The following is a 144179-nucleotide window of genomic DNA, read 5'->3' as shown; positions in this document are numbered from 1 at the left end:
TAGTGGCCTATGACTACACCATCCGGCACCGGCCCGACACTGAAAATTGCGCTCTCGTGCTCAGCAGGCTCCCACTGACCACCACCGAGAGGGCAGCTGAGCAAAGCACTGAGATGGTCATGGCTGTCGATGCCTTCGACAGTGCAGGCTCCCCTATCACAGCCCACCAGATCAAAATCTGGATAAACAGGGATCCCCTCCTATCCCTGATTAAGAAATGTATCCTGACTGGGAATTGGGCGCCCACTCAAGGAGCATGCCCTGAGGAGGTCAGACTGTTCCACAGACGGATGGATGAGCTCTCCATCCAAGCCGACTGCCTACTATGGGGCAGCCGAGTAATCATGCCCCAGAAGGGCAGGGAGTCGTTCATCAGGGAACTCCACAGCGAGCACCTAGGCATTGTGATGATGAAGGCCATTGCTCGGTCACACATTTGGTGGCCTGGAATGGATTCAAACCTGGAACACTGTGTTTGCAGGTGCACAACATGTGCCCAGCTGGGTAATGCCCCCAGGGAGGCCCCGCTCAGCCTGTGGCACTGGCCCACCAAGCCATGGTCACGCATTCACGTTGACTATGCGGGCCCATCCATGGGGAAGATGTTCCTTATCGTTGTAGATGCGTACTTGAAATGGATCGAGTGCATCATCCTGAATTCATGCACGTCATCCACTACCGTGGAAAGCCTACATGCGATCTTCGCTACCCATGGCTTGCCGGACATCCTGGTTAGTGATAATGGCCCATGTTTCATAAGCTATGAATTCCGGGAGTTTATATCGGGCAATGGCATCAACCACGTCAGGACTGCGCTGTTCAAGCCGGCCTCCAATGGCCAGGCGGAACGTGCAGTCCAAATCGTTAAGCAAGGGAAGCTCAGTATTCAAGGACCCTCCTTACAATGCTGCCTATCGCGCCTCCTGCTGGCCTATAGGTCCCACCCGCACTCACTCACAGGGGTCCCGCCCGCAGAGCTACTCATAAAACGGACACTCAAAACTCGGTTGTCCCTCACCCACCCAGTCCTCACCGACATAGAAACATAGAAACATAGAAACTAGGTGCAGGAGTAGGCCATTCGGCCCTTCTAGCCTGCACCGCCATTCAATGAGTTCATGGCTGAACATTCAATTTCAGTACCCCATTCCTGCTTTCTCGCCATACCCCTTGATCCCCCTAGTAGTAAGGACCTCATCTAACTCCTTTTTGAATATATTTAGTGAATTGGCCTCAACAACTTTCTGTGATAGAGAATTCCACAGGTTCACCACTCTCTGGTGAAGAAGTTCCTCCGCATCTCGGTCCTAAATGGCTTACCCCTTATCCTTAGACTGTGACCTCTGGTTCTGGACTTCCCCAACATTGGGAACATTCTTCCTGCATCTAACCTGTCTAACCCCGTCAGAATTTTAAATGTTTCTATGAGGTCCCCTCTCATTCTTCTGAACTCCAGTGAATACAAGCCCAGTTGATCCAGTCTTTCTTGATAGGTCAGTCCCGCCATCCCGGGAATCAGTCTGGTAAACCTTCGCTGCACTCCCTCAATAGCAAGAATGTCCTTCCTCAGGTTAGGAGACCAAAACTGTACACAATACTCCAGGTGTGGCCTCACCAAGGCCCTGTACAACTGTAGCAACACCTCCCTGCCCCTGTACTCAAATCCCCTTGCTATGAAGGCCAACATGCCATTTGCTTTCTTAACCGCCTGCTGTACCTGCATGCCAACCTTCAATGACTGATGTACCATGACACCCAGGTCTCGTTGCACCTCCCCTTTTCCTAATCTGTCACCATTCAGATAATAGTCTGTCTCTCTGTTTTTACCACCAAAGTGGATAACCTCACATTTATCCACATTATACTTCATCTGCCATGCATTTGCCCACTCACCTAACCTATCCAAGTCGCTCTGCAGCCTCACAGCATCCTCCTCGCAGCTCACACTGCCACCCAACTTAGTGTCATCCGCAAATTTGGAGATACTACATTTAATCCCCTCATCTAAATCATTAATGTACAGTGTAAACAGCTGGGGCCCCAGCACAGAACCTTGCGGTACCCCACTAGTCACTGCTTGCCATTCTGAAAAGTACCCATTTACTCCTACTCTTTGCTTCCTGTCTGACAACCAGTTCTCAATCCATGTCAGCACACTACCCCCAATCCCATGTGCTCTAACTTTGCACATCAATCTCTTGTGTGGGACCTTGTCGAACGCCTTCTGAAAGTCCAAATATACCACATCAACTGGTTCTCCCTTATCCACTCTACTGGAAACATCCTCAAAAAATTCCAGAAGATTTGTCAAGCATGATTTCCCTTTCACAAATCCATGCTGACTTGGACCTATCATGTCACCTCTTTCCAAATGCGCTGCTATGACATCCTTAATAATTGATTCCATCATTTTACCCACTACCGATGTCAGGCTGACCGGTCTATAATTCCCTGTTTTCTCTCTCCCTCCTTTTTTAAAAAGTGGGGTTACATTGGCTACCCTCCACTCCATAGGAACTGATCCAGAGTCAATGGAATGTTGGAAAATGACTGTCAACGCATCCACTATTTCCAAGGCCACCTCCTTAAGTACTCTGGGATGCAGTCCATCAGGCCCTGGGGATTTATCGGCCTTCAATCCCATCAATTTCCCCAACACAATTTCCCGGCTAATAAGGATTTCCCTCAGTTCCTCCTCCTTACTAGACCCCCCGACCCCTTTTATAACCGGAAGGTTGTTCGTGTCCTCCTTCGTGAATACCGAACCAAAGTACTTGTTCAATTGGTCCGCCATTTCTTTGTTCCCCGTTATGACTTCCCCTGATTCTGACTGCAGGGGACCTACGTTTGTCTTTACTAACCTTTTTCTCTTTACATATCTATAGAAACTTTTGCAATCCGTCTTAATGTTCCCTGCAAGCTTCTTCTCGTACTCCATTTTCCCTGCCCTAATCAAACCCTTTGTCCTCCTCTGCTGAGTTCTAAATTTCTCCCAGTCCCCAGGTTCGCTGCTATTTCTGGCCAATTTGTATGCCACTTCCTTCCTTGGCTTTAATACTATCCCTGATTTCCCTTGATAGCCACGGTTGAGCCACTTTCCCTTTTTTATTTTTATGCCAGACAGGAATGTACAATTGTTGTAGTTCATCCATGCGGTCTCTAAATGTCTGCCATTGCCCATCCACAGTCAACCCCTTAAGTATCATTCGCCAATCCATCCCAGCCAATTCATGCCTCATACCTTCAAAGTTACCCTTCTTTAAGTTCTGGACCATGGTCTCTGAATTAACTGTTTCATTCTCCATCCCAATGCAGAATTCCACCATATTATGGTCACTCTTCCCCAAGGGGCCTCGCACAATGAGATTGCTAATTAATCCTCTCTCATTACACAACACCCAGTCTAAGATGGCCTACCCCCTAGTTGGTTCCTCGACATATTGGTCTAAAAAACCATCCCTTATGCACTCCAGAAAATCCTCCTCCACCGTATTGCTTCCAGTTTGGTTAGCCCAATCTATGTGCATATTAAAGTCACCCATTATAACTGCTGCACCTTTATTGCACGCACCCCTAATTTCATGTTTGATGCCCTCCCCAACATCACTACTACTGTTTGGAGGTCTGTACACAACTCCCACTAACGTTTTTTGCCCTTTGGTGTTCTGCAGCTCTACCCATATAGATTCCACATCATCCAAGCTAATGTCCTTCCTAACTATTGCTAACATAGTTGAGGGCAAGCATTAGGCACAAAACGAGTACCACGACCATAATTCAAGGGGGAGATGTATAGAAATAAATGATCCTGTATTCGTCCTCAATCACGCCATGGGGCCCAAATGGCTCGAGGGTAACGTAATTGACAAAAAAGGGAATAGGGTCATTGTGCTAAAACTCAACAATGGCCAGATATGCCGTAAGCATCTGGACCAAGTAAAAAAAAGGTTCAGCAATGACACAGTGGAACCTGAAGAAGACCATGAGATGGAGCTCATACTACCGCCAGTGAACGAGCAACAAAAGCAATCAGAGGAATGCACAGTTCCCGAGGTCAGCCGGACAAACCCAGAATCACCACAGGTGACAGACACTCATGTCAGTGTCCAACAACCAGAGCCCCAACTGCGGCGCTCCACAAGGGAGCGCAGACCACCTGAAAGACTAAATCTATGATTCCAATAAGACTTTGGGGGGTGGGGGTGGGGAAGGTGATGTCATGTTTGTAACTACAATGTAACACCACTGTATTACTGTATACACTCAACACAGATGCACACCTTGGCCACAGGGGGTGAACTTGTGGGAGACACTCCTTACCAGATCACTCAGGTATTTAAAGGGAGGTCCTACGCAGGGTCATCACTTCTGGAGTTGAGGTCACTGAGTGGCCTTGTCCCTGGAATGTGCCTCGTGTGGTTTCATGCTGTAGAGTAAGGACTTTTCAGAATCAGTCCATCCAAGGTTAAAATAACTTTTTAGAACATATTTCTTACACAGCTTAATAAATGACTTGGATGAAACAGCCTTTTGTAGATCTTCATACTGCAAAGTTAGACATGGATGATGTGAATTTCTAATCCACATACGTCACATCTCCAAACAAAATTAAAGCTGAATAAACAGATATATTTTGTGCTATATGTGTGGCACTGGGTGCAATATAGGCCCCTTGCAGTCAGAATCAGGTGAATTCATAATGGGGAACAAGGAAATTGCAGACCAATTGAACAAATACTTTGGTTCTGTCTTCACTAAGGAAGACATGAATAACCTCCTGAAAATACTAGGGGACCGAGGGTCTAGTGGGAAGGAGGAACTGAGGGAAATCCTTATTAGTCAGGAAATGGTGTTAGGGAAATTGAAGGGACTGAAGGCCAATAAATCCCCAGGGCCTGATAGTCTGCATCCCAGAGTACTTAAGGAAGTAGCCCTAGAAATAGTAGATGCATTGGTGGTCATTTTCCAGAATTCCATGGACTCTGGATCAGTACCTATGGATTGGAGGGTAGCTAATGTAACCCCACTTTTTAAATAAGGAGGGAGAGAGAAAACACGGTTAGCCTAACATCGGTGGTGGGGAAAATGCTAGAATCAATTATTAAAGATGGAATAGCAGAGCATTTGGAAAGCAGTGACAGGATCGGTCCAAGTCAGCATGGATTTATGAAATGGAAATCATGCCTGACAAATCTTCTAGAGTTTTTTGAGGATGTAACTAGTAGAGTGGATAAGGGAGAATCAGTGGATGTGGTGTATTTGGTCTTTTAAAAGGCTTTTGACAAGGTCCTACACAAGCGATTAGTGTGCAAAATTAGGCACATGGTATTGGGGGTAATATTCTGACGTGGATAGAGAACTGGTTGGCAGACAGGAAGCAGAGAGTCGGGATAAACGGGTCCTTTTCAGAATGGCAGGCAGTGACTAGTGGGGTGCTGCAAGGTACAGTGCTGGGACCCCAGCTATTTATAATATACATTAATGATTTAGATGAAGGAATTGAAGGTAATATCTCCAAGTTTGCAGATGACACTAAACTGGGTGGCAGTGTGAGCTGTGAGGAGGATGCTACGAGGCTGCAGGGTGACTTGGACAGGTTAGGTGAATGGGCAAATGCATGGCAGATGCAATATAATGTGGATAAAGGTGAGGTTATCCACTTTGGTGGCAAAAACAGGAAGGTAGATTATTATCTGAATGGTAACAGATTAGTAAAAGGGGAGGTGCAACGAGACCTGGGTGTCATGGTACATCAGTCACTACAGGTAGGCATGCAGGTACAGCAGGCAATAAAGAAAGCAAATGGCATGCTGGCCTTCATAGCGAGAGGATTTGAGTATAGGAGTAGGGAGCTCTTACTGCAGTTGTACAGGGCCTTGGTGAGACCACACCTTGAGTATTGTATGCAGTTTTGGTCTCCTAATCTGAGGAAGGACGTGCTTGTTATTGAGGGAGTGCAGCGAAGGTTCACCAGACTAATTCCCGGGATGGCAGGACTGACATATGAAGAAAGACTGGATCGGCTAGGCTTATACTCACTGGAATTTAGAAGAATGAGAGGGGATCTTATAGAAACATATAAAATTCTGATGGGACTGGACAGGTTAGATGCAGGAAGAATGTTCCCGATGTTGGGGAAGTCCAGAACCAGGGGTCACAGTCTACGAATAAGGGATAAGCCATATAGGACCGAGATGAGAAGAAACTTTTTCACCCAGAGAGTGGTGAACCTGTGGAATTCTCTACCACAGAAAGTTGTAGAGTCCAGTTCATTGGATATATTCAAGAGGGAGTTAGATGTAGCCCTTACAGCTAAAGGGATCAGGGGATATGGAGAGAAAGCGGGAGTGGGGTACTGAAGTTGCATGATCAGTCATGATCATACTGAATGGCGGTGTAGGCTCGAAGGGCCGAATGGCCTACTCCTGCACCTATTTTCTATGTTTCTATGTTTACCTGCCCCTTTTAAGTAAATTACCTTTTCCTCAGACTTTGGGACAACATCATTACTGGACCGAAGTGTGGACAGAAGTTCCAGCCCACTGCACTTCCAGGGAACTGAACTGACCATTTAGGAAATCGATACTCAAGGTGATGAAAAAGGGCAGGTAGAACATCAGATGGCATAGTTCCAGAGATGGAAATGGGAGATCTTGGCACAGACCAGTTAAAACCAGTGTTGAACAGAACGCCAAGGTTATCACTACAGCATTCAGCCTGACCAATCACTGCGGAAGGTTGATGTAGTTAATGGCAAAGGTACATAGATGTTAATACTGGTGACCAGGATGGATCCTAGTTTTTTTGATCATTAAGCTATACGAAGTCATAGCTCATCTAGGACTTGATGTCAGACATTTAGTCAGTTAATACAGCAACAGTCCTGGAGTCAATTTCAATGACAGAAAGATGACAGTGTAAATGTGTAAGCTAACCCCATGCTTGGGAATTATATTGCCATGTTGTAGCATGTAGATGATAAATAGGAGAGAAACAAGGATAAGCCCTGGGCCATTTCAGAGGTGACCATTAGACCCAATAGAAGAAAATGTTTAGAAAATGTAGTAACTGAGTTGGTTGGGAGAGGTAAAACTGGAAGCAGAAGAATGTGGGTGCCATGAATGTGACTATGGAGCAGAGATAGTGACAGAAAACGGAGTATTGAAGGGGGCAGATAGACCGGGAACTGTAGTGGCAGTGACAGTCACACAGAACGTCATTAGTGATAGTCACACAGAACGTCATTAGTGACTTTAACCATGAAAGTCTTAATGCTGTGAGCTTGCTGAATTGAAGGGACTCAAATAGAGAGTGGAGAGAGACAATGCATTCAAAGGCCTCGACATTTGGGTCATTTGCGCCTCGAGGTAGCGCCCCCGGGAGCAAAATTCGGTGGGAATTTAGCGGTGGTGGTAACCCGTAGCGCCCCGCCCTGCCGGTGATCGCCCCGGAAAAAACATTGTGGAGCACCCCATGAAGCTGTGCCAGGCGATGCCCACGACAGTTTCAGGGGACGGGAACCAGGCGGCAGGCCGCTCACGGGGCGCTACTTAAAGGGGAGGTGGCGGCCATGTTAAAAAAAAAGTGGCATTTTTCTTCAGCGTCCCATTGGCGCTTCGATAGCAGGATCCGTGCCATGATCGGTCAGTCTGGCACTTTGCTTGGGTGCTGGGCTGTTGGTACGGCACCCCTGCTCCCCAGTGGTCCATGGAGGCCCGTTTCATACCTGTAGAGTTTGCAGCTCGGGCCCCTCCTATCCCCAGCGCTACAAGGCATAGTGCGTAGCGTTGTACCCTGCTCCTGACCCGGCCGCCGCACTACTGCCCTGGAAAGGAAGTGGGGTGCGTTATTTTCCACTCCACTTCCTTTCGAGGGCATTAACCCAAATTTTCAAGCGGGGTGGGACTTCCGCGTCTGCCGCAGAATGTCCCGCCTCCCGGATGTTACTGCCCCCAAACGGGGTGCAATGGTATTTCACCCCCAAAGACTTTGGAGAGAAAGGGCTGGTTGGAGACAGAGTAGTGTTTATGAGAATACAATGCTTGAGGTTAATTTTTGAGGAGCAGGTGTGATAACAATGATATTAAAAGGGATGGGAACAATACCTGAAGAAAGTGAAATGTCAGTGTCAGTGATGATGAAAGGGAGACAGACGGGTTGGGTCGGCTGTCTGTTCCACAACTCACCCGATTATCCTTCACGTCCAAATCAATGGAGAGGTAAAATAGGTGGGGTGTAAAACAGGCAGCCATCTCTCACCCAGCGGGAACAGTTAAAATTGACCCCCAATTATTTTTGTTACCCTGACAGCTGTAACGTTTGATATAGCAGTTTAGAAAAGTCAGTTCCAGGTTGGTATGTAACTGCAAGCTGAGGCTGAGTCAGTCAGCAAGTCTGGTGAAAACAGTGCCAACACTGCAATGCAAAATAGTCCGTTCTGTGTCTGTAAATTCTCTGCCTTGGGCAACTTTACATCTCCTTCCTCTGTTCCTGTAAAACTGTCACTATTATAAAACAAATACTCCAATCACCTGAAATATTGCAGCTACTCAACAATAAAGCAAAGTAAGTTGGTGGGTGCTACCACTATTTAAACCTAATTAAATTGTGATTTACAACACTGAGTACAATAATAATTCATTCAGAAAATGGCACCTTGTTGTAAGTTTAGTCAGGTCTATCCCTAATAATAGCTTCCATTGATATTTTAGTAATTCTGTGGCAATGCATTATAATCTGTGTTTAATTCATTAAGGAAATAGTAATTAAGGCCAAAGTAAGGCTAACACCAAAATGGGTTTGATTTTAGCTGTTTCTGCCTGGTAGGGAAATGGATGGCAGAAGTCAATGGATAAGAAAATCATTTCATGCCCAGAGGGAACAGTTGAAATCACAGGCAGGGCAATATTAACAAATAATTTAACAACGTATTTGTTTCAATGACTCAAATTCACAGATTGGCCCAGAAATTACGGCCTCCCTGGGTCCGTACGGAGTGTCTATGGACCCGGGATTGCATCGCAAAAGTCGGTTTTCAGCGAACAATGCGCATGCGCTGAAAACCGGCTTTTCCGATCTGTCAAGCTCCAGTTTGACAGATCGTCCACATATCAGGAGTGAGGACATTTACCCATATCTTGCCCAGCATTGTCCTCAAAACTCTTGCGCTTGATAAAAAGCAGGTGCATAGCCTATGTTTACAGGCATAAGAGTCTTAAAACACACTTCAAACATAAAAAATAAAATTAAAAATAAATATTTTATCTTTAAAAACTACGTTAAATTTATTTTTAAAAATAATTTTTAAAAAACTTTTTTAAAACTCAGTAAAAAAATGTTCTCGAAGATATTTATTAACTTTAATTTTAATTAATTTTAATTATGTGAGGTGCATTTTTTATTTTTTATTTGGTGTTATTGTGTTTGGGTTTTTTTCTCAATTAATAGCAATGAGAACTCGTAGATACAGAGTTCCCATTGCTATTAATTGAGAATACTGTACCTGATTAGTTGAGCAGTCACACGTGAACTGCACTTTCTGTGTGGGAACCTCGAGGACGGGAGTGCGCTTTGCAGCACGGAAAGAGAAGGCCTCCCTACCGGAATCCCATGCTCCTCCGGGACCACCAGGTACTTTCAGAAAAATTCTCCGGTCAGAGGTGTTCGTCCAAAAGAAGCCTCCAACCGGAATTTCAGGACCCAATGAAAACAATAATTTATATGTATATATATATATTTATATAAAGGTCAGGGATGATTAAAAGCAATTCAGCCCATTGAAGCCCATCCTTCCAGAACTTTTAATTCATGGGACTAGATTTTCAGATTTTGGCGAAAACGGTAACTTTCGGCCTTTATGTCTCGGTAACGTCGGCGTTGCACGAGGATTCGCGGCGCAAACCGCGAATTTCAGCAACTTTAGTCCAGGGTCGGTAGCACTGCGAGAGAGGCCTTGGGAGGGGGGGGAAAAACAAACAAAGACAAATTGCAAATAACATTTAAAAAACATTCACAAAACTCTTACCTACTAAATGGCTGAAAAAGAATTAAAAATAAAAACTTTAACTTACTTTTTTTGTAGGTCTTCATACTTACCGCTGCTGGCAGGGCTGCACCAACAGGTTTGACCCTGTTGGTATTCTGGGCGTGGCAGAGAGGGCCGATGTTAACGCAATCCACAGCGTCGCATGTCGTTTCACATTTCACAACCTCACTACGACTGTTTGGTGGCCTGTACACAACTCCCACGAGTGTTTTCTGCCCTTTGGTATTCCGTAGCTCCACCCATACCGATTCCACATCATCCAGGCTAATGTCCCTCCTTACTATTGCATTAATTTCCTCTTTAACCAGCCACGCCACCCTGCCTCCTTTTCCTCTCTGCCTATCCTTCCTAAATGTTGAATACCCCTGGATGTTGAGTTCCCAGCCTTGGTCACCCTGGAGCCATGTCTCCGTGATGCCAATTACATCATATCCGTTAACTGCTGTCTGCGCAGTTAATTCATCCACCTTATTCTGAATACTCCTTGCATTGAGGCACAGAGCCTTCAGACTTGTCTTTTTAACACACTTTGCCCCTTTAGAATTTCGCTGTAATGTGGCCCTTTTTGTTTTTTCTCTTGAGTTTCTCTGCCCTCCACTTTTACTATTTTCCTTTCTATCTTTTGCTTCTGCCTCCATTTTATTTCCCTCTGTCTCCCTGCATAGGTTCCCATCCCCCTGCCATGTTAGTTTAACTCCTCCCCAACAGCACTAGCAAACACTCCCCCGAGGACATTGGTACCGGTCCTGCCCAGGTGTAGACCATCCAGTTTGTACTGGTCCCACCTCCCCCAGAACCGGTTCCAATATCCCAGGAATTTGAATCCCTCCCTTTTGCAACTCTCCTCAAGCCACATATTCATCTGAGCTATCCTGCGATTCCTACTCTGACTAGCACGTGGCACTGGTAGCAATCCTGAGATTTGCAGTCGGATTCAGGTGAATTTATAATGGGGAACAAGGAAATGGCAGACCAATTGAACAAATACTTCGGTTCTGTCTTGACGAAGGAAGACACAAATAACCTTCCGAATGTACTAGGGGACAGTGGGTTTAGTGAGAAGGAGAAACTGAAGGATATCCTTATTAGGCAGGAAATTGTGTTAGGGAAATTGATGGGATTGAAGGCCGATAAATCCCCGGGGCCTGATAGTCTGCATCCCAGAGTACTTAAGGAAGTGGCCCTAGAAATAGTGGATGCATTGGTGATCATTTTCCAACAGTCTATTGACTCTATATCAGTTCCTTTGGACTGGAGGGTATCTAATGTAACACCACTTTTTAAAAAAGGAGGGAGAGAGAAAATAGGTAATTATAGACCGGTTAGCCTGACATCAGTAGTGGGGAAAATGTTGGAATCGATCATTAAGGATGAAATAGCAGCACATTTGGAAAGCAGTGACAGGATCGGTCCAAGTCAACATGGATTTATGAAAGGGAAATCATGCTTGACGAATCTTCTGGAATTTTTTGAGGATGTAACTAGCAGAGTGGACAAGGGAGAACCAATGGATGTGGTGTATTTGAACTTTAAAAAGGCTTTTGACAAGATCCCACACAAGAGATTGGTGTGCAAAATCAAAACGCATGGTATTGGGGGTAATGTACTGATGTCGATAGAGAACTGGTTGGCAGACAGGAAGCAGAGAGTCGGGATAAACGGGTCCTTTTCAGAATGGCAGGCAGCGACTGGTGGAGTGCCGCAGGGATCAGTGCTGGGACCCCAGCTATTTACAATATACATTAACGATTTAGATGAAGGAATTGAGTGTAATATCTCCAAGTTTGCAGATGACACTAAACTGGGTGGCGGTGTGAGCTGTGATGAAGACGCTAAGAGGTTGCGGGGTGACTTGGACAGGTTAGGTGAGTGGGCAAATGCATGGCAGATGCAGGATAATGTGGATAAATGTGAGGTTATCCATTTTGGGGGCAAAAACATGAAGGCAGAATATTATCTGAATGGCAGCAGATTAAGAAAAGGGGAGGTGCAATGAGACCTGAGTGTCATGGTTCATCAGTCATTGAAAGTAGGCATGCAGGTACAGCAGGCGGTGAAGAAGGCAAATGGCATGTTGGCCTTCGCAGCTAGGGGATTTGAGTATAGGAGCAGGGAGGTCTTACTGGAGTTGTACAGGGCCTTAGTGAGACCTTACCTGGAATATTGTGTTCAGTTTTGGTCTGCTAATCTGAGGAAGGACGTTCTTGCTATTGAAGGAGTGCAGTGAAGGTTCACCAGACTGTTTCCAGGGATGGCTGGACTGTCATATGAGGAGAGATTGGATCAACTGGGCCTTTATTCACTGGAGTTTAGAAGGATGAGAGGGGATCGCATAGCAATGTAAAAGATTCTGACGGGACTGGACAGGTTAGATGTGGAAGAATGTTCCCGATGTTGGGGAAGTCCAGAACCAGGGGACGTAGTCTAAGGATAAGGGGTAGGCCATTTAGGACCGAGATGAGGAGCTGTTAACCTGTGGAATTCCCTGCCGCAGAGAGTTGTTGATGCCAGTTCGTTAGATATATTCAAGAGGGAGTTGGATATTGCCCTTACGACTAAATGGATCAAGTGGTATGGAGAGAAAGCAGGAAAGGGGTACTGAAGGAATGATCAGCCATGATCTTATTGAATGGCGGTGCAGGCTCGAAGGGCCGAATGGCCTACTCCTGCACCTATTTTCTATGTTTCTATGTTTCACGTCGGCGCACCTCTTCCCAGCGGTATGTGAAAGCACCGCCGCAAAAAGGTGCGCGAAGATCTTGCCGACTGGGCTTTCGCCGCAGAGGGTCAAATTGTGGCGAAAACTGGTCGCAAAGTCAGCGAAAATCCAGCCCAATATCTAGCAGTATTTTGAATAACCCCATTGTTTTGCCTCTATTACCTTGCTTGCCAGATTATTTCAAACCTTTAGCACTCTTTGAGTGCAGAGGTTTTTCTGATAACTTTTCTAAATTTACATGTCACTACCTCCTTTAAACAATGGGTGTCATTTTCTAAATTCATACGACTGGTGTGGAGCCTTGCCTGCATATTGGAACATCCCAGGCACTCCCCCACAATCTTCCATCTATTAAAGTTCATGGTTGGTGAACCATGGACGTGTGCCCATCGTTTCACAATGTGCAGCCAGAGGGCCAGGCTTCCCACAAGTCACATAAACTCAGGAAATTGAGCCTAATATATCTGGTTAAAATACTTGGATTTCTTAAGTTATCATAATGTCCAGAACATTTGTGAAGCTAGATCTTGACTGTGCAATCAAGTAAAACGGGTGAGTCCGCAATGCGCAGATAATAATCGGGAGAGATGTAAAACGTGCTGCCGACTCGCTTTCACCGGTTTTACGCTAGCGCACAAAGTCAAGATCTACCCCTTTATTTGCTCCTGCTCCTAAAACAAATCCTCATTTCAGAAATGCTAAGCTTGAAGTACCGACAGAAACAGCATTGTCTGTGCTGGTGAAGATTTTACTGCGAAGGAAGAAGAAGCTTCTATCCCACAACAAGAAGACATTAACACAACTGTTACAGATTGAAATGCCTTCAATAAATGACGAGAATCTGTGCCCATATCAATTGTCTCTATTTCCAGCAATTAAATCTGAACTACAGGAGACTTCCAACTTTGATCTACAAAGGACAAGATTTTATTTAACGGACAAGGATTTTATATGTCTATTTCTGCAATTTAACAAATATTAGAAAATATCTGTGTGACCAGATTTGGCTACCAGTGGGTTATTGTCTGAAAACACTGAAAAGATATTAACATTTAGCTACCTGTGTATTGTTAAGTTTGAAAGTTGATTGCAATAGAATGTCTGCTATGAGATCATTTCTGTTGTACATATATTTTCTCATGCACCCTACCGGAGATCTAAGACAGTCTGACTTAGAAATTCATCAGTGCCACGCCCATCTTACAGGCGTAAAATGGGCATGTATGTGCCCAATATGGCGGGCAGATGTGTCCCGCACCGGAAGGACGCTAACACCTGTCAGGAACCCGGGCACAGCTGCAGAGCTGCCCTACAATGGGAGCCAGAAATGTCTTTGAACAATTGCAGAGCCTCAAAAACAATCTAAGAATAGCAGATATCGTGACGGTACCACACACTAATACAACCGGAGAAGTTGCCTTCAAGGAATTCATGACATCTGTGGCAAGATTAACACTTGCTGTTGATTCTGCTGTTGTAAACGTTGTTCTCAAAGTTACAGCTAAAACCAGTTCTTGTTCAAAGTGATCTTAAATAATATTCAAAACAACTAACGAAATACTAAATTACTGTCCGATATTGTTATAGTAACTACTTTGTATTTTTAACAAAGTTATAATTCAATATAGCTTATTTTAAAATATCTGGGCTGTTCTGATTCTTGCTAAGAACTTAGCAAACTAAACACAGAAGTAACTGTGATGTTTTATGAAGCACAGATTTGAAAAATTGAACATCAATAGGGGCCGAAATTGCCCACCACTGGAAATAGGGCGCACCTACCCTGTTTCTCGTACTTTTACTGGAACGGTTGATGCGGTGGCCTCTTGAGCGAAATTCCACTCTTTGGCTTTTTTTTTTCCGGCAGACTGGAAGTCGGTCATAATGGGAGTGGAAGTGGGGTGGTAAGCGAAAGTTTGGACGCTACAGGGGCGGAAGTTGGGGGCAGACGGAGTGGCCACCACTGTCAGTCATCATCGTAGCGCTGATGACATCATCATGGTGCCGCATCACCGCGGCTCTCCCCTTCACTTAAAGGGGAGAGCCTGCGCGATTGTTTAAGTTCGATCCACTGAGCCACCAGGGAGGGTTTTGGCCGGGCCAGCGGCCTGGCACCCAAAAGGGGGTGCCAAGCCGCCTTTTCCCGGCCCAGCGGAACCTGGGGCGGCATAATTATCGGCCCGACATGGCAGACGGCCGACAAAAAAAAACACGGCGGCACCGGCAGTAGGCCCTCCTCTTTAATGGGTGCCACACCGCCGTTTTACAAGGACTACAGCTTCACTGCACCAGCAGAAAATAGCAGCTTTTGGCACCATGCAGCGAGAGCAAGATTTTTTTCTCGCTTTCGGGGGGGGGGTTGGGGGTGGCGGGGGGGGGGGGGGGGACATGGGCGGTGCGCGCTCTTATGACGCACTTACGATGGAACGGCAGCAGCGGAGCGGGTGGGGGGAGGGTGGAGGAGCGGGTCACCACCGGGATACCGCAGGAGTGGAATTTAAAAAATTACACGAAAAATCAGCGGCCTTTGCACACCGCAACGTGGCCACCGTTTTCCGGCGGGAACAGGCCTTAAGGGAAGCGGCAATTCCGTCGCCATAATCTTTTGGCATAATTAAATGGAACACCTCTATTATCATCATCATCATAGGCAGTCCCTCGGAATCGAGGAAGACTTGCTTCCACACTTAAAGTGAGTCCTTAGGTGGCTGAACAGTCCAATACCAGAACCACAGTCCGTGTCACAGGTGGGACAGATAGTCGTTGAGGGAAGGGGTGGGTGGGACTGGTTTGCCGCACGCTCTTTCCGCTGCCTGCGCTTGATTTCTGCATGCTCTCGGCGATGAGACTCGAGGTGCTCAGCGCCCTCTCGGGTGCACTTCTTCCACTTAGGGCGGTCTTTGGCCAGGGACTCCCAGGTGTCGGTGAGGATGTTGCACTTTTTCAGGGAGGATTTGAGGGTGTCCCTGTAACGTTTCCTCTGCCCACCTTTGGTTTGTTTGCCGTGAAGGAGTTCCGAGTAGAGCAATTGCTTTAGGAGTCTCGTGTCTGGCATGCAAACTGTTAAGTCCTGACTCTAATGTACTGACTTACACGAGACACATGCTGAAGTCAAGGTCACTTAGGACCTGCACCTTTAATTCCAGCTCTCCAGTGCTGCACTTGCCTGAGACCTCCCTTTATATATCTCAGTAGGACAGGTACGGAGTGTCTCCTGCAAGTGCACTCCTGGTGGTAAGGTATGCTTATGTTACAGGTCACATCCAGTTACAGTCATGTATAGCATGGTAAGATACAGTTATATACAGTAATGTGAGATACATGACATCACCCTCCCCCAAGGTCTTATTGTCTTTATAGATTCAGTCTCTCAGGTGGTCTGCGCTCTCGTGTGGAGCGTCTTCATTGTGGTTCAGTTGTTTGCCTTGGTGTCTGTTTTTCGTTCGGTGTGATTGCTGGCATCTCGCCTGGGCTGTCTGTTTTGTTCGGTGTAATTGCTGATATCTCACCTGGGCCGTCTGTTGAGACTGCCCTTTCCTCAGGTTGTTCCACCTGTCTGTCCATCAGTTGTGGTGTGAGTTCCACATTGTAGTCTCTGGTTCTTCAGTGTTATCAGTGAATCTACTTTTTACTTGGTCTACATGCCTCTGGCAGATTGTCCATTTGTACAATCAGTAGCCTGTTTCCCTCTTTGTCTGTTACTGTCCCTGCAAGCCATTTGGGACCCCGGCCATAGTTTAGCACAAACATTTTGTCCCCTATCTCATTCCACCTCCCCCTCGAATTTCGGTCATGGTACTCAGTTAGCTTTTGATGCTTAGCCTCAACAATTTCATGCCTGTCTGGGAGGATTAACGAGAGCCTGGTCATTAAGGTTCGTTTCATCAATAGTTGCGCAGGGGAACCCCAGTCAACGAATGCGGACGAGATCTGTATGCCAGCAGCAGTCGCGACAGGCGGCTCTGCAGCGTGGGACCTTGGATTCTGAGCATGCCTTGTTTAATGATGCTCCGCCTGGCCATTGGAGGCCGGCTTGAAAGGTGCCGTCTTAACGTGATTTATACCGTGGTCAACTATAAAATCATGAAATTCTGCGCTGGTGAAGCACGGACCATTATCGCAGACCAATATGTCAGGAATTCCATGCATTGCAAACATGGTTCTAAGGCTCTCCACAGTGGTGGAGGTGGTGCTCGAGTTTAAAATGGTGCACTCGATCCATTTTAAAAATGCATCAACGACTAAGAGGAACATTTTGCCCATGAATGGGCTCGCATAGTCTACATGCACCCGCGATCACGGTTTAGTGGGCCAGGGCCAGGGGCTTAGGGGGGCCTCCCTGGGGGCATTACTGAGTTGGGCACAAATGGTGCACCGCCGGACGCAGAGCTCCAAGTCCGCGTCAATGCCAGGCCACCAGACATGAGATCTGGCTATGGCCTTCATAAGGATGATCCCCGGGTGCTCGCGATGAAGCTCCCGGACAAACGCCTCCCTGCCTCGTAAGGGCATAACTACACGGCTACCCCACATCAGGCAGTCTGCCTGTAGTGATAGTTCATGCATGCGCCTATGGAAGGGTTTGACCTCCTCGGGGCAGGCATCGCGAGCCTCTGCCCAGTCACCAGTTAAAACGCATCTTTTAACTAGAGATAACGTGGGGTCGCTGGTCGTCCAGGCTCTGATTTGGCGCGCCGTCATGGGCGAACCTGTGGATTCAAAGGCATTGATGGCCATGACTATCTCACAGTCCTGTTCGTCGGACCCTTCTGTGGTCGCCAGGGGTAGCCTGCTAAGCGCGCCAACACAGTTGTCTGTGCCTGGCCTGTGCCTTATCGTGTAGTCGTAAGCCACCAGCATGAGTGCTCACCGCTGAATGCGCGCCGAGGCGATGGCGTTGATTCCCTTGCACTCGGATAGTAGGGACGTGAGGGGTTTGTGGTCAGTTTCTAACGCAAACTTGGCCCCGAAGAGATATTGGTGCACCTTTTTGACACCGTACACGCAAGCGAGCGCCTCTTTCTCAACCATACCGTACCCGCGCTCCATCCGCGAAAGTGACCTGGAGGCATAAGCAGCGGGCTGCAATTTACCCGCATCATTGATGTGCTGTAAAACGCACCTGACCCCGTATGCTGACGCATCACACGTAAGGACTAACTTTTTACCTGGGTCAAAAAAGGCTAAAACACTCTTGGAACATAAGAAAGTTGAAGGCGAGTTCTTGGGCGCCCCCCAAAACCAATCGCACCCCTTTCTGAGTAGCACGTGGAGAGGCTCCAGCAGCGTGCTCAAGTTCTGCATAAAGTTCCCAAAGTAAGTGAGTAGCCCGAGAAAGACGTGCAGTTCCGAGACATTCCGGGGCCTGGGTGCCAGGCGAATTGCTTCTGTTTTGGACTCTGTTGGGCGGATTCCATCAGCGGCAATCCTTCTGCCCAAAAATTCAACCTCAGGCGCGAGAAACAGACACTTGAATTTATTAACTCTTAGGCCTACCCGATCCAATCATCTTGAAACACAACCGTCCCCGGGATGCACTTGAGCAGACTTTTCATGTTGCGCTGGAATATAGCAGCTGCCGACCTGATGCCGAATGGGCATCGATTGTACACAAAAAGGCCTCGATGTGTGTTGATGATGGTGAGTAGCATAGACTCTTCGGTCAGTTCTTGCGTAATATACGCAGATGTGAGGTCAAGTTTCGAGAAAAGTTTTCCTCCAGCCAACGTGGCAAATAGGTCCTTCGCTCTGGGCAGCAGGTATTGGTCCTGTAGGGAGACTCTGTTTATGGTAGACTTGTAATCCCCACAGATTCGCACAGATCCATCAGGCTTCATGACGGAGACGATGGGGCTTGCCCAGTCGCTGAATTCCACGGGAGAAATTATGCCTTCCCGCAGAAGCCGGTCCAGTTCGTTTTCAATCTTTTCCCTCATCACATAAGGCACAGCTCTAGCCTTGTGATGGACCGGTCTGGCATTCTGTGTGATGTAGATTCTAACTTTAGCCCCTTTGAAGGTGCCCACGCCTGGCTGAAAGAGATGTTCAAAACGGCTTATAACTGTTTAGCAGGAGGTCCGTTCCTCTGATGACATGGCGTGAACTTCATCCCATTTCCAATTAAGTTCTGCTAGCCAGCTTCTCCCCAACAGGGCTGGGAGATCCCCGGGGAAAATCCACAGGGAAAGTCGGTTCACCATCCCTTTGTGTGTGACTGAGAGCATGGCGCTGCCAAGTACTGGGACGATTTCTTTAGTATAGGTCCTTAGTTTGCTGTCGATCTTTGTGAGTTTTGGTCTGTTGCTTTTGTGCGGCCACAGCTGTTCAAATTGTTGAACGGTCATGAGGGATTGACTGGCCCCCGTGTCCAGTTCCATGTTGACGGGTATCCCGTTGAGTAGAACCCTCATCATAATTGGAGGTGTCTTGGTGTAAGAACAGTGGACATTGATCGTGTTAACCCGCTGTACCTCAGCATCCCGCGCACTGTTCCAACCGTCTTCTGGTCCGCTTTCCGACCCTTCCGATTCGTATACCAGCCGAGCTGCTGTTTTTCTGCACATGCGAGCCAGATACCCTGTGTAGTTGCAGTTTCTGCAAACGGCATGCTGAAATCGACACACCCTGGTTGAGTGCCTTCCCCCACATCTCCAACACAGACCGTTTCCATTGTTTCCAAAGGATGAGCTGTGTCTGGCTGATCTCTCTTGAGCTTCTCTCAATCTGTTGTTGATTGCTCGCATTGTGGGTTGATGAGGTGTGATCGGCCATTCATGTGGCCCTTGATTTTGATGGCTTCTGGCGCCACTGTTTGCTGTTGAAGGCCTGCTCTCCTGCCTTTGTCTGTGTGTGGGGGTAGCGGATTGTTTCACAATGTGAACCCCTTGTTCTGATGCCTCGTTGGTTGTCGTACCCGAAGTATAGATCAGCCTCGTTTCTTCTTCGCCTGCCAAGAACGTCTGTGCGACCAGTGCTGCTGCCTCTAGAGTCAAGTTCTTAGTCTCGAAAAGCTTTCAGAATATGCCTGCATAACCTATTCCTTCAATAAAAAAGTCTCTCAGTACTTCCTCCTTAGTTCATCGGGGAACTCACATGAACTAGCCAGCCTCCGAAGTTCCGCCATGAAGTCAGGTATGCTTTGGCCCACACAGCGTCTGTAGTTGTAGAACCTGTGTCTGGCCATGTGTAGGCTGCTCGCTAGCTTCAGGTGGTCTCTCACCTGTGTGCTCAACTCCTCAAGCGACTTGCTTGCTGGTTTCTCGGGTGCCAGCAGGTCTTTCATTAAAGCGTATGTTTTCGAGCCACAGCTGGTCAAGAGATGGGCTCTTCTCTTGTCTGCCTTATCATCACCCAGCCAGTCTTTGGTCACAAAGCTTTGCTGGAGCCTTTCTATAAAGTCATCCCAATTGTTTCCGGCATTGTATTTCTCATCTGAGTTGTTGTTACCCATTCTGTGGATTCTGTGATCCCGTAACTCGTCGCCACTGTTAAGTCCTGACTCTAATGTACTGACTTACATGAGACACATGCTGAAGTCAAGGTCACTCAGGACCTGCACCTTTAATTCCAGCTCTCCAGTGCTGCACTTGCCTGAGACCTCCCTTTATATACCTCAGTGGGACAGGTATGGAGTGTCTCCTGCAAGTGCACCCCTGGTGGTAAGGTATGATTATGTTACAGGTCATATCCAGTTACAGTCATGTATAGCATGGTAAGATATAGTTATATACAGTAATGTGAGATACATGACTCGAACAATGTGGCCTGCCAGCGGAGCTGATCAAGTGTGGTCAGTGCTTCAATGCTGGGGATGTTGGCCTGGTCGAGGACGCCAATGTTGGTGCGTCTGTCCTCCCAAGGGATTTGTAGGATCTTGCGAAGGCATCGTTGGTGGTATTTCTACAGCGTCTTGAGGTGTCTATTCTACATTATAAGAGAATGCACTAAGCAATAAAACCTGCTGGCTTATGCCTCAGTGTTTATATAATGCCATTTGTTGGGAGATTTTTACACATTTTATCTGGATTTGTTATTATTATCCCTGCACTTTAATCTTCTATATATGTAGATGTTTGTCTTGAAACTGGATGGTCCTATCTTGCTGTTGCATGTTTTCCATACTGCACATTACAGAGACCCACCATGGCTCCCTGAGATGAGCCTGTGCCATAAAAGTTGAGTAAGGTGGTCATCTTCAAAGCTACAGAGAGGGAACGGTGCAGGCAGATGTCAGGTCCTCATGCAGTAGGTGGTAGAGCTGCCCTATTGCTTCTTTAGTGCACTGTTACATTCTTATACACATGTTCTTATACATATGTCCTCATGTGACCTGTTGGCTGTATATTCTATAGGGGCGGAAATATCTGGTGAGTTCTGTCGGATTCTCCTTTGCTCCATCCTGTGCTGATCCTCCTCTTCTTCCAAAGGGAAGAAGCTGCTGAGACGCCTTCATGGTGCATGGAGTGGGGAGGGCAGGGTTGAAAATCTCAATGATCTCATATTATCAGAAGCGGTCAGAAACAAGTCCAGATCTGCATAGGCAGAATGGAAGTATATGTGTATGTAACTTGCTGCAAAGAGTGGTTCCTAGGTGCATTAATCGCGACTAAAACCGCACTGACAAACATAAGAACATAAGAAATAGGAACAGGATTGGCCATAATGCCCCTCGAGCCTGCTCCGCCATAGAAACATAGAAAATAGGTGCAGGAGTAAGCCATTCGGCCCTTCGAGCCTGCACCAGCATTCAATAAGATCATGGCTGATCATCCACCTCAGTACCCCTTTCCTGCTTTCTCTCCATACCCCTTGATCCCTTTAGCCGTAAGGGCCATATCCAACTCCCTCTTGAATATATCTAACGAACTGGCATCAACAACTTGCTGTGGTAGAGAATTCCACAGGTTCACAATTCTCTGAGTGAAGAAGTTTCTCCTCATCTCGTTCCTAAATGGCTTACCCCTTATCCTTAGACTGTGACCACTGGTTCTGGACTTCCCCAACATGGGGAACATTCTTCCTGCATCTAACCTGTCTAAACCTGTCAGAATTTTAAACGTTTCTATGAGATCCCCTCTCATTCTTCTAAATTCTAGTGAATACTGGCCCAGTGTATCCAGTCTCTCCTCATATGTCAGTCCTGCCATCCCGGGAATCAGTCCGGTGAACCTTCGCTGCACTCCCTCAATAGGAAGAACGTCCTTCCTCAGATTAGGAGACCAAAACTGAACACAATATTCCAGGTGAAGCCTCACTAAGGCCCTGTACAACTGCAGTAAGACCTCCCTGCTCCTATACTCAAATCCTCTAGCTATGAAGGCTAACATGCTTCACCACTGCTGTACCTGCATGCCAACCTTCAATGACTAATGTACCATGACACCCAGGTCTCGTTGCATCTTCCTCTTTTCCTAATCTGCCACTATTCAGATAATATTCTGCCTTCATGTTTTTGCCACTAAAATGGATAACCTCACATTTATCCACATTATACTGCATCTGCCATGCATTTGCCCACTCACCTAACCTGTCCAAGTCACCCTGCAGCCTCTTAGCGTCCTCCTCACAGCTCACACTGCTACCCAGCTTAGTGTCATCTACACTCAATTCCTTCATCCAAATCGTTAATGTATATTGTAAATAGCTGGGGTCCCAGCACTGAGCCCTGCGGCACCCCACTAGTCACTGCCTGCCATTCTGAAAAGGACCCGTTTATCCCGACTCTCTGCTTCCTATCTGCCAACCAGTTCTCTATCCACGTCAATACATTACCCCCCAATACCATGTGCTTTAATTTTGCACACCAATCTCTTGTGTGATCTGGCTGATCTGATCATGGACTCAGCTCCACTTCCCCGCTCGCTCCCCATATTCCCTTATCGTTTCAGAAACTGTCTATTTCTGTCTTAAATTTATTCAATTTCCCAGCTTCCACAGCTCTCTGAGGCAGCGAATTCCACAGATTTACAATCCTCTGAGAGAAGAAATTTCTCCTCATCTCAGTTTTAAATGGGTGGCCCCTTATTCTAAGATCATGCCCTCTAGTACTAGTCTCCCCCATCAGTGGAAACATCCTCTCTGCATCCACCTTGTCAAACCCCCTCATAATCTTATACTTTTCAATGAGTAGAGGCCCAATCTACTCAACCTTTCTTCATAAATCAACCCCCTTATCGGAATCAACCTAGTGAACCTTCTCTGAACTGCCTGCAAAGCAAGTATATCCTTTCATAAATATGGAAACCAAAACTGCACGCAGTATTCCAGGTGTGGCCTCACCAATACCTTATATAGCTGAAGTAAGACTTCCCTGCTTTTATACTCCATCCCCTTTGCAATAAAGACCAAGATACCATTTGCCTTCCTGATCACTTGCTGTACCTGCATACTATCCTTTTGTGTTTCATGCACAAGTACCCCCAGGTCCCGCTGTACTGCAGCACTTTGCAATCTTTCTCCATTTAAATAATAACTTGCTCTTTGATTTTTTTTCTGCCAAAGTGCATGACCTCACACTTTCCGACATTATACTCCATCTGCCAAATTTTTGCCCACTCACTTCGCCTGTCTATGTCCTTTTGCAGATTTTTTGTGCAAAACTCCTCACTTCCACACATCTCAGCTGCATCTAATAATTCTCAGTCTATCTTACCCTGAGCGAGTGTAAAACCAGGAAACTCAGAGTTGTAATACAACTGACCCTCATTGTAAGTTATGCAAATGACGTCACCTGAGACTTGGCAAATGAATCGCAGGAAGCTGCAAAAAGCACAAAGGAATTTGAGGGATCGATTTGGCCGAAAAACCGGCAGAAACAGCTTCTGCCCCATTTTGCTGACAAAAAAAGTTACTTACTCCGTTTCTGCTGAAATTATGCTGAAACGATAAGTAAATTCTCCCATGCTATTCACAAATATATGTAATACTTAATGCCAGTCTCACACTAGTAGCTGAAGTATATCGGTTCCAGCTGAGCACTACCTCCTCTCGGTTGTAAAATAAAAGATGCAAATCCATGGAACCCTGAAATAAAAAAAATAGAAAATGTTGGAAATACACAACAGGTCAGTCAAAAAGGCCCCGATTCAGCTGCGGGACGTGGTTTATAACGTTTAAATGTTGACTGAATTTGTTCCATGGACGCCTATCAAGCACCTGGACCAACATGGCGTCGCGCACACTTCTCGCGCTTTTATGGTGCGTAACATCGCACGTCTGAATTCAACGTGGTGGCTCTCGTTTTGGATCCCCAAAACGAGCGAGATACATTGCGGTTTCTACCCCTGTGACCCCATGACGTGATCCCTGTGATTGAGGCTCCCCACTGAGAGAGCTAGGTTGCAGAATCAGTTCTATGTAATATTTGTGTTTTTTCGTTCCTGCCGGCAATTCATGAATATCTCCAAAACAGAACATCATCTGGGAATAAAGCATTCTAATAGAACTGGTTTGAGGGGATTTGAAATACTTAGCTCCAATACAAGCAGCACATTTAAACCAAATCTCTACTGTGATCATTTGCAAAAAAAGGAAACAGGTTCTACGGTTAAGACTTGATCCAACAAAAGCACAGGCTTTGCAAATGGGTAAATAATTGAATTAAATCAAGTTAATGACAAGAATTTAAAAAAATTATTTATTCATTATTTTCATTGCTCCATAAAAGCATTTTAAGTATTAATTTTGTGATTAATTGCAAAGAAGTCTTTTACATTTCATGGAGTTTTAATAGATTTAGAGTATTATAATAAAATATTTTTGTGGGCTGTTGATTAAAGTTTCATGCAATACATTGGGTGCAAATTATGATACATCAGTGATGTTAATCACATTTCAAGATCCATTTCTGTTTCCAATTAAAAATGTCACTGAACAAAATGCCACATGTACATATTAATTCAATTTGTAAATTGCTCAACAGAATTGTGCAGATTTTACAAGTGAGCAAATATTGATTAACTAGGAGGATACACATCTTTTTAAAATATTCCTTTCTTATTCCTTGAAATAATTCCTCTTTATTTTGGAGGCGGGTGTTTCTCAGGCTCGGGTTTTTTTGGCGCAGTATTTTTCTCATTCGGCTCATTTTCTTCCTTCCATTTCCTTGCTCCTGTTGCACTGTTATACTCGTACCACCTCCCTGTGACTGGTTTTCAATGAGGAAATCATTACTCAGGCATTACAGCAGGTGTAGAAACATATCTGAATTAATACTCAGAGGTTCCGTGGACTGTGCATTAGGAATGAGCAAAAAGTCAAAATTCGAGGCAGCCTCCGATGAGACACGAGGGCCAATTCAGTAATCCCAGTATCATTAGAAGCAAGATCGCTGTGCTCTTACAATTGTCCTAGCTGGATTCAATGATATCAGCTTCTAACAGTAATTTGAATCTGATCCCCACATGTTTCCCGTAAGTGCAATGAATGCAAGGGGGCAGAGAATCATGAGAGTGACGGTTCTTAAAGGGCTGCTGCACCATTTTAACATAGCTGCTTGCTTTAGCTGCATGGAAGAGCAGTTGGCAAGGGAACGTGAGCAAAACGGCACCTTTGCTGCTGATAGTTTGAATATTTTGCAAGAAGAGGTGCAATAGAGGACGGTAACTATATTTGAAGCTGAACGTGCAGCCAGTGGGCAAGAGGTGGCTGATCGATAAATAATGGAATCAGAAGTGTAAGAAATTGTCACATCTTAGGAAGACACCTCATATTAAGCCTATGTCCACAGTGTGTATGCCACAAGCACTATGCCCTGAACAAGGTCCAGCCATAGAACATGGGAGGCAATGGCACAACCTCCGGCATCTTTCACGTCTAGGCTTATACCGGTTGGAATTCGGCATCTCCATTTTGAGGCGATGTCGCCGCATGAGAGAAATTTTTTAAGCCAGGCGTCAGGCGCGGACCCCAAACGCGAAATTCAGTTTTGCTACCTAAAGAGTGGACAGTAACATTAAATGGCGTTGCACACTTACCTGGAAGCGCTATACAGCGCTAAGTGGGCCGTTAAATGTGGGCTCAACATCCGGGAGCTAGGCAGCATTTGGAGCTGCGCCATAGATATAGTGGCACCACCTGGATTGAATGAGGCGTTGATTGGGCGCCTCAAAGCCTCGTGGGTATATTCCCTTCCTACGCACTCACTCAGACCGTGAGCACGACAAACCTTGCAGCAGCAGCTCGTGCCCACCGGTTCGCGGACGCCACACTGGATGCACTCCTTGATACACTGGAGAGGCATCGGCAGGTGCTGAGGAGAGCCCAACCCCAAACTTCCCGAGGAAAATAGCAGAGCAAGTGTCTGCGAGTGTCACGGTGCCAAGGACAATGATGCAAAGCAGAAAAAAGTGCAATGACCTGACGCGGCTCGTGAGGGTGAGTATCTTTAATTTCAAACTTCAACATGCTATGCTCTGACCTCGATGTGCACTCTCAGCTCAATGTAGTTTTTCGGAATCCATGCTCTAAGTGGGTGAGGCCACAGTCAGGGTTCCCATTTGTAGCCTCACCCACTGCAAGGGCCTGCATGCAGTGTTAACCTTACTACTCGGTTCTGCAGACCCACCCCTCATGTTGTTAACTCCTCAGTCTTCATTTTCTCCCCATTACTGTTAGGTCCTGGCCCCCTAATTCAAGCATTGCCACAGCAAGTCCATGCCGTGAATGGTACTTACATCTAACTGCAAAGACTGTCATAGAGTAAAATGTACTAAAGTATGTAAGGCACTTGGGACTCACCGATAAAAGGTCTCCTCTTATCCGACTTCCTCTTTAGTGTTCTAATCGAAGTTCGCACACAATAGACGGGAGCAAATGCGACTGGTGGAGGGCAGCCAGAACTCCAAGTGCTCACTCCGTTGGAGGAACGGATAGCTGCCCTGATGGGCTTGCAATTTGATGCGATGGCAGTGGGTGCGGCCGACCCCTCGGGACAGTGACGATATGTTTGAGTTCCTCTGCAGCGACCTGCAGGACACTTGGCCCTCACATCATCAACATGCAGCTATTTCCATGAGACTGGCATTCAGGAATGCCTTTCCCGCTCCTGGCCCCATTTCTGCAGATAACCGCCATTCTGTGTTTGTGCTTTCAGATGATCAGCCAGATCCACCGGGACCTTCTCGGGTGCCTTCCACAGGCGCAGATGGTGGCGATGACGAGGAGGAGGAGGAGGAGCAGCAGAAGGACGACACCTCCTTCGACCTCACGCAGGAGGCTGCGCTGTCTGAGAGTGGGGCCAGCAGCGGTGCTGACCAAGGGGTGGTGGGGGAGGTGGAGGTGGGTGATGCTCTGGGACCCAGTGGCCTCCAGCAAGGCACGGGGGAGGGGAAGCCTGGGGGCCAGCTCCCCGGAGGGTGAGTGCACGCCTGAGTGATGCTCAGCAGCAGTCTGACGATGACCCCGACCTAGAGTTTGTCCCGAGACAATCCCTGCAGTTGCACAGTGATCTACTGGGTGCAGTAGCAAGGGTGCCCCAGATTCTTTACGCACTTGCTGTGAGGATGGAGGAGTCCACCTCAACTATTGCTTATGCCTCTCAACAGCGCACCGAGCCCATCCTTGGTAGATACCAATAGATGCTGGATGCAAACAGTGACCATGGGGTCCCAGACATGGTGGCATGGACTATGGCTGACATTGCAGTGACCATTGAACACCAGGCCAATGCTATTGTAGGCCTACCTACTCAAATGTCATCAGTGCGTGGTGTTCTGAGTCAGCTCTGTACTGTGCTGGAGTTGCAATCACTCTTGATGCAGAGGCAAGTAGATTCAACGGACGCACTGACCCTTGCCATCCTGTCTGGGGCCCCATCAGTTTAACGGGGACCAAACCTTGCTGAACCAGGGCAGCAATCTGACCTCACCCAATTTGCTGCAGATGGTGATGCTGCTCTTCCCGGGGGGGTAGCAGCCTATTGGGCCAATTGAACGTGATGTCATTTCTCAGCACAACATAATTCCAACTCCACAGTTGCCGTTTTTGCAATCCATCCACAACAGAGTGCTGCCGCCCATGCTGAGGTGATGCAGTTTCCAGCCGGGTCTTCCAGAGCCCAAGCTGGTCGGGGACATCCTGCTAAGCCATCAGGTGTGGCTCCGGCTCCAAGTCAGCCACCGACTACCAGCCTTGCTGAAGGCCCTGAGACCCCATTGAGGAGGAGCAGTAGGCGTGGGATGGGGGAGAAGGGAAGGGGTGGTAAAGCCCTCTCACAGACATAGTAAAGACCTGTGGGAAGGTGGCCACATATGCTGACCTTGTTAAGATATGAGGGTAGAAATTCCCCCCCCCTCCGAAATGGGGCGCACACACCCTGTTTCAATGGTTTTTACCGCAGCTGTAGTTCAGGTCACCTCTTGAGCGACATTTCGCTCTTTGTTGGTTTTTTTTTCCTTGGATCCGTTAGTTGCTCTTAATGGGAGTGGTGACAACACATATGGAGCGGATATGTGGCAGTGGCAACATCTGAGGGGCGGTGCGGAGTGACTGCCACAATGACATCATCATGGCGGCGCGTCACCACGGCTCTCCCCTTCACTTAAAGGGGAAAGCCTCTGCAATTTTAAAACTTTGGCCCACTGGGCCACCAAGGAGGGTTTCGGCCGGGCCAGCGGCCTGGCACCCAAGAGGGGGTGCCAGGCTGGCAGTTGACGGCCTGGCCGAACCTGGGGGCTTAATTCTCAGGCCAACATGGCAGACGGCCAACAAAAAAAGAACATGGCGGCGGCGGCAGAGCGCCCTACCCTTTAAGGGAAGTCGCACCGCCGAAAAGGTGATGGCCACTCCACTCCACAGCGTGGCCGCCTATTTGTGGTGGTAACAGGCCTTAAGGAGAAGGGCAATTTCAGTCCCATGAGCTTTTATAACTAGTAGCACTTGTATGACCCACCAAACACATGTTTGATAGTCACCAGAAATGGGTAGCTTATTATAATGTGAGCTCATATAAATTGTTGCACATGGATGAACGATGAAACAATTGTTTAGTAGCCACCGGGGATGGCTACCTTGTTAGAAAATGAACTTATGTTAATAATTGCACTTGGATGTCTCTGAGAATGTATGAAGGGGTTTTGTGGGTATGTGAGAGAGGAGGTATTAAGGGGTTTAGCAATTTTGAAAGTAGATAAGTCCCCAGGCCCGAATGAAATGCATCCCAGGCTGTTGAGCGAAGTAAAAGAGGAAATAGCAGAGGCCTTGACCATCATTTTTCTAGTCCTCTTTGGATTTGGGCATGGTGCCGGAGGACTGGAGGATTGCTAATGTGGTACCTTTGTTTAAGAAGGGAGAAAGGGATAGGCCAAATAATTACAGGCCTGTCAGCCTAACTTCAGTGGTGGAAAAATTATTGGGAAAAATCCTGAAAGGCAGGATAAATCTACATTTGGAAAGACAAAGATTAATTAGGGACAGTCAGCACGGATTTGTTAAAGGAAAATTGACTAACCTGATTGAATTTTTTGAGGAGGTAACCAAGAGGATCAATGAGGGTAGTGCATACGGACTTTATATGGACTTTAGCAAAGCTTTTGATAAGGTCCCACATGGTAGACTGGTCACAAAGGTTAAAGCCCATGGGATCCAGGGCAAAGTGTCAAGTTGGATCCAAAATTGGCTTAGAGATAGGAAGCAAAGGGTAATGGTTGATGGATGTTTTTGTGACTGGAAGGATGCTTCCAGTGGGGTATTGCAGGACTCAGTACTGGGTCCCTTTTTTTATGGTATATATATCAATGATTTAGATTGGAATATAGGGAGTAGGATTAAGAAGTTTGCAGATGACACTAAAATTGGCTGTGTGGTTGATAATGAAGAGGAAAGTCGTGGACTGCAGGAGGATCTCAACCTACTGTTCAGGTGGGCAGAGCAGCGGCAAATGGAATTTAATTCGGAGAAGTGTGAGGTAATGCACTTTGGGAGGGCTAATAAGGAAAGGGTATACACATTAAACGGTAGGCCACTTAATAGTGTAGATGAACAAAGGGACCTTGGAGTGCTTGTCCACAGATCCCTGAAAGTAACAGGCCAGATGGATAAGGTGGTTAAGAAGGCATATGGAATGCTTGCCTTTATTGGCCGAGGCATAGAATATAAGAGCAGGGAGGTTATGCTTAAATTGTATAATACTTCGGTTAGACCACAGCTGGAGTACTGCATGCAGTTCTGGTCACCGTATTACAGGAAGGACGTGATTGCACTAGAGAGGGTGCAGAGGAGATTTACTAGAATGCTTCATGGAATGGAGAATCTTAGTTATGAGGGCAGATTAGATAGGCTGGGTTTGTTCTCAATGGAACAGAGGAGGTTGAGAGGAGACCTCATTGAGGTGTACAAAATTTTAAGGGGCCTGGATATAGTGGATAGCAAGGGCCTATTTCCATTGGTGGAAGGGTCTATTACGAGGGGGCATAGTTTTAAGGTGGTTGGTGGAAGGTTCAGAGGGGATTTGAGGGGGGGTATTCTTCACGTAGAGGGTTGTCTGGAACTCCCTGCCTGGATGCAGAAACCCTCACCACATTGAAAAGTGCTTGGATAGGCACTTAAAGTGTCGTAACCTGCAGGGTTACGGACCTAGAGCTGGTAATTGGGATTAGACTGGATAACCTCTTGGTGGCTGGCGCAGTTTCGATGGTAAGTACTGCAGGGAATCGAATACAGCCAGGGTGATCTCCTGGACTAGTTTCGATTGCCTGAATGGGTTGAAGAGGGATTTTACCAGAATTTTTTTTTCCCAGTTGGCCTGGGTTTTTATCTGGTTTTTGCCTCTCCCAGAAGATCACATGGCTCCAGTTGGGGTGGAGTGTAGAATGTTTCAGTGTAAGGGGTGCCGCAGTTGTGCGGGGTGGACTGGTTGGGCTGGGTGCTCTTTACCTGTCCACTATTGTTCATAGGTTTATATGTCACCTTCAGGACTGCTGACTGAGGGCCGTGTGGCTTTTGTTGGCCGGCGTGGACACGACGGGTCGAAATGACCTCCTTCTGCGTTGTAAATTTCTATATTTCTATGTTTCTATGTGATGTGTTGGGGATGAAGTAGTTGTCTTGTGCTTGTTTTCAGCACACATGATTTATGTTTGAAATAAAGCAAGTTTGGATTGTTCACATGATTATGCAATGATTATTAAAGACAGAGGCTACACACATGGGCATCAACTCAACACATCGCTACACATAGGAACTGAACCAGAGTCCATGGAATGTTGGAAAATGACCACCAATGCATCTACTATTTCTAGGGCCACTTCCTTAAGTACTCTGGGATGCAGACTATCAGGACCTGGGGATTTATCGGCCTTCCGTCCCTTAAATTTCCCTAACACCATTTCCTAAGGATTTCCCTCAGTTCCCCCTTCTCGCTAGACCCTCGGTCCTCTAGTATTTTCGGGAGGTTATTCGTGTCTTCCTTAGTGGGTCTAGTGTGTAGGCTGGCCATTCGACATGTCAAGACTTATTCACTGGAATCGATAAGCGATGAGTCTCTGATGAGCAGCCCTTCCAGCCACAGCAGTGTCAGGCTGCCTCCTCCATCGGTGAGGCTCCTCAAAAGAACATCAGAACATAAGAATTAGGAACAGGAGTAGGCAATCTAGCCCCTCGAGCCTGCTCCGCCATTCAATAAGATCATGGCTGATCTGGCCGTGGACTCGGCTCCACTTACCTGCCCTCTCCCCGTAACCCTTAATTCCCTTATTGGTTAAAAATCTAGCGATCTGTGACTTGAATACATTCAATGAGCTAGCCTCAACTGCTTCCTTGGGCAGAGAATTCCACAGATTCACAACCCTCTGGGAGAAGAAATTCCTTCTCAACTCGGTTTTAAATTGGCTCCCCTGTATTTTGAGGCTGTGCCCCCTAGTTCTAGTCTCCCCTACCAGTGGAAACAACCTCTCTGCCTCTATCTTGTCTATCCCTTTCATGATTTTAAATGTTGCTATAAGATCACCCCTCATCCTTCTGAACTCCAACGAGTAAAGACCCAGTCTACTCAATCTATCATCATAAGGTAACCCCCTCATCTCCGGAATCAGCCTAATGAATCGTGTCTGTACCCCCTCCAAAGCCAGTATATCCTTCCTTATGTAAGGTGACCAAAACTGCACGCAGTACTCCAGGTGCGGCCTTACCAATACCCTATACAGTTGCAGCAGGACCTCCCTGCTTTTGTACTCCATCCCTCTCACAATGAAGGCCAACATTCCATTCGCCTTCCTGACTACCTGCTGCACCTGCAAACTAACTTTTTGGGATTCATGCACAAGGACCCCCAGGTCCCTCTGCACCGCAGCATGTTGTAATTTCTCCCCATTCAAATAATATTCCCTTTTACTGTTTTTTTCTCCCAAGGTGGATGACCTCACACTTTCCGACATTGTATTCCATCTGCCAAACCTTAGTCCATTCGCTTAACCTATCCAAATCTCTTTGCAGCCTCTCTGTGTCCTCTACACAACTCGCTTTCCCACTAATCTTAGTGTCATCTGCAAATTTTGTTACACTACACTCTGTCCCCTCTTCCAGGTCTTCTATGTATATTATAAACAGTTGTGGTCCCAGCATCGATCCCTGTGGCACACCACTAACCACCGATTTCCAACCCGAAAAGGACCCATTTATCCCGACTCTCTGCTTTCTGATCGCCAACCAATTCTCTATCCATGCTAATACATTTCCTCTGACTCCGCGTACCGCTATCTTCTGCAGTAATCTTTTGTGTGGCACCTTATCGAATGCCTTTTGGAAATCTAAATACACCACATCCATCAGTACACCTCTATCCACCATGCTCATTATATCCTCAAAGAATTCCAGTAAATTAGTTAAACATGATTTCCCCTTCATGAATCCATGTTGCGTCTGCTTAATTGCACTATTTCTATCTAGATGCCCCGCTATTTCTTCCTTAATGATAGTTTCAAGCATTTTCCCCACTACAGATATTAAACTAACCGGCCTATAGTTACCTGCCTTTTGTCTGCCCCCTTTTTTAAACAGAGGCGTTACATTAGCTGCTTTCCAACCCTCTGGTACCTGCGATTCCTACTCTGACTAGCACGTGGCACTGGTAGCAATCCCGAGATTACTACTTTTGAGGTTCTACTTTTTAATCATCGCCGTCGTCCTCCTGAGGTGGATCATCCATCCATGGTGGCAATGGCTGGCTCCTCATAATAGTCAGGTTATGCAGCATGCAGCAGACAATGGTAAACATGGAGACACTATCAGGTGTGTACTGAAATGCCTCTCCAGAACGGTCAAGGCTGCGCAAATGCTGCTTCAGAACCCCGATAGTTTGCTCAATAATCGCCCGGGCTGTGGTATGGCTGGTGTTGTAGCGCTGCTTGGCAGGGGTGGTGGGATTGTGGAGGGGTGTCATCAGCCAGGGTGCCACACCATATCCTTTGTTGCCCAGGAGCCAGCTACGGCCTTCATGCGGTGGCTTGAAGAGCTGTGGCACAGTGCTCTCCTGCAGGATGTAGGCACCGTGACAGCTGGCAGGATATCGGGCATTGACAGCGAGGATCATCTCCCTGTGATCGCAGACCAGCTGTACATTGCAGGAGTGGAATCCCTTGCGATTCCAAAAGACCTCTCCATTGTAGGGACGGGCCCTCAATGCCAGATGCATACAATCAATGGCTCGCTAAACCCTGGGGAAGCCCACTCTCCTGGCAAAGCCCTGGGTGTGCTCATCCTGGTCTTCCCTGGATATGGTGAACTTGATGCAATCCATTCGTTTGCTGTAGAAAGTGTCAGTCACCTGGGGAATGCAGCAATGTACTGCAAACTGCGAGATGTTGCATATATCATAATGGGGAACAAGGAAATGGCAGACCAATTGAACAACTACTTTGGTTCTATCTTCACTAAGGAAGACACGAATAACCTCCCGAAAATACTAGGAGACCGAGGGTCGAGCGAGAAGGGGGAATTGAGGGAAATCCTTATTAGTGAGGAAATGGTGTTAAGGAAATTGAAGGGACTGAAGGCCAATAAATCCCCAGGGCCTGATAGTCTGCATCGCAGAGTATTGAAGGAAGTGGCCCTAGAAATAGTAGATGCATTGGTGGTCATTTTCCAACATTCCATGGACTCTGGTTCAGTTCCTATGGATTGGAGGGTAGCTAATGTAACCCCACTTTTTAAAAAAGGAGGGAGAGAGAAAACAGTGATTTATAGACCGGTTAGCCTGACATCGGTAGTGGGGAAAATGCTGGAATCAATTATTAAAGATGTAATAGCAGCGCATTTGGAAAGCAGTGACAGGATCGGTCTAAGTCAGCATGGATTTATGAAAGGAAAATCATGCTTGACAAATCTTTTAGAGTTTTTTGAGGATGTAACTAGTAGATTGGATAAGGGAGAACCAGTGGATGTGGTGCATTTGGACTTTCAAAAGGCTTTTGACAAGGTCCCACGCAGGAGATTAGTGTGCAAAATTAAGGCACATGGCATTGGAGGTAATGTATTGACATGGATAGAGAACTGGTTAGCAGACAGGAAGCAAAGAGTGGGAAATAACAGGTCCTTTTCAGAATGGCAGTCAGTGACTAGTGGGGTGCTGCAGGGTTCAGTGCTGGGACCCCAGCTATTTACAATATACATTAATGATTTAGACGAAGGAATTAAATGTAATATCTCCAAGTTTACAGATGACACTAAGCTGGGTGGCAATGTAAGCTGCGAGAAGGATGCTAGGAGGCTGCAGGGGGACTTGGACAGGTTCGGTGAGTGGGCAAATGCATGGCAGATGCAGTATAATCTGGGTAAGTGTGAGGTTATCCACTTTGGTGGCAAAAACAGAAAGGCAGAATATTATCTGAATGGTGGCAGATTAGGAAAAGGGGAGGTGCAATGAGACCTGGGTGTCATGGTACATCAGTCATTGAAGGTACAGCAGGCAGTAAAGAATGCAAATGGCATGCTGGCCTTCATAGCGAGGGGATTTGAGTATAGGAGCAGGGAGGTCTTACTTCAGTTGTACAGGGTCTTGGTGAGACCACACCTTGAATATTGTGTGCAGTTTTGATCTCCTAATCTGAGGAAGGACATTCTTGCTTTTGAGGGAGTGCAGCGAAGGTTCACTAGACTAATTCCCGGGATGGCAGGACTGACATATGAAGAAAGACTGGATCGACTAGGCTTATATTCACTGAAATTTAGAAGAATGAAAGGGGATCTCATAGAAACATATAAAATTCTGATGGGACTGGACAGGTTAGATGCAGGAAAAATGTTCCCGATGTTGGGGAAGTCCAGAACCAGGGGTCACAGGCTAAGGATAAGGGGTAAGCCATTTAGGACTGAGATGAGGAGAAACTTCTTCACTCAGAGAATTGTGAACCTGTGGAATTCTCTGCCACAGAAAGTTGTTGAGGCCAGTTTGTTAGATATATTCAAAAGGGAGTTAGATGTGGCCCTTACGGCTAAAGGGATCAAGGGGTAAGGAGAGAAAGTAGCAATGGGGTACTGAGGTGAAAGATCAGCCATGATCTTATTGAATGGTGGTACAGGCTCGAAGGGTCGAATGGCCTACTCCTGCACCTATTTTCTATGTTTCTAGTTTCACCTACAGGAGACTGGAAGGAGCCGGTAACATAGAAGTTGAGTGCTACTGTCACTGCCACTGCCACTGACAGCGAGGTCCTGGTGCTGATGTCAGCTGCCAGGTATGTCTGCAGAAGGTTGCAAAGCTCCGTCACCACCTCCTTGCGGAACCTCAGCCTTCTGAAGCACTGCTCCCCGGACATCTCAAGATAAGAGTAATGCGCGCAGTAAACCCTGCGTCTGTATGGCCTCCTGCCCTGCCATCTGAGATATCTCCTCTGGGGAGGATCCACATTTGCCGTAAGCTGTCTCTGCAGCCGGCGCCTTTCATGTCGGCACCGCAGGACGACGCGGTGTGCGATCATTGCCCCCATCACTTGGCACAGGTCACAGCGAAATGTAACTTTCAAATTTTCCCGAGTTGGAACCCAATGTGTCCGAGAAAACTAGTACTGAATCTGATGAGTCAACAGCAGTACGACGCCAACACCCTACTCTCTTGTGCGTGCATCAAACGCAGCACTGACCGAGACCTCTGAGCCCCCTTTAAATAAAGCCCCCGATTCGTTTCTGCGCCTTGTGCAATCCGATGCCAGCCGTTAACTGAGGCGGCAAAAGTCAATGTGGCGAGAAGAGCGCCAAGGAGGTGTTGCACACATACTGACATCATGACTTCCATGGCTTTAGCTGGCGGCACATTACGTTTTAACGTCCTTAAAAAATGACCACCGAATTTCGCGTCAGGCGTGAACAGCAGCGAGCACGAGTCCACACCACACCGGCATTATCAGCAGGTGTTTGCAACTGAATTTCGACCCCATAATACTTGAAGTTGAAATTTAGCTCTGCCATTGAAAAATGTTTCTAATGTCAAACATGGCTGATGCACATTGTGGTACCAAGTTAAAATAAAATAAATAATTTGCATTAATGTAGCAACTTTCACATCCTCAAAACATTACAAAGCACACTACACCTCATGAATTACTTTTGAAATGTAGGCCCTTGATTTTGGTTTGGCGTGTATATCAAGTGGGCAGTGGGTGCAACAATCACAGTACTTGCCCAATTACACTGGAAGTCGGGCCTCATTTAAATTTGCAAACCAGCTACCAGCACAAATCTAGCTCCTCATTGGCAGTAATTTGGCATGGGGTGGAGGGGGGGGGGGGGAAATTCAGTAACTCTTGACATTTCCTAAAGGCAACCTCAACTTTTAAAGAGGAGGTCTGAGAGAAAATGAGAGTGATGGTTAAGATCTAAATGTGTGTGGTGGTTAGATCTTAATGATATATTAGCATGTTGTTTCAGCTGCTATATGTTAATGAAACATGTTTTCTGCAATTATGGCACCCTTCTAGTAGCTGAGATAGGAGAGTACGTCAACATATGCAGGCATATTTTGGAACATGTCAATATTCCCTGGAGGTCCCACATACAGAATAGATTAAGAATTACGCTTATAGGGTGCCACTTTAGGGGACTTGTTGAAAAGTAACTATTACTTATCCTCACTGTAAAAAGTCTCTCCTCTCCAATTATTGTCCTGTCCTGTCCCATATCTATTCTCTGCTCATCAGTCCAGAGTGAAAGACAATCCACGGATATATCCATGAACGTTGTAAAAGCCACGGCTTCTCTGACCAGCCACGAAGTACACTTGAGTAACGTGGGAAAGGACCATATCCCTAAGTCAGTTTGCCTCCCTTTCCCCAGATGTTGCACATAGAAATTCACCCTAGGATACGCTGGAAAGGTAAGATTCAAACTTGGGAGTCGTGAAATTAACTGTGAGGCTCTGCAGAACTTTTAACCTAATGTGACTTGTCTCTCTCCACTTGAAAAAATATACATTACCTGGATCGACTGCTACTCCATTGAAAACCGTATCATATTTAGTTATTTCCTGTGAGGAATGGACAATTACATATAAGTCAAATTGATTGGATATAGTCAGATTAAAATGTTGGTAACATGTACTTGCTTTTATTATGCAGTCCCTTTCAAACTGCTGTTAAAACATATTCAGAGAGTTGTGATCACCAGCTTCCAGCTGCTGGAGGAATTTCTAATGTTAGAACAGAGTTGACAAGATAACGATCTCTTTTCTACATTAAGAATGTAAAGACAGTAGTTTAAAAAGTCATTTCCACATTTTAGCACCATGAGGCCAACTCTTCCAGGCAACACCCAGTGCTAATTGCTGAGAAATTATTTATTATTTGTGCAATGTGCAAGATTTAACTGCTGCGTCAGTGTCAACCAAGCAGTCTAACTGGAACAAACACCACCATGATGGCTGCTGGGAATGTTTTAGTTGCTGGGAAGAATCACCCTGCACCAAATATTAAACCTGTAGCAACACAAGTATGTGAGATGCAGACTTTGCATTTTTGCTTTAACACTATAACAACAGATGTGATTAGTTATCTACAATATTAGAAAATCACCCATTGCAAGCGAGAGATTTTTATCATTTTATTTTGGTTCTAATCAAGATGAGGGATGTCTGTGTTTGTAAGTGAAACACTTTGCACTTTGGGCACCCTGCATCAGTCTCAAGTACTCCCAGATCAACATTGCTAGATGCAAAGTAAAGATCCCTTTAATTTGCCCGAACAATGTGCCTTAATGCCAACCTCTGAATGGTATCTACTGCACCAGTGTGACATCATCCCCCACTAGCCACTCTTGTGGCCTTTCTGAGCGAGATTGCTGATTGAGTGCTGATTGGTAATTTTGAGGAGTCATTTCACAAGTAGACTGGCTGGACACAAACCCAGGGGTAGAAATTCAGATCCGCCGAAACGGGTCGCACCTTCCGCTTTTGATGTGTTTTCACCACCGTGGTGGGTGAGATGGCCTCCTGCGTGAAATTCAGCTCTTTATCATTTTTATTTGAGCAGACCGGAAGTCGGTCATAATGGGGGTAGTGGTAGTGCGGTGATGAGCACACGAGAGGGGTGGAAGAGGGGGCGGGACAGAGTCTCCGCCACTGTCAGTCATCAGCACAGCGCTGATGATGTCATGACGCGTGTGCGTCAACACGTCTCTCCCCTTCACTTAAAGGGGAGGGACGCTGCGAACTCTGCGATTATTTTAGTTCAGTCCACTGGGCCACCAGGGAGGGTTTGAGCCGGGCCAGCAGCCTGGCACCCAAGAGGGAGTGCCAGGCTGCCTGTTGGTGGCCCGGCCGAACCCGGGAGCATAACTGTCGGGGCGACCCGGCAGTCAGCCAACAAAAATAATAAAATGGCGGCCGCGGCAGTGCGCCCTCCCCTTGAATGGCTGATGCACAGCCATGTCACACACACAGCCAACACAGTGCACCGACAGAAAAATCTGTCAGGGGCACCGCTCGGCGGACCAAAGAATTTTTCCCCTGAATTTAGGTTGAGGTGCGGGAGATCGGTGGTGCGTGCTTTGATGACGCACTTGAGGTGTTGGAATCAGCGGAGCAGAAATGGGGACTGCCATAAAAAGCACCCGGGAGAATTTCGCGAGCGGTGGCCATTCGACACCACCACGTGACCGCTGCTTTCCGGCGGTAAGGGGCATCTTCAGGAGGGTGAATTTCAGCCGCCCCCAGTCTCCTGAGATGAAAGGACATAGAAGGAATATCTCTCTGTGCCTCCATGTCCAGCTTTCCATTACATATGTGAACTGGATATGGTGTTTTGCAGGACTTTTTACTGCAGTAGTTACTGCCCATTACAATATTAGAACATAAAAACATAAGAAATAGGAACAGGAGTAAGCCATTTGGCTGATCTGATCATGGACTCAGCTCCACTTCTCTGCCCGCTCCCCATAACCCTTTACTCCATTATCGTTCAAAAATCTGTCTGTCTCCACCTTAAATATATTCACTGACACAGCCTCCACAGCTCTCTGGGGCAGAGAATTCCACAGATTTACAACCCTCTGAGAGAAGAAATTTCTCCTCATCTCAGTTCTAAATGGGCAACCCCTTATTCTGAAACTATGTACCCTAGTTCTAGATTCCCCCACGAGTGGAAACATCCTCTCTGCATTTACCTTGTCGAGCCCCCTCAGTATCTTGTATGTTTCAATAAGATCACCTCTCATTCTTCTAAACTCCAATGAGTATAGGCCCAACCTGCTCAACCTTTCTTCATAAGCCAAACCCCCTCATCTCAGGAATCAACCTCGTGAACCTTAGGAGTATGAAATTACGCTTCCAGCAGGGACCCTTACCCACCTGGAACACATATCAGGCAATCACAGGCATGCTCCCTCATCATTATGTTTAATGGAGAAAGTTCGTGGGGAGCATACATCCGATTCCTGGATCTGGGTTCCTCACAGGCCAGGCTTCCTGCTAACTGAACGATTATGTAAAATCAACACTTTTATACAAAAGGGCAACATTCTGCCCTGCTGGTAAAATTAACACTTACCGTTACAACTTCTACTTTTTCTTTCTTAGGTTCTGTTTTTAAAAAGAAAATAAGTTTATCAAAAATCATTTTGCATCATAAAGTAGGGTTGTTTGTATTTTGATTTTGGGAATTCATTTTAATCAAAGAGACAATCATACCCACCTGGTAGGTAAATCTTCACTCTACAAAAGTAGGAAGACAACAGAACGTTAATTAAAAGGGAAATATCACAAAACATCAACATTCTTTTCTCCTATTTTTATAGATTTCTAGCAAGTTAACTATAGAACATTTCAGTTAAAATTGATTATTGATGGCGACGAAAAACAAAATAAATTTAATGGGGCTAAAATTCCGGCCTCGCCGTGTCCGTATGGAATACGTACGGACCCGCGAGGCTCCGCCAAACCGGTTTTCGGCGCGCAATGTGCATACGCCAAAAAACGGCTTTTCCGATCAGTCAAGTTTTGGCTTGATAGATCCTCCACATCCCCACAGCCAGGACATTCGCGCGGGCGAGATTGTGCTATTTGCCTAACTCTTGCCCAGCGAATGTCCTTAAAACTCTTGCGCCTGATAAAAGTAGCCTACTTTTACCAGCGTAAGAGTTTTAAAACTATAAAAATAATATTTAAATACACATTTTTATGTTAAAAACCCTGTCCACTAAGGTAAATTTATTTTAAATCCTGTTAAAACACTTAAAAAAAAATCCAAAAAATATTTTTTTTCTAAAACATTTAATTAACTTTAATTATAATTAATTTTAATTATGTGAAGTGATTTTTTTATTTTTTTATGTTGTGTTTAATGTGTTTTTTTTTCTCTCTTTGAGAGTAATAAGAACTCGGAGAAATGGAGTTCTCCTTACTATCAATCAGAATACTGTACCGTGATTGGTTGTCCAGTCACACGTGACTCCACCTTCTTCATGCGAACCTCGAGGACTGGGGCTTGCTCTGAAGCGCAGGAAGAGAAGGCCTCCCACCAGGTACTTTTGTAAAAAAATCTCTGCGCATAGCCTACTTTTATAGGCATAAGAGTTTTAAAATACACAAAAACATTATAAAATAAAATCTTAAAAACAAATTATGTTAAAAACCCTCCCCACTATGATAAGTTTATTTTAAACCATAATTTTAAAAACTTTTTTAAAAATCGGAACTATATTTTTTTAATAATACATAAATAACTTTAATTTAAATTAATAAAAATATGTGGTGTATTTTTTCTAGTTTTTATTAGAGTTTTGTGTGTTTGGGGAGGGGTTCTCATTCATCATAATGGGAACTCCAACTTACGGAGCTCGCATTATTATGAATGAGAACATACTTTACCTTGATTGGCTACCCAGAGCCACGTGACTGCAGCTCCAGCCCTGCGCACGTCCTGATATGCACGTGCTGCAACGTGTAGTCAGTGGAGGCCTCAAGACCGGGAACTCGTGTGGGTGCAGCAGGAACAGGTAGGTGCACATCTTTTTTAACTTTTACCCTCGATTGCCCGCGGGAAGCAGCCGACCGGGATTTCTGGGCCGATATCTCAAACCTACAATTACGTCACCATATTTAATTATGGACTTACTTTTTTGGTGGTGGTGGTTTCGGCTTTTTGGTACATGCCTTCTGGCAGCTTTCTGCGCATTTAGTGTACTTCAAGATAAGGTAAAGTGCCAGGGCAAAGAGGAAGGCCAATAGGATTGCCAGCAGCGTAGCAATAAAGGGGACATACCAGTCAGCTCGATTGTAAGTATTCACGGCAGTGTTAATGATGGTCAATCCTTTTCTCTTCTGTTTAAATGAGACAGGAAATTCAATGCCATGAGTTTGTTATGAGATAAAATGAATTCATGAATGTGCAATTTAATTGCGAGCTTCTGCCTCTTTTACTCAGAACTAGGTGAAGGACCAATACTGTAGTGTAGGTCACTACGTAAGTTAAAACGACTAGGGGGAGAAATTCATTTTGCATCCATAACGAGCGCAGGGTTGGAGGAGGGACTCTGCTCCATGCTAATCTGTGACAGCTCGAGGCCTGAGTCGAATGGGCACCCTGCTGTAGCTCACCAGTTGAGGAGGACGGCTCCCATGCAGAGCCGCTGGAAGGTGGGGTGGGGTGGAGTGGAGGTTGGAGGCGATCCAGGGATGGAGCCTTGAACGCGCAACTTTATAGGTGCCTTTTTTGTAATTATTGAAAACTTTTTTTTGAACTGGCAACACAAAGGACACTGCCCACTCTATGTTGCAGGTGGGCCCTGAGGCCTGCTGTTGCCAACCCTCCCTGGTGAAATGCAACAATCACCACTGACACCTGGGAGTCCTTGGCCAAAGACCGCCCGAGGTGGAGAAAGTGCATCTGGGAGGGCGCTGAGCTCTTCGAATCTCAACGCTGCGAGCATGAAGAGGTCAGGTGCAGGCAGCGGAAGGAGCATGTGGTAAATCAGTGCCACTCCCCCCTTCCCCCGACGAATGTCTGTCCCACCCGTGACAGAGTCTGTGGCTCTCGTGTTGGACTGTTCAGCCACCAAAGAGCTCATTTAGGAGTGGAAGCAAGTCTTGCTCGACTCTGAGGGGCTGCCTATGATGATGATGATGTTGCCAAGCTCTATCCCACCACCCCACCTGACCCCTGCCTCCAAATGCACTTCTTGGCACTGGCTGGAGAGCCCATGGAAATTACTCAAATGACCCTGATCCTGGAAACTCTCCGGGAGTTAAGGATACATCCTTGCAGCGGGCAGGACTTCCACCCTCTCCACTTCTCCGACATCACTCCCAAGCGGAGGATCGAATCGCGTCAGTGGGATCTCCGACCGATCTTTCCCCTTCCTTGCTGAGAGGTATGAGGTCAGTAGTATCACCCCAACTGCTATGCTCAACTGAGACTAACTAACTCAGCACAGATCCCGTGAATTGAACCTGGGATATTCCTCGTCTGTGTGACTCCATACTACAACAGGCAGTTAAGGAAGTTATTCACGAAACATTTTAATTCACATTTGAACTAGCAGTTAAACAAGTGCAACAAAAGTTAGATAAAAGTCTGACTGTTCCCCAACTAATTTATTTCTGTCATGTTTAATTGTCTGCTATTATTGTAATGCTTTGTGGTATCATTTGGAAGATTAACTGATAATATGCTGTATTATTAAATAAAACGCTCACATAAAAGGATGTTGTTGTTGGAGTGGTTGTTCTTGTCTGAACCACAGTAATGTCAATCACTACAGTTCCTGTCCTTGGCTTAACGTTCTTAATATTGTCATCAATGATGTTGACTATGAGATGATACCGCTGCTGAAAGTCGGCTTTTCGCTCAAAGTCAAATGGAGCTTTGATTATCAGCTTCGGAGTATTAGATCCACGGATAGGGTCAAAAGCAAAGTGATTGTTCACATTTCCTGTAAATAAAATGATTTGGAATGAGGTAACATGCTGCGAAGTGAAATGGCAGATTAATATAATTTTCATCAAAGTGGAAATTTTTAATGCTGAAAATAGTAAAAGAAACAACGTTACAAACAAGATATGGATGTGCAGGATTCATTTCAAATAAGGGTAGCTCATTGCAATAAACTAACTGGAGTCTATTAGCTTGATAAAATTATATAATTTTGACACAGTATGACTTTTTCATTCAGAACTGACTGATCTATTCAATAGAAAAAAAGTAAATGGAACAAAATGGTCACATTTGGAATATTTTAGTATTCCGACACTCATCTTAAAGGCACTCAAAGTTTCTGTGTTCTAAGTTCATACAAAGTAGTTTACAAAGTCGCTATAAAGTTTGTCACATGATGATTACAAAGGGATTATTAGTGCATCATGGTAATTGATAAACAGTACATATTAGAACCACATGGTGCTTGGTGGGTTCAGGGAATGTGGGAATGATCCCTGGGGTTTGACCAGGGCACATCAGGTCTTTCAGATCACATGGTGAGTCTTTTATGGATGAGGCATTGCTCTTAGCAAAGCATTAGGACTAAGTTGTTAGTTTGCAGCTCAACGCCATCAGTTGCACCAGCCTATATATTGCTGGGCAGATTAATTCCCTGGTAGGTAAGCCTAACAGGCAATGAGTTCGATCTGTAGAGTCTATGAGGCCCAGCAAACTATCTTTGGCCTTTCTAATTGTTATCCAGAATGGCTCAATAGGGGACAGGACAAATGTATGCAGCAGTGGCTATAGCCCCTCACAAGGGCTGGCTTGGGAATTCCCTCTTGCCTTATTCGGACAAATGAGAGCTGGTTTGAACATCAGGCGATCTAGCTGTCCAATGCCATTTGTCTGAGGCCTGCACCATTTTGATTGGTGGGCCTCATTGGGGTGGCTGCCCACATCTTTCCAGAGATGACGGGCGTAACCAGCCCATTTGTAGACCCGCCACCTATTTAAAGAGTAATTGTACCTCTTAAAGCAAGGTGTGATTCTACTCAGTTTAACTCAATGCTGGAACCAGGAGGATTCATCAACATGTAATAGAACAAAGGGCTGCCTTTAAAGAGGAAATAGTTCAGGTATAGTTGAGATACAATCCCACAAGGGGGAAAGGCAGGACAACTAAAGTCAGGGCTCCCTGGATGCCGAAACAGATAGAGAATATGATGAAGCAGAAAAAGAGCACATATGACAGATGTCAGGTTGCAAATATATCTGAGAATCAGGCTATATATAGAAAGGTCAGAGGAGCAGTGAAAAAACAAATAAGAGGGGCAAAGAGAGGGTATGAGAATAGAATGGCAGCCAACATAAAAGGTATTCCAAAAGTATTCGATAGGCACATAAATAGTAAAAGGATAGTAAGAGGAGGGGTGGGGCTGATTAGGGACAAAAAAGGGAGACCTATGCTTGGTGGCAGAGAGTATGGCTGAGGTACTAAACGAGTAATTTGCATCCGTCTTCACCAAGGAAGGAGATGCTGCCATAGACATAGTGAAGGAGGAGATTGCAGAGACACTTGATAGGATAAAAATTTATAAAGAAGTGGTATTAAAAAGGCTGGCTGCCTTTAAAGTCAATAAATCACCGTGAGTGGATGGATTGCACATGGGATGCTAAAAGAATAGAGAAATCGCGGAGGTACTGGCCATAATATTCCAATCCTCCTTTGATACGGGGGTGATGCCAAAGGACTGGAGAATTGAAAATGTTATATCATTGTTCAAAAAACAGTGTAAAGATAATCCCAGCAACTTCGGGCCAGTCAGTTTAACCTTGGTAGTGGGGAAGCTTTTAGAAACAGTGATCAGGGACAAAATTAACAGTCACTTGGATAGGTGTGGATTAATTAAGGAAAGACAGCACGGATTTGTTAAAGGCAAATCGTGTTTAACCAACTTGATCAAGTTTTTTGATGAGGAAACAGAGAGGGTTGATGTGAGTAATTCGGTTGATGTCGTGTACATGAATTTCCAAAAGGCGTTTCATAAAGTGCCACATAATAGGCTTGCCAGCAAAGTTGAAGCACATGGAATAAAATAGGCAGTGGCAGCATGGATCCAAAATTGGCTAAGTGATAGGAAACAGAGTAATGGTGAACGGCTGTTTTTCGGACTGGAGGAAGGTATACAGTGGTGTTCCCCAGGGGTCGGTTCTAGGACCACTGCTTTTCTTGATATATATTAATGTCTTGGTCGTGGGTGTACAGGACACAATTTCAAAATTTGCAGATGACACAAAACTTGGAAGTATAGGGAACAGTGAGGAAGATAGTGATAGACTTCAGGAAGACATAGACAGGCTGGTGAAATGGGTGGACACGTGGCAGATGAAATTTAACGCAGGAAAATGTGAAGTGATAAATGTTGGTACAAAGAATGAAGAGAATGGTACAATCCTTAATGGTACAATCCTAAAGGGGGTGCACGAACAGAGAGACCTGGGGATATGTGTGCACAAATCATTGAGGGTGGCAGGGCAGGTTGAGAAGGCGGTTAAAAAGGCTTACAGGATCCTGGGCTTCATAAATAGAGGTATAGAGTACAAAAGTATGGAGATTATGATGAACCTGTATAAAATGTTTTTTCGGCCCCAACTGGAGTACTGTGTCCAATTTTGGGCACCACATTTTAGGAAGGATGTGAAGGCCTTGGAGATGGTGCAGAAAAGATTTCCGAGAATGATTCCAGGAATGAGGGATTTCAGTTACGTTGATAGACTGGAGAAGCTGGGGTTGTTCTCCTTGGAGCAGAGAAGATTGAGAGGAGATTTGATCGAGGTGTTCTGGACAGAGTAGATAGAGGGAAACTGTTCCCATTGACAGGATGGTCGAGAACCAGAGGACTCAGATTTAAGGTGATTGGCAAAAGAAACAAAGGCAATGTGGAAAAAACCTTTTGATGCAGCGAGTGGTTGGGATCTGGAATGCACTGCCTGAAAGGGTGGTGGAGCCAGACTCAATCTTATCTTTCAAAAGGGAGTTGGATAAGTAGCTGAAGGAAAAAAATTGCAGGGCTACAGGGAAAGGGGGGGGGGAGTGGGACTAGCTGAGAGGCGGCACGGGATCGATGGGCCAAATGGACCCCTTCCGTGCTGTAACCATTCTGTGATTCTATCTCTCAGGCAAGAGCACCTAGCTCCTCTGATACAGGGGTGGAGGTGCAGCAGAGCAGCTGAGCACGCAAGCAGGTCCCATTCCCCTCAGATTGCAGGAACTTTCCCAAATAACTCAAACACCATCAGCTGCAGGATGTGGGTTCAGTGATGGAAGCACTTCAACAACCTTACCCAGATGGCAAGGGTGAGCATGTGGTCTTCCTATCTCTATTCTTCTGCATTAAACCTGTCTACTGGACTTCTACCCCTCCAGCACTGCCTCCCACACCACACATTTCTCCTCCAATCACAAGGGGACACTGCACCAACTCTTCTTCTCATTCCAGTCATGCATTCACCTGTTGCCGCTGCCCTTGTATAGGCACTAATAGCGTTCTGCTTTTACCTGGTAGCAACTGCAAAGCAGTTCACTCTGTCGAAGAACCAACACTCACTTCACCCTTCCCATGCTTTCTTATTTCCCAGTGGACCGCCTCCCCATCCCGCTTGCAACTTGCTGCTTCTCCCTCTCAGCATGTGCACTGTATAAAGCTGACTCAGATACCTGCACAACCCATTTCAACCACGACTCAATAACTATCTCCCTCTCTTTCTGGCTCACACTAGCCAAGAGAGAACCAGGTCGAGGGAAGGGTCAATCTCCATCCAGACCCGCTGTTGCTGCTGCTCCTCTGGCTCCAACCACGCTAGAGCCCTGTACTTCTTGATAGGGAAGAAGCACAATAATAGTGAAATACATTAAATTCCAATGCAAAGATTCTTGAAGAAATCCAGCTAGGTCAATTGCACAGAGATATCGGTGAACTGAGTGCTTGCAGGTGAGTGGCCCTCTAAATACTTCTTCCAATTGCCATTCCATGCCTGTACCACCCAGTAATATTGGGCAGGTCCAATACTATGTGTTACTTTCACTAGGAGGAGTTAAATGGTGCTGGGGCCCTATTGTCATCATAGGACCCTTGATAAGGATTCTGCCTGCATCAGGTGGGTATTGGAGCCACCCTCGTGGAGGCCCCAGTCAAAATGGGAGTGGGTGGGATCAGAGGAAGAATGAGGAAGTAAGTGCAGCACTCCGATTTTAGGGACATTATCTCCCCATTCCTGACGGGCGCGGTGAATTAATATCACCCCTTATGGTCTTTAGTGACACATTGTGTTTGCATCGATACTGAGCAGGCCAGCTCTGGAGAATTGGACTGGTTTTCCTCAACATCCCTTGGCTGGGTGTAGAGAGCAGGACTTCCTAGATACTCCCCCAACTGTTGTGTCCTTAGATGCTCTAGTAATGACTCCACGAGGCAGTGTTTTGTACTTGAATTGTAGTGACCTTAGTCCTTTAATAGTTAACTCCAGAGTGAGCATCATATCTGGTGGCCTGCCTTTTATACTAGGCCAGGCACACCTGTACAGGTTACCTATGAGTCTCCCACTGCTGTGCCCTCTGGTGGCACACCTTGTGATAGTACCAACAGTAGCCATGGAGGATACATGACACCAACAAAGTCTGCAATTTATAGGCTCCTCAGAAAAGACCAAAGCAGGCCCAGAAATACCCAAACGTAAGGACAAAACTATCTGGCTAGAAAGATGCCCTCAACTATTATGAGTCGGGCTTTTACTCATGTCCAATACAAACTAATCCAATAAACTGAGGAGTGACTTTGTACAGAAAATAACTGGGATACCATGCCCCAGGCAAACACAAATTTCATTTATTGTCTCTGGATTTCTACAATCCACCCCCGTCACCTCAGCAGTTGATTAATATCAGTGAGCCAAACATTTGCATAAGCTACCAAACAGGTTTGTTCGCAGATAGCAATTTACAGAAGCAAGAAGTAACGGTGAGTTGTCGCAGTCAGCCCAAATAGCACAGACAAACTCATCAGTTGAAATAAGAGAGAAAAAAACTGCAAATATTGGAAATCTGAAATAAAAACAGAAAATGCTGGAAATACTCAGTAGGTCAACCAACATCTGTGGAGAGTTAAAATTTCAGGTGTGCAGCCCTTTAGTTATACATGCAAAACGATCTTTTCTCTTTACAGATGCTGACTCATCTGCTGTGTAAATTGTTCAGTTGAGTTCTTTTGATAGGATTTCTTTGCAAATCTTCCAAAAAAAATTGATGAATGCTTCACAGAATTGGAGTAATTGTCTGATTCCTGCCAGGCACGAATATTTCTGAGAATTAAGCATCTTACATATGAAGATCACTAAAACGTCATATTCAAGTACAAAAAAAATCAAAACGGCTAATGGAATGTTAGCCTTTATAACTAGAGGGCTGGAATATAAATGGGAGGAAGTTTTGCTACAGTAAAACAAAGCCCTGTTTAGACCACATCTGGAGTACTGTGTACAGTTCTGGGCATCGTGCCTCAGAAAGGATATATTGGCCTTGGAAGTAGTGCTGTGCAGTTTTACCAGAATGCTACAAGGCCCCAAGGGTTAGATTATGAGGAGAGATTACATAAATTGGCTTGTATTCCCTGAAATATAGAAGGTTACAAGGTATTGGATTGAGGTTTTTATGATTTTGAAAGGAATTGATAGGGTAGAAATAGAGAACATGTTTCTGCTAGTGGGGATATCTAGGACAGGAAGACATAACCTTAAAATCAGAGCCAGGCCATTTAGGAAACACTACTTCATGCAAAAGGTGGTAGAAGTGTGGGACTCTCCCACAGAAAGCAGTAGATGCTAGCTCAATTAATCATTTTAAATCTGAGATTGATAGACAAGGGATATGGAGCCAAGATGGGTGGATGGAGTTAAGTTACAGATCAGCCGCAATCTCACTGAATGGCGGAACAGGCTCGAAGGGCCTACTCCTGTTCCTATGTTTCTATGCAGCTTGCCTCTGCGTCTGTCGCACTTAGGCTAAAGTAGTAACTAACTGGTACATCAAAAGTGTTGTATCCCAATAACTATGAAACCCTTTAAAATACAGCCTTGCTTTTGAGAATTCAGTCTGAAAGACAGAGGTACTTTACTTGAGCAATGGAGGGCAAACTCCATAACTCATATATGAAAGTATGCTATGCCAATAACCATCTTTTAAGCTTGACAAGTGCTGTCTATGTTAAGGCTATCCTGATTAGATTGTGTCATAGCTCAATACACTGGTGATAAACATTCATTGTTTCTAGCACTGGGATATGCTAAATTTCTGTTTATGCAGGCACATGCATCAATTGGAAATCAGCCTTATTATCTTGACTTGCTTTTCTTTTACATACAGAGACCAAAAAAATAGAAGGCATTATTCAAGCAGATGCCTTTTTGGTCGACCAAAAATTTAAAGCTGTATTTTATTTATTTTATTGTTCCTGATATTTTATGTTTTTTAAAGATATACATCGTATTTTTTGAAATAAATGATGTTAAAGTTTTATATGGAACAAATATTTATTTTACAAAATCTAAATTACCAGTCATGACAAAAGTGCTCAGAAGGCCCACAATGATGCTACATTGTATTGTCAGAACTTGATATGCATGATGTCTTTGGGTGAATCTTGCTGTTCCATGTATCTTAATACCATGTCAAACACATCAGTTCCATCGATGTGGGACATCTTTTCTTCTCCGCTCATTTAAGGCTTAGACCTTAAAGCTCTGGAACTCCTGCCCTAAACCTCTCCGCCTCTCTACCTCACTCTCCTCATTTAACACGCTTCTTAAAACCTACCTCTTTAACCAAGCTTTTTGTTCATCTGTCCTAACATCTACTTACGTGGCTCAGCATCTAATTTTGTTTGATAACGCTCCTGTGAAGCACCTTGGCACATTCTACTACTTGCGCTATATCGATGCAAGTTGTTGTAGTGATGCCAGTTTCAGAATGACAAACCAGAAGTCCATTGAAACTTTAATTTGCATAAAATGCAATACAGCTGACAAAAAAACAGGCAAAAGCAATGCTGTAAAATTATGCTCAAACTATTAACATGAAAAATGCTCATTTCAGCCCTATTTATATGTAAAGCTAGATGCACAATAACAAGCTTTCTTGCAAATTTCCTTTCTCATGTTGCTCTATGAATATTTAATATGAAATAATTCTGCACGCCACCCTGCTATGCAGATTTATGTTTCATAAGAACATAAGAAATAGGAACAGGAGTAGGCCATAAGACCCCTCGAGTCTGCTCCGCCATTTAATAACATCGTGGCTGATCTGATCATGGACTCAGTTCCACTTCCCCGCCCGCTCCCCATAACCCCTTATCCCCCTATCTTTTAAGAAACTGTATTTCTGTCTTAAATTTATTCAATGTCCCAGCTGCCACAGCTCTCTGAGGCAGCGAATTCCACAGATTTACAACCCTCAGAAAATAAATTTCTCCTCATCTCCGTCTTAAATGGGTGGTCCCTTATTCTAAGATCATGCCCTCTAGTTCTAGTCTCCCCCATCAGTGGAAACATACTCTCTGCATCCACCTGTCAAGCCCCCTCATAATCTTATACATTTCGATAAGATCACCTCTCATTCTTCTGAATTCCAATGAGTAGAGGCCCAACCTACTCAACCTTTCCTCATAACTCAACCCCCTCATCTCTGGAATCAACCTAGTGAACCTTCTCTGAACTGACTCCAAAGCAAGTATATCCTTTCGTAAATATGGAACCCAAAACTGCATGCAGTATTCCAGGTGTGGCCTCACCAATGCCTTGTATAGCTGTAGCAAGACTTCCCGGCTTTTACTGATATATGAAGACTGGATCGACTAGGCTTATATTCACTAGAATTTAGAAGAATAAGAGGGGATCTCATAGAAACATATAAAATTCTGACAGAATTGGACAGGTTAGATGCAGGAAGGATGTTCTCGATGTTGGGGAAGTCCAGAACCAGGGGTCACAGTCTAAGGATAAGGGGTAAGCCATTTAGGACCGAGATGAGGAGAAACTTCTTCACTCAGAAAATTGAGAACCTGTGGAATTCTCTACCACAGAAAGTTGTTGAGGCCAGTTCATTAGATATATTCAAAAGGTAGTTAGATGTGGCCCTTATGGCTAAAGGAATCAAGAGGTATGGAGAGAAAGCAGGAATGGGGTACTGAAGTTGCATGATCAACCATGATCATATTAAATGGTGGTGCAGGCTCGAAGGGCCAAATGGCCTACTCCTGCACCTATTTTCTATGTTTCTATGTTTATACTCCATCCCCTTTGCAATAAAGGCCAAGATTCCATTTGTATGAGATTTAATAAACATACCTGATACAATCTCAAACCGCATCTCATTGTTATTGGAATCTCTGTCTTGACAGCTCAATCTGAATCCATTGATATTAGTTCCAACAGCAATATTATCAAGAATAGTTGCTTTAAACGTAAGTGGAAGACAAACAGGTTTTTCATCATTTTCCTCTATTAAAGTGATGATGACCTACGGGGGGCATATTTAAAATGGAAAAGAAATATGAAGATTAATAAGCAATTAAAATGGAGCTGAGCAATAAGATGTGCATCGGTTTTGATCAATATGAGCAATAAGATGTGCATCGGTTTTGATCAATATGTACATGTATCCTTCCCATAAAATGGTTTGAAGGAAATTTGTACAAGGATTATAAATACCACACTAATACCCAGCCCATGGGAAAACATTTTAGTGCTGTATTTGGAAACCTGCAATTAATCCACCTTCAATTATGTTCCAGGATAACTGGCAAACAATCCAGTATTAATCCCACAGAGAACAAAAGAGCAAACTGATATCAGAAGCCAACATTTTTTTTGATGGGGCGATTGTTCCAAGTCTGTTGCTGTTACACTATGATGCGAGCCACTAAAGGCTATCCAGTAAGTCCAGAGATCAGAGTGAAATCTGTTTTATGTCAAGTGATGCCTGTTAGCCAACATTTGAGAATCTCCGCAAGGGATATAGTAAAGCTTCATAGTGTACAAGATAATGAGTTTTACTGCAAAAGAAATAACTTGGTCATGCTGCAAGCCTAATGTCACAAATCCTAAAACCCTCTGGGCCTTAAATCATAAAATCAATAATCTCTATTACATGGTATTATTCTCATCTTTAAATGACAACAGAAATACATTGCAAAAAACAATCTTGAAAGAAAATTAACTATCATATATAACAAATAGCAGCTATCGCTCAAAGAAGTGGAAACAGCAGTCCAATATTGTGCTCCAGACGAGAGTTTCACTCTCATTAAATACTTCTGAACTCTCAAGCTACATTACTGTTTTTTGACTATACTGAGGGCTAGCTGTTATCCTGGTTAGGCCACATGGTAAACCTTTCCCTGATCCAGTATAGCTTTGGATGTGTCCTTGACGGTGTTCTGGCGTGGGAAGTTGGCCGCCTAAATTGGGCCTCTGTGTCCCATTTGCCACCTGGAATTTCAATTTCACCATTGTCTGAAATTTCTGGTTTTTACCTTTCTTTTCCTGCCCCTCAAAAATCAGGTTTGGCACGAAAATCCAAAGAGCTACCCTTCCTGAGCAACCTTCCTCTCACTTGGAATATTTTCTCACATTATAACAGTAACTACGCTCCAAAAGTACTCCATTGGCTGTAAAGCGCTTTGAGACGTCTGGTGGTCGTGAAAGGCGCTATATAAATGTGAATCTTTGGACCTGAAATTCCGGCCTCGTCGGGTCTGTATGGAATACGTACGGATCCTGCGAGGCCTCGCAAAAGCCAGGTTTTGGCACACAATGCGCATGCACCAAAAACCGGCTTTTCCGATCTGTCAAGATTTCTCGCGACAGATCTTCCACATCCCCAGGAGAAGAACATCCACGCGGCAGAGATTGGGCTATTTGCTGAACTCATGTCCAGCAAATGTCCTTCAAACTTTTACGCCTGGTAAAAGCAGGTGCATCCAACTTTTACCAGCGTAAGAGTTTTAAAACATATAAAAATAAAATGTAAATACACATTTTTATAGTAAAAAACCTGTCCAATAAGGTAAATTTATTTTAAACCCTATTAAAGCACATTAAAAAACAATCCCCAAAAATATATAACTTTAATTTCAATTAATTTTAAATATGTGGTGTTTTTTTTTAAATTTATTATGTTGTGGTTGGGTGTTATTCTCATTGATACCTATAACTCATAAAATCAGAGTTCCCATCACTATCGAAGAGAATACTGTACCGTGATTGGTTGTCCAGGCCCACGAGGCTCCAGCTTCTCCATCCGTATGTAAAGACGTGGACGCACTGGGAAACGGGTGGAAAGAAGGCCTCCGACCAGAATCCAAGGTACCTCCAGGACCACCAGGTACAGTCGTAGAGAAATTTTGGGTCGGAGGCCTTCGTCCGAAGGAACCCTCTGATCGGAATTTCAAGGCTCTTTTTTACTTTGAGGTTCTGCTAATTCCTCACTGCACCACTGGAGAGCAATCACTAAAACCACCACACCCCACCCTCTGCAAATCTCTTTCAAAACCATTGAACTCGCGCTCGCTCTGTCAAAGAACGCCCCAAGGAGCGACAAGTTGTATAGAGTAAAAAAAAACATGCCTTTCCCACGGCCAGGCACAGTATGTTGGAGTGTCGAAACATTCTGGAATTTCTCAAGCATTCTTGAACTCTGAATTCTAAGGCCTAGAAATGCATCTCGGATGTTGGCACAAAACGGTCGGTATCGGATCAGCCGCCCGTTAGACACAGCATCTAATATTTGGTCCCACTGCAACAATGCAGTAAATTCCATGGCTGCTGCCCAAGGCACATTCCCAGGCCTATATTTTTTGTTGTTTTTAGACTTACAAGCATGTTGATTAAATCTGGTACCTATATAGTTCAGTTCCGCTGGGCAGGCCACATAGTTCGCATGCCAGACACGAGACCCCCAAAGCAAGCGCTCTCCATGGAACTCCTTCACGGCAAACGAGCCAAAGGTGGGCAGTGGAAATGTTACAAGGACACCCTCAAAGCCTCCCTGATAAAGTGCAACATCCCCACTGACACCTGGGAGTCCCTGGCCCAAGACCGCCCTAAGTGGAGGAAGAGCATCCGGGAGGGTGCTGAGCACCTCGAGTCTCATCGCCGAGAGCATGCAGAAATCAAGCGCAGGCAGCGGAAAGAGCGTGTGGCAAACCTGTCCCACCCACCCCTTCCCTCAACGACTGTCTGTCCCACCTGTGACAGAGTCTGTGGTTCTCGTATTGGGCTCTACAGTCACCTAAGAACTCATTTTAAGAGTGGAAGCAAGTCTTTCTCGATTCCGAGGGACTGCCTATGATGACGATGATGATGAAATAACCTCAGTGAGCCATTGCTATCTGTTACATGTTATATTTCTATTAACAAGAACCTGTTTCATAACAAAGTCAGAACATATAATCCATCGGGAATGCAAATCAGAAATTCAGTGCTGGATTTTCCGTGTTGGTAACGGGCGCGATCGGTGGCGGGTCAGTGGGAACGTTTTTTTTTTACAGCGGGTCAGGAACCCTCTGTCATCATACTCCCACACGTCGTTCCCACAGGCGTATCTGTCAGGATGGAGCCGACCCTCCCTGCAGCGACGGGGAAGCCAATTTAAATCATTATGAGGTTCTTTACAGACACAAGAGCCTTTCTCACACTTCGTTTCAAATTTCCTTGCATGGCCACAGGATTCACGTAGCTCGGGAACCATGTCTGTCAACCTGAGGCGTGAGTTCCGTGGACATTGCTCCAGCTGATTACTTGACAGCATTGGAAAACAAACCAAAATAAAAACATGTTGATTAAAGCAGCTAACAGATTGATGGAGATGCTGTTCTACTTGAAAAGCTACTGGTAAATGTTAATTTTTCACTGGCTGTTGCCTTCCAACTGAACAGTAATGGCAGTGAATTGATCTGCACTATAAAATTGACATATAGGGCTGGATTTTCAGGTTTTAGTGATTTTGCCCCTTTTCAGGTGATAATCGTGATTACATTTTTTTTTTGTGGCGGGTTAGCGTTAGGGTCAGAGTGCGCAACTTTCGGCAAACAGTAAAGCTCATTAGCGTTAGCGCTAACTTAGGCATTGCATGACAGCATTTGTGCAGCGGAGCTGAAAGTTGCGATCATTAAAAAAAAATCAGACATTCTGTGTGTGCGCGATTTTTTTTTTTTAAACCAGCGTTTCTGGTCTGTTGTCTGATCGCAAACGCTAATGCAGGGTGCAGCCGCGCGCATGCACAGTACACCCGGGGCTGAATCAGCCATTTTAGATTTAGATTTTCGCAATGGATGAAGAGAGCAGGCAGAGAGCTAGAAAGTTTAGCCCAGAGGTGAATGAGGTGCTAGTGGGGGCAGTTGAATGAAGATGGGCCGAATTAAACAGGAGAGGTGGATCGAGACTCATCCCATCGGTCGACAGAAAAATTGTGAGCCAAATAGCAGAGGAGGTCTCTGCCACCGACACTGTGCAAAGGACTCCTACATGGTGCCGGAAGAAATTCAACAATCATTCGAGGGTCATTAGAGTGAGCACAATTTTTATTGATGCACACCTTCATTGCTTAAATTATAAATCCAACACACTATTTGTTCTCATGCTGTTGGTATAGGTAGGCTTAGTTTGGCACCCTATTTGCCATGAATGATCTTTACACATTATTAAGATTGCTTTCTGAGACCTCAAAAGATGTTTCTGCACTTCGATGTCTTCCTGATGAACCACATGCAACTTCCAGGGCCATTAAACAGAGGACTGTATTACATTCACACAGTCTGGTATACGTGCTTTGGTGGCTCTGTGTGTGTGCCACAAGAGCAGATGGACCCTCTGGTAACCATACCCATTTTCATCTTTGCAGGCAAAGAAGTCCCATAACCGCAGGGAGCAGCAGCGGGCAGGCGACGATTCGCCCCAAACCCTGCCATTAACCGACCTGCAGGAGTGAGTGGCCGGTCTGATCGGTGCCTCAGGGAGAATGTTATTTTATGAACGTTTTAAAAGTTTCCCAATTCTGTTCAAGTTCACAATGTTTAAAAAATGTTATTTAAGTTTCAAAGTTATGTTTAAGAAGTTTACAATGTTTAATAAATTCTTTTGTTCGCCTTAAACCATTCCTGTGTAGTGTCTCATTTGCAGAATAAGAGAGGGAATAGAAACATAGAAACATAGAAAATAGATGCAGGAGTAGGCCGGTCGGCCCTTTGAGCCTGCACCACCATTCAATAAGATCATGGCTGATCATTCACCTCAGGACCCCTTTCCTGCTTTCTCTCCATATCCCTTGATCCCTTTAGCCGTAAGGGCCATATCTAACTCCCTCTTGAATATATCCAATGAACTGGTATCAACAACTCTCTGTGGTAGGGAATTCCACAGGTTAACAACTCTCTGAGTGAAGAAGTTTCTCCTCATCACAGTCCTAAATGGCTTACCCCTTATCCTTAGTCTGTGTCCCCTGGTTCTGGACTTCCCCAACATCGGGAACATTCGTCCTGCATCTAAACTGTCCAGTCCCGTCAGAATTTTATATGTTTCTATGAGATCCCCTCTCATCCTTCTAAACTCCAGTGAATACAGGCCCAGTCGATCCAGTCTCTCCTCATATGTCAGACCTGCCATCTCGGGAATCAGTCTGGTGAAGCTTCGCTGCACTCCCTCAATAGCAAGAACGTCCTTCTTCAGATTAGAAGACCAAAACTGAACACAATATTCCAGGTGAAGTCTCACCAAGGCCCTGTACAACTGCAGAAAGACCTCCCTGCTCCTATACTCAAAACCCCTAGCTATGAAGGTCAACATACCATTTGCCTTCTTCACCGCCTGCTGTACCTGCATGCCAACTTTCAATGAGTGATGAACCATGACACCCAGGTCTCGTTGCACCTCCCCTTTTCCTAATCTTCCGCCATTCAGATAATATTCTGCCTTCGTGTTTTTGCCCCCAAAGTGGATAACCTCACATTTATCCACATTATACTGCATCTACCATGCATTTGCCCATTCACTATTCACCCTGCAGCCTCTTAGCGTCCTCCTCACAGCTCACACCGCCACCCAGTTTAGTGTCATTTGCAAACTTGGAGATATTACACTCAATTCCTTCACCCAAATCACTAATGTATGTTGTAAATAGCTGGGGTCCCAGCACTGAGCCCTGCGGCACCCCACTAGTCACTGCCTGCCATTCTGAAAAGGACCCGTTTATCCCGACTCTCTGCTTCCTGTCTGCCAACCAGTTCTCTATCCACGTCAGTATATTACCCCCAATACCATGTGCTTTAATTTTGCACACCAATCTCTTGTGTGGGACCTTGTCAAAAGCCTTTTGAAAGTCCAAATACACCACATCCACTGGTTCTCCCTTGTCCACTCTACTAGTTACATCCTCAAAAAATTCCAGAAGATTTGTCAAGCATGATTTCCCTTTCATAAATCCATGTTGACTTGGACCGATCCTGTCACTGCTTTCCAAATGCGCTGTTATTTCATCTTTAATAATTGATTCCAACATTTTCTCCACTACTGACGTCAGGCTAACCGGTCTATAATTGCCTGTTTTCTCTCTCCCTCCTTTTTTAAAAAGTGGTGTTACATTAGCTACCCTCCAGTCCATAGGAACTGATCCAGAGTCAATAGACTGTTGGAAAATGATCACCAATGCATCCACTATTTCTAGGGCCATTTCCTTAAGTACTCTGGGATGCAGACCATCAGGCCCCGGGGATTTATCGGCCTTCAATCCCATCAATTTCCCTAACACAATTTCCCACCTAATAAGGATATCCTTCAGTTCCTCCTTCTCACTAGACTCTCGGTCCGCTAGTACTTCCGGAAGGTTATTTGTGTCTTCCTTCGTGAAGACAGAACCAAAGTATTTGTTCAACTGGTCTGCCATTTCTTTGCTCCCCATTACAAATTCACCTGAATCTGACTGCAAGGGATTGACATTTGGCTTCACTAATCTTTTTCTTTTCACATATCTATAGAAGCTTTTGCAGTCAGTTTTTATGTTCCCGGCAAGCTTCCTCTCATGCTCTATTTTCCCCTCCTAATTAAACAGTTTGACCTCCTCTGCTGAATTCTAAATTTCTCCCAGTCCTCAGGTTTGTTCCTTTTTCTGGCCAATTTATATGCCTCTTCCTTGGCTTTAACACTATCCTTAATTTCCCTTGTTAGCCACAGTTGAACCACCTTCTCCATTTTATTTTTACTCCAGACAGGGATGTGCAATTGTTGAAGTTCATCCATGTGATCTTTAAATGTTTGCCATTGCCTATCCACCGTCAACCTTTTAGTATCATTTGCCAGTCTAGCCAATTCACGTCTCATACCATCGAACTTACCTTTCCTTAAGTTCAGGACCCTAGTCTCGGAATTAACTGTGTCACTCTCCATCTTAATAAAGAATTCTACCATATTGTGGTCACTCTTCCCCAAGAGGCCTTGCACAACAAGATTGCTAATTAGTCCTTTCACATCACCAGGTCTAGGATGGCCAGCCCTCTAGTTGATTCCTAGACATATTGGTCCAGAAAACCATCCCTAATACACTCCAGGAAATTCTCCTCTACCGTATTGCTACCAGTTTGGTTAGCCCAATCTATATGTAGATTAAAGTCACCCATGATAACTGCTGTACCTTTATTGCACGCGTCCCTAATTTCTTGTTTGTTGCTATACCCAACCTCACTACTACTGTTTGGTGGTCTGTACACAACTCCCACTAGCGTTTTCTGCCCTTTGGTATTCCGCAGCTCCACCCATACAGTTTCCACATCATCCAAGCTAATGTCCTTCCTTACTATTGCGTTAATTTCCTCTTTAACCAGCAACGCTACCCCACCTCCTTTTCCTTTCTGTCTATCCTTCCTGAATGTTGAATACCCCTGGATGTTGAGTTCCCAGCCTTGGTCACCCAGGAACAATGTCTCCATGATGCCAATTATATCATATTCATTAATTGCTGCCTGTGCAGTTAATTCGTCCACCTTATTACAAATACTCCTCGCATTGAGACACAGAGCCTTCAGGCTTGTCTTTTTAACACACTTTGCCCTTTTAAGAATTTTGCTGCAATGTGGCCCTTTTTGATTTTTGGTGGGATAGAGTGGCCAGGCAACGGTCAAACGTGCCTTTCACTCTTCAAGCAAAACGTTGAATTATGAGCTGCTGATGCAAGGCTTTACCAATGGCGAAAGCTTCATATGGTCCCTGGGGTTGTGGTAGTTGTTGTGGTGGTGGCATGGGTTCCTCGCCAGGCTCCTCTTCCTCCTCCTCCTCCCCTCTCTCCTCAGGTGGTTCTGTAATCTCCATTGGCAAATCCTGTCCCCTCATGATGGCTAAGTTGTGTAGCATGCAGCACACCACAATGAACTGAGGGACCTGCTGAGGGGAATATTTCAGGCAGCCTCCAGAGTGGTCCAGGCATCGGAAACGCTGTATGAGCACTCCAATTATCTGTTAGACGATGTTGCGTGTGGCTGCATGGCTCTCATTATAGCGATGCTCGGCTTCTGTCTGAGGTTTCTGAATGGGGGTCATGAGCCAGGTGGCGAGGCCGTAACCTTTCTCCCCCAGCATCCAGCTCTGGCCTTGTGGATGACGCTGGAACATGCGTGAGATACTGCTCTCTTTTTTTTTTTAATTCGTAGCCAATCGTTCCAATTCTTTGTCAAATACAAACGCCAGAGGTCACCTTGCACATGCCAAGGATCACTCTGCGCCAATGCTCTTAGCCAAAAGGCCTAGAGCCACTGCACCGTTCCTGGAAGTACTGCAATACCAGGTTCGTGCCATGGAGGTGGATGGGTCAAGCCACCCACACACCTCCGTGGAGGTGGATGGGTCAAGCCACCCACCTCCTGTTTCCAAAAAAGCAAGCATATACCTTCCTGACCAGGGAGAAACCACCCGGAGGTCATGGTGGCTGGTCAGAATAGGTACTACACTTGATCTTAGCCAAAAGGCCGAGATACTGCTCTCATGCAAGGTGAAAGCATCATAGATGCTCCCTCGATATTGGGCATTGTTTGCCATGATGCGCTGAGTATGGTCGCAGATGATCTGTACATTCATGGCGTGGAATCTCTTTTGGTTTTGGTAAACCTCTGGATTGAGTAAAGGTGCTCACAGGGTGATGTGCGTAGAGTCAATGGCACCCTGAACCTAGGGGAAGCCAGCAAATCATCCAAAACCTACAGCCCTCTCATTCTTAGTCATTGGGAAGTTTATGAAGTCCATCCTGTGTGCGTACAGTAAAGTAGTCACCTGGCGAATGCAGCAATGTGTAGTGTACGGCGAGATGGAGCATATGCCCCCTGCTAATGCCTGAAAGGAGCTGGAGGAATAGAAGACAAGTGCCGCAGTCACCTTCACCTCAACGGGCAGTGCAGTCCTGTTGCCGCTGGTAGGCTTAGGTCTGCCTGTAGGAGCTGGCACAACTCTGTCAGCATTTCTTTTCGGAAGCGCAGCCTTCTAATGCACTGTGCCTCAGACAGCTGCAGGTATGAGCGCAGTTCCTTGTAAACTCATGGGGGGTAAGGCTTCCTCCCTATACGTTTGCGAGTTCTTCCATTACGTTCAAAATGCTCATCAATAAGCCTTCTTGCAGCTCGACGCTGTATAAGTATAGCAACCAGGAATAATGGCTGACATAGTATAGCCCCCATCTTTTAAAATGTCCTTAAATGTCCTTTAAAATGAACTATAAACTCACATAAAACTTCACTGTAAAAAAACGCAGCCTTCTCCCAATCCTTTTATGCACTGAACTTCTGCTCAGTTTTCAAGATGGTGCCATTAGTGCTGAGTGCGCCCTGGGTCCGACTGTTTTTTTGCTGGTGAGTTCCCGGGCGGTTGTAAATTGGGCAATAGGCTTGAAAATTCCGCCCGGGGTGCTAGCGCAGCGTTGCACGATGATTGACGTCATCCAAACGGTGAAAACATCGGGCGGGCGCTAAATTTAACGCCGCCACAAAACCACTGCCCAAGCGCTAAACTGATTGCAAACCCCTCGAAAATCCAGCTCATAACATTTAAATAAATATTTGTGTTGTTTCTGGTTTTTCTCAGAATGATTGTCTAATTACACAATAAATCATGTCATCAACCGTAACAATGCATTCTCATCGCTCCTTCCATTGGTTCAATTTGCTTTCAGTCCCTCAATGTGACTAATTTAATTTTTCAGTCTGAGACTTTCGGGTCTGCAGAGGTTCTCTCACTTATCCATTGTTACCTTCAACGGAAAAGCTGCAGAAATCTCAGAAACACATTGTAAGCACCACTTACACTGTTTGTCAGGGATTCCGCAGCTGTTCAGCTGAAATTGCATAAGATTGTAAATACACCCCTTTACAATTACATTTAAAATCTGCTTAATTTCATGTATTACCTATACACACACATCTTTTATTTGTACCAGTTATTGATGCAAACATCTATAGATTGGTAACTAAAGCATCAATAACTTCCCAATTAATGTAGTTTTTAAATCATGTTCTTGATTGTATTTGTAGATGGAGTCATATTACTTAATGATAATATTATTTAAATATTTCTTTGTCACTCATATATAACTTTTATTATATGATTGTAGAGTAAAGATTCAACATCTGCTATGTAATGTGGCCACGGTCCCTTTAAGGAGCCTGGCTTAAAAGATTCGCTCCATCTAATTGTGCCAGGTAATGCGCTGGGTGGACTTAATAGGCCCCGTTAAGGTAAGTTCATTCTATACGGCGGGATGGAGCCAATAGCGGGGTCAGGACCCGCCACAAACACGGCCACACCGAACCCGCCAAGGTAAGAAAAGTCTGTTCTCAGGACAATTTTTCCCCAGCAAGTTGCAGAGACAAACAATTGTCTTTGATTTCCAGTCCACAGCAATGGAGTTCTTGTTTAACTGTTCATTATAAAATTTACTGTGGAGTCCATGGGGCCGTGTTTGATTCTTTCCCCCCAAATATACAGAGATGATAATGTGCTTCAATATTCTATCTACAATGAGCAGGGGTTTCTTTTTAATATGGCTATCATAATTTTTAGTCCACAATATCATATTCAATTATGCAAATAACAGGTCTTCTGGGGCACCTTCACAGCAAGACCACCATTTTCGGCTTCAGGAGAGAGAGCCACGAGCATTCAAAGTGCCCAAGGGAAGAAGGGGAACATTCAAGCAAAACAGATAGTATGTGTTTATGAACTGTTGCCCTTTTGGGTTGAGAGATACATTATACACCTTTAAAAATAAATACAGCAATGAATAAATGCTAGTCAGTGACAGAATGGAGTAGCTATAAAAATATATAATTATCTGTACAACATTCTCCTCCCACCGATTTCCAAGTATTAGACAGAACAATGATGAAATCGAGATCCTAATTTTGAAGCTGTTCGAAATCATTATTATTCTGCAATCACAACAGAGTCTATATGGACTGACAACTGATCTATCCCAGAAATAGCCTGGTGAGGTTGTTGCCTTGTAAGATTATTTTAGAAGCCATTTTAATATATGATCAACGGCCAGAAATTTGACCTTGTATTGTATTTATCTCACAGGCAAAGTCAGAGTCACTGCATCTTTGCACATGGAAGAAATGTAACTTGAGAGGAATTTTGAGACACCAATGTAGTAGATATACATTAATTAAATACTGCACCAAATTTTTATCTAACATGTCTTTTCAACTTTTCTTTTAGTTGTATATGGTAAATATATATTCTCACCTTGGTCACTGCAGTCTTAGGCTGAATAAGATCGCTGTCAATGGCTTCCACGCTGAGGGTATACTGTTGGGCGGATTCATAGTCTGGCTGGGTTATCAGCTCTATGGTTCCTTCTTTTGGATCAATCCAGAACAGTTTGATAACTTGTGTGTCTCCAGAAATTATTTTGTAAGTCACCGCATTTAGTGGAAAATCGTTATCTGTTGCAATAACTCTCCCAATCTTGTGTTTTGCTATTTTGACAAGGCAATTAAAAAAAAATCATTTGTGAGATATATGCTAGAATCTCTAAGGTGCAAGAAATTAGAAGACCTCTAAATGCTGGAGTCATTTTACAAATACACACTCCTGGCATGAAGCCTCACCTGCAGAGGACAAAGGTATGGCAGACATTTAAAATAAATATTTTTGGTCACTATTTACAAGTGATGGTGGAACGTACATGTATAAGAGGAGGACATGGAACAATTGTTAGCGATAACTGCAGAGTAGAATGCTGCAGAGTATGGCGGAGTCCAGCTCCAACTTGTGTTGGGGCATCACACAGAATGGAAACATTTCTGTCCTACATGGACTGAGTGGTCAGCTCCATAATGGGGCTCTGACAGCTTCCATGGCAACTCACACTGCTGCCATGGAAGTTTACATGGCTGCCATCTTGGCTCTGAGGGCCAGTGTTTTTCAGAGACTTTCAGAGCATTGCAGCACTCCTGTACTCTGTTCTCACGCAGAGCTATAGAGGTGTTGTGCGCATTCCCAGGAGAGTGGCCTTGGCTCCAAGGGAGAGGCACCTGCTGTCCTCTCTCAGGATAACAACAAGCCTGCTCCCCCACCACCCACCCCGCTAATCCCCTTGTTAGTGCCATACAGTCAGCTGGGAAAAACTGCCCTAGTCCACGCCGAGATGGTGCAGTCTGCATCCAGGATCTCAAGTCCCAGAGCTGCTCAAGGATGCCGACCAACGCCATATGAAGTGTCCTCAATAGCAATTCAGCAACCTGCCACCTCCCAAGCAGTAGCCATTGGGGATACACCACATAGGAGCATTAAAGTAGGTAAACAATCACACAAAACAAGCACAAAAGGGTTGAGCAATGGTGATTCTTAATTAACGTTATTAACTATTGTACACAGATGGAATAGAGTTGTTGAAGTAATTTTCTCCCTGGATTTTGTTTTGGTGTTTGTGGTGAACAACAATAACAACAACGTTGCAACAATAATGTTGTAAAAGGTCCCAAGATGCTTCACTGGAACATCATCATCAAATTTTGACCCCAAGCCACATAAACAGATATTAAGAAGGGCTTGGTCAAAGAGGTAGGTTTTAAGGAGCATGTAAAAGGAGGAGGAGAGAGGTAAAGAGGCAGAGAGGTCTAGGGAGGGAATACCAGAACTTAGGGGTTAGGCAGCTGAAGGCACAGTTGCCAATGGCGAGGCAATGAAAATCAGAGATGCACAAGAGGCCAGAATTGGAGGAACCATTAAATCACATTTAATGTAATCATTAAACCATGGCATTTTTAACCAAGTTATTTGATGTAAATTTAACGGCTATTATATTGGCGCTAATGCCAACAAACTAATACAGATTGAACCTCCCTTATCCAGAACCCTTGGGACCTGGCCTGTTCTGGATAAGGGATTTTTCTAGACGAGGGGTGGTCATGTTAAATTGGATGGTACAGGTACTGAGCAAGGGGATATCGGGACTGGCTGGGAGTGCGGCAGAAAGATCATTGGGGTGGGGGGGGGGGGGGGTGGATCGCAGGGTCAGGCCAGCGATTGCGGAAGTCAGCAGCGAAGAAGGACTTTAATTTGTTCATGTCGGTGTTCTGCGCATGTGCCACCCGGTGGCTGGGAGTGGTTCTGGACGAGGGGTGGTTCTGGATAAGGGAGTTCTGGATAAGGGAGGTTCAACCTGTACTACATGAATTACAGGAGTATCCTTTATCTATATTTTTGATAACTGAGCTTTTGAAATATATCACTATAACCCAGAATCAGCAATAAGCTATAAATGATATGGATAGAAGTAGTATGAAGCTTCTGTGCATTTTATTTCACAATTTCCATTGCAATATAAGGGTATTACAGTTGTTGCGATAAATTAATTTTATTAACTACCGAAGCATGCATGGACAGGATAAAAGCTTCATATTCAAATTGCTTTTATTGTGTTTAAATCACTCCATAGCCTTGCCCCTCCCCATCACTGTAACCCCCTCCACTCTACAATCCCCTACGCCTCCCGAATCTTCATCAATGTAAAACTCCCTTAATACCCGAAAATGGCATTCTCTCTACTCCTAATCGACTCACAGCAGAGGGTGCAAAGAATATTCACGTGGTTCACTTAATTTTAACAGAAACCCTTGAGGCACATCATCATCATCATAGGCAGTCCCTCGGAATCGAGGAAGACTTTCTTCCATTCCTGAAGTGAGTTCTTAGGTGGCTGAACAGTCCGATACGAGAACTACAGCCGCTGTCACAGGTGGGACAGACAGTCGTTGAGGGAAGGGGTGGGTGGGACAGGTTTGCCGCACGCTCCTTCCGCTGCCTGCGCTTGATTTCTGCATGCTCTCGGCGACGAGATTCGAGGTGCTCAGCGCCCTCTCGGATGCACCTCCTCCACTTATGGCGGTCTTTGGCCAGGGACTCCCAGGTGTCGCACTTTATCAGGGAGGCTTTAAGGGTGTCCTTGTAACGTTTCCGCTGCCCACCTTTGGCTCATTTGCTGTGAAGGAGCTCCGAGTAGAGCACTTGCTTTGGGAATCGTGTCTGGCATGCGAACTATGTGGCCTGCCCAGCAGAGCTGATCGAATGTGGTCAGTGCTTCAATGCTCGGGATATTGGCCTGGACGAGGACGCTGATGTTGGTGCGCTTGTCCTCCCAGGGGATTTGTAGGATCTTGCGGAGACATCGTTGGTGATATTTCTCCAGCGACTTGAGGTGTCTGCTGTACATGGTCCATATCTCTGAGCCATACCGGAGGGCGGGTATTACTACAGCCCTGTAGACCATGAGCTTGATGGTAGCACATCACAGGATTAAGAATGCCACATTGTCGAAACTATTTGTTACTATACTAAGTCCATCTTCTTGTATCTATACAGAGACTAGTAAGATGCAAAACAATTCCTCTAGCAAGCATTTTCCATTTTTTGCAATTGATTCCACCATGCTAGAAAAAGCACAGTTGTCTTTCCCACTTCCTCATTTAGAAAATCTTTTTTTGTTTTTTGGGTTCCTGTGTTACACGTCATTCCACAGTTGAAGAGGGTTGGAAAGCAACTTCAGCCCAGGTTTTGGCCTGCAGCACTCTGTTATCAGCTGCTCAGAGAAGTTTTATAAAAACAACCAGGTGACCCATGCAGAACCTACTAGCCTCCACTTCACTCTACTCTTATCGTCCTCTGATGGCACAATTGAGAAAGTATAAACTCGAGATTATCCTGAACTCTGCTGCCCATGTCCTAACTCATACCAAGTCATGTTCACGCATCACTCATGTGCTCGCCGACCTATATAGGAATTTGGTACTGCAAAGATATCCTCTGAAGCAGAAATTTTACAGTACCTTCCTCCGGGATAACGGACTTCAGTTATGTGGAGAAACTAAATGTCATGTATTCAACCAGCATTGTAACCCATGTATAAACTGACCTAAGTTGGACACTGTGAGAACACTGACCACTAGGTGGTGAACTTGTGGGAGACACTCCTAACCTAGACCTTCAGATATAAAAGGGGAAGCTCCACCCACTTCCATCACTTGAATGCGATGAAATAAAGGACAGGTCACAGACTGACCTTCTCTCAAGCATGGGCCTCGTGTGCATTTATACTGTATAGTAAGGACGTATCAATGGCGACGAGAAACTGGGATTTAAACCACGCGAGCATGGTCACTAGCAGAACAGACGAGAGGTACTGTGTTAAGGAATGGTTGGGACAGAAATCCAACATTGTTAAAGCAGCACACAGTTCTCCAGGCAGACATGGGCAGTCGGGCATGCCCCAACATGTAGTCGAACCCAGAGGGGGAGTTCGACAGAGACAATGGCAAGCTGAACGGCGATTCACGCCATTGCAAGGGACAATGTGGCCAGTAATGGGGCCATCAACACCTGTTAATGGCGCACTCAAGGACAGTCACAGGGGCAGTCAGGGACGATCGACTGGCAAGGGACCTTATGTTTCAAACAGCAGCTCATGCTGGAGGCGTGGAGGCACACACTCAGCCGGAGTTTGCAGAGGTGAGCAAAATACCTGCAGAAATTGTAGAAATGAATGCTGGGGGAAATCGCTGGAAGCTGAAGTTCAGTGAGTTCATGTGGGGCACGTATACAGTTCATACATCAGGACGCCACCGATAATGATGAAAGTGCTCCTCAATGGCATCCCAGTATCAATGGAGCTAGACACGGGGGCCAGCCAGTCCCTGATGGGTATCAAACAGTTCGAAAAGTTGTGGGCGTCCAAGGCCAGGAGGCCAAAATTATCGCTGATTGACGCACAGCTACGGACATACACAAAGCAGATCATTCCGGTGCTAGGCAGCGCCACGGTAGTCGTGACCCACAAAGATTCGGAGAACAAACTGCCACTCTGGATTGTCCCGGGGAACGGTCCCGCACTACTGGGGAGGAGTTGGCTGGCTGTCATGAACTGGAAATGGGGTGATGTCAATGCAATTTCCTCTGTGGAGCGAGTATCATGCTCACAGATCCTGGACAAATTTGACTCATTATTTCAACCCGGCATTGGCACTTTCATGGGGGCCAAGGTAGTGATTCACATAAACCCAGATGCCAAGCCGGTACACCACAAGGCCAGAGCGGTGCCGTACGTGATGCAGGAAAAGATAGAAGGCGAATTGGACCGCCTGCTGAGGGAAGGCATCATCTCGCCAGTCGAATTCAGTGACTGGGCGAGCCCGATTGTGCCGGTGCTCAAGGCGGATGGGTCGGTCAGGATATGTGGCGATTACAAGGCCACCATCAATCGGGTGTCACTCCAAGACCAGTACTAAGAGCAGAGGACCTCTTTGCGACGCTATCCAGTGGCAAACTTTTTTCAAAATTGGACCTGACCTCAGCTTACATGACCCAGGAGTTGGCGAGTGAGTTGAAGAAGCTGACCACCATCATGACACACAAGGGGTTGTTTGAGTACAACAGATGTCCGTTCGGGATTCGCTCGGCCGCCGCGATCTTCCAACAAAATATGGAAAGCCTCCTCAAGTCGATTCCAGGGACGGTGGTTTTTCAGGACGGCATCCTCATTACGGGTTACGATACTGAAGAACACCTCCACAACCTGGAGGAGGTGCTACGCAGACTGGACTGGGTAAGGCTGCGACTGAAAAAGGCGAAGTGCGCCTTCCTAGCTCCAGAGGTAGAATTCCTGGGGATGAGGGTAGCAGCAGACGGGATCAGCCCTACTGCGTCCAAGACGGAGGCAATCCAGAGAGCACCTAGACCCCGTAACACGACGGAGCTGCTTTCAAACCTGGGGCTCCTGAACTATTTTGGTAACTTTCTTCCCAAATTGAGCACGCTGCTAGAGCCGCTACACGTGCTCCTATGCAAAGGTCGCAAATGGGTCTGGGGGGACAGCCAGGAAAAGGCTTTTAATAGAGCGCGCAATTTGTTATGTTCCAACAATCTGTTAACGCTATATGACCCATGTAAGAAACTTGTGTTAACGTGTGATGCGTCGTCCTATGGTGTCGGGTGTGTGTTGCAGCATGTCAATGCCAAGGGTCAGTTACAGCCGGTAGCTTATGCCTCCAGAAGTCTGTCCCAGGCAGAAAGGGGCTGCGGGATGGTAGAAAAGGAGGCGCTCGCATGTGTATATGCGGTAAACAAAATGCACCAGTACCTGTTTGGCAGGAAATTTGAGCTGGAGACAGATCACAAACCCCTAACGTCCCTTTTGGCCGACAACAAGGCCATAAATGCAAACGCATCGGCCCGCATACAGAGGTGGATCGAGTGTGACATTTTAAATTCAAGCACATCCTCTGCCACGGTAGAAAGTCTACGGGCAATGTTCGCTGCCCACGGTCTACCGGACATCTTGGTCAGCGACAATGGCCTGTGCTTCACAAGCACTGAATTCCAGGACTTCATGGCAGGCAATGGAATTAACCATGTTAGAACGGCACCGTTCAAGCCGGCCTCAAACGGCCAGGCAGAACGAGCAGTGCAGATAATCAAACAGGGGGTGCTCAGAATCCAAGGGGGTTCCCTACAATGCCGCTTATCACGCCTCCTGTTGGCCTACAGATCCCGACCACATTCACTCACAGGCGTTCCACCCGCAGAGCTGCTAATGAAAAGGACGCTCAAAACCCGGTTATCCCTTATACACCCCACCATGAAATAAATTGTCGAGAGCGGGCGCCAGTCACAATATGACTACCATGACAGAAATGCGAGGGCGCGATGTATTGATGCAAATGACCCTGTTTTTGTCCTCAACTACGCTGCAGGGCCCAAATGGCTCGCAGGCACTGTGGTTGCCAAAGAGGGAAATAAGATTCTGGTAGTTAAACTTACCAATGGACAAATCTGCCGCAAACATGTGGATCAAACAAAAAGGAGATTCAGCAACCCCATAGAAGAAGCAGAGGAAGAACACGATGTAGAGTTCACTCCACCACAGGTGACCGAACACAGGAACCAAAGGGAGGAGAGCCCAGTCACTGTGGGCAGTCCGGACAGGCCTGAGGCACTGCAAACAGCAGACACTCAGGCCAGCGCCCAACAACCGGAGCCCCAACTCAGGCGCTCTACAAGGGAGCGTAAACCACCAGAGAGACTCAACCTGTGATCCCAATAAGACTTTGGGGGGGAGGTGATGTCATGTATTCAACCAGCATTGTAACCCATGTATAATCTGACCTAAGTTGTACACTGTGAGAACACTGACCACTAGGTGGTGAACTTGTGGGAGACACTCCTAACCTAGACCTTCAGATATAAAAGGGGAAGCACCACCCACTTGCATCACTGGTGTGCTATCAATTAAAGGACAGGTCACAGACTGACCTTCTCTCAAGCATGGGCCTCGTGTGCATTTATACTGTATAGTAAGGACATATCACTAAAGAAGCTAGGATTGTTCCCCATAGATCAGAGATGGTTAAGGGGAGATGTGGGGGTGCTTTGATGGCCAAATGTGAGCAGTCGATGATGCCCTGCACCTGTGGGAAGCCTGCCAGAGTCCAAGCCAGGGCCACAAGCCGAGCGCCTGTTCAGTAACACTGGCAACATCAATGGCAAAGTTTACATAATTGGCTGATTTGTTGAACATGGCATCAATCACCTGGGTGATGCATCTGTGGGCGGCCAACTGTGAGATCCTGCAAATGTCTGCTGTAGATCCCTAGAAGGAGCCCGAGGTGAAGAAGTTGAGGGCAGTGGTGACTTTGACAGCCACTGGTAAGGAGTGTCCACCAGGTCCTCTGGGCAGCAGATCTTGTTCCAACAAGCTACAAATGTCTGCAACAACCAGGTGCCATAACCTGAACCTCCTAAAGCACTGCTTCACAGTCATGTTGAAGAAGCTGATACCTTGCGTTGGGATATTTCCTCTGGCAAGGTGCCCCCTCTCTCCTGTGGAGCATCAGGTTGATGAGGAGAATGCTGCTGGTATTGGTGCTGCTGCTGCTGCTGGTGTTGTTGGTGGTGGGACTCAGCTTGGTCTAATTCTGACGTCCAAGGTGAGACACCAAAAGCAGCGCCCATGCTGACCTAATAGATGGCAGGTCAAGTGGAGATCAGAGGCACAATCCCTCAATGTTCTGATAGTGACTAGCAATATGGTGAGAGTGTCTTGCAAGGTCCTTCCAGAGATCTACAGCAGACATTTGCAGGATCTCGCAGTTGGCCGCCCATAGATGCACCACCCAGGTGACCGATACCATGTTCCACAAGTCAGCCAATTATGTAAACTTTGCCACTGCAGAAATGATCTGCAAGCTGCTGACAGCTAAATCTCTGCAGAAAAAGCAATCAACAAGAGCCTTTCCATTAGCCAAGTAACCAGGTGTGAGGTGTGAGTATTTGTGTGATCTTTTTCAGCAGTCACTTAATGGACTCACACAATGGCCACTGAGCTCCGCCTCACCATCTCAGGCGAGGTTCCCGAAGTGCGTGTGTCCCGTGCGTAAAAAGTTAAAGCCAAAACCTGATGTTAAAGCGCCATTTAAGGCTCTCTCAACAAGCAGTTAAGCACCTCAATGAGGTCGCCTGCCTCTGCCGAGGGTCCGTGACGCACCTCGAAACATGCCCGAGTTAAATGCAGAAGTCGGTGGGATGACGAGTTCCCGACACACTGGCAATTTCTGCAAATTTATCTCGCGACCCGGCCCCAAACCCACACGCTCGGCACTGGGAAAATTCCAGCCGAAGTGAATCTGAACTCAACCAACTTGAAGCTATTCTTACTTATCCAAATTTAACAAGTACAGAACAATCTGAAGATGGGACATGACCTCAAACTAGGCCAAGCCAATAAGATGATAGATGATCCCTAAAGATCCAGGCCACAAAATTCCTGGGATTCTGTTCCACTGGTGCAAGTACAGCAGAGCGGAACCATTGCTCGCCCCAGCTGCAGGCTAGAAACCCTGCCCTAATTCCCAGGAAAGGCTCCTTTGTATGGCAGGATGGGCAAAGGCACCTGCAAGAGCACATCCGTGGCACTGCCCCTCATCTGACCTTGTAAGATGGAGTTGCCATTAGCCACTCTGCCTAAGGTCCTCCGAGGCCCATTGGGGTCAAAGAAAAGTACATACCTTTTAGAGTATTTGATTATCTTAGTCTGGTTAAGGAATGAGCTCTGGACTGAGGCCTTTTAAGGATGGAAATTCCAGGACAGCCCAGGAAATCCCTGACATACACCTCTCCCCACCTCTTGTGACGGTGGAAAAATCCACTTATTGAAAAATGGCTGTCCCAAAAAGATGGGCAGAACCCCCATATTCTGTCACAAATTCCACCAGTGCCCTCTCCACCCTTAAAGCTAGAATTTTGGGGTTGCTATACACTACTCCAAAAGAACTTAGGGGCCGATTTTCAGCAGCCCACCGCCCGCTGCCGCTGACTGCCGCCTATTCCCGCTGACATTCCTCCTGCAGATCCGCCCAGCGCCACTTTAGGGGTGGCCTGGAGCGGTCGGGAGGGGAGAGCCGCCGGGAAGCGCCCGCTGACGTCAGCGGACGGCTGAGTGGCCCAACTGAGCTCCCGCCCGCCGGACTCCCAGATTCCTGTGGGCGGGAGTCGGCGACAGAACGGGGGTGGACCTCTGGCTGCAGGCTGGTCTGTCCCGGACGGTAATTCTGAAGAACCTGAAAAATAGGTAAGTGAACATTTTTTTTTTAAATTTTCAACACGACTTACCGTGTTGAAGGTCTTCAGAGAGTTTTTGTATTTTTTGTGTGTGATTTTTTTTTTCAGGTGTTCGACCCTCCGTGGGCCCGACTCCATCCTCGGCGGCACTTGGGCGGCAAGCACCTCTGCCGCCGAGAATGAGACTTCCCGCCCGCTGCCGCCCAGATTGGCGGCGTATGTTTTCCATTTGCCGTCCGCCGACCTTCGAGGGACCTTCTTCATGAATATCCCGCCCAAAGTATCATCCGGTACCTCGGCAGCACTGTGGGCGGCACTTGGGCAGGCGGAGGCCTTGCTGAAAATTGGCCCCTAGATCTGTAAATTATGGAGATTGCAATTTCAAATGTTCAAATTCAATTGACTTTGTTCAGACCCAATGAATACCTTTAGGCATATCAAGGCAAAAAGTCCATTAAAAATACAGGGGTACGACCGAATCAGAACATTTTCATAGCAATATTCTTGCTTCCATTATACTGAAAACATTAGTCTGAAAATGATTGCTGGCAATGTTATTGTAAAAACGCTTATATCAAATTCTTCTCTCTGCTATTTTGACAGATAATAACCCATTTGTTTTGTGCCAGAGCATAAAAGTGATTTTCTGTTATTGTGCACAAAAATATATGCAGATTTTATGATAAAATAAAAATCTTGTGAAATTATTGAATGTCTTACAATGCCATCTTTATCCTTCATTCAATTTCAATTAAAATAAATATATTAATTGCATAGACTAGCATCGTATATCACTGCTTGTGGCATCACTATATGATATATACATAGTTATGAGAAACAACTATCTTAGCACAGCATGCTTTAAAACGCCCACCAAGAATAATGAGAGGGGATCTCATAGAAACATATCAAATTCTGACGGGACTGGACGGTTGGATGCAAGAAGAATGTTCCCGATGTTGGGGAAGTCCAGAGCCAGGGGACACAGTCTAAGGATAAGGGGTAAGCCATTTAGGACCGAGATGAGGAGAAACTTCTTCACTCAGAGAGTTGTTAACCTGTGGAATTCTCTACCGCAGAGAGTTGTTGATGCCAGTTCGTTAGATATATTCAAGAGGGAGTTAGATATGGCCCTTATGGCTAAAGGGATCAAGGGGTATGGAGAGAAAGCAGGAAAGGGGTACTGAGGTGAATGATCTGCCATGATCTTATTGAATGGTGGTGCAGGCTCGAGGGGCCGAATGGCCTACTCCGGCACCTATTTTCTATGTTTTTATGTTTCTTAGTTTGGAAATTCACTGCTTCGTGTGGGTCTGAGGGGTGCAGAGTAGAAAGGTCTGAGGTATGATCCGTGTTCTATGCTGAGACTCAGTTAGAGTAATGGTGGGACACTGGGCTAGGAAGATCACAACTCATTGACTCCTACTGGAAAGTGTGCATTTGTAGCCATCTCAGGCAGAAGAAAATTCTTAGGTTTGATATGCGATGGGCACTGAAAAGAATATGAAACTATTGTGAATATTTACTTTATGGCCTCAATCTTTCGCTCGGCGTATGGCGAGCGGAAGTGTGGCAGGGCAGGAATTCCGCCGCTTGCAAGGGTGTGCCTTGTCCGCAGCCAATTTTTCAGCTTCAGGATCATTTAAATCATTTACGCAAGCTCGACAACCTCCACCATGGTGTCTGGAGTGGGAGAGGGGGCAGATTGGCTGTGGTAGGCACCAAGGCTGTATGCAGCATTGAATGGCAAGTGGCCTCTGTGCTGCCTTGTACAGTGTAAACATCAACATTTTATAAACAGCATCTAAACCAACACTATCAATCATTTGGTGACTGATTGCATATCACCATTTAAATTTTAATTGGGCTCCCGCCACCCTTGGCAACATGCATCTTCTGAAGTTAATGGAACACAAAAGTCACAATAGGTTTTTAATCGAAACATTCATTTCTTTCTCACTCTCTCTCTCAAACACACTAAATATATATGTCTCGGCAATAAAGCTTTGACATTTCTCTTTTTGTTTTTCAAAATTATTTGAAGAAAAGCCATTGAATATATAAAGTGCTAGAAACGAAAGAAAAATATTTCATCAATATAGCTGACTGAACAGTACTGACAGATCTTTGGGAGAAATTAGGCACTTTGCATGTGCTTAAACTGAGGCTTGAGGTCTTCAAGTAGATACGTTAACGAGTGAGTGCATTAGGAGATACAAAAGATAATTCAGTGGTTAAACTTAATCATGTCTCTGTAAAATACAGATATATATTTGAAGGGGAAAAATTGCAGGGCTATGAGGAAAGAGCAGGGGAGTGGAACTAATTGAATAGTTCTTTCAAAGTTAAATTATATCAAATCATACTGCACAGGCCATTCGACCAATTGTGCCGTATGATTCGATGTAATTTATTGTGTTGTTATTTTGTTTAATCCTTATTTGACATGTTAAACATTTCACTTACTGAGAACAAATGGGAGATAAAAAATTAAAGAGAGCATTTTGAGGGATTTATGGGAAGTGATGGCCAGACTGTGCAGTCACAGGGTGATATACTCTCAGTATAAAATAACAGCAAGTGGGGCTGAAATTGCTTCTTCCGATAAGGCCTCTGGCAGTTGCCTTGTTCAGAGCGCGATTGAGTGCTAGTGGGCTCGGATCTTCAATCTCGACAACGCAGAGGCCTCATTGTGGAGTTTCTGCTTGCAGAGGCCAAGTAAATGGGCTCAGTGCTGGCAGCAGAACATCTCCTGCACATTGTGCTGGGCAGGGAGGCACGCCAGAGAAGGTGGCGCCATCTCCAATGGCTCCAGAGGCAGCGGGCAAGGGACACAGCACACATGGCTGCCCAACATGCAGAAGACCATGGAGATGGCAACAGACCTCAACCCAGAGAGGTGGCCCAGGAAATACATGCCGTCAGCAGGAGGGTGTAATGACTCAAGAGTCTGGTTACTGTAAACTCACTCAGGTGCAACCTGATCCATCTTTATTCCAGCCCAAGAGTGCCAGCGTGACAAAGACACCCAGCTTATATACAGGTGACCAAGCACACATGCCACATGCCCGATGACCTCCCACCGCAGCGTCCTCTGGTGTCTGGTGACCCCCAAGCATTAATACTTAACAGAGGGTCAGGTACATTGACCCTCCGCATCAGATAGTGTGCGAAATCGAGAGAAGGCAGGATGCACAGGAGGCAGATACTTGCCAGCAGCAGGCTGCAGAGGGTAAGGAGCAGCAAGAGCATGAGGGAGAAGGCAATGAGGCAGCTGCCATAGGAGAAGGCCCTATCGTGCAAGGGTCTGCAGGCAGCAGTTTTCGTTCATCATCATCATCATCATCATCATAGGCAGTCCCTCGGAATCGAGGAAGACTTGCTTCCACTCTTAGCATGAGTTCTTAGGTAGCTGTACAGTCCAATACAAGAACCACAGTCTCTGTCACAGGTCAGACAGATAGTCGTTGAGGGAAAGGGTGGGCAGGGAGCCTGGTTTGCCGCAGGCTCTTCCCGCTGCCTGCGCTTGATTTCTGCATTCCTTCGGCGACGATACTCGAGGAGCTCAGCGCCCTCCCGAATGCACTTCCTCCACTTAGGGCGATCTATGGCCAGGGACTCCCAGGTGTCAGTGGGGATGTCACACTTTATCAGGGAGGCTTTGAGGGTGTCCTTGTAACGTTTCCTCTGCCCGCCTTTGGCTCGTTTGCCGTGGATGAGTTCAGAGTAGAGCGCTTGGTTTGGGAGTCTCGTGTCTGATGCGGACTATGTGGCCTGCCCAGCGGAGCTGATCAAGTGTGGTCAGTGCTTCAATGCTGGAGATGTTGGCCTGGATGAGGACGCTAATGTTTGTGTGTCTGTCCTCCCAGGGGATTTGCAGGATCTTGCGGAGATATCGCTGGTGGTATTTCTCCAGCGACTTGAGGTGTCTACTGTACATAGTCCACGTCTCTGAGCCATACAGGAGGGCGGGTATTACTACGGCCTTGAAGACATTGAGCTTTGTGACAGTTTTGAGGGACTGATCTTCAAACACTCTTTTCCTCAGGCGGCCGAAGGCTGCACTGGCGTACTGGAGGCGGTGTTGGATCTCATAATCAATGCCTGCTCTTGTTGATAGGAGGCTCCTGCGATAGGGGAAGTGGTCCACGTTGTCCAGGGCCACGCCATGGATCTTGATGTTTGGGGGGCAGTGCTGTGCAGCGAGGACAGGCTGGTGTAGGACCTTTGTCTTACTAGTGTTTAGCGTAAGGCCCATGCTTTCATACACCTCGGTAAATACGTCGACTATGTCCTGGAGTTCAGCCTCTGTGTGTGCACAGACGCAGGCGTCATCCGTATACTGTAGCGAACATGGACCTGACGGAAGACCAATGTCTCTGGAGACTTCGATTCTGGGAGGATATCGTGTGGGAGCTGTGTAATCTCCTACAGCCAGACCACCAGCCTCAGACAAGGCTGAGGATAGCTCTGACCGTCGCAACCAAAGTGACCATAGCACTCAATTTCTATACCACTGGATCTTTCCAAGCTGTTACAACAGACATCTCCAACATTTCTCAGTTCGCCGCACATAGCTCCATCCGTCAAATGACAGATGTTCTCTATAAGAGAAGGAGGGATTACATTTCCTTCCCGATGAGCAGGGAGAAGCAGTTGGAGCAGCAGACAGGATTTGTGTGCATTGCGGGCTTCCCCAGGGTTCAGGGCACCATAGGCTGCATCCACATCGTATTGAGGGCGCCACAGAACAATCCCGAGATGTTCAGAAACCGCAAGGGGTTCCACTCCCTCAATGTGCAGCTGGTATGCGACCACCACTAAAAAACATGACAGTTGATGCCTGGTATCCTGGCAGCAGCCACGATGCTTGCAGCCTGCGCCAGACGGTATGTCCGACGTCTTTGCTGGTCCAAACCAGGATTGCGGCTTGCTCCTTGGAGACAAGGGCTACCCATTGTGCACTTGGCTTCTGACTCCTCTTCGCAACCCCAGGACTGTTGCGCAGCAAACCGACAATGACTCATTCAGCCATCAGGTGCTTAATTGAGCAGTGCATCAGGATCCTTAAGCAGAGGTTCCGTTGCCTGGATCACTCTGGTGGGGTGTTGCAGTACTCGCCTGAGCAGGTGTCCCTATTCATGGTCGTCTGCTGAATGCTTCACAACCTGCCAATCATGAGGGCACAACCATTGGTGGACGAGCCACCAGTACCACCTGAGGACGAGGACCAAGAGGAGGAGGACCAGGAGGAGGAGGACCAGGAGGAGGAGGACCAGGAGCACGACGCGCACAAGGAGGAAGCGGCGTCGGAGGAGGACCAGGATGCGGGTCGTCGGCCACACAGGAGGCGGGATTTCCATCCAAACCCTACAAGGGAAGTGCAGACCCATCTCATTGTTGCTCGTTTCCAATAAGTTCATGCCCACTTGACCCTTTATTTTTGCATCTCCATAGCCAACCCAATGAGCCCTTTCACACATCATTGCCCACAGTGAAATGAGAGACCTGCACAGATATTGAAACACAAAATAAAAGACTTACGACACAAAAAAAAAAGATGCAAAAAAACATACAGATAAGCATTTATCATGTGCATTTGCTTATAAGTCCTCTTACACAAACCTATTCTCAAACTACACCGCAGTGTCTCCCCTGTGGCTGCATCATGGGTCTGGGAAGGCTGCTGTGTTTCAGGTATAGAAGCTACAGATGTCCTTCTAGGATGCCCTCGACCAGCTCTGGCCCTGGAAGGACCGGCTGCAGATTGGGCAGCACCCTCCTCAGGATTGGCTGGGACCATTCCATGCTTGGTGGCAATGGCGGAGTAACAGGTCTGGGCTCAGGACTGCTGTGATCCTGAGAGAGCACATCATCAGGTTCCTGGTCCGAGGAGCCTGTGCCACTCCCCCGGGACAGCACCAAACCATCCCCACCAATCTAAGGGAGCAACGTTCGGTGGGGTGGCGCGGCGCAACACCGGAAGGTCCCCCGTGGACCCAGCCGCGATAGCAATGATCAGATCTCACGTGGTATGCAGCTGAGACTGCACGAGAGCAGGCACAGTCTCGATGCCACCAGAGACGACAGCAGTAAGATACTCCGTGGCCTGTTGCCCAGAGTGCATAAGAGCATTCTGAGCTTCCAGGGGAATGGCCATCCTCTCCAAAGCAGCACTCAGACGCTCGTTCCCTTCTGCCTGTGCTATAATGGCAGCTGCCACATCACCAAAGAGACACGGCATCACAGCTGGATCCGCACAGTCACTCTGGGAGTCCACCATCGTCTGCATACTGGCAATGATGGGCTCGATGGTGTGCGCAGAGCTGTCCACAATGCGGGAGGTAGAATCCTCCATGCTCCTGACACCCTTGCCATTGCTCCCAACATCTGGAAATGCATGGCCTCCACCCTCCTTTCATAAGCCCCAACATTGATGGGCTCGTCTGAGTCCTCTGCAGCAGAACTCACATGTGAATTTGACCCCCGGAGAAATGGCTCCCAAGATTGCCTTTGCCCTTGACCATGCTGCAGCCCACTAGGCCCTGTGCATCACCCAGTGCAGACCCCTCTGCTAAATCTAACATTACCTGTGTATTCCCAGTATCTGAGCTGGCGTGTGTGACTGTAGGAAGCAGTGACGCGCTGCTGCCTCCCGCACTGTGGACAGTTCTGCGCACACCATGGGGTCCATATTGCCAGTGTGCAGACGATGGTGGACTCCCAGAATGACCGTGCGGATCCAGCTGTGATGCCTTGTCTCTTTCAGGGAGAGATGGCATTAAAGGAAGGCCTTCACTTACCAAAACTGCCCCCAGCAGGATCCACACGACCAGCAGCCACAGGGAAGACAACATGTGGGCCCGCTAGCCTCTGCACCCTTTCATCCAGAGGAGTGAGCTGCTGAATATCTGGCTCGCCATCACCAGTCCTCTGTTGCTCTAAACGGTTGTGAGAAACCTTCGCCTGCAATCAAATAATGCTTACTGAGTAGCATTGTCCTGAGGCCTCAGCAATGAGTGCAAGTGTGGGTCCATCACATGGAGGTGTAAGCCTGACATGAAAGGGAGCCTCCATTGCAAAAACGCACACATATATATATACAGGCCTCAGCAATCAAAAGCTGCGTCAGTGACTATATAGTGAAGGTTGGAAACAAGAGAAGGTGAAGGAGAGGCTCGCAGATGTAAGGTGAAGAGTTGGGGGAACATGTACTCACTTTCATCAGGCGAATTATGTCGTTGAACCTTTTGCGGCATTGGGTCGCGTGCGTTCATGGATGGCAGTCCCCGAGGCCCCCACAGCGATCTCGCTCCAGGCATTAACGAACACAGCGCGAGTTGGTCTGCCTGTGTCGGGGTAGAGAATGCGCCTCCTTCCCTCCACAGCCTCGATGAGGGTCTTGAGTTCCGCATCAGAAGATCTGCTGGCTCTCCTCGCTCTTTCCTGGATTAGCCATGCCTTCGCAAGAAACGGATTCCCAGCTCAGGGCCTAGCTGCAAACCCAGCCCTTTAAGGCGGCCAGGGAGCAGCTGGTTCATTAGCAGTAAATCGGCACCAGCTGTATTTCGCGGCCCAGTCACCCCACACCCACACCGCTGCAAACTGCCCATTCCCGCCACCAATACTGCTCCGCTCCTTTTTTCAAGCCAAAATGCTGAATTTTCATCTTATGGCCACATCCACTGCGGGGGCTAATGAACGGCAAAAAGCGGTAGGTGTGTCTCGTTTCAGGCAGAGGACAATTTCGGCCCCAGTGTGTGTGGCATATTTAACACAGTGGCACCTACAGGAGTAACAGGTACTGCAGGTACTTCTAAAGGGCTGTATCTTGCTGGCATCTCGCGACATAAGTCGTTAGTTAGGCTTTTTCCTGCACCCTTCAGCCTGAACATTTTTTTGCACTGTAACTTACTGGAAATATGAGTTGATAATGGTGTGGCAAAGGTAACAGGGCATCTGAGACCTTCAATAACGGTGGGACCGGGCGCGGCGAGAGGATCGGCTTCCGCCATATTCGGGGGGGGGGGGGGGGTGGGAGGTTTGCGGCGGCGGTATGGCGTTGGGCCCCGATCTCCTTCGCCTGGTGATCGTGACTTCATCGGCGTGCACAGCGCCCCGGTGTCATCCCACACCGCGCCTTCGGTTCTGCCCTCTGCAGCATCGCCAAGCGAAAACACCGGCAGCTGCAGGAGGCATTCACCAAGAGACCAGATACTTCGCGGGGGGAGATGTTTAAAGGCGAGGTGGCTGAGGTAAGCAAAAGAAAAATTTCAATCCTCTCTCTCAATTTTTTTTCCTTGTTTCTTACCCGCGATCGATCAGCCCGGCACTCTGCTGTGGTGCATCGAGCTGATCAAGCCAGATCACGGCTGCCGTCGGGTAGAAGGTAAGTTTTTCCTTTACAGAGCCTGCCGCGATGGCCCTTCTCTTTAAGGGAGAGAAGGAGCCTTCCAATATGGCAGCACTGCATGACCCAGTGTACACCTACCGCCCCGCCTGCTGCCTCTTCCGCTCCAGGAAGGAAGTGGAGCACTTGATTTAACGCACCACTTTCTTCCTGGAGTGCAAATGCCAAATTTTTTTTAAGTTAGAAAACATTAGTGCCAGGAGCTAATATTTCCAACTTTTAAATGTTAACGCCCCAAACAGATCGCACTCAAATTTCGCCTCCTATGAAATTTTGCCATGTCTCTACCAATAATTGACTATATGCATGAATGAAATTAAAATGTATCCTTTCTGGGTGAGAGGTTGATTGGCATTGCATTAACAATTATCACGTTGTTAAAAAGGTACTTATGCTCTTAATTACGGGATTTAGCTTTCCGTGATGTTAAATAATAATTCATGTGCAAATCCAGCAAGTTCTTAAAATTAACGGGGAGGCGAAGGGCGAGATGTCATTTGTAGGAGTCGACCAGCAAGTTCTGGAGATTTGCAACTCGTGGGTTATGTCTTAATCCCCTAAATGTTCACATTAATAACAGTGTGCGTCATTAACATGCAGTTATTTTTCGAGCAAGATTTGGCATTATATGTGTTTTTGTGTGTATATTATATTTATTTTATATTGCAATAGATACATATACACACACATTATATAATAATCATTAAAATTACTCAGAAAATATAATGACTCACATGTCTCTGTTTCAAGGACATCAAAGGTGTAGAGGTCCTTCTCAAAACTGGGACTAAAGTCATTTACAGGTGTAATTTCTACAATCACTGTGACAGTTGCTGTAGAAAACAATGACAGGAGATTATTCCTTTACAAATGTCATTTTCTGGTCTCACCTGTTATATGTAGAAACACACAATACTATGATGAACATCATTACTTTTTTATGCATTTGGTGCTGTACATGATCTCTAAAATAGTTACTGCCTGAGGCGATAGATGGCTGGCATTTTGAATCATTGGATGGTAATGATTCTACTTCCAGCTCTAACTAGTTATCACAAGAGTCACTTTCCAGCCCCAATAGCAAGTCCATTACCTGAACATTACATTGTTATCAGTCATATACTGATGAAACTGTAAATATTGATGGCACAAGAGAGATGAATGAGCATCCAGCCCAAACACCAAATTGCAATTTGAAGAAATTCAAGATATCTTATAACAGCTTTACCCTTTGTGAAGTGGATTTCATTGTGAAGAATTTCAGGGAGATCGACCGAGTGTCCGAATCATTTGCTTCCACAATAAGATGCACATTTCTCTCTAACACATTATAATTAATTATTTCTGACAGTCAACATCTTCCAGGCTGAGTTTTTGGATGAACAAATGGAGCCGCTGAACAATAACCATAGTAATTCCTCATAATTCATATCATGAAATGATATGGTCTGCTTTATCATTTTTATTTGCCAAAATGTAAGCATTCTGTCAAATATAAATTGCAAAATTTAGCAATAAAGAGCCTATTGAGAGAGCTATGAACAAGAGACTTGGGGCTAGACTTTCCATTATTATCACTATTGCCCAAAATTGGGCGATATTTCCGGCGTTAGTGGTTGTTTTATTTTTCAGGATCGTCGGAATATCACCCATTTTTAAAACCGCTAGTTTCGCCTTTTTAATTTGGGCAATAGCCGTAGCGATGTGAAATAGGTGCTAGCGATATATTCAGTCGTGCAAGGCCGGCATCCATAGCAACAGCAGTTCTGTGTATGCGAGGTTTTTTTTTCAGTCAATTAACTTTTCCTGCGATTCAGGAAATCAGGGGTCATCAGCGCATGCTCAGAAGACAAAGGGAGGGAGAGAGAGAGAAGGAAGGTTGTGTCAAAGCAATGGAGATGGAACATAAGGAGTCAGGAGAGAGTGATGTTGCAGAGGTTGCAGGGAGAAGGAAGCGAAAGCCTTTTCTGATGAAGCCAACAAAGCTCAGGTCCACGTGGTGGAGACTCGGTGGGGCCAATTAACCCGGGGTGGACGCGGGAAACTGTCCCCCCCTCCCCCTCGGATGTACCAGCGAATATGGGCGGACATTGCCGAAGTGGTAACTTTGGCAGCCCATGACGTGAGAAAGCCAAACTAGTGCCGCAAGCGCTGGAACAGTCTGGTGGCATCTGCAAGAGTAAGTATTAAATTATTAAATTTTAAATTGTAATGATGTACTGACTCATTAATTAGAATGTAAATCTGCCAGATTGTAATTAAGCTGGGTAACCTTGGGTGGCTTCCCTCTTAAGATTTGGACTGGGGTCGGAACCTGTGCCCCCAGCACTCTAACCCTGGGAGGGCAGGTGTCCCAGGAACCATTCCGTGCAAATGTGCATTCGTAATCTTGCTGAGACGCCTTAAACTTAATCGACAGTATTAATTATTATTTAAACACTTTGATCGAAAATTGGGGCCAAAGGAATGACTGGAAACAGATAGACCGCAAACACTCGGCATTTCGACCACTTCAGTTTAGAAGGAGAATTATTAAATGATATCGCTGCTTGTGTGCTGTGAGCAACTCTTTAACTTGGGCACCGTCTCATTTTTGGTTAGATTGGTGGATGGGGGCATGACTGAGCACTGAGGAGGCCGCTCGGCTTTGCCCAGACTGCGGCTGCTGACGGTCACACAGTGATCCAGCCTGAACTGGGGGAGAGCTGCCCTGGGACACTTGGGACATTAGTTCCGGCCACACGGAGATCTCTGAGCACAGCCCAGGGACACGGTGCCCTCCTCCCATCATGGTCCTTCATTGCCGAGCTCACCAGCGGTCCTGATTCCCCCCTCGTGGACCTCCATCGATTGCAAAAACCCAACTCCCTCCCCTCAGGCGGCGAATGGCACGGCCAGTGGATGGGGCCTTTCCTGGGGATTGTACGCAAAAGGGTTGGTGTCATGCATTAGTTCCTAACCACGATCTTATAAACTTTCTTCTCTAAACGTAGATGTTATAACCATGCATTAATTGCATACAAACCATATTAGCATATAACTGTTAACAATGAATAGCATGTGTGATGACTAATTGTGGATTACAATATCTGTGTGTTTCCGTAACTGACCACACGATCAGCTCCGCTGTGCAGGCCACATTGTCCGCATACCAGAAACAAGACTCCCAAAGCAAGCGCTCTACTCGGAACTCCTTCATGGCAAACGAGCCAAAGGTGGACAGAGAAAACATTACAAGGACATCCTCAAAGCTCCCTGATAAAGTGCAACATCCCCAACGACACCTGGTAGTCCCTGGCCAAAAAACGCCCCAAGCGGAGGAAGTGCATCCGGGAGGACGCTGAGCGCCTCGAGTCTCACCACCGAGTGCATGCAGGAAACAAGCACAGGCAGCGGAAAGAACGTGCGGCAAACCTGTCTCACCCTCCCTTTCCCTCAACGACTGTCTGTCCCACCTGTGGCAGGGACTGTGGTTCTCATATTGGACTGTTCAGCCACCTAAGGACTCATTCTAAGAGTGGAAGCAAGTCTTCCTCGATTCTGAAGGACTGCCTATGATGATGATGACTGAGGCAATTAGCTTATGCCATGCTCTTGTCTCCTTTGCAGAAGATATCTAAAAATCAGGCAGAGCAAAGGCAGACCGGAGGAGGACCTGCGGATCTTTTTCAGTTAACTGACCTGGAGGACCGTGCCTCAGCCCTTGTATGGGCGCATAATCGTTCTGCCACCCATGGTGATGCAGATCCCGTTGTTGCACCATGTGAGTAATGTGTAAACAAGTGGTAATTTAAAGTAATTTAATACCATTTGATTATAATATATGAATGATGTAATGTTATGCATGCAGCTTCTTCTGTATATGTAACGTATTTATTGCAGTAGTCTTGCTCCTCGTACATATGCCTGTTCAGCGCAATCACTCTCATGTCTCCCCTTCTCTTCTACTAACCTCAATTATGTTTTCCAGCTCCCCAAGCTCCCCAGGCACAAACGGGAGGCCCCTGGAGCATCACCCTAATTGCTGCAGGTCGTGTTGACCACCGGGGAAGAAGATACAACCGAAGAGGATGATGAGCCGGTTGAGGAATCTGCAGTACCTGCGGCCAAGTCATCCTCAATGGATGAAGTAGCGGGGCCAAGCGGCTTGCAGCAGGGCACTCCGAGTGGTCCAGTGTCCACACTGATCCCGCGGCGGTTGGGTCGATGAGGTAGGCACAAGCAGCGGCAGGCAGATGTGAACCAGGGCATGGTGTTTCTGTCGAGGGCGAGCATCGACATTGGTCGAGAGCTCCTCCAAGTGATTGGTGGGTTGACAGCAACATTGCCACACTATCTGCGCGAATCTCGGAGGACGTGGATGATTACGGCAATGCGGCGAACGGCCGACTCCGTCGATGCCATGCGGCAGGCGATGGTTTCGGGATACGGCACTGCACCCCAAGGTGCCGTACCACCAACAATGTCGACAGATGCGAGTCAGGAGGAAGCAGTTGTTTCGGACTCCGAAGACGTTTCTTTGGAAAACGTCTTCTCCTGGGCCCGTTGAATTGAATCTGCTCACGTCACCCTGCAAACCCTCCCCCACCCCCCACAGCAGCAGCGCTTGAGATGCCCTGCTGCAAGATGATTTGGTCCCATTACTAGAAAGGGGAGCGTAAGTGGGAAAAGGGGGGTCATGATGAGAGGGGTAGAGGTAGAGGAGGGAAGAGTGGCCACAGGTGGGTGGGGGGCTGCTGCCTTAATCTATTTTAATTTAAATTGTTCACTGTTGTTCTGATTGTTATTAAAAATGTGTTGACTGTTGGGGGTGGTGGGAAGGTGTTTTTGTACTGTTATTATTGAAAATTTATTGTTGGGTGAAAAATGTTGTTGACTGTTGGAGGTGGGGAGGTGGGTATTATAGTCTGTTTAGAATTGTTTTTACGTCAATTGTTAAATTAACATTTTTTATTGAATTTTACAATTGTTGTGCAGTGTCTTCTAATAACATCAGGTTAAACATCAATACAAGGGTTGCAAACAAATGGCCAGGCCAGACAATGTAACGCAACTGTAACTGTTACCAATGTAACTTCACGCAAAGCGTTCATTTATGAGCTGTGGACGCAACAGTCTTGCAGTTGCATAACTGCCATGGGGCTTTTCCAGTGGTGTGTGGGCATGGGTTCATCGCCAGGCTGATTGTCCTCCCCGAGGTCCTCATTCTCCCCGAGGTCCTCGCCCTCCTCCTCCTCCTCCTCTTCTGCCTCCCCTCTCTCCTGAGGTGGACCAGCAGTCCCATCTGGCAATTGTTGTCCTCTCCTGATAGCTAGGTAATGCAACATGCAGCACACCACAGTGAACTCAGCGACCTGCTCAGGGTGGTATTGTAGGTTGCCTCCTGAGTGGTCCAGGCATCTGAAGTGCTGCTTCAGCACTCCAATTGTCTTTTCGACGATATTGCATGTGGCTATATGGCTTTCGTTGTAGCGCTTCTTGGCTTCTGTCTGAGTCTTTTGCAGGGGGTCTTGAGCCAGCTGGCAAGAATATATCCATTATCCACCAGCATCCAACCGTGACCTTGTGGTTGACCCTTAAATAGGTCAGACACAGTGCTCTCACGCAAGATGTGCGCATCATGGATGCTCCCTGGAAAATTTGCATTTACTGTCATGATTACTTTCTTGTGGTTGACAACGAGCTGCACATTCAGGGAGTGAAATCTGTTTTGGTTACGGTAAACCTCTGCATCCTGTAAAGGTGCTCTCAGGGCGATGTGCGTACAGTCTATTGCTCCCTGCACCTTGGGGAAGTTTGCTATTCTCAAGAACCCAAAAGCCCTCTCACTCTGTGCCTTCCTGGTCATAGGGAAGTTTATAGAGTCCATCCTGCGTGCATAAAGGGCTTCAATCACCTGTCAAATGCAGTAATGTGTGGCGTGCTGAGAGATGCAGCAAATGTTGCCAGCTGAGGCCTGAAAGGAGCGCAATGCATAGAAGGAAAGTGCCGCAGTAACCTTAACCTCAACGGGCAGTGCGGTCCTGATGATGCTGGTAGGCTGCAGATCTCACTTAATTAGCTTACTGATGACCTCCTTTTGGAAGCGCAGCCTTCTAACGCACGTGTTATCGGACAAGTCCAGGTATGATTGCGTATCCCTGTAAATGAGTTAGGTGTAAGACCTCCTCCTCCTCAGCAGTCTACCACCTCTTTGATTGGGCACATAATGTACTTCAATGAACCTTCTCCCATCTCTATTCTGCAGCAGGTGAGTAGTTATCAATACTGGTTCAGAAATTACAGGCCCCATCCCTATAAATGCCCTAATCTGTCTTCAAAATTCTTAAATTGTCCTCAACAAACACAATATAAACTCAAAATTGACCACAATGTGATTAGATGATTGGCAAGATTCTAAAATGCCCTTGAAATCACTCACGAATTACTTCAATGCTCCCATTAACTTGAAGCAGTCTTTTATTAAACTTCATCTGATTTTAAAAATGGCATCCATACTGCCGGGTTAAGGTCAGGTGAGTGCAGCTTTTCTTGAGCGTCTTTTTGGGCTAGCGATCATTTGGGCGGTATATGGGCGAAATGCCGAAAGTAGCGCTCGCCGATAATCTGGGCGGTATTTGGGCACTAATTTCCATTATAAACAGTATTCTGGGCCTTGCATGAGTGATGTCAGATTTTATTTAAAAAGTAGGCCGGGCAATTCAGCTCATTCCTGTATGCCGAAAGTCCCGCCGACGATAAATGGGCAATAATCGGGCGCTAGTTTCCATTTCTCATCAAAAATGGTCGATAAATCGAATCTCAGCGGCTATATGGGCGATAAATGGGCGAATATGTGTCAAAAGTCTAACCCTATAATTTTATGGTGTAAGGAAGTGCTTAAAACTGCTGACTGTGATCACTTTGTAGGAGATTTGGCAAACAGCACTAAATAAAGCTTCAGAGGCTGTCAACATGTTAACGGAATGGGCAGACTGGTTGCAGATGCAATGTAATGTGGAGAAGTGTGGGAGGAATAACAAGGAATGGTAGTTTATAATTAATGGAAAGAGGCTGGGGGGTGTGGATAAACAGAGGGTTCGAACATATCATTCCCAAACAGTGGGAGTGCAGGTAGATAAAGACATAAAAAAGGCACTAGCATTTTGGCGTTTTTTTTAGGGGAATAGAGTAAAAGAGCAATGAGGTACTAAAGAATTTATAACATAGGTTAGGCTACAGTTAGAGTACTGTGTGCAATTTGAATGCCTGCTGTAGAAAGCATATTAAAGCCATGAAGAACATACAGCAGATTCACCAGGATGAGAAACTATGAGGAGAGACTTGAGATACTGGGAGTATTTCTATTGGAGCAAAGAATGCTGGGAGGATATTTAATAGAGAATTATAAAATGATGAAGTATTTTGACAGAGTGGATAGGGAAAGACCATGTCCACCGATTCCCAAACCAGAGGATAAGTGATCATCAATTTTAAATTGCCACTGAAAGAGTGAGGAAAGAGGTTAGGGGATATTTCTTTATGCAGAGAGTGGTGGCGCATGAAATTGTTTGCAACAGGAAGGGGTTAGGAGGAGTCCATAGATATTTTCAGGTTTGTTTAAAGGAAAATTGGATAAATATTTGAAACAGAAGGTAATACAAGTCTACAGGGAAAACGTTGGCTAGTGGGATTTGTTTTAGAAATTGTTTTATCTACCTGCATCCCACAGTCAGGGAATTATGGACTGAATGGCCTCTTTCTGTGCTGTAAACATGTGTGACTCTTAACTGGAAGTCCAGTGTATACTGGAAAAAGTTTAAACAAAGGTGAATGAACATAGGAACTAGCTGTAGATGTTTCAGAGTTAAAGACATGACTTAAAGATTGGCACCACTCCTTACCATGATTGGTGGTAGAACTGTTGAGATATATGACATGTTTATAAAAGATATGGTAGTTTATGTTGTTTTTTCCGTATCTTTGTACTCTTCCCTTGGAGAAGCGCATGAAGTGGTGGAAGGATTTTCAGGTTGATCAACAGTCTGACAGGCTGTGACGGTAAGGCTCCTTCTATGACTGTAACTATCTTATTGCAGCTGATAAGCAGGATTGTTGTAAGGGTTCCCACAACCCACCAGACTCCAACTGGCAGTTAACCCAGAATTGAAAGCTAGAGCTCTGCTCTCCAGTCATTGGGACTGTCTGAAGCGGGCATAGGGCCTAACGCCTGTTTCAGGTGTGGGCTCTGGACACTGAGTTTTTTTTGGCCTTTACCAATATGGCGGGCGGTGCACTTCCGACTCGTAATAAGCGTGTGCTTCATGTCATATTGAAGGCTTAGAAGGCCATTTAGCACCTGGAAAACAAGCTCTGCCTGAAATGTTGCATCTGCATCAAAACTAAATTATAGCAGAATTCTCAAGCTGAACAAATTATATTTCTCATGGCCTTTAGGCATGTTATTATTGATTATTTCAGGGACTGTTGATCTGTAGCAACAAATTCAGTTTAATAAACAACAACCAACTAATGATTCACAATGTCAACTACATACAAAAAAAAATTCTTCACTCACCAGTGTGTGTAGAAATGGTTGAATCAAACACTGCCATTGTCATTTTGTATGTATAACCCACAGCAGAAACAGCTATATCTTCATAATCCAGGTCTTTGGTTCCTACCTAAGAAACAAAGATATCATCTCAGGTGGCAGTACTTCATGTGTAAGTGTGACAAGCAAAAAAAAAACATTGCATTTGAAATGTTGCATTTCTTGCTTATTGTGTTGTATGTTCTGAGTGTGAGTGTGCATGCACGTGTGTGACAGAAACCAGAAAAACAAAGACAGCAGAAAAAAAAGAGTTGAAAGATGGGAAATTGATAGGACTATACCATCATTTGAGTAAGGAGGGGAGTTCTCAATTTTTAAAATCCTGAATTAGCACATGAACCTAAAACTTTGATGCACACCAGAGAGAGTTGGGGGGGGGGGGGGGGGGATTCGTATGACCCCACCCTGAGGATGCGGTCATTTAAATATCCAGGTTGGTTGCAGAGACACCCACTTCAGGCTCAAAGCCACACCCTGCTGCTCCGGGGCTGTGCCTAAGACCCTTATCAAGCCAAGATTTAATGAATTAAAGAATATTCATTCCATGCAGGGAATGAAGCCTTTTAAAAGGAGTCATTGCTTATACTTATTTGGGGCCTTCAAGTGGTACAGAATGGAAACCTGGTCTGCTCTCAGCAAGCTTGGGAAATACTGAGCCCAATTGCTTAAAACTGTCTGGAATTCCCATGGTAGCCCGTGAATGCTCCCAGACACGGCCCCAGAGGAGGGGAGGTGCAGTGGGGTAGGTGGGCAGAAGAAATACCTCCCACCCCATTGAAATTTCTACCTTAACTTAAATCAGGTTCTGAACCCAAATTGTGAACACCTCTTTTGCCATAACTATGCATGAATTCTGCCTGCCCTTACTTCCAGATTTCCTACACTATGATATATAAACAGGAGCTCTTTAATAATGATAACTACTAATGTAGAAATGTTTGGTGAAGAATAAAAGATGCAGGTTTCTTTAATAAAAAAGATTTTTTTGCCCTCACTATAAAAACCCACTATGCAGTCTGATGGAAAGATTAGTCGGCATGATATTTGTAGTGTGTCGATGAATAAATGTTTTTTTTAACCATACTGTGATGACTCCTGTATCTAACTGAGAGAGTGAAAAATATATGTGCAGTATACTAAAAAGAATCTCAATAAAACTGAAGAAACACAATGCAGTGTACCCATTAGAATCAATCAGATTCTAATGGACACTAGGGATATGGATGATTATGGCACCATACAATCTGGGGCTCTTGACCATAATATGAAATGTATATTCGAAGGCCTATTTCTTTTTACATTTCTCTAGGATTCCTAGCATTACCCACCTAATTTCCCTCATGACCATTGTTGTATAGCTTTCTTGCTCTTTTCACATTATTGCTTTAAACGTTGAATTACACACACACTCAGTTGTAATAAAGGCAGAATCAGGTCTTTTAGTCAGACATTCATACTATACAAACCAAGTCCGAAAGTTACTGAGACACTTCACAAAGGCAGCTCTTCCAATTTCCATGGCTGCTTGTGACACACACACCTTCCAAGATTCCAGTGCCTAGTGTCCAATGTCTGTGTGTCAAACTTTCATCTTTATACCAAAAAAGCCTTTGAACTCTTGTTTCCTTGCATAGTACATATAGAAAATTAACATGCAGATGATGTAGACTCAAATTTCATATAAATAACACCCACCTGTATAACGTTAGCTGCTCCAGTTTTTTGCTCAAATGTCCTTCCAGGCCCAAGGGGCCCATTTTCAGGAACATATGATAATGTATTACCTGGGACATCAGAGTCCGTACAGATTAAAGTAGCAACTATTGTATCATGAAGGAGTAGTTCAGGACGTGTAGCTCTAAAAGAAAATTATTTAAAAAGCAGTCACTGGGTGAATTTTGAGTCAGGCATCAGCCGGCACAAAACAGCAGCTCAAAAATATTTACAAAGTTAATCCAACTAATATTTTGTATAATATAGAGTGGCCACATGTTGGATTGTGCAATATGCCACGACTCACAATGTTCACTAAGAATCTATTCTGCTTCAGAAGATTGTTGTTATTGCTACAGAACATTACTCTGATCCATTGGTTGTGGGGCTGCTTAGTTTTGCTTTTGGTGTTTAGTATGCATGTAGCCCTGTGTTGTAGATTCATTAGATTAGTCCCTCATTGTAGGAGATGCTCAATGCTCCTCCCGAAACAGCTTACTACACTCCTGGCTTGATCGTGATGGAGGACTGAAGGGTGTGCTTCAGATTGTGGTGGATCAGTTTTGGGCTGTTAGATCTGTTCTTCGTCTGTCTAATGGAAAGTGGTGTCATTGTAAAGATGAAACTTTATCTTCACAAGGATTGTGTGGTGTTGGCTCTTATCAATGCGATCTTTGATAGATGTATCTATGGCATGGAGGTTGGTGAGGATGAGGTCAAGGAGGTTATTCTCATGTGTTGATATAGATCCAGTCCAGCAGCTGTGTCCTTCAGGTTTGGCCAGCTCAGCCAATGGTGGTACTATAAAACCACCTTTGATGATGGGCATTGAAGTCCTCCCACCACAGTACATTCTGCACCCTTGCTTCCCTCAGTGCTTCCTCCAAGTGATATTCAGCATGGAGGAGTATTGATTCATCAGTTGACAGGGGGCATTAAGAAGCATCAGCAGGAGGTTTCTTGGCATTGTTTGACCTGAAGCCATGAAGCTTCATGAGGTCCAGCAACAATGCTCAGAACTCCCAGGGTCATGCCCACCAATATGTATACTATTGTGCACCCATCTCTAGCAGGTCTATCCTGCTGATGGACAGGACATACCCAGGGATGAAGATGGAAGACTCTAGGTTGGTGGCAAATAGATATGACTGTGAGCACGAGTGTGTCAGGCTGTTTATTAATTAGTCTGTGAGAGAATTATCTCATCTTGGACACCGATCAGGTGTTGCAGGGCTTTGCCTGATTGACTAGGCTGGAATGGCCTGAGCCTTATCCTAATCCGATCCCTGGGTCATTGCCAATATGTTTATGCAACATTTTTCTTTTTATTCTGTTCTCCAACAATTGTTTTACAGCTACATGGCTTGCTATACCACTTCAGAGAGCATCAAGAGACAACTAAATATTGTGGGACTTTAGTCTTGCATAGGCCAAACCGGATTGCGGTGACAGTTTGCATTCTCTGAAGGCTTTTCATGTTTTTATGATAATCTGGCAACTGATTTCCTAGTGCTAGCCCAAACATGACCAGATTTATTGATTTCAATTTACAACTTGCCATGGTGGGTTTTGAACGCACTACCTCAAGTTTGCTAGTTCAGTGCCAAAACCACTACACAGCCACCTTTTCCCTTTCTTCAAATATATGGTGAATCTCTGCAATTATTCTTATCTGTAACTAGACTGCAGGTTAGGGAAGAAAATACCAATGCAGTTATTGTAAATAAATCTTATTCAGTCATTCTACGAGAATTCACTCTGACTTTAATTGCTTTGCACTATCGTAATTCAGAACCTTAGTTAAAGTCATTCCTAACACTATCCCTAGAAAATAGACCTCTTTCCTTTACATAGGCATAGAATCATAGAATCTTAGAATGGTTACAGCACCAAAGGCGGCCATTCGGCCCATCAAGCCCATGCCGGAATGCTGCAATGCTATCCTATGGGGGAGGAGGCTCTCGAGTGGAGTGACCCTCCTCACTGCCAGCTCATTCTACACCGCTTCCAATTCGCCAGCCATCACACAGAAGATTGTGTCACTCCATCAGTCTTGGTTTCTGCTTCCATATTTGACAGATATTTTGGTTACCCACCCTTTGCAAAGGCTGAAATATACATGAACTAAATTAGCAAACTTTATAAATACTATCACCATTTTTAACTCCATAAATGTGTCCACTTACTCTACTATTACCCCTCACCCACACTAAATCCATAAAATCAGCAGGGTCAGAACACGAAGGGCTAGGTGGGTGCTAATAGTACACTGTCCAATTAACACCCGATCCATCGTGTCACATAATCAGAGGAACATAAGAAAAACATAAGAATGGTAGCAAAGTGGTTATGTTATTGGCCTGGGCTAATGATCCAGAGATGCGAGTTCAAATCCAATTAAATAAATCTGGCATAAAAAGCTAGAATCAGTAATGGTGACCATGAAACTACCAGATTATCGTAAAAACCTATCTGGTTCACAAATGTCCTTTAGGGAAGGAAATCTGCCTTCCTTACCCGGTCTGGCCTATGTGTGACTCCGGACGCAGTAATGTGGTTGAGTCTTAACTGTCCTCTGAAATGGCCGAGCAAGCCACTTATTCAAGAAGGTAGCTTACCAATACCTTCTTGAGGGCAATTATGGATGGGCAATAAATGCTGGCCTTGCTGATGACGCCCACATCCCAAGAATGAATTAAAAAATCTAGGAGCAGCATTAGGCCATAAGGCCCCTCGAGCCTGCTCCGCTATTTATTAAGAATATGGTTGATCTCCTACCTCAACTCCACTTTCCCGCCATATCCCTTGACTCTTTTAGCATCCAAAAATCTATCGATCAATCGATGAGGGCGTGTAACGGTCGCTATGAAAAATTATCTTAAGCCACTTTACATCACATGACAGAAAAACTAGTGAGGCAGATCAAAGTATATTGTTGTGTCACTTAGAAACAGTCACTAGAAGCAATGGAAGTTAGAGAGCCCTGAATCTTAATAGAATAAAGTATTTATTTTGGGAAAATGGTTATTTCAAAATTAGTAAAAAAAGAAACTTCAGTGCATTGAAAAAGCAGAGAGGTAGGTAGACCACCCCCTTTCAGTAAAACCTCGCTTATTTTTGTATCTCTAAAAGAGTGTTTACAGCAAAATTACCAAAAAAGGAGAGTATTCGTGAGCAAGCTGATGAGACTAAAACAAACTTTGTAGTGCAAGGAAAGGGAAAAAATCCAGCCTCAGTGACATTAAAGTAACTAACAAGTCCTCCACATTAGGAAGTTTTAAGACTGTACAGAAGTGTGGATGTGAAATCTAGTAAAGATTATTTGAGCAGTTAGAATAGAAAGTCCAAAGTTTATTGCTAGGCTACAACAGAATATTAAAGACACATAGGGCCCAAGTTTCCACATGATTTGCGCCTGATTTTTAGGAGCAACTGATGGAGAACGGACTATCTTAGAATTCGCAATTCTCCACATTTTTTTTTCTGCAGTTCTAGTCAAGTAGAACAGTTCTACTTTGGAACAGAATTTTTTCTTCAAAAGGGGGCGTGCCCGGCCACTGACGCCTGATTTGAAAGTTTCCACAGTGAAAATGTACTCCAAACTAAAGTAGAATGGAGCCAGTGAAGATTTTTGTTGAACTGAAAAAACCTGTTCTACACATTAAAAAAATCAGGCGCAGGTTACAAATCAGGCATCCAGACGAGGTGGGGGGGGAGGGGGGGGGGGGGGAAGGGAACTCATTAAATTCTACAATCAATCCTTATTTATACTTATACAAATATTATACAAATAAATCCAACCTGAATAAACATTTATAAGCAAAGAAAAGATTAAATAAACCATCTTCCTACCTGTGTGAAAGTGCTTCAGCCAGGAAGAATGGTGCAAGCAAGCCTCACAAAACGAGGGAGCCGACTGAACGCGGGCGGGGGGGGGGGGGGGGGGGAGGAGGAGGGAGCCGACCGAACGCGAGGGGGAAAGGGAATGGAGCCGTTCCAGACCGCTGGCGGGAAAGAGAGAAGGCTGCAGGAAGCCTCAGAAATTGAGGAGCCATTTCCCGACGGCAAAAGAAGCCTCTGTGCTGATGGCAATGTACTTTTATTAAAAAATGTTCAAAAACTAAACAGCTACAAAGAACTACAAAAATGGCCGAGTGCCAATGTTTTTTTCACACTGAGCATGCTCGAACGCTCCAACGCGCACGCGCAGCGTTGCCGGCAGGAAAAAAACTAATTTAAATAGTACCCGCCCCCTCCCACTTACAAAATCGGTGCGAGTGTAGGCTCCGCCCCCCTGGGCGCCGCACCAAACAGACAAGGAGCTGCAAAGCGCTCCAGAATCACTCGTTTTTTTTCGGGCGCCGTTTTATCATGTGGAAACTTGGGCCCATATAAACTACTCACCTATAAACAGATGGGTTGCAAACTGGCGTGTTGTCATTAACTGAAATAATGTTTGTTCTGACAGGAATAGCTGCACACTTCAGGTCTTTGTCACATGCTTTAACAGAGAATGTCTGGACTGGCTGAAATCCATTTAGGTCCCTATCCATTCGGGAGAAAATAACCACGTTTCCAGTATCTGAAAGGTGAACACAGTTGAATCTACAATTCCTTTTTGTCGAGCGTGACAAATGTGATCAATGCGGTAGCTATACCGTACGGATTAATAAAAGGAAAAGGAGGTGGGGTAGCATTGCTGGTTAAAGAGGAGATTAATGCAATAGTTAGGAAAGACATTAGCTTGGATGATGTGGAATCTATATGGGTAGAGCTGCAGAACACTAAAGGGCAAAAATCATTAGTGGGAGTTGTGTACAGACCTCCAAACAGTAGCAGTGATGTTGGGGAGGGCATCAAACAGGAAATTAGGAGTGCATGCAATAAAGGTGCAGCAGTTATAATGGGTGACTTTAATATGCACATAGATTGGGCCAGCCAAACTGGAAGCAATACGGTGGAGGAGGATTTCCTGGAGTGCATAAGGGATGGTTTTCTAGACCAATATGTCGAGGAACCAACTAGGGGGGAGGCCATCTTAGACTGGGTGTTGTGTAATGAGAGAGGATTAATTAGCAATCTCATTGTGCGAGGCCCCTTGGGGAAGAGTGACCATAATATGGTGGAATTCTGCATTAGGATGGAGAATGAAACAGTTAATTCAGAGACCATGGTCCAGAACTTAAAGAAGGGTAACTTTGAAGGCATGAGGCATGAATTGGCTAAGATAGATTGGCTAATGATACTTAAGGGGTTGACTGTGGATGGGCAATGGCAGACATTTAGAGACCGCATGGATGAATTACAACAATTGTACATTCCTGTCTGGTGTAAAAATAAAAAAGGGAAGGTGGCTCAACCGTGGCTATCTAGGGAAATCAGGGATAGTATTAAAGCCAAGGAAATGGCATACAAATTGGCCAGAAATAGCAGCAAACCTGGGGACTGGGAGAAATTTAGAACTCAGCAGAGGAGGACAAAGGGTTTGATTAGGGCAGGGAAAATGGAGTACGAGAAGAAGCTTGCAGGGAACATTAAGGCGGATTGCAAAAGTTTCTATAGGTATGTAAAGAGAAAAAGGTTAGTAAAGACAAACGTAGGTCCCCTGCAGTCAGAATCAGGGGAAGTCATAATGGGGAACAAAGAAATGGCAGACCAATTGAACAAGTACTTTGGTTCAGTATTCACGAAGGAGGACACAAACAACCTTCCGGATATAAAAGTGGTCAGAGGGTCTAGTAAGGAGGAGGAACTGAGGGAAATCTTTATTAGTCGGGAAATTGTGTTGGGGAAATTGATGGGATTGAAGGCCGATAAATCCCCAGGGCCTGATGGACTGCATCCCAGAGTACTTAAGGAGGTGGCCTTGGAAATAGCGGATGCATTGACAGTCATTTTCCAACATTCCATTGACTCTGGATCAGTTCCTATCGAGTGGAGGGTAGCCAATGTAACCCCACTTTTTAAAAAAGGAGGGAGAGAGAAAACAGGGAATTATAGACCGGTCAGCCTGACCTCAGTAGTGGGTAAAATGATGGAATCAATTATTAAGGATGTCATAGCAGCGCATTTGGAAAATGGTGACATGATAGGTCCAAGTCAGCATGGATTTGTGAAAGGGAAATCATGCCTGACAAATCTTCTGGAATTTTTTGAGGATGTTTCCAATAAAGTGGACAAAGGAGTACCAGTTGATGTGGTATATTTGGACTTTCATAAGGCTTTCGACAAGGTCCCACACAAGAGATTAATGTGCAAAGTTAAAGCACATGGGATTGGGGGTAGTGTGCTGACGTGGATTGAGAACTGGTTGTCAGACAGGAAGCAAAGAATAGGAGTAAATGGGTACTTTTCGGAATGGCAGGCAGTGACTAGTGGGGTACCGCAGGGTTCTGTGCTGGGGCCCCAGTTGTTTACATTGTACATTAATGATTTAGACGAGGGGATTAAATGTAGTATCTCCAAATTTGCGGATGACACTAAGTTGGGTGGCAGTGTGAGCTGCGAGGAGGATGCTATGAGGCTGCAGAGTGACTTGGATAGGTTAGGTGAGTGGGAAAATGCGTGGCAGATGAAGTATAATGTGGATAAATGTGAGGTTATCCACTTTGGTGGTAAAAACAGAGAGACAGACTATTATCTGAATGGTGACAGATTAGGAAAAGGGAAGGTGCAACGAGACCTGGGTGTCATGGTACATCAGCCATTGAAGGTTGGCATGCAGGTACAGCAAGCGGTTAATAAAGCAAATGGCATGTTGGCCTTCATAGCGAGGGGATTTGAGTACAGGGGCAGGGAGGTGTTGCTACAGTTGTACAGGGCCTTGGTGAGGCCACACCTGGAGTATTGTGTACAGTTTTGGTCTCCTAACTTGAGGAAGGACATTCTTGCTATTGAGGGAGTGCAGCGAAGATTCACCAGACTGATTCCCGGGATGGTGGGACTGACCTATCAAGAAAGACTGGATCAACTGGGCTTGTATTCACTAGAGTTCAGAAGAATGAGAGGGGACCTCATAGAAACGTTTAAAATTCTGACGGGTTTGGACAGGTTGGATGCAGGAAGAATGTTCCCAATGTTGGGGAAGTCCAGATCCAGAGGTCACAGTCTAAGGATAAGGGGTAAGCCATTTAGGACCGAGATAAGGAGAAACTTCTTCACCCAGAGAGTGGTGAACCTGTGGAATTCTCTACCACAGAAAGTAGTTGAGGCCAATTCACCAAATATATTCAAAAGGGAGTTAGATGAAGTCCTTACTACTCGGGGGATCAAGGGGTATGGCGTGAAAGCAGGAATGGGGTACTGAAGTTGCATGTTCAGCCATGAACTCATTGAATGGCGGTGCAGGCTAGAAGGGCTGAATGGCCTGCTCTTGCACCTATTTTCCTATGATTATCGCTAGCCAAGAAAGAGAAAGTTTAGACCAGCTTTCTATCAAATCAAAAACACAACGAGTTGAAGGGACATTATCAACATTGACTTTATTTACATTCTAGAATCTGTGACTTGCTGAATATAAATTGTCACTACCCAAGATGCTAGTGGCCACCATGTCTGCTGTGATCTTTTATTAGCTATGTTTAATCCTTTGTTATAGAAACCAATGTTTCTATATAATAGTCACACTAGATAAACAGTTTCCCAAGAGTATTGTTAATTTGTCACATGAGATATTACAATTAGTCATGGAAAGAAAAATGCGGTAATATAGTAGAAGAGTTTTACTTCGAGGGCTACTTTCCTGTCTGTAACACTCCGTCCCCATCTCTTCCATTTATGTGCATGACATTAGTTTGTTGTGGGCTGAGTGGAGTGTGGAGGAAGCTTCTGTAGGCAGACACTTCTTTATCAAACACTAACGGCATAGGAGAGCTGTTATGCCTCCCTTATGTTTTTATGGCTACAGGCCAAGTCTACACTAATTTCACAGGATTCCCATACCGATTACTATCCAGGGTTGCTAGGGGATGAACAGTACACCAAAGCAAATTTAAAGCACCAGAAAGAAAAATAATTCAGCAGTTTTGAAACGATTTCCGAACTATTTTTCTTCATTTGAATTTTTTGCCATGTTTTTTCTCCTGGGTAATCATGAACCTTTGTGAAAACAGTTTGTTTTTTTGGTCCCAGTACTATTATTAGCATCAATTGGTTTACTAATGGGAATTACCCTGTTTGCGATGCTTGACTTAGGCGGTGGCTCACCAAAGGGACGCCAGACTAGCCAAGCTGTAACAGATGTGTTCCATGAAAAAAATATGTAAATAGGTCAATTAAAACATTTCCAAGCTGAGATTAATAGATTTTTGTTGGGTAAGGGTATTAAGGGTTATGGAACCAAGACAGGTAGATGGAGTTTAGATACAGATCAGCCATGATTTAACTGAATGACGGAATAGGCTCGAGGGGCTGAATGGGCTAGTCTTGTTCTTCTGCTCGCCTGCCAGTGGCTATACAACCAAATTTGTAGACAGAGGTAACCAGACTGTGTTTTGGCAGACAATTAGCCTCCATTCTGCTCTATTTTAAAGAAAGGTTGTGACAACGGTCTTGACAGCACAAGTAAATATGAATGTCTAAATGCCCGTTATACCAGATGATTTTTCAGAAGCATCTCTATCACAGCATGTCATGCTTTATGAGATACAGTACTGCATGGAAAGAAGGCATAGCAGGGTAATCAGCCAGCAAAGCCTGATTGGCCACACACACACCAAAATACCCCATACACCTTGTTGGCACCAATCATACTTGCTGGCATTGTTCTCACGGGGAAGTGCCTTCACAAGGTTTAGGAAACCGGAGATTTCGTCTGTAAAGACACCTGCTGCTAATATGCACCATAGCACTGGCAGAGCCACCTACAGTACTAGTCAGCTGTGGTCTGCACATGGGATTGATTGTTCCTCCTTTATTTTTACATCACTATCATAATCATCCAAACAGTAATAATGAAAACACTATTATACTTGGATTCAAAAAGTTAGAAATGTAATTGAAAATATGATTTGAATTGAAATATTTCAGCTGTCAGGTTGAGAAGAAATGTTCTATAACAGGTCTATGCACAAATTAATCCTCTTTAGCCCATCATCCAGCACCTTGATGACCAGGAAATTCATTAAAAGTGTAAAGGTAAATATATGGTGGCAATAATTGTACCAGTGGTCAGTCTACTCTGACTAAAACTGTGACAATGCTAAATTTTAATAAATTATCTTTAATTGTGTTTTATAAGGTACAGTAAGTAATTATCAGCAGGAATTAATGAATATATTGTAACCAGACATTTTTATCTGTTGTGGTCTAATTAAGTAATGGTTGAGTGTCTGTTTTTATTGATTTCCTATGTTGAGAAGTGATTTATTTTTATTTGTTCCTGGGATGTTAATGTCACTGGCAAGGTGAGCATTTATTGCCCAACCCTTATTTCCCTTAAGAAGGTGGTGGTTGAGCTGCCTTTTTGAACTGTGCAAACCGTGTGGTGAAGGTGCTCCCATGATGCTGTTACGGAGGGAATTCCAGGATTTTGACCCAGTGACGATGAAGGAACAGTGATATATTTCCAAGTTAGGATGGTGTGCAACTTGAAGGGGAACTTGCAGGTGATGGTGTTCCCACGTGCCTGCTGCCCTTGTTCTTCTAGGTGGTAGAGGTCGCGGGTTTGGGAGGTAATAAACCTTGGTGAGTTGCTGCAGTGCAACTTGTAAATAGTACACACTGCAGCCATGGTATGTCGGTGGTGGAGGGAGTGAATGTTTAAGGTGGTGGATGGGTTGCCAAGCAAGCGGGCTGCTTTGACCTGAATGGTGTTGAGCTTCTTGAGTGTTGTTGGAGCTGCACTCATCCAGGCAAGTGGAGAGTATTCCATCACACTCCTGAGTTGTGCCTTGTAAATGATGGAAAGGCTTTGGGGAATCGCTGCAGAATACCCAGCCTCTGACCTGCTCTTGTTGCTCAGTATTTGTGGCTGGTCCAGTTAAGTTTCTGGTCAATGGTAGACTGATGGCACGGTAATTCGCCAGATTGGATTTGTCCCGCTTTTGGTGGACAGGACATACCTGGGCTGCTTTCCACATTGTCGGATAGATGCCAGTGTTGTCATCATCATAGGCAGTCTCTCGAAATTGAGGAAGACTTATTTCCACTCCAAAAGTGAGTTCTCAGGTGACTGTACAGTCCAATACGTAGTTGAAGAAAAGGGTGGGTGGGGAGTCTGGTTTGCCGCATGCTCCTTCCGCTTTCTGCATTTGGTTTCTGCATGTTCTCGAAGATGAGACTCGAGGTGCTCAGCACCCTCCCGGATGCTCTTCCTCCACTTAGAGCGGTCTTGGGCCAGGGATTCCCAGGTGCTGGTGGGGATGTTGTACTTTATCAAGGAGGTTTTGAGGGTGTCCTTGAAATGTTTCCTCGGCCCACCTGGGGCTCGCTTGGCTTGTAGGAGTTCCGAGTTGAGCACTTGCTTTGGGAGTCTCGTGTCGGCCTTCTAGATGATGTGGCCCACCCAACAGAGCTGGTTGAGTGTGGTCAGTGCTTTGATGCTGGGAATGTTGGTCTGATCGAGAACACTGACGTTGGTGCGTCTATTCTCCCAGTGGATTTGCAGGATCTTGTGGAGGCAGCGCTGGTGGTACTTCTCCAGAGCTTTAAGGCATCTACCGTAAATGGTCCACGTCTCCGAGCCATATAAGAGGGCAGGTATCACTACTGCCCTGTAGACCATAAGTTTGGTGCCACATTTGAAATCCTGGTCTTCAAACCTTCTCTTCCTCAGGCAACTGAAGACTGCGCTGGCACACTGGAGGCAGTGTTGGACCTCGTCATCAATGTCTGCCCTTGCTGATAGTAGGCTCCCGAGGTATGGAAAATGGTCCACACTGTCCAAGGCCACGCCGTGGATTTTGATGACCGGTAGGCAGTGCTGTGTGGCAGGGTCAGGTTGGTGGAGGACCTTTGTCTTACGGATGTTTAGTGTAAGGCCTCGGTGAAGATGTTGATGGTCGTTTGGAGTTTGGCCTCTGAATGTGCGCAGACGCAAGCGTCATCCGCATACTGTAGTTCGACGACAGAGGATGGGAGTACCTTGCATCTAGCCTGGAGTTGATGAAGGTTGAAAAGATTCCCATTGGTTCTATGATTTAGTACCACTCCAGCGGGGAGCTTGTTGAGAGTGAGATGGAGCATTGCAGCAAGGAAGATCGAGAAGTGCATTGGCGTGATGACGCAGCCCTGCTTGACCCCAGTCTGGACGTGGATTGCGTCTGTGGTAGATCCATTGGCCAGGATCACGGCTTGCATGTCATCGTGGAGCAAACGGAAGTGGCGACAAACCTTAGGAGGAAGCGGAAATGGAGGAGGACGCTCCATAGTCCTTCATGGTTGACAGTGTCAAAGGCCTTTGTGAGGTCAAAGAAGGTCATGTACAAGGGTTGGTACTGTCCCCTGCATTTCTCTTGTAGTTGTCGTGCAGTGAAGATTATGTCCGGTGTACCTCTTAGTGGACTGAATCTACATTGTGACTTTGGGAGGAGCTCTTCAGCCACAGGAAGATGGTGGTTGAGGAGGATTCTAGCGATTACTTTCCCAGTGGCCGACAGCATTAGATTTGTCCCGCTTTTGTTGGACAGGACATACCTGGGCTGCTTTCCGCATTGTCGGAGAGATGCCAGTGTTGTAGCTGTACTGGAACAGCTTGGCTAGAGGCGCAGTGAGTTCTGGAGCACAAGTCTTCAGCACAACAGCTGGGATGTTGTCAGGGTCCATCGCCTTTGCTGTATCCAGTGCGCTCAGCCGTTTCTTGATATCATGTGGAGTGAATCAAATAGGCTGAAGACTGGCTTCTGTGATGGTGGGGACCTCAGGAGGTGGCCAATATGGATCATCCACTCGGAGCTGCTGGTCGAAGGAGGTTGCAAATGCTACATCCTTGTCTTTTGCACTCGCATGCTGGGCACCATCATTGAGGAAGAGGATAATCATAGAGCCTCCTCCTCTCGTTAGTTAATAATAATAATAATAATAATAATAACTTTTATTTATATAGCGCCTTTAACATAGTAAAACGTCCCAAGGCGCTTCACAACAGTGTTACAGACAAACAGATAAATTTGACACCGAGCCACGGAAGAAATTAAGGCAGATGACCAAAAGCTTGGTTAAAGAGGCAGGTTTTAACGAGCGTCTTAAAGGAGGAAAGAGAGGTAGAGAGGCATAAAGGTTTAGGGAGGGAGTTCCAGAGCTTGAGGCCTAGGCAGCTGAAGGCACGTCCACCGATGGTTGAGCAGTTATAATGAGGAATGTTCAAGAGGCTAGAATTTGAGGAATGCAGATATCTTGTGGGATTGTGAGGCTGAAAAAGATTACAGAGATAGGGAGGGGCAAGTTCATGGAGTGATTGGTAAACAAGGATTAATTGTTTAATTTTCCATCGCCGTTCATAATTTGAGTCAGGCAGAGAAAGTAAGGAACATTAATTTAAACTGAAGTTAGTTCATTATTAATCTGTAAAGCCAGTATTTTCGAAAGTGCAGCTTCACTCTGTGCTCGCGGACTTACATTGGCTTCCAGTCCGACAACACTTTGATTTTAAAATTCTCATCCTTGTTCTCAAATTCCTCCATGGCCTCGCCCCTCCCTATCTCTGTAACCTCTTCCAGTCCCACAACCCTCAGAGATCTCTGTGCTCCTCCAATTCTGGCCTCTTGCGCATCCTCGATTTCCTTCACTTCACCGTTGGTGGCTGAGTCTTCAGCTGCCTAGGCCCTAAGCTCTGGAATTGCCTCCCTAAACCTCTCCGCCTCGCTATTTTTCTCTCCTCCTTTAAAGTCGCTCCTTAAAATCTACCTCTTTGATCGAGCTTTTGATCACCTATCCTAATATCTCTCTGTGGTTCAGTGCCAAATTTACTCTGATAATGCTGCTTTGAAGCACCTTGGGATTATATATAAATACAATTTGTTGTTGCTTATTCAAGTGATAAAAGTTGCAAGTTTGCAATTTTTAAAAGAGTATTTTCAATCGCACACTTGTAAACGTAAACATTCGAAGTATGAAAATGTAAACATTCAAATCTTGGAAATATAACCATTCAAATTATGTGATAATACATGAGTTTCACAGCATTTTCACTGTCTTCAATAGTTGCTGGGGAAGGGAAACTAACAGGTGAAGACAGGATAAGGCTAGACTGTAACTCTAGCGGATGACTGGTGGAACCCCTCAGAAAACAGCGGAAACACTAATTCCGGTTAATAGTATGTATGACCACCTCCATAATTACTGTCAGTGCAATAAAGGTACAGCAGTTATCATGGGCGACTTTAATCTACATATTGACTGAGCTAACCAAACTAGTAGCAATGCGGTGGAGGAGGATTTTCTGGAGTGTATTAGGGATGGTTTTCTGGACCAATATGGCGAGGAACCAACTAGAGGGCTGGCCACCCTAGACTGGGTGATATGTAATGAGAAAGGACTAATTAACAATCTTGTTCGTGAGGCCCCTTGGGGAAGAGTGATCATATTATGGTAGAATTCTTTATTAAGATGGAGAGTGACACAGTTAATTCAGAGACTAGGGTCCTGAACTTGGGGAAAGGTAACTTCGATGGTATGAGATGTGAATTGGCTAGAATAGACTGGCGAGTGATACTTAAAGGGTTGACGGTGGATAGGCAATGGCAAACATTTAAAGATCACATGGATGAACTTCAACAATTGTACATCCCTGTCTGGAGTAAAAATAAAACGGGGAAGGTGGCTCAACTGTGGCTAACAAGGGAAATTAAGGAAGGTGTTAAATCCAAGGAAGAGGCATATAAATTGGCCAGCAAACCTGAAGACTGGGAGAATTTTGTAATACAGCAGAGGAGGACAAAGGGTTTAATTAGGAGGGGGAAAATAGAGTATGAGAGGAAGATTGCTGGGAACATAAGAACTGACTGCAAAAGCTTCTATAGATTTGTGAAGCGAAAAAGATTAGTGAAGACAAACGTAGGTCCCTTGCAGTCAGATTCAGGTGAATTTATAATGGGGAACAAAGAAATGGCGGACCAGTTAAACAAATACTTTGTTTTTCACGAAGGAAGACACAAATAACCTTCCGGAAATACTAGGGGATCGAGGGTCTAGTGAGAAGGAGGAACTGAAGGATATCCTTATAAAGCGGGAAATTGCGTTAGGGAAATTGATGGGATTGAAGGAAGATAAATCCCCGGGACCTGATAGTCTGCATCCCAGAGTACTTAAGGAAGTGGCCATAGAAATAGTGGATGCATTGGTGATCATTTTGCAACAGCTTATCGACTCTGGATCAGTTCCTATGGACTGGAAGGTAGCTAATGTAACACCACTTTTTAAAAAAAGGAGGGAGAGAGAAAACAGGTAATTATAGACCAATTAGTCTGACATCAACAGAGGGGAAAATGTTGGAATAATTATTAAAGATGAAATAGCAGCGCATTTGGAAAGCAGTGACAGGATCGGTCCAAGTCAGCATGGATTTATGAAAGGGAAATCACCATTGACAAATCTTCTGGAATTTTTTAAGGATGTAACTAGCAGAGTGGACAAGGGAGAACCAGTGGATGTGGTGTATTTGGACTTTCAAAAGGCCTTTGACAAGGTCCCACACAAGAGATTGGTGTGCAAAATCAAAGCACATGGTATTGGGGGTAATGTACTGATGTGGATAGAGAACTGCTTGGCAGACAGGAAGCAGAGAGTCGGGAGTAACGAGTCCTTTTCAGAATGGCAGGCAGTGACTAGTAGAGTGCCGCAGGGCTCAGTGCTGGGACCCCAGCTCTTTACAATATACATTAATGATTTAGATGAAGGAATTGAGTGTAATATCTCCAAGTTTGCAGATGACACTAAACTGGGTGGCGGTGTGAGGAGGATGCTAGGAGGCTGCAGGGTGACTTGGACAGGTTAGGTGAGTGGGCAAATGCATGGCAAATGTAATATAATGTGGATAAATGTGAGGCTATCCACTTTGGGGGCAAAAACACGAAGGCGGATTATCTGAATGGTGGCAAATGAGGAAAGGGAGAGTTGCAACGAGACCTGGGTGTCATGGTACATCAGTCATTGAAAGTTGGCATGCAGGTACAGCAGGCGGGGAAGAAGGCAAATGGTATGTTGGCCTTCATAGCTAGGGGATTTGAGTATAGGAGCAGGGAGGTCTTACTGCAGTTGTACAAGGCCTTGATGAGGCCTCATCTGGAATATTGTGTTCAGTTTTGGTCTCCTAATCTGAGGAAGGACGTTCTTGCTATTGAGGGAGTGCAGCGAAGGTTCACCAGACTGATTCCCGGGATGGCGGGACTGTCATATGAGGAGAGACTGGATTAACTGGACCTTTATACACTGCACTGGAGTTTAGAAGGATGAGAGGGGATCCCATAGAAACTTATAAGATTCTGACGGGGCTGGACAGGTTAGATGCGGGAAGAATATTCCCGATGATGGGGAAGTCCAGAACCAGGGGACACAGTCTTAGGATAAGGGGTAGGCCATTTAGGACTGAGATGAGGAGAAATTGCTTCACTCAGAGAGTTGTTAACCTGTGGAATTCCCTACTGCAGAGAGTTGTTGATGCCAGTTCATTGGATATATTCAAGAGGGAGCTAGATATGGCCCTTACGGCTAAGGGGATCAAGGGGTATGGAGAGAAAGCAGGAAAGGGATACTGAGGGAATGATCAGCCATGATCGTATTGAATGGTGGTGTAGGCTCGAAGGGCCGAATGACATACTCCTGCACCTATTTTCTATATTTCTATGTCAGTCCATATTCAATGAGAGGAGAAGAAGAGAGGAGTAAGTCAAAGAAGCAACATAATATACAAACATAATATACGTAGAGGGCATTGATGTACCACCAAAATGATATTTTCATTTACAAATGCATGTGTTTTCCTAGCACAGAATGTACATGTAATACTTGAACTGGCATCCTAAAAATTTTGGGCAACAAGCCGAAAGTCAGCATAGCAATCATCGATACATCAAGAAATGTACAAATAATGATAAGCTTACCTTTATCAATGGTAAAATAATTATTTGCAGGTTCAAGCTGGTAAGAGATGTCGCTCATAACATCAGCATCTGTAGCTGTGCAAATTGCAACAACTGTTCCAACTGCAAGCTCTTCATCTAAGCTCATAGTCGCCGTCTTCCCCGAGTCTGATTTTTCTCCCACCTCTGTTACTTTGCCATTAGTTATACTTTTAAAACTACATAAAATAAACTTAGTTAGACTGCAACAAAGGAAAATACTGCTCACTTTTTAAACCCATTGTTAAAAATATATATATTTTAATTCTTAAATACTAATTAAACAAACCTTGCTCTACCACAAAAAACTCCATAATATCAATACCATATACACATTTCACTGTTCTAAGGTATATATATGGGACCAATTTTCCACATGGCCGATTTTTGGCGCAGTTGTAGAGGTACGTCTGATTTTTTTAATGGCCTGACTGCGCCAAAAAACAGTGCCAAGTTTTGCCGGAATAAACTTTGAATTTGGAGCGGTGCAGATTGTCCTTAAGCTCTATGGGTGGACTTAAGGCCGGCGCCAAAAACTGAGGTTGCCAGGGTAATGAGGCTGGAAAGTGAAACATACGCCACTCCTAACCCGGGCCGAAAGGCCCCCCGGTGCCATGTCTTCAGCTCCGTTAAAACAATGGCATCTTCTCTGCGCCGATTTCTTAACTTCAGGTAAGGTTTTCAGAACGGTGCACTGCGCCATTTTTGAAAAAAATCCTACTTGGCCAAACTTGCTTAAATGGCCAGAAATGGCGTACCCGGCAGTTTCCGCCCCCAGTGACGTCAAAACATTGGGAACTAAAAAAATTGGACGTAAGTAGTTTAGGATGGCGCAGAAACTTTGGTGAAACTTGCAGATTTTAGTCTGCTCCAAAAAAACCAGCATAAGCCAAAAAAAGGCGCAGAATGCTGGCGAAAATTCAGCCCATAGTGAGTGAAAGCTGAATGCAATGCATTTTCAGAACTATATTATATATGGGCCAGTTGTGCAACTGTCTTTCGCGCCTATTAATATTGTTTGTATTTTTATTAAAAATGAAGTATACTGCTTTCTAAGTAACCACATTTTCAGAAATTTAAGCTGAGCTCAACTGTCAGCCTCGGTCTTTTAAATGTTAATAACCGCCATCAATGGGAATCTGCATAGAGGCTTGGGTAAAACCTGCAACATTTTTAAGAGGATAAAAATATGCCATAGGTTGTCAATAATAAAAAATTAAAGTTCTTTTAAATGCAACACTATATTCATTTGTTAAACAAGGAACATATTCATAAACCACCATATTTCATTTGTGGATGTAGTGCAACAATTACCTTATAACATGTCAGCATTGTTAATAATTTGATACTTTTTTTGCTAAATTTCTTCAACCAAGGATCTGCCAAAGTGGCGTGACATGAGTGGGCGGGAAACCACTTTGGGCAAGTTATTTTATCACCCGTCAGCGGCAGAATGAGGCCACTCATTTTAACCGTTGGGCCTGGTTAACATGTTGCCCACCAACTTCCCTCCGGTTCCAAGCAGAAAGTGGGCAGGCTGCACCTGACAGACTCTGGAAAATTGGGTCGCCAAGGGCCACTCACTAGCTCTGTAGTTAGTGTGGGGATAGGGATTACAGGGGTGTCCCGCAAAAGGGAAGGGTGGGTGGGGAGGTCGAGTTCATGTCAGGGGAGGCATAAACTTTTCTTGTGAGACCTGCTCCTCGTGGCCTCTCAGAAAGGAAAGTAAAAAAATCTGTTCCTATTCTGAAAGACCTGACCTGGGAGAAGGCTGACAGGACTCCAACCTGCGTACTTAACGCAGGGCCCTGCCGGTTTTGGACGGCGGCTTAGCAGCTTGTCCAGAAATGCCGGTAAGAGTCAGAAATGGCGGGATTCGGACAGGACATTGGCGGTTAAGTCCATGTCATTACAACGTCAAGTAAGTGGATTTTAATTACTTACCCATCTGGTTTCTGCTGGGTGGGCAGGATTAAAATCCACCCTGAGATGGTTCCGCGGAAGAGAAGAAGAATCACAGCAGGAGTTGAGCCTGGCAGTATTTATGTACCAAACCGTAAATTAAAGCTGAAGAGACCAGATTTGGGCCAATTTGGGTTCATTCATAAATAATTGAATTTTGCCCAATTCAGTGCCACTGCATGTGTACAAAGGTGCCATTTTGCACGTGTCCATTCCATCATTAGTTTCTCCATAAAAGATGGATCAATGTTGGATTTGTGACAGAAATTTCAATAATAAAAATCTTTTAACAAAATTATTCCGACAAAGGGTCATCAACCTGTAACATTAACTGTGTTTCTCTCTCCACAGATGCTGCCTGACCTGCTAAGTATTTCCAGCGTTTTCTGTTTTTATTATAAAACATAATGCAAGTTTGGCTAGATAAATACTTTTCACACAGCCTGGCTGGCAAGTGAACTAAAACACAATTCACTCAAGCAGCAAAGTATGATGATTCAAAGCCTGTATGCAATGAGCTTAGCCTGTCTCAACCCAATTCCTAGTAGGCATAGATCTGCAACACAAAGCCACTCAAAATTCAATGCTAATTATTATTGAAAAATTATTCAAAGAATCCATAAAGATGCCTGATGCGGAAAATGAGATTTGTTTTGCTGATGTACTAGGGATGTTCTTCTGAAGTTACATGTTATGTGTATTGTTAAGCTGGTGTAGTTGGACCTTTATCTTGCTTCTAACCTGTAATGAGCTTGGGAAATCTGGCTGCAAAAAGTTGGAGAATGTTTCAATGCTTAGCACAGGCATCCTTCACTGTAACCAACACAAAAAAAATTCAGCGGCCACTAAAATGTAACAAAACAGGACATTTTCAAGTTTGAGACTTTACATAAGAATATTTGTCAGCTGAGATCTCAACATTGAATTACATTCATTTGTGGTATTTCTTAAACTGTTCAGACTCAGTAATTCTTGACTAATTTTGTTAACCAATGGTATCGAGCGATATGGGCCAAAGGCTATATGGAGTTACATCGCAGATCAGCCATGATCTCATTTAATAGCGGAACAGGCTCGAGGGGCTGAATGGCCTACTCCTGATCCTATATATTCCTAATTACATGCAGCCCTGCCACCACGGAGCCTCGCCAGCTCAACTCAAATTTAGGTGAAACCTCCCCACTATTTCCCAACTATTAATTTCAATGGTTAGAAAATTGTATGCAGCAAGCACTTGAATTTCTAATACGTGCTGTCAGTCAATCAGGCTACCTGCCAACAGCACAGACTGGTAAAACCAGCCTTAATATACACTATAGTTCATAAAATAATTACAGACACTTACGTGCAAGATAATACTGGGCTATTATCATTGACATTGATGATGAACACTTTCACAACTCCAGTAATGAACAACCCGCCTGTATCCTTTACCTTCACTGGCAACGAATAGCTTCAAATGATAATGATGTGCATTAGTTAAACAGACATGCTGTTAATAATCTGTATGTAATAATTTGCATTACAGAATACTATCAAAATACATATGAATATGCATGCCCACATGTAGTGTTCCCCAAGGATCTGTTCTGGGACCTCAGCTTTTCACCATGTATCCCAATTCCTTGGAATAGAGAGCAGTATATCCAAGTTTACAGAGAGGCACAGTAAGTTGTGTAGATGGGAGCAAGAAGTGAATGAATGTTATATAGTGCCTTTCACAACATCAGGATGTTCCAAAGCACTTTACAGCCAATGAAGTACTTTTGAAGTGTAGTCACTGTTGTAATGTAGGAAATGAGGCAGCTCTCCCACAAATAGCAATATGATAATGATCAGATAATCAGGTTTTTTTTAGTGATGTTGATTGAGGCCAAGACAACAGGGAGAACTCTCACCCTCTTCTTCGAAATAGTGCTATGGGATCTTTTACATCCACCTGAGAGGGCCGACGCAGTCATGGTTTAACATCTCATCCGAAAGACAGCACCTCCAACAGTGCAGCACTCCCTGAGTACTGCACTGGGAGTGTCACACCAGATTTCTGTGCTCAAGTCTCTGGAGTGGGACTTGAACCCACAATCTTCTAACTCAAAGGCAAGAGTGCTACCAACTAAACCACTGCTGATACAGTGGGCAAAACTACAGCAGATGGAGTTCAATGTAGGAAAGTGTAAGCTCATCCATTTGGAATTCAAGAATTACAAGAATATTTTCTAAATGTTCAGAGACTCGGCTGGGGGGGCGAATTTGGGAGCGCCCCGTTTAAGGCGCTAACTTTTAAAAGCAGAAATAATTAGCTCCAGGCACTAATCTTTTTCTGCTTTTCAAAAATTTGAGGGTAGCACTCCGGGAAGGAAGTGGAGCACTCAATCAAGTGCTGCACCTCCTTCCTGGAGCACAAGAGGCAACAGGCCGGGCAGTATGTGAAGCAGTGCCACACACTGGGCCGTTCAGCTTTGCTGCTTCGCTGAAAGGCTCCTTCCTTCCTTTAAAGGGAAAGGCCATCGCTGCAGGCTCTGCAAAATAAAAACTTACCTTTCGCCGACGGCAGCCGCGATCTGGTCCAATCAGCCCGATGCACAGAGTTGATCGATCGCGGCTGATCGATCGCGGGCAAAGAGGAGCAGCACCAAACCTGAAAGAGAGCAGTTACATTGTTTTACTTACCTTGGCCACCTTGCCTTTAAGTATCGCTCCCAAAGTGCCCAACCTCTCGATGGACGGCTCCTACAGCTGTTGGTATTTTTGCCCGCCGATGCTATAGTGGGCAGAACCCAAGTTCAGGTCCGGAGCGCTACCGGGACGATGCGCACAGGGATGACAACACGATCTCTGGCCGAAGGTGATCGGGCGCAACGCCGTACCGCCTCCGCAAACCACCCGCCGAATATGGCAGGAGTCGATGTTATCGCCGCACCCGGTGGGTACCTAGTTAGCGCCCTATTATCGCCCCCCCCCCTCCACCCCCACCCCCAGAGGTGATATCAGGAGGCACTAAGGAGGCCAATTTCTAGGCCTATGAGCTGTGGAGGAGCAAAGTGATTTGGGTATCCAGGTACACATATCAGTAAAAGATGGTTCACAAGTACCAAAAATAATCAAAAAGGGTAATGGAATGTTTGCCTTTATCTGTCAGTATGCAACACCAAATGGAGAGGCAGACCCTGTTTTAGCAGTCCTGTGACATTCCGTGAGTATAAAGTACATAAAAACATAAGAACATAAGAATTAGGAGCAGATGTAGGCCATACGGCCCCTCAAACCAGCTCCGTCATTCAATATCATGGCTGATCTTTGACCTCAACTCCACTTTCCCGCCCGATCTCCATATCCCTTGATTCCATAAAATGTATCTATCTCAGCCTTGAGTATACTCAACAACTCAAGCATCCACAGCTCTCTGGGGTAGAAAACTCCGAAGATTCACAACCCTCTGAGTGAAGAAATTCCTCCTCATCTCAGATTTAAATGGTTGAGTCCTTATCCTGAGATTATGCCCCCTAGATCTAGACTCTCCAACCAAGGGAAACAACCTCTCAACATCTACTCTGTCAATCCCTCTCAGAATCGTATATGTTTCAATGAGATCACCTCTCATTCTTATAAACTCCAGAGTGAAAGCAAGTCTACCATTTCGTTCAAAAATATCTGCTCATTACTTCATGGTTTTCATGCTTCACTTCTAGCAATGTACTATCTAAAAAGAAGTTAATCGTACTTTGTGAAACTCTTCAGGCAAACATGGCTACACCTACTTGAATAGGTTTTCCTTAAAATGTGGGATAATTAGCGCTCATATCTATTCATACAATGTAAACTAACTGGCTATCAAACCACACATGGTAACGTGCTGTAGCTGACAGTGATTCTCATTATTTATCTTGGCTCTTCTCTTCAAATAGAACATCCTTTTCTGCACACCCCTCCAAACATACGAGGTTGCAGAGACTGCATTGATCTCCTATGTGATTTTTCCCCACAACTATGCAACTTAGTAATGGGTTGTTCTCTATCAATTAGAGGGCATTTGTCTGCACTATCACACCAAATATAGGAGCAAGAAACTCAACTCATGACCTCCCATTATTCTGGCATAAAATTGGCGTAATAGTTCCAAATATTGTGTTGTGATCTCTTCTTCTTAGGCAGCCCCGTGGAGTCGAGGATGACTTGTTTCCACACTAAAATGAGTTCTAAGGTGACTGATGAGACCAGTACGGGATCTTGAGTCTCTGTCACAGGTGAGGCAGATGGTGGTTGGAGGGACGGGTGGGGTGCTTGATTTGTCGTACGTTCCTTCCGCTGTTTGTACTTGGCTTCCACGTGCTCCCGATGAAGAGACTTCAGCGCCTTCTCAAATGCTTCTTCACTTTGAGTGGTCTTGGGCCAGGGATTCCCCAGTGTCAGTGGTAATGTTGCATTTTTTAAAGAAGGCTTAGAGGCGATCCTTGAACCATTTTCTCTGCCCTCCTGGGGCTCGCCTGCCATGATGTAGCTCGGAGTAGAGTGCTTGTTTCGGGAGTCTAGTAGCGGGCATGCGGACAATGTAGCCCATCCATTGGAGCTGGTTGAGTGTGATCGATACCTCGATGCTGGGGATGTTAGCCTGAGAGAGAACACTGATGTCGGTGCGCATATCCTGCCAATAAATATTCAGGATTTTGCGAAGGCAGCATTGGTGGTACTCCTCCAGTGCTTTGAGGTGCCTACTGTTCATGGTTCATGTCTCTGAAGCCTATAGGAGGGCGGGTATCACTACTACTCTGTAGAGCTTGAGCTTGGAGATCCAGCAACTAGCCGACAAGCATGACATGCATGGAATTTTTGGTGCAGTCAAAGACCACCTATGGCCCAAGCACTCAAGGTCCTATTCCACTGAGAGCCAAGAACGGAGAGATGTCATTTTGTAAATTGCCCTTCCTCAGTTTTAGAGCGGTGTCCGAGATCGCTCCATCCATTTTCCCGCCGTGGCGTGCACGCGTCGACCACTTACTGACCGGCAGGAACCCCTTCGCGAAATTGCCCCTTTCCCAGAATTGCCCCACGGGAGCGACCCCGCTGCCGATCGGTGCCCCCGGCAGCTTTTGCTGTCTGTACATACTCTGTGGCTCAGGGACACGGCCGCTATGTTTTTTTTGTCTGCCAACAGGCAGCCTGGCCCTCCCCTTTAACTAAAGGGGAGAGACCTTGTGAAGCACCAGTGCGATGATGGCACCAGTGAATCTGTGTGTCTCCATGACCTCCATAAACATCAGTGATATGCAGCAATTTATGGCTCTCCCAAACACCTTTATCTCTCCTACAACAACCTTCAGTTGGGATGTGTACAAGGCTGCTTTAAATATCCGCGCTGAAAATGAGTCATTGGTGATGTCAGCCGACCCGCTCCATTTAATTGGGCCAGGAAATTGATGCAATTGAGTTAAACGTGCAGCACAGACGCACTGTTGAAAAGTTCGGGATGGTGACCTGCTACGTGGCCCTCACGCACCCACCCCGGCGCTCAAGTAAAGATTTTGGTTATGTTAAAATTGTTTGGCATATTTGCCTAACAACAGTGACTGCATTTCAGAAGTAATTGGTTTTGAAATGCTTTGGGCTGTCCTGAAAAGGATATGATAAGATGCTTAATGAATGCAAGTCTCTTCTTTTTTCTTTATTAGAAAAATAAATCAAAGTAAATCATACAGAACCAACCTCTTTGTTGCACTTTCATAATCAAGTTTCTTTGCTACAGATATTGAACCAGTGGCATCTATCTGAAAGTCTGTGGTACTTGATAATGAATACTGTTGAAAAAATACCAGTTAACACTTCTGAAAGAAAGAAATTCTGAAATACATACGCTAAATTTCTGAAGTAAAACTAAATCAGTGTACATTTTAATGTTTCTAATACACAACAGATTGTTTGTTTAGAGCTTGTATAAATCATCCTTACCATTGATTTTTTTTAAGGCTTCCTTGTTACACATAAGACTCTGAAGGCTCACTAAAATGCTCATGTGTACAATGGGATGAAATTCTTTATGTTAGTAATTGTATCGCAAAAGTCAGCATGAATACAAAACAGGATGTTTCATTGTGAGCTCAACCTAAACTTATTAAAACTATCAACAGGTGGAATACCCCCTCTTACTTCAATTAACAGCCATTATTTCTCAGTGGCATAAATTAAGCTTGACAACACATTTATTCATGATCAAAAGCTATGTCGAATATGAGACTGTTTAGTACATATTCTTCATTTACATTATAGATTATATAGGGACAATATTTATACACTATTCACAGGCCAGCATGTCAACATTTAGGGCTTAGTTTTCCCCAGTGATTTGCGCCTTTTTTGGGAGCAGGTTTCCTTTTCTGGCCTAACTTAAAAATCCAGTTTCCCCAATCAATTTGCACCAGCGTAACTCATTTAGTTTCGTTTTTTTTTTAAGGTAAGTTTTTTTTTCATCCAAAGGGGACGTAACCAGCCACCTACGCCAATTCTGGCCATTGGCCAGCTGATAGTTACTCCATTTCTGCTTAGGCCAGCGTATGTGGCCTCGAGAAAACCCTTGCAGAGAGTTAAAGAAATCGGCGCAGGTAAGTAAATCAGAGGCCATTCGGCCTGGGCTAGGGGCGGGAAGCGGAGCGGACCGGGACCGGCACTCACTCGGGGATTGGAGAGGGTTGGCGGGGAGGGAGCACACTGACCGGCACTCACTCGGGGCCACAGTGGACCGGGACTGGCACCTCACTCGGGGCCACACTGCACATGCGCGCCCATTTCAGCGACATCGAAAACGTACGTTTTTTTCCCACGCATGTGCAGAAGGCCCGGCTGCGTTTTTCGGCGCAGACAGCGGGCTCCACCCCCCCGCCCCCCCGCACCCCCATCCCCCCACCCACCCCTCCGAGGCGACCGGTCACGCTGCGTGACTCCGGATTGCAGTATAAAGATCGGGGAAAGTTTGGACGTGTTTTTCTGGTGCATTTCTGGACCCAGAAACCCAGCGTAACTCTGGCAATAAACCAGAAAATGGGCTTGGGCAAAATTGAGCCCATTGTTCTGAACAAGTCTAGCTTGTTTAGAATCTCCTAGTGTTTTCAAAAAAAGCTCATGCAAAACATTCCTTTAATCCAGTACTATCACCGGAAATTTGCAATTTTAGTCTCCAATGATTTATTTCCCTCAAAGTCAATTTTCTGTTACCAATAGAATCATGAACTCAATCATTTGATAGCAATGTTTTCCTATGCAAATCAAACACAATTATCAAAATAATGAAGACATCAGTACATTTCTTAGTGCATCTCTTCCACACATTTTGGCATCCACTGCCTACTTGAGAAGAAGTGAGGGGTGGGAGTGAAGAGGGAGGGATAGGAGGAGAGAAGAGAGGAGAGAATAGGAGGGGAGGATAGATGAGCACTTATAATTCAGAATAATTGACACATAGATTTAAAGAGCAATAATCTGCAACATTCCTCTTAATTAAGAAAAGGTCAGTGTATACAACATAACAAAAATGTTCTGCTTTTTACCTGGCACATTGTGCAGTATATTAAACAAGGTTCAGAATGCCACACATGCCATTCAGAACTTTATGTTATTTACACAGAATGGGAAGGAAAAGTGAGTGAAGAGGGAGGGGAGAGCGATGGAGGAATTGGGGGATATTGGAAGGAAGGGAACAGAGGCAGATGAGAGGTGGGGAAGAAGAGAGGAGAGGGACAACAGGACAGGAGAGGGAGGGAGCAGAGGGGAGATGGCGAGAGGGGAGGTGCAGAGAGAAAAATGAGGGGTGGAAGAGAGGAGGGGGGAAAGGGAAAATGGAAGATTGTGTTGGAGTGGGCTTAGTACAAATTTTCAGTGAAGAGCTGATGGTGTGGGGCGGTGGGGGGGGAGGGAGGGGCAGTTCCCATGGTTTGCAGTTTTTCTCAGCAAGAATCATAGAGGATTACAGCACAAAAGGAGGCAATTCGGCCCATCGTGTCCATGTCGGTCGATAAAGTGCTAGCCGGCCTAATCCCACTTTCCAGTTCTTAGTCCGTAGCCTTGCAGGTTACGACTTATTCAAGTACTTTGTAAATGCAATGAGAGTTTCTGCCTCTACCATCCTTTCAGACAGAGCGTTCCAGATCCGCCCAGCACATTCTAGATGAAAAAAGTTCTCCTCAACTCCCCACTAATCCTTCTTCCAATTACTTTAAATCTATGTTCCCTGGTTGTTGACCTCTCTGCCAAAGGAAATAAGTCCTTCGTATCCATTCTCTCTAGGCCCCTCATAATTTTAGACACCTCAATTAAGTTTCCCCTCTGCCTCCTCTGTTCCAATAAAACAACCCCAGCCTATCCAACTTCTCCAGTCCTGGCAACATCCTCGTTAATCTACTTTGTATCCTCTCTAGTGCAATCACATCTTTCCTGTAATGCAGTGACCAGAATTGTGTACAGTACTCTAGCTGTGGCCTAACTAGTGATTTATACAATAGCAAAATACTGCGGATGCTGGAATTTGAAATAAAAACAGAAAATGCTGGAAATACTCAGCGGGTCAGGTAGCATCAGTGGAGAGAGAAACAGAGTTAACGTTTCAGGTCGATGACCCTTTGTCAGAACTGGAAAATTTAGAGATTTAACAGGTTTTTAAGCAAGTATAGGGGCAGGGAATGGGGGGCAGGAGGAAAGAACAAAAGGGTCGGTCTGTGATAGGGTGGAAGGCAGGAGAGATTAAGAGACAAAAGGGATGATGGTGCAAGGCAAAAGGAGATGGTAATGGGACAAGTTAAGAAACAAAAGATGAGTCTAGATAGGGTGTAAATGGATATGGCAGAACCATCAACAGTTGCCGTGGGAAAGAGAGAAAAAAAAACAAGGGGCAAAGGTTATGGTTTGAAATTGTTGAACTTGATGTTGAGTCCAGAAGGCTGTAAAATGCCTAAATGAAAGATGAGGTGCTATTCCTGAAATGTTAACTTTGTTTTTCTCTCCACAGATGCTGCCTGACCTACTGAGTATTTCCAGCATTTTCTATTATAGTGATTTATACAGTTCTAGCATAACCTCCCTGCTCTTATATTCTGTGCCTCAACTAATACAATAAAGTATCCCATGTCTTCTTAACCACCTTAGCTACCTGTCCTGCTGCCTTCAGGGATCTGTGAACATGCACTACAAAGTCCTTCTGTTCCTCTACACTTCTCAGTATCCTACCAGTTATTGTGTATTCCCTCACCTTGTTAGCCCTCCCCAAATGTATTACCTCACACTTCTCCGGATTGAATTCCATTTGCCACTTCTCTGTTCACCTGAACAGTCCACTGATCTCTTCCTGCAGTCTACAGCTTTTTTCCTCACTATCAATATATGGCCAATTTTTGTCTCATATGCAAACTTCTTAATCATGCCCCCAAATTGAAGTCTAAATAATTGCTATATATCATAAAAAGCAAAGGACTTGGTATTGAGCCCTGCGGAACCCCACTGAAAACAACCTTCCAGTCACAAAAACACCCATCAACCATTACCCTTTGCTTCCTGCCACAGAGCCAATTTTGGATCCAACTTGCCACTTTCCCTTGGATCCCATGGGCTTTTACTTTTCTGACCAGTCTGCCTTGTGGGATCTTATCAAAAGCCTTGTTAAAATCCATGTAGACTACATCCAGATTGCTACCCTCATCGACCCTCCTTGTTACCTACTTAAAAAATTCAATCAAGTTAGTCAGACACGATCTTCCCTTAACAAATGCATGCTGACTGTCCTTCATTAATCCGTGCCTTTCTAAATGACGATTAATACTGTTCCTCAGAATTTTTTCCAATAATTTTCCCATCACCGAGGTTCGGCTGACTGGCCTATAATGACTTGGTCTATCCCTTTCTCCCTTTTTAAACAACAGTATAACATTAGCAGTCCGCCAGTTTTCCGGCACCATGCCTATAGCCAGGGAAGATTGGAAAATGATGGTCAGAGCCTCCGTTATTTCCTCCCTTGCTTCTCTAAACAGCCTGGGATACATTTCATCTACTTTCAAAGACATTAAATACCTGAGAAGATGCGTATTTTTCTCATAGTGAGGGGCGGGGGGTGATGCCAGTGAGAGTCTTGTTCTTCAATGGAGGGAGGGGATGTTAGTTGCCAGTTTTTTTGTCTCAGTTGGGAGGGATGTGTGCTGTCCTTTCTGCGTGGGAGGGAATTGGCTTTGTGCTTCAGAGAGGGTTGGGCTGGATTTAACCTGTAGCTGGGGATGAGGTTGGCAATGTTTACTTCAATACAGGAGCAGAATCGTATTTCAGTTCAACATCCAGTTTTCATTTTTTGATCTTTCACTTGCTATCGTGTCTCCGAGTGGTTTTTCCAAATATTTGCAGTCCTGTTTTCACTTCTGGCCCTTCAACTGACCTTTCTGCTGCTGGGACTTCCATCTTAGTCGTCAAATGGAGTTCGCTGTGGTTTACCTTTTTTTTTTCATGACAACCACTATTTTTCCCAAACCCTTACTTGCATGCTTTGCTTTCATTCATGCACTTTATAGGGCTGTATTTCTGTGGGTCGCTTTCAGCTGCCTTTTATCTTGTATGTTACCTTTGTTTCTGATTTGTATTCTGGGGCTAAACATTTTTTACACTTAACTGAATCTTCACTTTTTTCCTGCTGTGAGAATCCACAGGTGAGTTGGTATTTTTTCCTACAGACGACCCTGTTGTGTAACGCTAGGTAACATAACGTTATGCTCAGCACCAGCTACAGATGCAGTACCTTCAGAATTCTGAGATTTTAATATATAATAGACGAGTGATTAAATACAGGAAACCTGCTTAAAATCAATTACAAAGAGGTCAAAATCTAAAGAATGACTCTTTCATAAACATCTTTAACTTACCCAAGATGAAATACTCAACATTTCTTTGCAAAGTACTCTTGATTTTATCAGGGTTCTGTTATGATTGGCTATTTTCTTTGCTGGTGTTATAATAGTTTGTTGTTTTACCTAAGTCATAGCTTTTTTTTAATGTCTTATTTCCATATTCATGTTACATGTTAAGCTGCCCAATTTTTAAAGTATAAAGGTTTAAGCAATGATGCAAACAGTCTTTTAAACTTCTTGTATCCCTAGTCAGGGAGGAGGGGAATGATTGTTAAATGAAGGGACTGTTTGTTGCAGTGGATTAGCCCAGCACTTTCACCTCTGGGACCTTGGTTTGAATCAAGCCTGGACAGCTGGCGAGAAATTCTTCTTTCTGTTGGTTATGAAGGTCCTACATGAAATGGGTTTGGACAGTTTCAGTCCATTTCCTAGTGGACATGGGCTCTCAGCATAAAACTACTCCTAAGTGGCACTAAATGAGTAGCCTCACTTGGACAGGTCACAGGAATAGAGCTGAGATGGGAAGTGAAAATGTTACATTGGTGTAATAGGAGGTTCTCTACTGTGGGTAGAGTTAAGGAACAATACATTGTCAGAGCAAGAGTAGAGGATCTGGGAGTCCTTGATGCTGACACTACCTTTACTGGGAAACTGTTCCCTTCCTCAGGGCTAGCAACCATTACCTTGATAAGCAAAAACATTTTTAAATAAATAACATGCTGAATTACCTCTAACACATCATTTTCATCTGGATCCTTTGCTGCAACTTTGTAGATTACAGTGTTGACAGCAGTATCTTCTGCAAGATAAACTTCAGCATCTGCAATATCAGATAGATTTCATAGTTCAGAATCACAAAGGCCTCTCTGTTTAGTATCATGGGGAAGCTATCTTCTGTGCAACAAAATCTTACATTGGTTCTTTACAAAAAATGTTTATAATTTCCTTACATTTAACACGTGGAAGAAATCCTCCTTGATTGTCAGTTATGCATTTTTGGTTTGTAAAAAGTACCTGGAAGTTAGTGAGAGATATTAACAGGCAAATGCTTAATATGTTTGTTTCAGATTCTTTTGTCTGCTATTCCATAGAAGTGTTATCCCATTTATGTTAAACAAGTTAACACCTCCATTAAAATAGTGGGCAAAGGAATTTGATATGAACGTGTGAAGCATTGACTAGGGGGAGTTGATCAATATTCAGATTTTCCAGAGACTGTTTTGTTTACTGCGCTGATAACTGCTTAATGTGGAGATATTTTATTACTTTGGTCTCAAAAATATTTTTGATTTCAAATAAACTGTGTTCTGTAATATTTATGTAATTGACTAAGAAAAAACTGTTTATATTTTTCCCCATTCCCACTAACAGGTCTCCCTGATCTACACATTATTCTCTAGTTGAGTTGACGGGCAGGTGAACTGCTCCCAGTCACTGTCAATACCATTCTGTAAATTGTTGCTCGAAGACACACAAAAACCACCGAGCAAATCACTCTCCTGTGTGGGTGGAGGCTTCCACTTGATAACTTGCCTAATAACCTGAGTGAGACGCATTTATGTATCTTTATGCTTTACTGATAAGTACTATACAGGGGTTCATTTTTGCAAATTTCTGATCGTGGTGTGAAGCCTTGATGGGTGGAAGCACTGGTTACAGAAACAGATATTGTTATCACTCAGTCTCTGGCCTGCACTGCCGCTTAGCGAGGGACCCCACTCAAAGACCAAAGTCCGACAAAATTGTCCCTTACATGTACATTCAGGCATTTTCAAACTTGTATGTCAGTATTCAGTGAGATCTTTCACACAGTTCATTTATCTTTTGTTTTCTTCAGATAGTATAAATGAAGACAACAGCAAATCTTTGAATATAAATTCATCTTTGGCCTCATGAGCCTTCTTAAGCCAGTTTCATTGACTGCATCTATTTTCTGGCATAATGATAAATAGCTGATTTATGTGGTATTACCTTTTCAATTACATTCCTATATTTTTGTTAGGTAAGGGGATCAAGGGATTTGGAGCAAAGTCATGATGTAATAGAATGGAGGAACAAGCTTGAGAGGCTGAATGGCCCACTCCTGTTCCTATGTTCCTATACTTAAATTATAGAAAAGTTCTTTATGAGAGAATTTATTCAAATGTGAGATTGTTGTGAAGATCTGACTGAAGATTATTTTAAAACTTCCAATTTTGAATTGCCTTAGCTACTCCTTCAAACAACGTGTATATATATAATGTGCAGATATTATGTAAGCTGGAGCTGTGCTCTCAAACATATTAAATCCTGCTTGAAGCACAACTCCAACATTCATCACCCACTTAATCATCAACGTAAACCATTCTGGAAGACAATTTATTCTACTCACTATTCGCATCAAATCAAAATTGCAAATATAAAAATTGAATTTATGATTTCACTGCAGTTAGCAACTACAGGTTCCAGATAGTTCTGCCCAATCTACCTTTGCACAAATTAAGACGTAGAGAGGAACCCTCTCAATCAATTGTAGTTGAGGCCCATTGAGTTCCCTTCACTTGGCAGCTCATCACTTTCTTATCTCAAATCTTAGGAGCGGAAAATTTGAAATGTGTGTAAGATAATGATTAGTGAATTAAAAAGAGCCAGAATGAAAACACTCGTCCTTGCACTCAAATTAGGAAAAATACAGTAATTTTAGACTTTCAACTAGCATGGACTCTAAGGATTAATACATCTATAGCAGGTAGGACATTTATTGTTAAAAATTATGAGTTGATATATAAATTAAGTCACTTCAACAAAATATTGGGCCTGAATTTGCACCATTGTATTCTCGCATCTACGATGCACGTTATTATTATGGTGCAGTAATTCTAGGAATTATAGCGCACGTGATTTATGCCATTACTTATGCCACACCACAATTTCCTGGGACTTTAGCACTGTTCCACAGAGACCCTCACAAAAAGTTGAATAGCTAATTATTAGAACTCTGCTCCATTAAAATCACTGAGTTTACTGTATTAACACCACCGTGATTGTCACAGCCACTTAGACTATTACTGAATGGGGCCAGAGGGTTCAGAATCAGGAAGGTATTACGCCACTCAGCAGGGTGCCTGAGGGTTGGACTTGTTCTAGGAACTTAATTGAAATCTTAAACCTCAATTAGGTAATGAAATAAGCATTTTGACAGCCAGGCATGTTCTGATTTTCTTTTGACGAAGATTTATTTTTCATGAATATTTATTGAGCTCATGTGCTAAGCATGTAACCAGTAATGAAATATGGCTGGGGACCTCATGTAGCTCAGGAGATAACCCTGTGCATATGAGTCCTTTCTTAACGTGATTTCTTTATTTAGACAGTTTCAATATAAACTCATTGATCAAATTAAACCCGACCTGGACATTCCGTCCGTACAGACAGTGACCCATCCCCATGTTATCAGATCGGAGCCATTGTTCCTAAGCATCATTATCATCATCATTATAGGCAGTCCCTCGAAACGAGGATGACTTGCTTCCACGCTGAAAACGGATGAGTTCACAGGTGCTTCAATGATATTCCGGATCCCGAACTACATCCTGAAGGGTGCAAGACGCCTGTGCGTGGATTTTTTTAACATGTGGTGGCTATTGACAGAGCTAAGTCTTGGTCCAGTGGCAAGGATTAACCAAGACGACTGGAGGCCAGCTCTGCTGCAAGGACCTAGTGTGCACACATATCGCAGTGTGGGCTGGCCCGTGCTGCCCCTGGGCCCTCGCCTCTCCTGGGCCCCGAACTTTCGCCTCTCTTGGGCCCCGATCACATCCCTCTATGGACTCTTGCCGCTCCTTTGCCCCGACCTCGCCACTCCTGCTGTACCTGCCCGCACTGCAGTCAACCATCGCCCTCCTGTAGCAGCACGTGCTGCTCCTTGCAGTGGTATGCCGCCGCACGCTGCTCCCTCTAATGGCCCCAAAGCACGTCCCTGTTAAATAACCTGTTGTTTCATTCTGTATCGGGCCATGATACCTTGGATGTGTATCAGACATTAGCCGCACCACTTCCGATCCGCCGCTACGCTCACTGTGGCGGATTTTAACTATTTGTGGCGTGAATTCTCCGTTGGAGGATTGGGGAGCGCCACTGTTTAACTTATGGCGCTTGTCGCCAATATCACCATTGCAGCGAATTCTGAGCCATTGTAACATATATCTTTTTAAAGTGGCTGCCTTTGTTGATTGGCTAGGTTTGCCAAATGTACTTAGAAATAAATATGTACCTTGTTTAGCCAAAATTCCCAGAAAGATGGGTGGCTCATTTACATCAAGAATCTTTATTACGATGGTCTGAGAAGCAGAGCTGTCCTTCTCATCTTTTGCAAGCAGTTGAAGTGTGTAACGTGGAATGCTTTCAAAATCCAGCTTTGGACTGTTTGTTGTTACTAGCTATTATAAAAGCATAGTAATAAAAAAAATCAATAAATAAAAACTGTGTATTTCAACCCATTGATGCAAATTTGATGTAAGCAAATACCAAGCTCCATTTAACATAAGTAACTGTAGATTCATTCTAGTTCTGTCTGATGCTAGCCAATTAAGTAAATGTTATAGAGAGTTAATGGTCAACTGGTCTAAGTCTCAGTTTGATCATTCTCTGACCTCAGTCTCAGTTTGTCGACTCTCTGACCCTCAATCTAAATCTCTCTATCGCTTAATCTCAATTTCTAGATTCTCTGTCCATTTATCTCATTTTGTGTTGCTGCTAGCCCTTCTAAAACCTTCCTGATATTAATCTCCTAGGTCGATGAAACTTTGACATGACATCAAGTGAGTTCAAAAAAATGTAAATAGGATCTTTATAATGGCAGTGGGAGGATAAGCACAGTGAGTACACTCATTAGTTGGTATATTCATGAATTAGTGGAAAACTTGGGAAACTAGTGGGTTTGAACCCACTGCTTGATATTGCTTGTGTATGCCATTAACTAGCAATGCCAGAGTGACTAGGAAAGTGCAAAACGTCCCAATAGAACAGTAGGAGCCTCTGTGGTTTGATTTAAGGCATATTGTTAGGGCAAAGTACAGCCAGTTTTATCCTGGCCATGTTATGACAGTAAATAGAGTTAATCTTTCTGAATTGCTTTAATTTGCAGTAAATTCAAATGGAAGTCAACAGTTAATTGTGAATCACCTTTTTTATTCTTTTATTTTTATTTTAGTTTGTGTATTGATCGGAGAAGCATGATTCTGCTTTCATTTTCATGGATAGGAAAGATATTTCTAGTTTTTAAACTGCATTTTAAATCAGGCAAGACATGATCCATTTTACTGCAGATGACACACACTGGGGGAGAGAGGGAGGGATAGAGAGAAACACAAACTGGGGGCGGAGAGGGAGAGGGAGAGGGAGAGAGAGAGAGAGAGAGAGACACACAAACTGGGGGAGGGAGGGTGTCATGTTTGTAACCTTCACATAACTGTAACCTTTATGTAACAACACTGTACACTGTATACACCTGAGTAATGCACACCTTGACCACAGGGGGTGAACTTGTGGGGGACACTCCTCACCTGGTCATCCAGGTATATAAAGGGAGGTCCCACGCTGGGTCAGCACTTCTTGGTCCTGGGAATAAAGGTTCAAGTCACATGGTGACCTTGTCTGCAGTACATGCTTCGTGTGATTCTATATTAAGGTGTAAGGACACTACATTTGGTGATGAGAAACGGGAATCAACGACCCACGAGATGGCCACTGGTAGCACAGAGGAACGGTACTGTGTTGGTGAGAATTGGTACGATTTCGTTGAGAGGCTCCAGCAGAGCTTTGTCATGAAGGACTGGCTGGGAGAGGAAGCGGCTGGCAAATGGAGGGCGCATCTACTGACCAGCTGTGGATCCAAGATGTATGCGCTGATGAAAGACCTACTCGCACCCGAGAAGTCGGCAGACAAGTCCTTTGAACAGTTCAGCACTCTGATCGGTGAGCACCTCAAACCGGCGAGCAGTATACACATGTCCCGGCACCGATTCTATACACACCGGTGTCAAGCGGGACAAAGCATATCGGACTTCGTTGCGGACCCTCAGCGTTTGGCCAGCCTCTGTAAGTTCACAGACGCCTGTAGGGGGGCGATGTTAAGGGATTTCTTCATTGAGGGCATTGGTCATGCCGGGATTTTCAGGAAGCTTATTGAGACCAAAGACTTGACTTTGGAAAGGGCAACACTGATAGCTCAGACCTTCATGGCAGGGGAAGAGGAGACCAAGATAATTTATGCGCGCAGCCCTGGTTCCAATGTGGCAATGGACCAGGGTGTTAACATTGTAAACGAGACACAGAACCCCGCAGGCAGGCAAGGGCAATTCGACACCGCCCAGGCAGCAACAGACTCTAGGGTGGGCCAGCAACAGAGACAATGGCAGGGGGATCGGCAATTCACGCCATCACAAGGGACAATGCGTCCTGGGATGGGACCATTGACACTCAGCAACAGAGTGCTCGGGAGTAATCAAAGAGACAATTAGAGAGGAATGCCTTTAACAGTTCCTTTGTTCACAACAATCTCAGCTCCTGCTGGAGGTGCGGTGGCAGACATGCTGCAAAAACCTGTAGGGTTCAACAATTTATCTGTAGAAACTGTAACTTCAGTGGACATTTGGCCAGAATGTGCAGAAAGCCCGTAGCGAGGCTAGTTTACGAGGCAGAGGAACCAGACCAGGGGTCTGCAAGGCAGGGTGATGCTTGGGGCAAAGCTATGGATGCTGAAGTCCAGTGGGTTCATGTGGCAGACGTCCACAGCTCGTACACCAAAAGGTCATCTATGATGATGAAAGTTCTATTAAATGGCATCCCGGTATGCATGGAGCTGGACACAGGAGCCAGCCAGTCACTTATGAGTGCCCAACAATTTGAAAAACTATGGCCACTCAAAGCTAACAGGCCCAAACTGGAACCCATTGGCACGCAGCTACGGACGTACACCAGAGAGATCATCCCAGTACTAGGTAGTGCAAACTTGGTGGTCACACACAATGGATCGGAGAACTGGCTGCCACTCTGGATTGTCCCGGGGAATGGTCCCGCGCTCTTGGGGAGGAGCTGGCTAGCCGAGATGAACTGGAAATGGGGCAATGTGCACGCCATTTCATCTGTGGAGCGAAATTCATGTGCACAGGTCCTACAGAAATTCGAGACACTTTTTCAACCAGGTGTCAGGACCTTTAAAGGCACCAAAGTAGTGATACGCATCACCCCGGACACCAGACCAGTGCACCACAAAGCCAGAGCCTTGTCGTATGTGATGCGTGAGAGAATTGAGAGTGAATTGGACAGGCTGCTAAGAGAGGGCATAATTTTGCCTGTTGAATTCAGTGACTGGGCAAGCCCCATCGTTCCTGTCCTTAAAACGGATGGCTCAGTCAGGATTTGTGGTGACTACAAAGCCACCATCAACCAAGTGTCACTACAGGACCAATACCCACTTCCGAGAGCGGAGGATCATTTTGCCACACTGGCAGGTGGCAAGCTGTTCACCAAGTTGGACCTCACTTCAGCCGACATGACCCAGGAACTGGCTGAAGAATCCAAGCTTCTGACCACCATCACAATGCACAAGGGGCTATTCGTTTACAACAGGTGTCCATTTGGCATTCATTCAGCGGCCGCTATCTTCCAGAGGAACATGGAAAGCTTGCTTAAATCCATCCCTGGAACAATCGTATTCCAAGATGACATCCTTATCATGGGTCGAGACACCGAGGAACACCTCCACAACCTGGAGGAGGTGCTACGCCAACTGGACCGGGTAGGCTTGCGACTAAAGAAGTCCAAGTGTGTGTTTTTGGCCCCAGAGGTTGAGTTTTTTGGGCACGAGGTTTGCTACAGATGGGATCCGGCCTACCGAATCCAAAACGGAGGCGATCCGTCGTGCACCCAGGCCCGGCAACACATCGAGATTGCGGTCATTTCTGGGACTATTGAACTACTTCGGGAACTTTCTGCCGAACTTAAGCACATTGTTTGAGCTGCTGCACGTGCTCCTGCGTAAGGATTGTGAATGGTTTTGGGGGGACCGTTCATGGGAAAAATGTTCCTGATTGTTGTCGATGCATACTGGAAATGGATCGAGTGCATCATATTGAATTCGTGCACGACATCCACCACCGTGGAAAGTCTGCGTATGGTCTTTGCGACCCACGGCTTGCCGGACATCCTGGTTAGCGATAATGGCCCGTGTTTCACTAGCCATGAATTCCAGGAGTTTATGTCGGGTAATGGTATCAAACACGTCAGGACAGCACCGTTCAAGCTGGCTTCCAATGGCCAGGCGGAATGTGCGGTTCAAATCATAAAACAGGGCATGCTCCGGATTCAAGGACCCTCCCTTCAGTACCGCCTATCGCGCCTCCTGCTGGCCTATAGGTCCCACCCGCATTCGCTCACGGGAGTCCTGCCCGCGGAACTACTCATGAAACGCACGCTTAAAACGCAGCTGTCCCTCATTCACCCAGACCTGTCAGACATTGTTGAGGGCAAGTGCCAGTCCCAAATCGAGTGCCATGATCGCAACTCAGTGGGGAGATGCATAGAAAATGATGACCCTGTATTTGTTCTCAATCATGCTTTGGGACCCAAGTGGCTTGAGGGTACTGTAATTGTCAAAGAGGGGAATAGGGTCATAGTGGTCAGACTTAACAATGGGCAGATATGCCGCAAACATCTGGACCAAGTAAAGAAAAGGTTCAGTATGGACACTGAGGAACCTGAGAAATATCATGAGCTGTCACCCACACCACTGCCAGTGAATGAGCAACAAGGACATTCACCAGCATGCACAGTCCCTGCGGCCAGCCCGGACAGGCCGGAATCACCTCAGGCAACAGAGACGCATGCCAAGGCCCAACCACCAGAGCCTCAACTGCGGCACTCCACGAGAGAGCGTCGACTGCCTGAAAGACTCAATCTTTGACCCAAAGACGTTGGGGGGAGGTGATGTCATGTTTGTAACCTTCACATAACTGTAACCTTTGTGTAACAACACTGTACACTGTATACACCTGAGTAATGCACACCTTGACCACAGGGGGTGAACTTGTGGGAGACACTCCTCACCTGATCATCCAGGTCCCACGCAGGGTCAGCACTTCTTGGTCCTGGGAATAAAGGTTCAAGTCACGTAGTGACCTTGTCTGCAGTACATGCCTCGTGTGATTCTATATTAAGGTGTAAGGACACTACAGAGGGAGACAGAGAGAGCAACACAATCTGGAGTGAGCGACAGTTCATGTCGGCCTGTGATATGCACTGTTTTATAATGTGTTTTGTTCCAGAGGTCAGTGCTTCTCCCTGAGGACTGAGCCTCACCTCCCTGAAACTGGGCTTCAGCGGTGAGCTGTTAGAGTCAGTGAATTGAATTAGGTTTGGTTTTGATTTTATTTATTATTTTTATATCTTGTTGTGTCTCGTAAAAATTCATAAAATTGTAGAAAGACATTAGTTAGTAGTTACTTATCTCGATGATTACATAGGATATACAACACAGAAACAGGCCATTCGGCCCAAACCAGTCCATGCTGGTGTTTATGCTCCACTCGAGCCTCCTCCAGTCTTTCCTCATCTAACTCTATCAGTATAATCCTCTATTCCCCTCTCCCTCATACGCTTGCCCAGCCTCCCTTTAAATGCATCTATATTATTCGCTTCAACCACTCGCTGTGGTCGCGTGTTCCACATTCTCACCACTCTTTGGGTAAATAAATTTCTTCTGAATTCCCTTTTTGATTTCTTGGTGCCTTTTTTATATTGATGGCCTCTAGTTATGTTCTTCCCCACATGAAGATGTTTTTGATGAATCCGTGGTCGTTAGCTGGTGTTTCACATTGCGGTCAATATTGCAGAAACAACACAGAAGTGGTTTTTATTTAAATATTACTTACCCTTAAATCTTTCTAATCTTTTGTATTGATTCTTTAATTTATAAATTATATTGGCCCTGAAATTCCGGCCTCCCCGGGTCCATACGAAGTTTTTACGGACCCGGGAAAGCATCGGAAAAGCCGGTTTTCGGCGCGTCAAGTTTCTGGCTTAACAGATCCTCCGCAGATCGGGAGTGAGGACATTTGTAAGAGCAAATTTCCGATATTTACACTTACAAATGTCCTTAAAAATCTTGCGCCTGAAAAAGCAGGCGCATAGCCTACTTTTACCGGTGCAAGTGTTTTAAAAAGCACAAAAACATATAAAAATAAAGTTATTAAAACATATTTTATCATTAAAAACCTTCCCCATAATGGTAAGTTTATTTTAAAAACTTTTTTTTTTTAAATCGGGACAATATATATATTTTTTAAGACATTAATAACTTTAATTTAAATGAATGTAGTATATATTTTCTATTTTTTATTTGTGTTTTGGGTGTTTGGGGCTGTGTTTTGGGAACTCCTATTACTATGATACTCCTATTACTATGATACTCCTATTACTATGATACTTTACCTGATTGGCTGCCCAGAGCCATGTGACTCCAGCTCCAGGCCTGCGCATGCGTCGACGTGCACGCGCTGCGAATGGCAGTCAGTTCAGGCCACAGCATCGGAAAGTCGAACGTGGGCAGCAGCTTAAGGTAGGTGCATTTTTTTTCTCTAAAATGCCCGCGGGAAGGCCAAAATGGAATTTCAGGGCCAATATTCATCTCGCTATAAAATGAAAAGTCAAATATCTTATTCGGGTCGAGGTGATATTGAAACACTCAACTAAAGCTAATGCAATAACATCTGTAAACAGTGGGCAAATGTCACTTGATCAAATCTCCAGGAACACATCAAACCAGAGTTGGCTATCCTAAACAACCTGGCAAACAGACTGATACTCAGCAATCTGAGAGCCAGACTGAGTCTGAACAAACTGTGGAAATTACAAATTTCACCAATCCAGAAGCATTTGTACACAGTATATCTCTGGAAGTTAATAAACATTCAAAATACAGTTTAATTTCTTCAGGTAAAGTTTTGAAATGCAGATTTGTAAGTATTTATATTTTGGATATTGTTGAAAAGTTACATAAACAAATCTTATGTACGTAAGATTTTGTTTGTTCGAAGGCTACACAGATAAGATAAACTAAGTTTGCAAATATTTTGTTCTAAAACTTACATCCCATTTATTTGCTGCATTTGGAATTATATCAAATGGATAAGTAGCAGGATCAGCATTAATGATTACTGGACCACCAACTAACTTATCGCCTGCAGGTACATCAACTGTGATTGTGGTGAGTAGATGATGGACTTTTTCATCTTCCTGAAGATCGAGATTCAGTGGGTTCACACCAGAGATAGTTGGTGCACTAAGAATACCTGGATGAATGAAACAGGTTTGCAAGTCAAGTTTCAAGGTGCATACAATATCTTTCAGGGCAAGTAGCTCTATTTTTTTTAAATTCTCCTTTCCATGGATTTGATGAACATGGGATTAGGACCACTGCTCATGTGGAAGATAAACACCAATATGGCAGAACGGTCTATTTCCATGTTGCTTTGTCCTCCCACCCTCAAGGTAAATTTTAATCACATGATCTTACTAAAGCTTTATATAGATTCACTATTATATCCAAATTTTACATTCTATATGCCGTACCATAAACCCAGTTTCTATTAGCTTTTTTTATTGCCTTATTTATATGAGGTCCTGCTTTGAATGTCTTGTGAACCTGAACTCCAAAATCGCCCACATTCCCCATTCAAAATATAATTGCTTTTTTTTAACCAAATGTACCACCTCACACTTGATGGGCCGAATGGACTCCTTTAGTGCTATAACCATTCTACAATTCTATGATTGTAATAGAAGTAGCCATTAACTAATTCCTAAATGTGCCACAATGAAATGTTAAATCTTTGCAGTTGACTAGTCATTAAAGAGGCACTGCCTTGTTGCTGCGGAGAGGAAACAGCTCGAACAGCCATGCCTCAGTTTAGTCGCACTGAAGTGACAATGTTTTCACAATGAAAAATTCTTACATTTTTGGCAAACACAAAAGAAAGCTTGGTCAAGCTCTTTCTTAAAAAGACATGTTTCTCTTAAAAAAAACGTTGGCCCGGAATTTGTAGTCAGCAGCTGGCCTGAGGCTTGCTCCCCAAAAGGATCTCGCAATCCCTGTGTTGAGAACTTCGGTTTTTCCGACCATGAATTCAATTCAACGGAACTTAATGGGGATCCCCTTGCTCAAGTTGCTGCAATGTCAACAGGTTATCTAAGCAGCCAATCAAAAGGCAGAATTCTCACAGACAGCAAACAAGGAAATGAGTAAGTTCTGAAAATTCTAACTTTTAAAAATATTTAGAGCGAGCAAAAGAAAGATTAAGGCTCTCACATGGGGAAAAGGCAAATCTGAAATAAAGATGGACAAACTTTAAAAAAAAAGTTAAACATTTTTGAAAAGTTTCTTCAAAATTTTACTTTTTATTAAAATGGACAAATTTCACGCTGCTCAAAATTAAAATACGTTTTCCAGGTCCTGAACATTTCTTTAAGCTAGAAATTCGTTAGGTAGCGCCCGCGAACCTCAGCGCCGGTTTAGCACTGGCGCTATCTCGTAGCGCCTGAGCCTCTAGCGCCTCGCAGATCGTGACATCATAAAGTGCGCTGCTCTGCGTTACCACCCCGGATGTGAAACTGAATCTCGCCCCCTGCTGTACCGCCTTGTGCCGACAACGCCAGCAAGAGGAGGCATTGTGAACATGGCTGGCCGCTTGGAGAGCGGTATTTAAAGGGAATAGTATTCAGCTAGTGCAACCTTTACTACTTGCACCAGTCTAGTGCCTGCGCAAAGTCTTTGATGTTTCACTGGTGCAAGATGTCCAAGCCCTCCACTTTGTGAGAGTGTTTGGGGCTGTAATGACAGTCGCGCAGGTCGCCTTGCAAAACAGAACTGCCGACAACGAGCTTGTGCACGATCATTGTCCCTTCCCTATAAGTGAGGGAAGCAGCCTCTCATGCTGTTACCACTGCGCTCGAAATTGTTTAGCGCTCTGCTGCTCCCGCCTCGCTGTTGGACTATAGCACCCTAAGAGAAGTGGTTAGAGCTGGAGTTAGCACTCCACTTCCCTCCTGGAGCACTAAAACTGAATATCGCTGGATGCAAGAATGATTAGCGCCTGGTGCTACTTTTTCAACTTTTCAAAATTTAACGCCCCACCTGGGGCACGACCGAATTTTTTGGCCGCCAGTTACACCTAATCCCTTTGGGTCGAACTTTTAGTGGGGAATTTAACAGCAGTATTACTGCGGAAGAGCCGAAGCTTCAATGATTTGGCTGGTTACACGGATTGCCAGCTCTGTGGAGGGTGGGTGGTGAACAGCACAGCCTGTTTTGGAGCTGTCAATGAATAACCACAACATCACGATTTCTGCATGAGCCTGCGCCAAATCTCGAAGTAGCCGTCAGTTTCAAAGGTGGAATGACGCGAACGCTGCCAGTTCGTCGTCATCCCGACCACAAATTCAGGGCCATTTTTACTGATTTCCTAATTATATCTTTTGAATTGTTTCATGAGCTTATTATTACAGCAACCAACAACTTGTATTTATATAGCGTCATTTACATAGTGAAACATCCCATGGTGCACCACAGGAGTATTATGAGATTAAAAAATTGACACCGAGCTGCATGAGGAGAAATTAGGGCAGGTGACCCAAAGAGGTGGATTTTAAGGAGCGTCTTGAAGGAGGAAAGAGAGATAGAGAGGCAGAAAGGTTTAGGCAGGGAGTTCCAGAGTTTAGGGCCTAGACAACAGAAGGCACAACCACCAATGGTAGAGCTATTATAATCAGAGATGCTCAAGAGGGTAGAATTAGAGGAGCACAGACATCTTGGGGGGTTGGGAGGCTGGAGGAGATTACATAGATAAGAACATAACAAATAGGAGCAGGAGTAGGCTATTCGGCCCCTCGAGCCTGCTCCACCATTTCATACGATCATGGCTGATCTGATCATGGATTCAGGTCCACTTCCCTGCCCGTTCTACATAACCGCTTATTCCCTTATTCTTTAAGAAACTGTCTATTTCTGTCTTAAATTTATTCAATGTCCCAGCTTCCACAGTTCTCTGAGGCAGCGAATTCCACAGATCCACAACCCTCTGAGTGAGGAAGTTTTTCCTCATCTCAGTTTTAAATGGGCGGCCCCTTATTCTAAGATTATGCCCCCTAGTTCTGGTCTCCTCTATCAGTGGAAACATCCTCTCTGCAGCCACCTTGTCAAGCCCCCTCATAATCTTATATGTTTCGATAAGATCACCTCTCATTCTTCTGAATTCCAATGAGTAGAAGCCCAGCCTACTCAGCCTTTGCTCATAAGTCAACGCCCTCATCTCCGGAATAACCTAGTGAACCTTCTCTGAACTGCCTCCAAAACAAGTATATCCTTTCATAAATATGGAAACCAAAACTGCACGCAGTATTCCAGGTGTAACCTCACCAATACCCTGTACAACTGTAGCAAGACTTCCCTGCTTTTATACTCCATCCCCTTTGCAATAAAGGCCAAGATTCCATTGGCCTTCCTAATCACTTGCTGTACCTGCATACTAACCTTTTGTGTTTCATGCACAAGTACCCCCAGGTCCCACTGTACTGCAGCACTTTGCAATCTTTCAACAATTAAATAATAACTTGCTCATTGATTTTTTTTCTGCCAAAGTGCATGACCTCACACTTTCCAACATTATACTCCATCGGCCAAATTTTTGCCCACTCACTTAGCCTGTCTATCTCCTTTTGCAGATTTTATGTGTCCTCTTCACACCACTTTTTAAATAAGGAGGAAGAGAGAAAACGGGTAATTATAGACCAGTTAGCCTGACATCAGTAGTGGGGAAAATGTTGGAATCAATCATTAAGGATGAAATAGCAGTGCGTTTGGAAAGCAGTGACAGGATCAGTCCAAGTCAGCATGGATTTATGAAAGGGAAATCATGCTTGACGAATCTTCTGGAATTTTTTGAGAATGTAACTAGCAGATTGGACAAGGAAGAACCAGTGGATGTGGTGTATTTGGACTTTCAAAAGGCTTTTGACAAGGTCCCGTACAAGAGATTGGTGTGCAAAGTCAAAGCGCATGGTATTGGGGGTAATGTACTGACATGGATAGAGAACTGGTTGGCAGACAGGAAGCAGAGAGTCGGGATAAACGGGTCCTTTTCAGAATGGCAGGCAGTAACTAGTGGAGTGCCGCAGGGCTCAGTGCTGGAACCCCAGCTCTTTACAATATACATTAATGGTTTGGATGAAGGAATTGAGTGCAATATCTCCAAGTTTGTAGACGACACTAAACTGGGTGGCGGTGTGAGCTGTGAGGGGGATGCTAAGAGGCTGCAGGGTGACTTGGACAGGTTAGGTGAGTGGGCAAATGCATGGCAGATGCAGTATAATGTGAATAAATGTGAAGTTATCCATTTTGGGGGCAAAAACACGAAGGCAGAATATTACCTGAATGGCGGCAGATTAGGAAAAGGGAGGTGCAACGAGACCTGGGTGTCATGGTTCATCAGTCATTGAAGGTTGGCCTGCAGGTACAACAGGCGGTGAAGAAGGCAAATGGTATGTTGGCCTTCATAGATAGGGGATTTGAGTAGAGGAGCAGGGAGGTCTTACTGCAGTTGTACAGGGCCTTAGTGAGGCCTCACCTGGAATATTGTGTTCAGTTTTGGTCTCCTAATCTGAGGAAGGACGTTCTTGCTATTGAGGGAGTGCAGTGAAGGTTCACCAGACTAATTCCAGGGATGGCTGGACTGTCATATGAGGAGAGACTGGATCAACTGGGCCTTTAATCACTGGAGTTTAGAAGGATGAGAGGGGATCTCCTAGAAACGTCTCAGATTATGACGGGACTGGACAGGTTAGATGCGGGAAGAATGTTCCCAATGTTGGGGAGGTCCAGAACCAGGGGACATAGTCTTAGGATAAGGGGTAGGCCATTTAGGACTGAGATGAGGAGAAACTTCTTCACTCAGAGAATTGTTAACCTGAGGAAATCCGTGCCGCAGAGAGTTGTTGATGCCAGTTCATTGGATATATTCAAGAGGTAGTTAGATATGGCCCTTACGGCTAAGGGGATCAAGGGGTATGGAGAGAAAGCAGGAACGGGGTACTGCGGGAATGATCAGCCATGATCTTATTGAATGGTGGTGCAGGCTCGAAGGGCTGAATGGCCTACTCCTGCATCTATTTTCTATGTTTCTATTGCTTTTCCTCCCATCTTTGTATCATCAGCAAACTTGCCTACGTTACACTCGGTCCCTTCTTCCAAGTCGTTAATATAGATTGTAAATAGTTGGTGTCCCAGCACTAATACATGCGGCATCCCACTGGTTACTGATTGCCAACCCGAGACTCTCTGTTTTCTGTTAGTCAGCCAATCCTCTATCCATGCTAATATATTACCCCCAACCCCGTGAACTTTTATCTTGTGCAGTAACCTTTTATGTGGTACCTTGTCAAATGCCTTCTGGAAATCCAAATACACCACATCACTGGTTCCCCTTTATCCACCCTGTTTGTTACATCCTCAAAGAATTCCAGCAAATTTGTCAAACATGACTTCCCTTTCCTAAGTCCATGCTGACTCTGCCTGACTGAATTTTGCTTTTCCAAATGCCCTGCTACTGCTTCTTTAATAGTGGACTCCAACATTTTCCCAACCACAGATGTTAGGCTAACTGGTCTATAGTTTCCGGCTTTTTGTCTACCTCCTTTTTTAAATAGGGGCATTACATTTACAGTTTTCCAATCTGCTGGGACCTCCCCAGAATTCAGGGAATTTTGATAAATTACAACCAATGCATCCACAATCCCTGCTGCTACTTCTCTTAAGACCCTAGGATGTAAGCCATCTGGTCCACGGGATTTATCTGCCTTTAGTCCCATTATCTTACTGAGTACCACCTCCTTAGTGATTGTGATTGTGTTAAGTTCCTGCCCCCCATAGCCCTTTGACTATCCATTGTCGGAATATTGATAGTGTCCTCTACCGTAAAGACTGATACAAAATATTTGTTCAGAGTTTCTGCCATCTCCATGTTCCCCATTACTAATTCCCTGGTCTCGTCCTCTAAGAGACCAACATTTACTTTAGCCACTCTTTTCCTTTTTATATACCTATAGAAACTCTTGCTATCTGTTTTTATATTTTGTGCTAGTTTACTTTCATGGTCTATCTTCCTTTTCTTAATCATTTTTTTAGTCATTCTTTGTTGTCTTTTAAACGCTTCCCAATCTCCTGTCCTCCCACTAGTTTTGGCCACATTGTATGCCCTTGTTTTTAAATTGGATATCGTCCTTTATTTCTTTAGTTAGCCACAGATGGCTATCTTTTCTCTAACACCCTTTCCTCCTCACTGGAATATATTTTTCTTGAAAGTTGTGAAATATCTCCTTAAATATACACCACTGTTCATTAACCATCCTACACTTTAATTTATTTTCCCAGTACACTTTACCCAACTCTGCCCTCATACCTTCATAGTCTCCTTTATTTAAGCTTAGTACGCTGGTTAGAGATTCAAACCTTCTCACCCTCCATCTGAATTTGAAATTCAATCATGCTATCATCACTCATTCCAAGGGGATTGTTTATTAATCCTGTCTCATTACACAGGACCAGATCTAAGATAGCCTGCCCCCTGGTTGGTTCCGTTACATACTGCTCAAGGAACCCGTCCCTTATGCACTCTACGAACTCTTCCTCAAGGCTACCCTGACCAATTTGATTTGTCCAATCAATATGGAGGTTAAAATCACTCATGATTATTGCTGTTCCCTTTTTACAAGCCCCCACTATTTCCTGGTTTATGCTACTGTTAGGGGACCTATAGACTACACCCACCAGTGACTTTTTCCCCTTATTATTCCTTATCTCCACCCAAATTGTTTCAACATCCTGATCATTTAAACCAATATCGTTTCTCACTATTGCAGTGATTCCATCCTTTATCAATAGAGCTACCCCACCTCCTTTTCCTTTCTGTCTGTCCTTCTGGATTGTCAAGTACCCCTGAATATTTAATTCCCAGTCCTGGTCACCTTGCAACCATGTCTCTGTAATGGCTATCAGATCATACCCATTTGTCTTAATTTGTGCCATCAACTCATTTATTTTGTTCCAAATGCTACGTGCATTTAGACAAAGTGCCTTTAAATTTGTTAGGGAGGGCGAAGCTATGGAGGGATTTGAAAACAAGGATGAGAATTTTGAAATCTAGGCATTTCTTAACTGGGAGCCAATGTAGGTCAGCGAGCACAGGGATGATGTATGAGCAAACTTGGTTTGAGATAGGACACGGGCAGCCAGTAAACAATTAGTATGTAGCTTTCACTAGGAGAACTATTGAAATGTATTGGTTACATTTTTACATACCAGCATCTAGAGTAAAACAAAGAGAATCAAGTTATCAAAACCATTCATAACTTATAGGATATGACTGTCTTTTTCTGTTGTTTGTAATATTATCAGCAAAGACACTTACAAATCTTTATAAGACTTAGCTTTTTAAAAACAAGTATTGGTAATATAATTATGATGATCCACATAGAGGGTTAAATTTGTTCATTAAAAAATGGGTGAAATATTTTACCTTAATTAATTCTAAACACTAACCTGATAATGATTTGAATAAAAAGAAGACCGACAAAGTTTTCCACATTTTCTGCAAAATAAGTTCTGCGGGGTGGAGCAGTATATGACTTTCGATCGTGAAGTGATTAGCTTCTTTCCTAAGAGTAAGCAAGGCTGAGTCTTTTGTTTGGATTTCAATGGTCGACTCGTCTCCAGGTGTCCAACACAAACATTGGCCGGTTACACCCTCCAAACCAGAGATGGTATTCATAGGAAGCAGGTATTGAGCAAGAGTAGTATTTCAACCTCAGACTTATCATAGCTGCCTAGTTTGAGTTTAGCCTAAACATAACTCATTCAGTATGTTAAAAAAATACAAATCTCAAAACAGCAGCATTCTCTATATTTCCAGCCATATTCTAATACCTAATTATGCTCCACACATTTGCTGCAGCTTTTCGCAATCCATTTCAAGGGCAAACATGACAAAGCGACAGTGTATGGAAAGGAGGACATGTAGGAGGAAACTTTTGAATTTAGGTTTTTCTGAAAAGCGTGAAAATCAATGTAAAATATTTTAAATAGATTTCTTTAAGAATAATTGGCACAGCAGGCTTTAATAAAGGAGTAGGTGTTCAACGTGTTTGAACAAGGTGCCAAATTAATAAAGTATTACGGAATAATTTTTTGAAAAATAAGGATCTCCACTCGCCCGCCCGCCACTCACCCTACTGAGGTAATAAATACTGCGATAAAAATAACATTTTTGTTCTGTCAGGCTTATATTTCGTATATATATTAAATATTAAAAATGGTGGGTGGGTCCATTTGAAAATGCATTGAAAACGCCTATGTTAATTTGGTCCTTTTGCAAAACCCATTATACAAGGATCCACATTTACCTGCAATCACTGTTATATGTCTGCAGCTGGAAATGTGAGAGAGGTTTCCAATGTTACGGTGTTAAGAAAATCAGGACTTGTTCAGAAATGGAGTTAACTTGACAGTATGGATAGGCATCTCGGTTTTATTTATCATGTTTTCACTATTTGAAAAATTATTGAAAGCAATAAAATCAGGACCTGTATAGTTCTTAAAATATGGGAACCTCTTCAAAAATTAGACAGCTCAGCCGCCTCATTCTTTGAAGTATTACGGAATAATGTTTTGAAAAATAAGGATTCCCCCCCACCCCCCCACCCCGCCACTCACCCTACTGAGGTACTTTCCTTCTTCCCCTTCCACTGAGGTAGTTCCCCCCTCTCCCTCTCATCCCAGGCATCTCTGTCGCCTCCCCTTCCTTTCCTTTTCTGCCTTCCTCCTTCTCACCCCTTTCTCCTGCTCCTCGCACCATGCTTGACCTGATGACAGAATTTGATCTTGACTACCCAGGTGCAATGCCACAGAAGGAGGTACAGTTACATCTTTAGAAGACCAGAGTGAACTGCAAAGATATATTGATAAGAAGGGGCAAGGGCTAAAATGTGGCAGATGTCAGTAAGTATGAGGTGATAAATTTTGGCCAAAAAAAAACAGCAATAATTATTGAATGGAAGTAGGCTTGGTGCTGTGGAAGAGCCGAGGGATTTGAGGTAAAAGTTCACAGGGCATTAAAGGTCATACCTTAGGTTGATTAAAAAAAAGGCTAATGCAATTCTAGGTTTCATCACAAGAAGTATAAATCTAAAAGCCAAGAGGTAACAATGAGCCTGTATAAAACCTTAATAAGATCTTAGTTCGGGTATTGTGTGTAGTACTGGGTTCCACACTATAGTGAGGATATTGAGGCTTTAGAGAGGTACACAATGCAGACTCACTAGGAAGTTGCGTGGTATAAAGAAATACAAATATGGAGGAAGAATGCAGAAATTGGAGTTGTTTTTCATTACAACATAGAGTACGAGGTGCTATGATGGAAGTGATGGGACAGAGTAGGTAGAATCAGACTGTTCCCAGTGGCTGGGAGTCTAGAACAAGAGGCCTCAGATACAAGATTTGCATTAAATCGGGTAGATTTTCAGCCCAAGCGGACTTCATCCGGTCATCCAAAGTCCGCTCAGGGTGAAAACCTATTCCTTATTTTCTTTGAAAAGAAGAGACCTTGAGTTGACCTGAGTGAATATTTCAAGATGCTGAAGGGATTGGCAAGGTTCATGCAGTTAAATGATTCATTTGTTAATGCAGAAATAAAGATGGACCAAGGCACTACCTGACACTACCAAGGGGAAAAAATACAAAAAATGATATAAATCAGGAATTAGTGGAGTTAAATCTAAGGTTGGATTTCAAAAGGAGGGGAAGTAGAGATAGACACTAATGGTGAGATTTTGCCAGTGCTCAGCGGATGGGATTGGTAGCGGGTTGGCAGTGAAATTTGATTTGATTGACAACAGGTCAGAAACCCACTATCAAATTGCGCACACTTGCTTTTCCCAATGTCAGGTCTACCAGTGCTGAGCAGACCCAACCTGCAGCGGCAGGGGACCTAACTTAAACAAATATTGGCTTGTTGACAAGCCCTTAAGAGTGAATTTAATCTTACCTTTTGATTTGACAGCATGCCCATGGCTTCCAAGCTGCTCCTGGACCACGTCTGTTAATCTGAGATGGAGGTTGAGGAGTCATTGAATCAGCTGATGAGTGACAGCTTGAAATGTAGCAGAAAAGCTCCCACTTCACACCTGTTAACTTTCCAAGTGCAGAGCTGTTGCTTTCTCCCTTTGGAACACAGATTGAGCTTTATGCAGGCTACAAGCGTTGGAGCAAACTTTCCATCCAGTGTCACCTCATTGCAGCAACTTCTATCACCATTGACAGATTGCTTCTGTCATATCTACTTCACCTGCCATCTATTCCATCAAAATGGGTGCCCATTATACTGTCTCACCTTGGTCCTCTGAATCCCACCATGATCAGCCCCAACACCAGCAGCACCAGGCATACCAGCAGCACCAACAACAACTTTCTCCACAATCACCTGATGCCACACAAGACAAAGGAAATTGCTGCCCGGCAGCCCAGGGATGGCCTCACCATGGACAGATTTACTTCACTTGATGCTGTACACCTTGGCTGCCACATAATGTGCCAGATTGGCACCACCTTACTCCAACACCATGCCCAAGCCAATCCTTTCACAACCATCATCATATTGGGAGATACTGTTATGTCTCACCATTCACTGCAACTCACTAAGCCACTTCCAAAGGTGTACACACATCTGTGCAAGAACGCACAGTTTTGAAAATAAAGGTTTCAAAGTGTGACACCACATTAACAGAAACTTTACATGAACATTGTATAAAATGCCCAAGTGCCTACCCTTGTGTATTGTTAGTTGGTATGTTTGCACGAGGATCAGGGTGAGTATGAGGGAGGGCTAATGAGATGGGGATGTGACAATATAGAGAGAGAGGGATGAGTGGAGCTGCATGGTAAGTTGGTGTGAGTAAAGATGTGCTGGAGTATGGGAGGGAAGGCAGAATGATGGGGATGTGATGAGAGGCACAGCAGGATGAAGTTCAGTGTGGTTTTCTACTAACATTTCTTGATCTACTGAGATCATTGAAACGTTTGCGGCACTGCACCCAGGTCCTCCTGGCCACATCCTGCTTGTGTCCTCCTTTGCAAGGTGCAACCAGGTTGCGTTGACCTCCTGGGGAGGTCTTTCCGCCCATGGGAAAAGAAGAGGACCTCCCTGCATGCTGACTCATGGGAGAGCCTGGGTGCAGCCCTGTACCTTTGTGCAGTCATTGTCAGTGTTTGCAGCACCTCAATGCTGTAGAACATGGACAGCACAAATGTCAAAAGAAAGTTGGCCTTGGTCCCAAATGATGTCACCAGACTCGCTTCCTTTAATTGACTAGGAAACACGCTGGGTGGGCTTAACAAGCCCAATCAAAGGAAAATCATTCCAGAGGGCAGGATGGAGACAGAAGTGGGGGTCGGGACCCGCCACCGACGTTGCCTGCCACAGACCCGCTGAGGTCTTCAGAATCCCGGCCTGAGACTCTGAGCTAGGTAATGGATTCTGTTGTGTATCTATAAAGCATGCACTCCCATGTTCTGCCATCAGGGAGCGCATCCCCTGAAGTCCCAAGGGATTCCAGCATCCCTTGGGAGCACGGTATATAAGCCAGCCCCTAAGGCCTGTTACTCACTCTGGAGTGTCTTAATAAAGACTGAGGTCACTGTTACTTTAACCTTCCTGTGTGCAGTCTCATCTGTGTTAGGAACACAATAACTGGCGACGAGTACACAAATCCAACACAAAGATGCAGCAAACTGTGGGCAGCCTGCAGAAGTTCTTGGAGGGTGAGGACTGGGAAGCCCGTGTCGAACGGCTAGACCAGTACTTTGTAGCCAACGAGCTGGACGGAGAAGGAAGTACTGCAAAGGAGAGTGGTCCTCCTCACAGTCTGCGGGGCACCAACCTACAGCCTCATGAAGAATCTTCTGGCTCCGGTGAAACCCACAGACAAGTCATATGAGGAGCTGTGTACACTGGTTCGGGAGCATCTTAACCTGAGGGAGAGCGTGCTGATGGCGAGGTATCGGTTCTACATGTGCCAGCGATCTGAAGGTCAGGAAGTGGCGAGCTACATCGTCGAGCTAAGGCAACTTGCAGGACAAAGTGAGTTTGATGGCTACCTGGAGCAAATGCTCAGAAACCTTTTTTGTACTGGCCATTGGCCACGAGACCATCCTACGAAAACTTTTGACTGTAGAGACACCAACCCTCAGTAAGGCCATTGCGATAGCACAGGCGTTTATGTTCACCAGTGATAACACCAAACAAATCTCTCAGCACACAAGTGCTAGCAATGTTCATGAATTAACTGGAACTGTGTTTGCAAGCAGAAATGTACAGGGCAGAAACCACGACTCTGCAACTGCCAGCAGGCCTCAGGTGACCCAGATGACTCAGAGTCCACAACAAAGGATGAATGCAAGGCAATTCACACCTTGTTGGCGTTGTGGAGGCTTCCATTCAGCCTATTCATGCCGCTTCAAAGGGTATGTTTGCAAGAGCTGTGGAACAATGGGGCATCTCCAACGAGCTTTCAGACGAGCTGCAAGCTCTGCAAAACCTGCTAACCACCACGTGGCAGAGGAAGATCGGCCCATGGTGGACCAAAGCAATTTTGAGCCTCAGAGACAGGAGGCAGATGCTGAAGTACATGGGGTGCACACATTTTGGACAAAATGTCCACCTATAATGCTAAACGTAAAATTGAATGGCTTACCCGTAGCCATGGAACTGGATACTGGCGCTGGCCAATCCATCGTGAGTAAAAAGATGTTTGAGAGACTGTGGTGCAACAAGGCACTCACACTAGCCCTGAGCCCCATCCACACGAAACTGAGAACGTACACCAAAGAGCTTATCCACTGTCCTGGGCAGTGCCATGGTCAAGGTCATCTACGAGGGCACAGTGCACAAACTGCCACTCTGAATTGTCCCGGGCAATGGCCCCACACTGCTTGGAAGGAGCTGGCTGGGCAAAATCCGCTGGAACTGGGATGACATCCGAGCGCTATCACGTCGATGAGACCTCATGTACCCATGTTCTGAACAAATTTCCTTCCCTTTTTGAGCCAGGCATTGGAAACTTTTCCGGGACGAAGGTGGGGATCCATTTGGTCCCAGAGGCACGACCCATTCACCACAAGGCGCGAGCGGTACCTCATATGAAGGAG

The 144179-nt window shown here is 45.0% G+C and overlaps 1 protein-coding gene and 1 pseudogene across 1 annotated transcript; both read right to left on the bottom strand.

Annotated features, from left to right (window-relative positions):
- Positions 1 to 24781: 24781 nt before the first annotated feature.
- LOC139276696 (cadherin-related family member 3-like) lies at positions 24782 to 138567 on the bottom strand. Its single transcript, XM_070894663.1, has 20 exons — positions 138522 to 138567; positions 131021 to 131223; positions 124146 to 124311; positions 120622 to 120713; positions 114729 to 114820; positions 111859 to 111861; positions 110374 to 110481; positions 107049 to 107245; positions 95416 to 95593; positions 90994 to 91156; positions 89263 to 89368; positions 81440 to 81538; positions 62930 to 63162; positions 51500 to 51671; positions 42877 to 43112; positions 41297 to 41502; positions 39875 to 39894; positions 39731 to 39762; positions 37167 to 37215; positions 24782 to 24909 (listed from the first exon to the last, which is right to left on the bottom strand). Exons 1-20 carry the CDS (start codon positions 138565 to 138567, stop codon positions 24782 to 24784), a joined length of 2529 nt encoding a protein of 842 aa, XP_070750764.1.
- On the bottom strand, positions 59945 to 60171 carry LOC139277714 (U2 spliceosomal RNA; annotated as a pseudogene).
- Positions 138568 to 144179: the final 5612 nt, after the last annotated feature.

The sequence above is a fragment of the Pristiophorus japonicus genome, chromosome 12 (genome assembly GCF_044704955.1).
Source record: "Pristiophorus japonicus isolate sPriJap1 chromosome 12, sPriJap1.hap1, whole genome shotgun sequence".
Taxonomy (NCBI): domain Eukaryota; kingdom Metazoa; phylum Chordata; class Chondrichthyes; family Pristiophoridae; genus Pristiophorus; species Pristiophorus japonicus.
The sequence above is the reverse complement of the archived record's forward strand: the minus strand, read 5'-3'. Positions and strand labels throughout refer to the sequence as shown.

Excerpts from the sequence above, each read along its gene's own strand:
- LOC139276696 (XM_070894663.1), bottom strand. The coding sequence starts at position 138,567 with ATGTGGAAAACTTTGTCGGTCTTCTTTTTATTCAAATCATTATCAG. Across the intron at positions 114,821-120,621 it reads ATGAAAATGATGTGTTAGAG|TATTCATTATCAAGTACCAC; the intron begins GTAATTCAGCAT and ends TTTTTTCAACAG. Across the intron at positions 63,163-81,439 it reads TGTCCTTGAAACAGAGACAT|CAAAACACAAGATTGGGAGA; the intron begins GTGAGTCATTAT and ends TTGTCAAAATAG.